The sequence below is a fragment of the Gymnoscopelus microlampas genome, assembly GCF_963454915.1.
Source record: "Gymnoscopelus microlampas genome assembly, chromosome: 6".
Lineage (NCBI taxonomy): Eukaryota > Metazoa > Chordata > Actinopteri > Myctophiformes > Myctophidae > Gymnoscopelus > Gymnoscopelus microlampas.
In genome coordinates this window covers 21,254,765-21,398,943 of record NC_139943.1, presented here as the reverse complement: position 1 = coordinate 21,398,943, position 144,179 = coordinate 21,254,765, and the positions used below count along the sequence as shown (strand labels likewise).

The window sequence follows — 144,179 nt, the reverse complement described above, 5'->3', positions numbered from 1 at the left end:
AAGCTTCATCACGTCAATCCACATCACATCATCATAATAATAATAATAATAATAATAATAATAATAATAATAATATAAACGATACATAAGACCAGTATGTGATGTGGACTTCGTTTCACGTTGGTTGCGTACAATGCTCGTCATTTGGCAGGAGAATAATGAAGAAAATGGACTGATGCTGGACTGAGACTGATGCAGAGAACATGAAGCGAAGAATGCTGCTGCCATTGCGTCATATGCACCTCGTATAATTTATGTCAATCGTACACAAATGATGTAAATTATACGAGTCTCTCTATCTCTCTGTCTCTCTATCCCTCTCATCTCTCTATCTCTCCCCCTGGTAAGTATGTTGGTGAATGTAATGCACATTACAAAGTGCTTTGGTTAAAGGTACTATAGATAAATGCACCATTTAAAATTGTAAACTTTGAATTGAACTCATAGGCATCAGCTAGCAGCCACTGTGACACTATGTAAGAGGCAGTTAAGTCACTGTAGACTGTATTACTCCCGGAAAATAAAATAAACATTAGTCATAACTGTGTGATTGCATTCTAAACATTACAGTCATAACTGATGTCATTCAAAATGTGTAAGCTCTATATTTAACAGCTACCAGGCATTGTGCCACTGCAGAGGTTCCCAAACCTTTTAGCTCAGGACCCAAACTAGTGAAGATAATAGATTTGCAAGCTCACAACGAGCATGTAAATCTATTTTCACAACCTCTTTTTTTTTTTGTTTCTAATTTATTGCTTAGATTTGTTGTTTTCACGAAATAGCACATGTTCTATTTTGCTTGCTTCTTATATGTGCTTTTAATTTTACTATTTGACCCCAGGAAAAATAGTCACTGTTTGAATCTGGATCTGAAATTATCAATAAACAAGCCATGGCAAAAACACACTGGAATGTAAACATTTCAGCGTAAATTTTCATAACGTTTTAGCTCGAGACCCAAAAGAGAAATGTGATGTCTCCCTGGGACCTAGTGAGAATAGCAGATCTACAAGCCGAGCTTGTAGATCTGCTATTTTCATTACTCTTATTTTAATATTTTAAATGGAATTTCTTTGATTTTTGTTTTTAAATGTATCGGGTTCTTTTGAAACATAAGAATGTTTTACTACTCTAAATATTTTATTTTATTCATGTAAAACAAATGTAGGATACTAAAAGGAAAGAGGAATATTTACTGACTGATCTCAAAAACAAATGAAAACTGGCAGAAATAAAGATTCACTCCATAAAAACCTTAAGGAAAACTCCTTAGACAGAGACTAAGAACATATATATTTTTTTTATTTTTTCTATGTTCATCAAGTGCTCCAAGTGCTCAAAGTGAAAAGTGCAGCAACACACATTTAGGTCGTAGGACCATCGTCAGGCTATATCATCAGATGTAATCATTTGTGGTTAAAGCTTCATCACGTCAGTCCACATCACATAATGACCGTAGTGCAGTGTAGTGTAGTGTAGTATGTGATGTGGATTTATGTGTTGTCATTTGTGGGTAAAGCTTCATTATTCATGCCGGTCAATAGGCGAGGGACTGACGATGGTCCTTTGACCCAAACGTTTGCTGCTGCACTTTTCACTTTTAGCACTTGGAGCTCTTTATGAGCATGAACAAATAAAACACTAATATATTTTTTTAGTCTCTGTCTAAGGTGTTTTTCTTAAGGTTTTTGTGGTGTGAGTCTTTTCTTCAACCGGTTTTCCTTTTGTATAAAGATGTTAACATGGCTTCACATTTATGGTCTGTAAATGATTAAATTATTACAAATTTCTAAATGTTTTTGTTTGGAAGAGTCAAGATTGTATTTCACACTTGTAAGTTCTGTGGATATTTTTGCTTTGTTTTTTTGATAAAAATATGATGTATTGTTTACCCGATGATTAAATGCATTATCAGGTTGTCATTTAAAAAAAAAAGTAAAACAAAAAATCCACAGAGCTTTAAAAATTGTTGAATAAAATAACCCTTTAAACCCTTTAAAAACAATAACCCTTTAAAAACAATCTTAATTGTGAAACTTAACTACATTTTGCTCATGTACAGAGCGTTAATCAATAGGGTTATGTTTTGATGTTGTAGATCTTTGAAATGTGTAAATCAGTGCTTCTCAACCTTATTCTGGAAGTGGACAGATGGGTGGGCCTTTTCAGAGCATGCTTTAATGACCAATCAATCCATTGGAACCAACTTATTTAATTGGTATCACTTTTTTATATTAGATCTTTGTTTTTGACAATGACTTGGGTGGAGAATCACTGGTTTAAATTTCAACTAAATGTAAGTTTTAGTTGAAAGAGGAATATTTAATGAAGAAAATAAATAAATGTTTGCTAATATTTTTCCCCTACTTTATGAAATTGCTTTTTTTTATTATTTACTTTATGAAATTTGTTTGCGCTTGTGAGCTTGTAGATCTTCACTCTTGGCGATTTTCACTCTATTTTCTTTTCTTTATGGAATTTCTTATTTAGCATTTTCTTAAAATACATTCTTTTGAATGTTTTTGATTATTTTCGTGACATTGATCTTGTAGATCGGCTATTTTCACTTTTCATGTTTTTGGGACAGCAACAATATTCCAATATGTCGTATCTGCTCCGTGCAGAACCAACGGATATCTCATGACCCAAGAAAATGTGTCCACAATTGAGTCCCGACCCATAACTTGGGAAACAGCGGACCAGGGTCCATTTGTTGCCTTAAATCTATGAGGTTCTTTTGAAATGAGAACTTTTTATTTCTGTAAATGTTTTATTTTAAAAATTGTAGGAAACTAAAAGGAAAAAGAGGAAGATTTATAGACAGAGATTAAGAAAATCAATTTTTGTTTTATTTTTTCATGATCGTAAAGTGATCCAAGTGCTCAAAGTGAAAAGTGCAGCAACACACATTTAGGTCATAGGACCATCGTCGGTGCTATATCATCAGATCTAATCATTTGCGGTTAAAGCTTCATTACGTCAGTCCACATCACATATGACCATAGTGTATGTCTGGTGTAGTGTAGTGTAGTGTAGTATGTGATGTGGATTTGTCTCGTTTCATTTTGCGTAATTTGATTTGCGTCTCGTCTTATCATTTCACGTCACTTCAGTCATGTGCAGGTAAGTCTTCATCACGTCAGTCCACATCACATATGACCATAGGCGCTGTATGTGATGTGGATTTATGTGTTGTCATTTGCGGGTAAAGCTTCATTATTCAAGGCGGTCAGTAGGCGAGGCACTGACGATGGTCCTTTGACCCAAAAGTTTGCTGCTGCACTTTTCACTTAGCTCTTGGAGCACTTTATGAGCATGAACAAATAAAATGCAAATATATTTTCTTAGTCTCTGTCTAAGGAGTTTTCCTTAAAGTTTGTGTGGAGTGAAAACATGGCTACCTATTTATGGCCTGTTAATGAATTTTCCATGGCCAGTCATTTGGGATCAATAAAAGTAGGAAAAAAGGCTGTTATTCTAGTCCGGACTTGTCCTTTAACATGGCAGCCTTGTTAAGTGGATAAACTAAATTGGTAAATGGATGAACTGTGACGGGATAGATGAGGGAGGTCAGAAAGAGTTTTTTTTTTTGCAAATATTAATTTGAATATCTGTTAGTTTATTGTATCTTATCTGTATTTTGTTATAGTTTTTAGGTCCTTTTTTATTGTTGTAATGTTAATTATTGACATGTATTTTGGGTTATTGTTTTCCTGTTTTCTTCTTGGTCGTCATGACTTAATAGGCTTGTCAAAATTACATAATAGCATTAGTCTTTGATGGATAATATCATTGGAAATTATGTAATATTTGCACAAAAAATATTTCAGTTGTAATGTATGTTTTGTTTTAACTTCCATTTACTGTATTTGAATGTGATGTTTTTTTTTATTGTATTTATTTCTTTATTTATTGCTTTCTTCTTTTTTTATAAAGGCGCTATATCACTAAACATTACCGTATCTGATCTCAATAGGCTCATTATCTGTAACTGTACAGCTGTGCTGCTTCAGGAATTCTGTGACCAACAGCGTAGCTCAACATTGTTGTAATGTGAAGAGACTCATCTTCAGACTCCACCTCATCCTGTAGCACTTAGATGCATTTTGAGCTTGTAGATCTGCTATTTTCAAATGGCCAAAGTTTAAATAGGGTTAATGTTTGTATGTTTTGTAGTAATAATCAAAATCTACAAAGTAACTAAAGGTTTCAAATTATTGTAGTGGAGTAAAAGTACAATATTTGCCTCTGAGGTGTGGTGGAGTATAAGTAAAAGTACTGAACATTGGAAATACTCCAGTAAAGTAAAAAATACCTCAGATGCTGGGTTCATTTGTTGACCCGGCATCCTATAGTTTCTATGTACAGATTAATTTATTATACCGTGTAGACTGATGCTAGGTTCTTGGTTTACCTGTGATCCTAGTTTACTGAGACACTACACTGTCTCTGTTTTCTATGTATGTGTTTACCTTGTTTATTGTGAGTCACTCTGGACAAAGAGTATAGATGAATATCTACATTGAAAATTGTGACGTGACTTTACTGTTGAAATGTAAATGAGTGAATGTTACCATGTGATTTGTAAATAAAAACAAAGGCTCTGGTGTGGTTCTCCTGGTTTACCGGGACGGGGTTCAATTCCCTGCAGTGCCCTACTCATAGTGTTGTATTTACCATTTTATATGGTCTGTTTTATTTATGTTCATAGTGTTGTATTTACCCTTTATGGTTTTATGTTTTATTATTTATGTTCATTGTGTTGTATTTACCCTTACATGGTTTGTTTAATTCTTTGTTCATAGTGTTGTATTTCCCCTTATGTGGTTTATTTTATCTTTATGTTCATAATGTTGTATTTACCCTTACATGGTTTGTTTTATTCTTTATGTTCATTGTGTAGGGTTGGGATCCTTCATTATCATTATAATTGTTGATGACCAAATGGACCATTACAGGTCTAACTCTTTAGTGTACAAATGGAACCAAATGGACCCGTTATGGTGGTCCTTGAAATGTAAAAGTTTGAGGACCACAGGTATTGTAATGGTTTATCAGACGTGAAGTCCACACACCAGCTCTAACAGTGTGATGGATACGGTTCCAAACGCAGCTACAAGCTCTTAGCCTGTCTCAAAGTGGGGTCCGTGGGGGGATTTCAGGGGGTTCCCAGCTAGAGTAGTTAAGGTAGCATCATAAACATTTTAACCACTTTATCCATTTATATGTTTAACGTGCCGCGCTGTGAGCTTGGACATCCGCTCTTGTCCCCAGACGGCCAGGACGCGCTCGCCTCTTTCGCCGTTTCCACGCTATGATCCCTGCCGAGACAAAGGGAAGATCTCCCACCACCCAGCTGGGTGGAGGGTTTTCTGCGAAAAAGTCCGGAATTCTGTGTACGATCGCTGTGCTGATGTCCAGAAGTGCTTGTCTGTCATAACTCCTTAGACACCCGACGGTGTAGGAGAAAAAGAAAAGGCTTAAAAATACTAAAAAGGAAAAACGCTGCCACGCTGAGGAGTGTGTACGGAAGCAGCCTTTCCCCTCCATTGGCGCTCCCATATAATGATGTCACATGTGTACTTTTTATAGAATGTCATATCAGAAGACAGAGCCTTCCAGTCAGAGCTCCTATGTCTTGAAGGACCCATGTCCGTGTTGATATGATTTATAATAACCACTAGATGGCATCATTACTACCATCTATGCCTTTTACCCTGCCAGCATACCATGCTATATATAGGCCACGCCTACAAACATTTGCAGAACTAGTATAACGTCGGTGTCCAGCCGGGACCAATTAACTCCATTTTCAGGTGTTTTTTTTGTTTTTCATAAATCAATGCTATTGAACCCCCTTTACATCTGTGTAAAGTTTTTTTTTATAATAACCTATGAAAAGTATTAAAAAGCGCCTCTGACGAAAACTCCCAACTCCATTGGATCCTCAAACTGTCCGTCAAAAACAAACAACTCCCCCCTCCTCTCATGCTCTCCACTGCTCCATACTATATATACAGGGTTTTTGCCAATTGTCAAATATAAATACTACAGATTAAAAAAAAACGTAATTCAGACTTTTTTTTTGACCAATTGTCAGATATAAATTTGGACAGTTTTCACTGTGTAATTTCAGCGTTAAACCAATATGCAGGATGTGACTGAATATCACTCATGTCAGACTGCATTCATGCTTTACCCTCCACCTTTAGCAGAGACTTTAAGTGAACAGTCATTTGCTCTCGGCTCTGGTCACCGTTTTGCGGGGTGTTTTCACCAACCCAGTGACTGGAAGGTTTAGGCAACACACAACACACAACCGTGTAATAATAAAATGTTGATGGATAGGTAAATGCAACTGTGGTTGTTATTGTTAGTGCAGTAGGCTACAGATTTGATAGGCTACAGATTCTATTATTCATGAATGTATTTTTTTTATTGATATGCCATTTATTTATTGTTGGTGTGCCATGATTGCTTTTGTTAAATACATTTAGTATTGAGTATTGAGGCAGAATTGTTTGTTGTACTCAACTGTAGAAGAACAACAGTGGTAACAGTTAGATCCATGGATGTTTCCAATGCATGTTAAAATAAAAGTTGTTTAAGTACAGTATTCAGCTTGATCTATACTTAGTATATGAGGATGGCGCACACCATAAATAGCTGATCTCCAAGCTCACAATGCGTTGTGATGTGTTGTGAGCTTTGAGATTCATTGTCAGCTGTTCTTATCAATGATGTACAAAACCTCCTAACTCCACTCAATGATGGACAAAACCTCCTAACTCCACTTGAGCTGGTTTTGGGTAAAGTGGTGATAATATAATGACACATGCAAGTATCTGATAATATATAAAGTCACAATACCAAGTTTGATGAGGCAGTATTGCTTTGTGTTAAAAAATATAAGGTTTTCTTCATTTTCTGAAAAATGTATATTTTGTTTTTCATTTCCTGAACAATTACCATTTTGGAGTTAGCTGGTTCCGGCCGGACAGCAGAGATATACAAGAGACATGATGAATGCTGTGTGCTGCCAACTGCCAGTCTTAAATAAATGAACTTGAATGAATCTATGTTTCATCATTGATAGATAAAAACATTACATGGTACCAGGAGTTGTCACGAGTCGTCAAGATGGAAAGTGTGAAGCCGCCAGACGCTGTGAATTGGACTGGTAATGTTGACTACGAGTGGCGCACCTTCAAACAGCGTTTCATGCTGTACCTGATGGCTGTAGGACTGGATACAAAGGCGGATACACGGAGGATTGCACTGCTTCTGACCGTCGCGGGACAAGAAGCCGTGGAAGTATACAACATATTTGTGTTCGCCGGCGCGAAAGACAAGTTTGACGAGGTTGTCAAGAAGTTTGATGAACACTGTTCACCAAAGAAGAATGAAACCTTTGAACGGTATGTTTCGCTCGAGAATGCAACAGCCAGCTGAAAGTTTTGATGTGTTAAAAACACAAAACACAAAAACTTAAAGCTAAAAGCTAGAACGTGCAACTTTGGAGTTGTGCAGGATTCTATGATCCGTGATCAGCTTGTGTTTGGTATACAAGATTCAAAACTGAGAGAGAGGTTGCTAAGAGAGACAGAGCTAACCCTTGTATCGGCTGTGAAAATAAGCCACGCCAGTGAAATAGCCATGCAGCATGCGAAAACATTCTCTGGAGACGCTAAAGATGGCGCAGCAATCGCCATGGTGTCACAGAAGACGTACAAAGTTCCGAGGCAGTTCAATCAGCGAATTAAATCTGAGACTTTTAATTGCAAAAGATGTGGTGGGCGTCATGCACCAAAACAATGCCCAGCATATGGAAAAATGTGTCACAAATGTCAAGGACAGAATCACTTTTCCAAACAGTGCTTTTCCAAGGGAAAACCAGGCAGAGGGGAACGTGTACACACAGTGGAGGAAAATGACCTGTGTGATTCCTTCTTTGTGGGCATGGTGACACATGATGTGGACAACATGTCTGAAGAGACCAAACAGACACGTGTGAATCGAGTGGAGCAGGACAAGTGGACCGAGCCATTGCACATAAATGGAGCTGTTATTGCTTTCAAACTGGATACAGGAGCAAAGGCTAACATGATAAATGAACTTCACATCAGGGACATGAAAGTGAAGCCACATATTCGTCCTAATCCAATTCCACTCAAGGCCTACAATGGACAACCCATCTCCACAAGAGGAATGTGCAGACTGAAAGTGAGAGTTAAAGGCAAAGAGCATCACCTCATGTTTATAATATACTGCTAAAAAAAATAAAGGGAACACTTTGATCCCTTAATTCTTTTGAATTTTTTCGTTAGCAGTATGTACACAGTTCATGAAAAAACTCAAAAGAATTAAGGGATCAAAGTGTTCCCTTTTATTTTTTTGAGCAGTGTAGTTCCAGATGGACATGACTCACTGTTGGGAGATGAAGCATGTGAACTATTGGGTCTAGTGAAGAGGATGTATAGCATCAAAACAAATGCACAGAAAAATGTAGAGACAATAGTGGATCAATATACAGATGTATTCCGAGGGTTTGGTGTCTTACCATACACCTACAAGATCCAACTAAAAGATGATGCACAGCCAGTCATTCATGCTCCCAGGCGGGTTCCAGCACCGCTCAGAGAAAAGCTGAAGCAAGAGCTTGACCGAATGACATCACTGGGAGTTATAAAGAGAGTGGAGGAGCCCACAGAGTGGGTGAATTCAATGGTGTGTGTCAAGAAACCAAATGGAGATCTACGTGTGTGCATGGATCCAAAAGACCTCAATGCAAACATTAAAAGAGAACATTATCAGATTCCAACAAGAGAAGAAATAACAAGTGAAATGGCCGGTGCAAAGTACTTCAGTAAATTGGATGCTTCACAGGGCTTTTGGCAGATCAAACTGCATGAGGACAGCACAAAGTACTGTACATTCAATACACCGTTTGGTCGCTACTCATTCCAGAGAATGCCTTTTGGAATATGCTCTGCACCTGAAGTGTTCCACAGAACAATGGAGCACATATTGGAAGGTGTAGAAGGAGCACAGGTGTACGTGGATGATGTAGTGGTGTGGGGATCCACACTGGAACAGCACAATGAGAGACTCATCAAAGTGTTGCAAAACATCAAAAGGCATGGACTAAAACTGAACAGAGCAAAATGTCAGTTTGGTGTGGGAGAAATCACCTTTCTGGGAGACAAGCTTTCGAGTGCAGGTATCGAGCCTGACATCCGCAAGGTGAAAGCTACACTGGAGATGCCAACTTTATCAACAAAAACAGTGCACCTCAGACAGCTGTTACAACACAAGTGTGACTTTAAGTGGACTGACAGTCATGAAGAGGAGTGGAAAACACTGAAAACCATTCTCACAACAGAACCAGTGCTGACGTTTTTCGACCCATCCAAGAGGATAAAGATTTCCACTGACTCGTCCAAAAATGGAATAGGAGCAGTGCTACTACAAGCTGATGGAGAAGATTGGAGACCTGTTGCCTACACGTCAAGAACAATGACAATAACTGAATGTCGCTATGCACAAATCGAAAAAGAGTGCTTAGGACTAGTGTATGGATTTGAAAAGTTCCACAGTTATGTTGGCCTACCAAAGTTTGTGGCAGAGACAGACCACAAGCCATTAATATCCATCATAAAGAAAAACCTCAGTGAGATGTCACCACGCATTCAAAGACTAATGATGAAGCTGCAACGTTATGATTTCGAGCTGATATACACACCAGGTAAACACATAGTTATGGCTGATGCTCTGTCCAGGGCAACGCCACTGAGTGACACACCAGTGAGCTCTACAGAGATTGATGTCCAAATACATGTGAACATGATTGCAAAAGCATTACCTGTGTCAGACAGAAAATCTAAGAAGATTGCAGCAGAAACTGAAAAGGACCCAGTACTACAGAGGGTCATGAAAAATCTGGAAGAGAACTGGCCAAAAGGTGAATGTCAACAATACTACAACATCAGAGCAGAGCTGAGTGTGATACATGGACTTTTACTCAGAAAGAACAGAATTGTCATTCCTCAGACACTGAGACAAGAAATGTTGAAGAGACTTCATGAGGGGCACCTCGGAATGGAAAAATGCAAAAGAAGAGCCAGAACAGCAGTTTATTGGCCAGGAATCAACACAGACATTGACAAGATGGTCTCGAGCTGTGAAACGTGTCTGAAACACCAGAAAAAGCAGCAAAAAGAGCCCATGATAACCACAGACCTACCTAATGTGCCTTGGCAGAAAGTGGGAACTGACTTGTTCCACTTGGATGGAAAAAATTATCTACTAGTCATAGATTATTTTTCAAATTATCCAGAGATTGCACTGCTTTCCAGCATGACAGCTACTTGTGTGATTACACATATGAAATCTATCTTCGCGAGACATGGAATTTGTCAGACTTTGCAAAGTGACAACGGGCCATGTTACAACTGTAAGGAGATCCAGAACTTTGCAGAAGAATACGATTTCCAGCATGTAACCTCAAGTCCCCTGTATGCCCAGTCCAATGGTAAAGCAGAAAAAGGTGTGCACATAGTAAAAAAAAAACTGCTCAAGAAAGCACGAGAGAGTGGTTCTGATCCATATCTAGCTCTACTGAGTTACAGAGCATCACCACTAGAACATGGAATGTCTCCTGCTGAGCTTCTGATGGGACGCAGGCTACGAACCACGCTTCCTTACACTGCAAAACAAAAGAAGTATAACATTGTGAGACAGAAACAGAAGTGTCTGCAAAACAGACAGAAAGCAAACTATGACAAAGTGTCAAAAAGTTTAGTGCCACTGTCACAAAATGACACAGTGAGACTTGAAGATTCAAACTACTGGAACAAGAAAGCCACAGTTCTTGAGGAAGTGGGTCCGAGATCCTACACCGTCAGAACAGAAGATGGTCAAGTCCTGAGAAGGAATAGGCTGAGCTTGTTAAAAACAACAGAGACACTTAAAGAACAGTCAAATGATGATGCAGCTGAGGATACAAGCTTGCCACTTCCAGCTGCACCTCCACCTTCATCACCGATACTAAGAAGGTCTACACACCAGTCTAAACCACCGGATAGACTGGTCCTCTAAAAGAACAGCACATAGCTGTATCCTTTTGCACTAAAAAAAACTAAAAACAAAACAAACAAAAAAAACACTTGTCACATTTGAGCACGCATTTAAAAAGAAAAAAGAAAATGTAAAAGAAAAAGAAAAATATGATGGATATGATGTGTTATACATGTTTATTAAAAAAAAAAGAAGAAAAAGGAAAAGATGGTATTGTAACAGTTTAAAAAAAAAAAGTAACAAGTTAAATCCACAGATTTGATATGTGATATTTTGTGTAAGTACGATATTATTTCACAGAGTCAAGCAGAGAAGTGTAGATTTATTGTTGTGGTTTTTGCATGTCAAGAAAGGAGGACGTGTTGATATGATTTATAATAACCACTAGATGGCATCATTACTACCATCTATGCCTTTTACCCTGCCAGCATACCATGCTATATATAGGCCAAGCCTACAAACATTTGCAGAACTAGTATATATACAAGAGACATGATGAATGCTGTGTGCTGCCAACTGCCAGTCTTAAATAAATGAACTTGAATGAATCTATGTTTCATCATTGATAGATAGAAACATTACAATTTAACATGGCAGCCTTGTTAAGTGGATAAACTAAATTGGTAAATGGATGAACTGTGACGGGATAGATGAGGGAGGTCAGCAAGAGTTTTTTTTTGTGCAAATATTAATTTGAATATCTGTTAGTTTATTGTATCTTATCTGTATTTTGTTTTAGTTTTCCTCCTTTTTTGTTGTTGTAATGTTAATTATTGACATGTATTTTGGGTTATTGTTTCCCTGTTTTCTTCTTGGTCGTCATGACTTCATAGGCTTGTCAAAATTACATAATAGCATTAGTCTTTGATGGATAATATCATTGGAAATTATGTAATATTTGCACAAAAAATATTTCAGTTGTAATTTGTTTTGTTTTAACTTCCATTTACTGTATTTGAATGTGATGGGGTTTTTTTTATTGTATTTATTTCTTTATTTATTGCTTTCTTCTTTTTTTTTATAAAGGCGCTATATCACTAAACATTACCGTATCTGATCTCAATAGGCTCATTATCTGTAACTGTACAGCTGTGCTGCTTCAGGAATTCTGTGACCAACAGCGTAGCTCATCATTGTTGTAATGTGAAGACACTCATCTTCAGACTCCACCTCATCTTGTAGCACTTTTGAGCTTGTAGATCTGCTATTTTCAAATGGCCAAAGTTTAAATAGGGTTAATGTTTGTATGTTTTGTAGTAATAATCAAAATCTACAAAGTAACTAAAGGTTTCAAAAAATTGTAGTGGAGTAAAAGTACAATATTTGCCTCTGAGATGTGGTGGAGTATAAGTAGAAGTACTGAACATTGGAAATACTCCAGTAAAGTAAAAAATACCTCAGATGCTGGGTTCATGTCCGTCCCGATAGAGCGAGCTCTGAAAGCACAGAGATGACCGAAAGGAGCCTTGCCTTTAGGGAAGTGTGTTGTTAGACTTATGTTCTAACATTAATCGAGTATTGATTCCAAGTTCTTGGAATCTATAAGTTAATAATAGTTGCCCCTTCCCTACCGGCGTCTATAAGGTATATGTTGCATTCTGACTTTGACTCTTGCCTTGAAGACTACTGTGTCCGCCGGGATATGACTGGAGAGACTGGGAGACTCCTGTTACTGAAAAACACAAGTTGAAAATAACTTTATACTTAACTTTTTATTCTGGGTGGAAACATTCGTCAAAAATAGCAGATCTACAAGGCTAGAAGCTTGTATATCTTCATTTGTTGTTTCTGGTTTATTATTGTTGTTGAAGTAATTGTAGTATTAGTCTGTAGTAAATTATGAAGAACAGCCACAATCCCTAACATTGATCGAGCTCTGGACTTAGTAAATGTATTTTTTCACCATTGTGTCACTACCGAAACGAAAGTTTGTCACTACCGAAACGAAAGTTAAATCCGAAAAAATCACTAAGTGTGGAGGCCAAAATCGTCCCACCAAAAACCTGTTAGGAGTACGTTTCAGGCAATTTAGAGTTGATTGGTAGTAATTTGTAGTTACCTTTTTTGGTCCCTAACATTCATCGAGCTCTGGACTTAGTAAATGTATTTTTTCACCATTGTGTCACTACCGAAACGAAAGTTTGTCACTACCGAAACGAAAGTTAAATCCGAAAAAATCACTAAGTGTGGAGGCCAAAATTGTTCCCCCAAAAACCTGTTAGGAGTATGTTTCAGGCAATTTAAAGTTGATTGGTAGTGACCTTTTTTTTTGGTCCCTAACATTCATCGAGCTCTGGACTTAATCATTTTTTTTTTCGTTTCGGTAGTGACACCATTGTGGCACTACTGAAACGAAGTTAAATCCGAAAAAATCACTAAGTGTGGAGGCCAAAATGGTTCCCCCAAAAACCTGTTATGAGTACGTTATGAGTACATGAGTACAATTACTAGAATTATCATTCATGTTAAGCAAATGATGCGTAAGACATTCGTAAAGAGTATGTAAACCATTTGCAGACGTTATCATGAGCCTGAGCCTAGTTGCTTCTTTTGGGCTTGTTTTCATAGACCTGTCCACTTGTTTCTTTTGCAAGATCTGGCAACACACTGATTACCTGCATTACACCTGCAGTAGCCTACTAGGGAGGAAGTGAACAGTGATGCAGTTGCAGACTGGACAGAAATATGTCTAATTCATGTTTTATGTGTTTTAACTGTCTTGTTGCAGGTGATCGAGGTAACATAAAATGGCTAATCTTACACACATGAAGTAGCATTATGACTAGGGGATTTTGATGGTGGCTGTTTGTATCCACAATGTTTGTTTTGATGTGTAGGCTAGTAATGTCCTCCATGCTTAGCAGTTTAGCTTAGCAGCTAAAGCTAACTTGCACTGGGAGGTGGTGACTGCAGAGGCTCCAAGCTGCTACTCTGTGATTCTGTTGTGATTCATTTCTTTGTTTAAATGTCAGTGTGTGTGCTGTGGACAAGAGTTGCTACATTTTATATCTTAATAAATTGTTGTATACTTGTATACTATATAACGTTACTTTTGCCACTTTTTGATGTCACATGTTTTACTAATCACTGTTAAACATGAAATAATAATGCATAGTCTTCACTTTACAACAAGGCCCATGATAACGTTAGCAAATGGTCAACACACTCTTTACGAATGTCTTACGAATCATATATTAAACATGAAAGATAATTCTAGTAATTGTTTGGCATCTGCATTCATGAAAGCCAGGTAGTTTGCAACAGGTAAGGAGAAAGTCACATTAACAGACAGTTGTAAATGATGAACTGTCTTCACTTTACTATAGGGCACATAATAACATGTACTAAGGATTTATAGATATTTTACTCTACTCAGAGTCATAAGTTTACAAAATGTACTAAAGTACAGTGAACGTCTGTGCGGTTTGTCTTCATCACTGAAAATAACGTACATGTAAACTGATATAAAACTGCTGTCATGTGCAGTTGGGGTGAAGAAACACAACCATTTCACTCCTAATAATAGGCTACCTATTTGATTTGACATCCTGACTTGCTGCTGTAGCTGAGGCTTGAACCTGTTACCTGCGGCTCACTAGTCAGTGACTCTATCCATTCACCTACAGCTGTTTCCTTGGAATATGTGGTTCTGAAACGTTTTGTTGTCAACCCCCCAAATTGACATGTATTTGGGCAGTGGACCCCAATGTGAAAAGATGTAGTGTCAGGGCCCCCCATGAAAAAGATTTATATTTATGCTGTAACACATTTTTTTAAAGTTATTTGTCTTGTTTGTTGTTCAAGTCAAAGCACCAGGAAGGCTGTACTTGTCAGCCATCTGTTAGCTCAATGGGTTGAGACGCAGTATTCATGATCCAGAGGCCATGAGTTCAAATCCCATTGATGTCTTTCCTATGATTCTTTCCTTTGCAGACTGGCTTCCAGAAGATCAACTGAAAACTACCAGGAAGGCTATATTTGTCATCCAACTGTTAGCTCAATGGGTTGAGACGCAGTATACATGATCCAGAGGCCATGAGTTCAAATCCCATTGATGTCTTTCCTATGATTCTTTCCTTTGCAGACTGGCTTCCAGAAGATCAACTGAAAACTACCAGGAAGGCTGTACTTGTCAGCCATCTGTTAGCTCAATGGGTTGAGACGCAGTATTCATGATCCAGAGGCCATGAGTTCAAATCCCATTGATGTCTTTCCTTTGCAGACTGGCTTCCAGAAGATCAACTGAAAACTACCAGGAAGGCTGTACTTGTCAGCCATCTGTTAGCTCAATGGGTTGAGACGCAGTATTCATGATCCAGAGGCCGTGAGTTCAAATCCCATTGATGTCTTTCCTATGATTCTTTCCTTTGCAGACTGGCTTCCAGAAGATCAAGTGAAAACTACCAGGAAGGCTGTACTTGTCAGCCATCTGTTAGCTCAATGGGTTGAGACGCAGTATTCATGATCCAGAGGCCATGAGTTCAAATCCCATTGATGTCTTTCCTATGATTCTTTCCCTTGCAGACTGGCTTCCAGAAGATCAACTGAAAACTACCAGGAAGGCTGTACTTGTCAGCCATCTGTTAGCTCAATGGGTTGAGACGCAGTATACATGATCCAGAGGCCATGAGTTCAAATCCCACTGGTGTCTTTACTGTGATGCTTTCCTTTGCAGACTCACTTCTAGAAAAACAAGTTAAAACCACCAGAAAACCTGTAACTCTCAGCCAACAGCTTAGCTCAACTGGTAGAGCGTCTGTCCAATAACATGACTTGACTTGACTTGAGTGGGTTCGATTCCCACTCGAGTCAAGTGTCCCCGGTAACTTGAGGCAACGGATAAATTGACTGATATCCTTAGTGATGCTTCCCTTTGCAGACTAACTTCTAGAAAAACAAGTTAAAACCACCAGGAAACCTGTAACTCTCAGCCAACAGCATAGCTCAACTGGTAGAGCGTCTGTCCAATAATATGACTTGACTTGACTTGAGTGGGTTCGATTCCCACTCGAGGCAAGTGTCCCCGGTAACTTGGGGCAATTTATCCGTTGATTGATCCGTAAGTCAAGTCAAGTCATGTTATTGGACAGACGCTCTACCAGTTGAGCTATGCTGTTGGCTGAGAGTTACAGGTTTCCTGGTGGTTTTAACTTGTTTTTCTAGAAGTTAGTCTGCAAAGGGAAGCATCACTAAGGATATCAGTCAATTTATCCGTTGCCCCAAGTTACCGGGGACACTTGACTCGAGTGGGAATCGAACCCACTCAAGTCAAGTCAAGTCAAGTCATGTTATTGGACAGATGCTCTACCAGTTGAGTTATGCTGTTGGCTGAGGGTTACAGGTTTTCTGGTGGTTTTAACTTGTTTTTCTAGAAGTTAGTCTGCAAAGGGAAGCATCACTAAGGATATCAGTCAATTTATCCGTTGCCCCAAGTTACCGGGGACACTTGACTCGAGTGGGAATCGAACCCACTCAAGTCAAGTCAAGTCATGTTATTGGACAGACGCTCTACCAGTTGAGCTATAATGTTGGCTGAGAGTTACAGGTTTTCTAGTGGTTTTAACTTGTTTTTCTAGAAGTTAGTCTGCAAAGGAAAGCATCACAGTAAAGACACCAATGGGATTTGAACTCATGGCCTCTGGATCATGTATACTGCGTCTCAAACCATTGAGCTAACAGATGGCTGACAAGTACAGCCTTCCTGGTAGTTTTCACTTGATCTTCTGGAAGCCAGTCTGCAAAGGAAAGAATCATAGGAAAGACATCAATGGGATTTGAACTCATGGCCTCTGGATCATGTATACTGCGTCTCAACCCATTGAGCTAACAGTTGGATGACAAATATAGCCTTCCTGGTAGTTTTCAGTTGATCTTCTGGAAGCCAGTCTGCAAAGGAAAGAATCATAGGAAAGACATCAATGGGATTTGAACTCATGGCCTGTGGATCATGAATACTGCGTCTCAACCCATTGAGCTAACAGATGGCTGACAAATACAGCCTTCCTGGTGCTTTGACTTGAACAACAAACAAGACAAATAACTTGTGTTACAGAAAAATGTGTTACAGCATAAATATAAATCTTTTTCATGGGGGGCCCTGACACTACATCTTTTCACATTGGGGTCCACTGCCCAAATACATGTCAATTTGGGGGGTTGACAACAAAACGTTTCAGAACCACAGATTCCAAGGAAACAGCTGTAGGTGAATGGATAGAGTCACTGACTAGTGAGCCGCAGGTAACAGGGTCAAGCCTCAGCTACAGCAGCAAGTCAGGATGTCAAATCAAATAGGTATTATTAGGAGTGAAATGGTTGTGTTTCTTCACCCCAACTGCACATGACATCAGTTTACATGTACGTTATTTTCAGTGATGAAGACAAACCGCACAGACGTTCACTGTACTTTAGTACATTTTGTAAACTTAGTAGAGTATAGCCTGACTTAAACAAACAAATAACAACTTAGTATAGTCAGATTATTTTTTACACAACTTACATTTTGTAATCAAACTACCGAAACGAAAGTTGGTCACCACCGAAACGAAAGTTAAATCCGAAATAATCACTAAGTGTGGAGGCCAAAATCGTCCCCCCAAAAACCTGTTAGGAGTACGTTTCAGGCAATTTAGAGTTGATTGGTAGTACTTTGTAGTGACTTTTTTGGTCCCTAACACCACAAATGGTTTACATACTCTTTACGAATGTCTTACGCATCATTTGCTTAACATGAATGATAATTCTAGTAATTGTTTGGTGTCTGCATTCATGAAAGCCAGGTAGTTTGCAACAGGTAAGGAGAAAGTCCACATTAACAGACAGTCATAAATGATGAACTGTCTTCACTTTACTGTAGGGCACATAATAACATGTACAAAGGATTTATAGATATTTTAGGAATGTTTTACAAAGCATGTTAAACATGAACAAACACATTAACAGACAGTTGTAAATGATGAACTGTCTTCACTTTACTATAGGGCACATAATAACATGTACTAAGGATTTATAGATACTTTAGGAATGTTTAACAAAGCATATGTTAAACATGAACAAGCTACCAATAGCTTGTATATATTATGTAACATCAGTTACAAATGATTTAATAATCATTTACAGAAGTATTATACATGGCTTATTCATGAATAGTTACTAATACCTTTATAGATGATTTGTAACCGTAGTTATAAAGGTTTTAGTAATCATTTACGAATGTCAATAAACAGGTTGTTAATGATTTGTTAATAGTCTACAAACTGCTTATAAACGTTTATAAATGCTTTAGAATGGGTCGTTACAAATGATTTAATAATCTTTTACAGATGTATATAAATGGCTTATTCATGAATAGTTCACTACTTACTAATACTTTACAAATGATTTGTAACTGTAGTTTTAAAGGTTTTAGTAATCATTTACGAATGTCAACAAACAGGTTGTTAATGATTTGTTAATAGTCTACAAACTACTTATAAACGTTTATAAATGCTTTATAACGGGTCATTATTGTAAAGTTAAAAAAAAAAAAAAAATTGATATTGTTCACACAATAGCAAACTCTGAATTTGAACCGATTCGGTAGAATGGCTCATATAGTGCCTCCTCCTCCTCACATCGAAAGTCTGTGGTAAAGTTAGAAAAAGATTGGAGAATATTATAGACAGATATTCAGATTTAAATCTCTATCTAATGAAAATACTCAAAATATGTGCTTTATGAAGGAAAATCCTGCGTAACAATTATTATTGTGGTGTAAATCAATATGTATTCACATGAAGCACATTGCTTACTTTCCTGCTGATGGAGCGCTGCAGAGCTGTGTGCAAATGTCAACTAAGTTACTTATGTATTATATCAGAACTTTGGACTTTAAAACGTCATTCATTTGAGTATGTCTTTCTACTATAATGCTAAACTTTATTTGGGACATTCCAACAGAAACCTGGAACTGTTACAGTGTATAATCCACTGATTAGATGGTTGATTTCAGTGAGTTGTTCTGTAAAAGAATATACCATTCATTAGGTCTTCAGATATTTGTTTCTTCATTAGAAACATTTTTGAATATTTATCTTTCAGTATTATCATTCTAAATACTTCGTTTAGGGAAAAGACATCGGATAATTAACAGGTTTAAATTGTTAATATTCACATCAATTGATTGTCAGTATCATGGTCAGTATCATGTTAGTATCATGTTAGTATCATGACAGTATCATAGTCAGTATCATGTTAGTATCATGGTCAGTATCATGTCAGTATAATGGTATCATGGTGCTGACTATGTAACTGACTATGGTGCTGACCATGTTGCTGACTATGGTTCTTACTATATAACTGACTATGGTGCTGACTATGTAGCTGACTATGGTGCTGATTTGTTAATAGTCTACAAACTACTTATAAACGTTTATAAATGCTTTATAACGGGTCATTATTGTAAAGTGCTACCGATAAAGCTTACATCACTGTGACAAAAATGTAAGTTGCACACAAAACAACAACATACATTCATGTTAAAATACAGTAACATTTCCACATTATTGGCTTTGCATTTTAATTATACATGTGAAAATGTGTAGTGGACTGCAGCCATCAGGACCAGAGGAACCTGCGGGGGAAATAGCTGTAAACAAAGCCTCTCCCACTGAAGCCAATTACAGATTAACACTATGAAATGATGAAATGGGCTCCTCCCACAAACTTTGGAATCTAAGTATAGTCAGTCAGTTTGGAATATAAAAAAGCAGTATGATATATGTTCATTGCATGACCCCAGAGATCACATGTAGTGATTTGTGTGAGTTTTGGACAAAATCTGGAGGAGAGGATCAAAGAATCTACAATCAGATTTTGATAAAGACATCAGTCGGTATCAGTATCACAGTGATTTTTCAAGGTTTCAAAGAAATAATACCATGACTATTTTATATTAATATATAACAATATCATAATATAATATATTATATCAATATATTATTATCATTCAAATCATTGTGTTTGCCTATGAATTGGACGCCCACTTGCAATACTCTCACGGCCCACAGGTTGGGAATTGCTGCTCTAGCTAGCACATACACAAACATTGCATAATCGCTGCCTTCCGGCCTGGTGGAGATTATAAACTTGGTGCTGTGGTGAAATGATGTTCTCAACAGGGGAGTTCTCAATATGTTTGAAACTATTTCGGGTGCAATAACAATGTTTTATTGCAGTACATTAATAGCACACTGAGTTCCTATAAATGCAGGACAACAAGGAACTAACCTTGATGCCCCTCCCACCTCCAGCATCCAGACTCCACATCTCTGTACTCTCAGGATAAGACTTTTTACAGAGGATCCATGCTTCAGCTGAACACTTTGCAGGTCCGCTATCTCACAGAAACAGGACTATTCTGACAAAGACAAGACTATTGAAGCACACAATTTCATAAGATTTTATTGGTGCATCAATAAATGTAGTCATGTTTGCACCAATAAAATATTGCTAAATTATGTGTGCTCCAGGACTGTTCTCTTTTTCAGCTAATATTTTGTCTACATTGCTCAGCATACCAACCGATAGGTGTAACTACACCATATTAAGTACAAGGTATGAGAGAAAGAATATTGATGTCTGCGATGGCAGTAGTCATAGTAACCCACCAGGATCAGGGTTCAACACCTACGGTACTTCTTGCTACTTCTGACATAGTGCAAGGAACACCCAGCAGTTAACTGGGGTGGTTCCCTTCATTCTGCACATTTAGATAATATGCAAGCCCATAGTAACATAACATCATATTTTGTTTTTGCAATATAAGATATAGCATCAGACACTGTGCTTTTTCTTAGGGTCCACACAAGGTTTTGGTAGTCACGTGTACATTGTTATTATCCTATGAATGCTTTTCTTGAAATTACATACTATGTGATGTTCAACAGAATATCAGTGCAATAGGTCATCAGCCAATCAATATCATAATTTAGCAACCTCAGATTAATAAAAATGATACATCCACCATTTAAAATGTATTGAACAAAAAAAAGTGTTTAGTATAAACATACCATTTGAAATATTTGCAATGAATGGGCCTCATTCATATAACACCATTCTAATTTTACAATTTTTGAACTGAACCATCAGCCCATAATTTTTTCAACTGATAAAATAAAAAACAAACCTGCCTCAGTGGCTTAAAACATTTCAATAACACCATAAGCATGAATAAAATCATTGAGGATGTCACAGTGAAATCAGAGACCCATTTATTTCCACTGTTATCGTCATGGTGTATAGATGGGAGGATATTACTTATTATAAGGTTGTAGGTAAGCTGTACTTGATATAAGCAATAATTAAGAATAACCACATCAGAACCAATAATCATCATCACCAAAACACATTAAGGCAGTTAAGAATTGTGGTCACAAGAACACTTTATCAAACTGCGGTCTTTATTTTGGGCAGAACTTAACACAGACATTATCGTGTGACTTCTCCGAAGCAGATGTCTGTTGTTTATGAGGGGGGGAAAGTCCACCATGGGCATAACTCCTACGGCCATAAAGCAATAGATAAGCTCTGATCACAAAGGTTGGCTCTTAAATCTTCCTGTGCCTCGTTCGTCAGTCTAACCACTGATTTTTCTATGTGGATGACTGCTGGATGGTCGAAAGGCCTGCCCTTCTGCCATACTGCATTGGTCTGACACGTTGGACGTAACAATGGAAAGGATATATCCAGGGTTTTATTTTGGGTATTGGCTGAGCTTTCTTCTTGTGATTTTGCTTCAAAAGTCCACTCAGGCCCAATGTAAGTAAAGACTATGGTTTGAACCTTGGCCATGAGGTTTGTAACTTGACATTATGAGTGTTGCTATGATGCATTGAAATGACATCAAGTATATGTGACATACTCCTCATCGTTAATTTAGCACAGAATGAAACATAATCATGATATTATGAGGTTGTTTGAAGTATACAGCAGCCATTTCAAGAACTGACCATGAACTCCTTGAGCGTCATGAGAACCATACGTTTTTATTCTCCTGTTAATGTCTATGCCAGGGATTCCCAACCTTTGGGCCGGGACCCACTGGTGGACTGTGAGGACATTGCAAGTAGGCACCCAAATAATTGGCAAAACACTACGATTTAATATTTACAAAATAGAAATATATATATCGCTGTGGTCGGGCACACTCCTCTTAAGTCCATATTTGAACTTGTTGTGTTTTTTTGTAAATTAATGCCCCACTTCATCATACTTCAGTGTCACACAAAATAATCAAAAGTAGCAGATCTACAAGCTCGAAACACGGCGCGAATCAACGTGATTTGAGTTTGTAGATTTGCTACTTTTGATATGTTTGAATGTGAATCCTGAAAAGTAACAGTTACAGAGAAGATATATCTCTTCTTCCCTAGATTTCCTGTCGAAAAGTTGAAATTAAGTTGAAAAGTATCATTTTAAATCAGTTGTGATTTAAAAATCACAACTATCTTACATGTGATATTCAGTATGTAGCGTTCCTGAAGTCGTGAAGATACCAGAGAACAACACCATTGGACAAGTTGTTACCAGCATTACCACTATGGAAGGGGTGACTCTGGAGCTCACTAGCAACCCATGGAATCTATTTGAGATCAGAGGCACTGATCTAGTAGCAAGAGATGTGTTGGACTATGAGGTAAGGAAGGCAATCTCTCAATTGAGGCTACCCACAATCACATCCAATGATAAATGTATGTGTAGTAGAATTTCCAGTCTCTTGACTATACCGTTATTAAAGTGATTAGACTGAAAACATTATTTTCCTGATGTTAAGTTATTAATATCAGTGCCATCATCCATGACACAGGCCCTACAGCCTCTGCTTGCCAGAACTAGAGATGATCATCCATGCATTTGTCTCCTCACGCTTGGATTATTGTAATTCACTTTTCGCCTGTCTCAATAAATCAGCCATGGACCGCCTCCAGCTAATTAAAAATGCTGCTGCCAGACTGTTGACCAGGTCCAGCAGAAGGTGCCACATCACCCCAGTCCTGGCCTCTTTACACTGGCTTCCTGTAAACTTTAGGGTCCATTTCAAGGTCCTGGTGCTCACTTACAGAGCTCTGCATGGCCAGGCCCCAGAATACCAAATTGACCTGGTCCCACGTTATGTGCCAGGGAGGGCCCTAAGGTCTGCTGAACAGGGTCTAATAACAGTTCCCAACACTAATTTAAAAACTAAAGGTGACAGAGCCTTTCAGGCTGTAGCTCCCAGGCTTTAGAACGCTCTTCGAGAACTGCAGCTTCTGTGGACATTTTTAAGAACAAACTTAAAACGCTACTATTTGAACAAGCTTTTGCAGATGTTACATGATTTTATTTCCATGTTTGTGTTATTTGTTTTACTGCTTGAGATGAATTGTACAGGCCTTTTCTGTTCTACCTGCTTTAATGCCTTGTTTTGTTTTAATCTCTATGTATGTGAAGCACTTTGTGAGTCCTCTCTGTGAGAAGTGCTATGTACTTACTTACTATGTTGCCTACTGTGTATGCCGGGGTGGGCAACCACGTGATCAGCTCGGTGGGCAATTGAGATAATAAAAAAAACTACCATTATTATCCACTATAGTTTGATGTGCAGAAAATATTTCTCCACAGATAGTCAGAATGTATTAAACTATTGACTCATTCTTAGTTAGGTAGTATTCAATTATTGACATATTGTATATTCTAATTAGCAGTCTTATAATAAGAAGTAAAATCAAGGCTGGCACTATCACTGAGCCTTGAAAAACGGTTAAGTGATCATGTGCCCGAAAAGGTTGCCCACCCCTTGTGTATGCTGTGCAGTGCTCGACAAATTCTTCTCATTTGCATAAAATATTCAAACTTTACTCTATAGCTGGCTTAAAGCAATGTAACGAACCAGGCAAATATGTATTTACATGCTTGTTTCTTTTTTTAGAACGGCACACTGGGTTTTCTACACAGGGTTGTCATTTTATGCAACAGCACGGTAAGAAGGATTTTAATCACCATCAAGCAGTGATGTGTGGATCAATTGTATAAGTACGGTAATTGGATATAATTCCACTGTGATTTGTTATGGTTGTAATAATTTTGTAACATTATTACCAATATCCTACTGTGCTATAAATGAGCAAAATCTCTGTCCGTGTGTGTGTACGTCTGTAGTTCACGTATCTCGAGAACTGTCGGATCGGTGGTTTTCCAGAACATACAGTTATAATACACCTAGAGTGGTAAACGGAAATCCCCGCCCATTCATTTCAATTAACTTGCTCACCCAGTACACCCATTTTACTGCTTCTTCGGTGTTTGGTTTGATGACACGGAGGGGCCCCATCACATGTCCAGTAGTGTCCACAGGGCCTGTCGCATGCTTGTCTACCTTGTGAGTCGAGCCCATTGGTCGAAACAGTTTTCGCTCGTCCATGTAATGGGCCCCAGCTTGGTCAAGCTGCACTACCAGAGTCAGCCACCAGGACAACAGCGCTTCAATTTTCCCTCCTGGTTCTGGAGGCTTGGTCCGAATCGCTGATCCAAAAGATATGCCCATATATGGAGATCCGGTTGTCAGAACCAAGCACTAAAATATCGACAAAACCACAATTCTCCATATGAGTACCCTGATGTCTTCAATATGTCATAGTGCTACTGACGTCATAGACTGGCCTGGACTCCATATTTGGATATGCCTCACATGAAACTCTATATATGGGCATAAAAGGGAACCAGACAGACCGATACAGAAATCTCCATAAGGGCATAAAAGGGACATAGACAGACGGGTACAATGGGTACTCTGACAACGGGCACAACAGGTAACCGGGTGGGGAATGCATTTACAACTTGGATTGTTCCCGTTGGGAACCGGCCTATTTTTCTTCAGCAGTCTCAAGCCCTTCTGGGCCAATCTGAAATGAACCCTTAAAGTTCGAACTCTAAACCTTCTTTGTTCCAGCTTTCTGTAGCCACATATGTTGAGGTGACTGATGTGAATGATAACCCTCCGGTCTTTGATCAAAGCCAGTACTATCTCGATGTCGATGAAGTGAGTTTATCAGTTTTCAAATCTTCATGTACTTTGGATCACTATCCATTCATCTCTACATCACATTGTAACAGTGTTTACTTGTCTCCATTTTTTAAAAGCTGTTACGTAAAGACACAGTTGTTGGTACCTACCCAGCCACGGATAAAGACCAGAACACTCAAATCTACTACAGTCTAATATCAGCACCCGTAAGACCTCTGTTTTTTATTTGTTATTCTACTGTATGTTCATAGTGTAACCACAGGTTGCAGCCTGCCACTGGGAAGATCTCAAAATGATTTGTACTCTGAAATTTCCACAGGAGGGGTTTGCCATGCAATCAAGCACCAGTGCCAACATTATTGTCACAAAAACCCTTGACTATGACATGATTAAAGAAGCGAAACTGACGTTGCATGCTCAGGTGAGTATTGGTCCCCAGACCACACTTTGATGGTCTCGGTATCGCCTGCAGTTTTATTGGGTCTTGACTCAATCTCAGGCCAGAGGAGTCATGGGCTACTGGAGATTTAAGATGTTTGCTAACAAGATACAGCAAATATGCTATTTTCTCAGATTTATTATTGAATTATGTAACACAATTGTAGTGTTTCAGATCAAAGCATTGCTTTCTGTTATATAGTAATATGTATCTTACTTAAATTAATGGATTTTTGCTTTTTTTTATAATACAAAGTTAATTCACCATGGACTTGATTGGTATTCAAATTTAAATAAAAGATAAACCTTTATTGATTGCCGGAGTGAAATGTAGGTGTTAGCAGCAACAACGGTAAGATAAAAACACAGTACGGTTCAATAGCCAAACTAAAGATAAATTAAAATAAAGTCAAATGTGTTAGAATACAGCACTAGTTGTGGGGGCGTGCCTTTGATTTCACAGGCAACCAAGTAGCTGATTGAGTCAGATGGTGGTTATAATAAGAACAAAATAAGAACAATAATACTCAAGTTCTTTTATAGGATACAGCTTTCTCTCCATCAGTTGAACCTTCATTCACGGCCACAGCCACCATCCATGTCACCATCCTTGATGTTGACAACCGACCTCCATGGTTCCAGCCGTGTACCCTATACACTGGTGATGGGTTCAAAATGTGCTTGGGAAACGGCTACACAGGAAGTGTCAACTTAACCCAACAGGAGGTACATTCTTGTCCCAGCAAAACACCAATCTCATGACCACTACAATATCTTTACTGTCAGGAGGAAACCTTGTATGTCCAAAACCATTACTTTTCAGGAGTGGATCCAGTTATTTAGTCACAAGCTCTTGTTAATACTTTTCATTGGTTAAATGTTTATAAAACCCACAGACACACTTGAAGGTAGGGTAAGTGATTTACTTTGGTTAAAATGAGTGTTAAACAGCTCTATATTCTGATAGTACTCATTGCTATAGAGTGTTTGTTCAGTAAAAGGAGTCTCCCATGTCTCTCCAGCTTTTTATTAAACAGAAAACGCATTTTCAGTACCCTCTCCTGATTGGCTTAAATGTTGTCACCTACCTGAAAATTTACTATATTCTGTTTACTAAAAAGCTGGAGAGACACATGTGACAGAACAAACGCTCTGTAGCAATGATTACTATCAGAATATAGTACTTAAACCTTTTTAACAAAAATAAAAAATTACCCAAAAATGTCACTTACTTTTTAACCACTTTCACTTTCAAAAGTAGCAAAAATTGCAGATCTACAAGCTCACAACACATCGCGATATGACACGCTGTGAACTTGTAGATTGACTATTCTGGCTACTTTTGAGTGACACATGTTGTACAATGAAGTAGTAGAGCATACATTTACAAACATAAAAATGTGAAATATGGAGATTTCTGTCCGACAGTGACGATCTGCTCCCTTTAGATATCTGACATCTAAAAATCTGTCAGGTATCAAATAAATGACATTTTATTATGTATTAGCCATGGCAATTACCATGCAATAGAAAGATCTATTGATTGATGTCTATTAATTTGCACTCTGAACATGGTCATGTTCCCCCCAAAGTAATAAAAGCATCTCTGAACTAACTGCTGTCTGCAAGGGCACTGCTGATGTAATATGCTAATCCGCAATTTGGGATTACATTCAAAATACATAAATACAATTGTAAAACAAGAAGTAAGCGTCTGTAGATGGCATTGACCACAGTCTCATTCTCTTTGCAGGATGGTGCCTTACCTCTGGAACCAGGACCAATTTATGCCATTGATGGTGACTTTGGGATAAATGAAGAGATAGAGTACAAAATTCTAAGTGGTATGTTGCTGCTACTTTCGGTTGTTTCTTCACACTGCAGAGTAACATCTTGTAACAACGGCTATTCTGCGTATTCTTTTCCAGGAAATCCAGGAGACCTGTTTCGAATCGATGCCAATAGTGGAAACATAACAATGACAAAACCGGCAGACGTTGCAGGCCCAATTCAACTGACTGTGTTGGTAAAGAAACGATACCATGGCCTCCATTGAACATGCATTCACCAGCCTGTCTCATCTCCACTAAGCATTATTTCAAGTCAATTTAATCCCACAAAGAATAAAAAATGTATTCTACATGCTTTGTTATGCACCGGTGTTGCGCGAATATAGCGGATCGACAAGCTCACAACAGGTAGCGGTGTGACACATTGTGATCTTGTAGATCGGCTATTTTCGCTGCAGGACACTGTCATACTGTGGAGTATAAATTAAGCATTACTGTTATTGTGTGGATTTACTCATTATAAAAGGAAAAGCGCATAATTTGAGAACTCAAATCTTATACAGTATGTATTCAAATTTCAGGCGACACAGAAGGTCAACGTCTTTCAATTTGCCACCACACTGGTCTCAATCAGAGTTCAGACTATGACTCTCAATCCACCGCGGTTTGAGAAAGCACAATACAGCGGTGTCATCCTTGGAGTGGGTACCATGGCTCTGGATCCAGACAATGACAACATGCCTCTCACGATTCAGGCTAAGGATGCTGACTATGCCGGGGTAAAAAAAAAACAGAATAGAAATACAATATCTTTAGTCTGCAAAAATAGCAGACAAAGCTAAAAATACTAGTGGACCTAGCCCTCCGGGTCAAGTAAGTAAAATATGGTTTAAGTGTTTATTTAAATAATAATGGTAGTAATTTGGGAGGTTAAAGTAATTCCCAAAGAGCGCATTTAGCGGCACAGAGGTTTCAGCATACAAAGTACGGTAATTGGGGAGAATGGGGGTGGAGGGTCAATCTACTACAGTTGAGCAGGTTTGCAACACGTGTGATGAATGAGAACTTCACTCTTGGGAGAAATCTAGTTGTGTTCATTCACAAAGCCACTTGATTAACACTGCTGTTTTCTTTTCTTTCAGGGTATGAATCCTGCCATGAAGTATGAAATTGTGGGGAGTGCCGATTTCACCTTGATAGACGGCTACTTGTTCATGAAAAAAGATCTCCCCTTTGGTGTTGTTAACCTCCAAGTGAGTTCTTTGTCCATTTCACATCATGCTAATTTAACCACTTTCAACTTGGCGTTCCTGTTTTGGACATGACAATGTAGGCGAAAATGTTCAAAAATATTAGCTTGTAGATTGTCTATTTTCGTTTAAAACGTATAATTTTGTAATTTCTTATAAAATAGGGCTTAAAGGACCACTTCGCCCATTTTCAACCTATCTTCATTATAATTGGCAGGTTTGGTCATTTAAAACAAGAATATTTTTTTATTAACGCAAGAACAATGAGTTCTATTTCAGCATGCTAACTTTCCAGGAAGAGAAAGGTTGTCGTTTGTATTAGCTTGGAATCCCTATTGATTATGTCATTGGTAGGCAGGTTTCTGAAATGTCCATAGCAGAGTATGCCATCTTATAATGAGCATTATTATTGAGGACCAATTATATGAAGATAAGGTTGAAAAGACCATATGAAGAAAATGTTGAAAATTGGTTAAGTGTTCCATTAAGTGGTTAAGTGTTTACCAGTGTTAACCCATTTGACTTCAGCACTGAACTCAATTTCACGTTAAGGTGGAGGCAGAGGACTCAACTACTGGAGAATCCACTATAGCAGGACTTACAATAGAGGTCACATCAGGTAGGATGGTAAAGCCTAATTTTATCGCAGAATAAACTGGCACTGCCTGTTTTCCATTTATTGCTAAAACATTTTATGTTTATAATCCTATGATAAGTATGTTTCTAATAGAAAACTTTAATGACAAAACCTTGGTGACAAAGAACACGCAGCTTAAAGGATAATCTATGATCACATGCAATTTACTTCTGCTTCCTTATCCATATTTGTCTGCCCCAAAGCTTTGCTTTGCTATTGCTGAGCCTGCTGATCATGTGTGTGTGAAAAATGTTGGGCTGGTGAGGACAGCAAACAAGAAAACCAGGCTAAACATAGGCTGTGTCCAAAATCACTCATTCATTCACTACTACCTGCTGCCTACTGTATATAGGGAGTTCTATGTAGGGGACTAATATAATGAACAAATCTGAAAAAAAAACAAAAAAAGAAAACGCATTTTGCATGTCAGATAAGCATAATTTTTCATTCAGCCCAATGCATGATGTTGATACATATACCGTTCACGATAGTGAACGGTATATCCGTTCACGATAGTGAACCGTATATCGGTTGTACCCTACTTTTCACTATGCATTGTGGGATGAGTCCATTAATTAATTATCATTATACATTGAAGGGTGTAATGATAATCACTATAGTGCACTACTATAATGAGTAGGGAGTGATTTCGGACACAGCCCTAGACTCAAAACCCCATGTTCTCTGCTAGGGATTGCTACCACAAGCGTCAGTCCTGGTACCACAGAAATAACGCCTGGTACCACAGAAATAACGCCTGGTACCACAGAAATAACTCCTGGTACCACTGACCTCCCAACTCCTGGTACTACAGAAACAGAAAGCCTCCCCACTGCTAATACAGCACATCCTCACACAGGTAGACACACACATCCACCAAGCTTCATACTGCTTAGGCTACTGCTTCAAGTGCTGAAACTGTTGATTATTGATTATTCTTAGAGATTATTTTATCGATTACTTTTTAGATTCATCGAATATTTGAGAAATGCGTTTTTTATCAAGGAATCGACAAAGAAATCAAATTGAAATTTATAAATCGACCAAATCAATTAGTCTGATTAACCACTTACGTCCTATTTGATCTAAATTGTTTTTTTTATCAAAACTGATTAAATCAATTACTTCAATTAATGTTGCACCGCTAATTTGTTGAACGTCTGTAATGAAACAACCAAATAATCCCAATTTGTGTAATTAACCCTGCAGGTGGTCCTGCGTTTGGACCAGAGGACATGGCTGCACTTGGCGCCAGCCTGGCGATCTTGCTGTTCATTTGCATGGTGGTCATTGGAGTCCTAGTCTGTCAGCTCCAGAAGGGGAAGACAGCCTGGAAGAAGATCACTGAGGCCAGCCTCTTCCGAAGTTCTGTGAGTTCACATTGGGGCTGCAACTAACGATTATTTTCTTAGTGATTACCCTATTGGTGACTTTTTTGAGTAAAAAAAAAAAAAAAGTATTTATATATTTATTTTTTATATCAACGATTCGATTAACCACTTAGCCCAATTGTATACTCTGTCGTACAACAGTGATGTGCAAAAATAGTGAAAATAGCCGATCTACAAGCTCACAATGTGGGTCTGGAAGAACATAACATCCACTGATGTCAGACAGAAATGTGCACATGTGGCCCAGATCATTGTTTATTGTTTATCGTTTATTGATCATGGTGATGATCCCAGAGATTTCTCTTGTTCAGGCTCTGGCAGACTGTTATTACATTTTAACCACTTGAACCCTAACGTCCTTATTCTGGGCATGTCATAATAGGCGAATTTTCTGCGAGAATAGCTGATCTACAAGCTCACAACTAATCACAACACCATTTTGGCAAAGAGATTTGGTGTAGAGGGAAAAAAGGAGTGGGCTAAGGATAGAGCCCTGGAGAACCCCGGTCAACACAGTAGAGTAGGGTTTAAGTGGTTACGTTGGGGGGGGAAAAATCCCATGAGGGAAATTTGGTTTGCAAACTGGGTTACAATTTTCTTTTATAATAAATTATTAAAAACAGTCCTGCTTAGGATAACTTCACATTTAGCAAGTTGAACGACTGCATCCATTTGACTTTACATTATTATTTATTTATTTGTTTTTCTTCTCCCTACTTTACTTCCAGCTGGGCCAGGGTTCAGGTGGCATGAAGGAGGGTGTTCAGTACACCAACGAGGGCTTCCAGAATGACGAAGATGCCGACAGCACAGGCTCCCCTGGTCAAGAAGAGGTGACCGGGAAGGCGGGCGGTACGCCAGGAACCAAGGACATTCTTCTGGAGGAGATCATTATGAAGTCCACAGCTCCCCTGCACTCTCTCCTGGATGACAACGCAAGCATGACAGACTCAGATAAGGCTGACAGTGAGAAGGAGGTCAAACCCATCCTGACCAAGGAGAGGCGCAACGAGGAGGGCTACAAATCTGTCTGGTTCAAGGAGGACATCGACCCTGATGCCAAGGACGAAGTGGTCATCATCCCAGATAACAGAGAGCAAGATGGAGAAGAGGATGATGATGATGAGGAGGAGGAGGAGTCCTTGAGCGGTAGGGAAGATGATGATGAGGACAGCTTGTCTACTATGTCCATCCCAAAGGCCTCTTTAACAGATATGGATAGTGGAATCGAGGTCAAGATACAGGGTCAAGCAGATGATTCTGGGGATGACAACAGTTTTACAGCTGATCTCTGAATAAAAGCAAAGGAAGAATAAATGAATTAACCATACTTCACTGACCGGGGTGCCCGGCCCCCGAGGGGTCTATACTTGGCCCCCTACTTTTTTCCCTCCACACCAAATCTTAGTCGAAAAAACGTGCACAACGCTTGTAGATCGGCTATTTTTACTGAATTCTGGCCTATTATGAAATGAGGATGCATGTGTATAATTTGTTGATTCAAAACACATTTAACATTGCAGTCATCACATGCATTAAAAATGGAGGATGACAAAAACACAGTAAAGCCCAGGGCTTATTTCCATTGTGGTCCTATAGTACTGTATAACACTTAATACGTGATAAACACAAAACAACAAGATAGCAAACAAAGACAATACGTTCACCATAAAATAGAAAGCAGATATGCGATATGTCATCATTCTCATGCTTTCCCTGAGTCAGTCATAACATACATTTTAATGTAATATGCTTCTTTGTAACCGTTTATTTAAGGCTACTTTAAATTATCCCACTATACAATTTGTTTGTGCTCATTAGGCTATTGAATCAGGACGGTATGAAGTCTGACCTCTTGTAAAATAGCTATGTGTGCTTCTCAGTAGTTAAAAATAATTAAGAATATTTATTGATACCATATTTTCTAAAATGTTTTAAGTGAACAGCAACTTCATATATAGTAGATGGTTCCTTTCTCCACTGTCAACCTGCTATTAAAGCTTTTTTTAATTAATTTTTAAAGTTTTGCTTTTTTTAGTTTGAAAAGTAATAAACTTGCATTTCACTGCACACACATGCAACCCATAAATCTATCTGTAACCTGCAGTAAAGAACCGCCCACTATAAAAACCACAGATGATTATCAGCATAGGAAAGTTAAGTCATCCCTCCATATAAACTGATTAATCACTAACCTAACTTGCAAATAAGAGTGATAAAAACATTTATAAATCTTAATTTCTTTACATTAAAAGCCCAACATAGGATTATTTTGAACCTATACTGTAGATTAGGGTTATATATTCTCACATATTCTTAAAGAGTCTAATTTGTAGATGGAATATATGCTATTTAGAACTTTATTACTTGTAAAAAAATTAAGCGATGAAAACTTTTATCAAAAGATATTTTGTTTTAGGTTTGGTAGTGAGGCTATCCATTCACTTACTTTCGTCAAATTGGGGCTTTTAGTGCAATATTACGTTTATTGTTCTGCCACAGTATGTTTATATGGAAAGTGGGAGAGACTACTTAAAATTATATGTTTTATTGGTTATTAGTTATGTTTTCTTTGTTAATGATTTGTAAAATATTTTAACTACTATAAAATATGTACTGTAAATATATTATGAGTGCAAGGCCTTGTTTGAATAAAGAGTGTGATATGATCTGACTGAGCAATCCCGATGCTTCACTGTGTCTCTAATGAGTTCAAAGTCTGTTGGATCATGCAGTATCCTGCTGTATAGAAATATTTAGCCGATAGTAAACAGAGCCTAGCTAAGACGAGAGTAGTATTGTTCTAAAACTAGACACATCCATGGTGGAACTTATCTGGGAATTTACCAGTTGATATAAAATAATGTAGAGCAGCGGTTCCCAAACATTTTGGCTCGAGACCCAAAAGAGAGATAAGACGTTTGCTTTTTATACTTTTTTCATGTAGGAAAAGAAAAAAAAAGGGATATTAACTTGCAACCCATAAAAATTGGTCCGCGACCCACATATGGGTCCTGACACACTATTTGGGAAACAGTGATGTAGAGGACTTTTTTAAATATCAATTTTGTAAAATATTTTATACAAAATTGACAATGTTAAATGTAGTAAACCCCCAAGGCACCTATTGTTATTTGTTGTTTGTGATAAGAACCACCTTGTTACCAGAAGCAAGAGCTCTAAAAGTATGACAGAATTGTACTTTATGTCCTAATGAATAAATCCATAGTCAGCAATGAGATGAAAATGTGATGGGTAGTCCTGTACTTAATATGTGGAAACTGTGGGCAATAGAGTGGGCAATTCAATATAAATGATGAGGTCATATCATAATCAGTCATTTCCTATAATAGGAAATTACTGATTATACTAATTAAAAATTTAGTTTATTTAGTTCAAAAACGGTTCATGACGTACGTCATACAGTAAGTCATGTCACTCTACCTAGTCCTTTCTGGCTCTCTAAACTATTTCATAAAGTACAAATGCTGTACAAAACCCCAACTATTTTCACTTGTCTAATCCATATTTTGTCTGACTGCATTGATTGCAGCTCATGGCATTTTAGCTTGCAGTTTAGTACTTCAAGGGCATATACTTCATTGACCAGTTACTGAAAGTAGCCGGCCTAAAGTATCCAGAAGTTGTTTGAATGGAGGGATAGTAAATATGAATTAAGAGGAAGTATATATTTAAAAGAAAAAAGTTCAGAACAAATTCAAAGCTTCACTGTATCACAGTTAGAGGAGTTGAATTATGGAACACCAGTGGTGAAGAACTGAAAGATTGCAGTACAATACTCAAGTTTAAGAAAATGGATGAAAACAACATATTGAAAGGATATTGCATTAAGCTCTGAAGATGAACACCAGAAGCTGTATTTTTTTGTTTTCTGTTCTGTTTTTGTTTCCGTTTGTTTCTTGTTTTCATAGTATTTTCTTGACATAGATTTTAGAAATTGTATTTCTAAATATTATTTGAATAAGAAATAAGCCATAGGACTAGATACGTTTTTTTACTTCATCCTATGCCCTTTTCGAAACCCCCCAGAGTACATGTATTTGTTTTAGTATTTTAATATTTCTTATTTTAAGTGTATTATGTTTATTTTATATATTTCTTTTTGTCTTTTAAGAGTGTTCAAAATAAACAATCAATCAAAAACCTTGCAATGCGTTGTGCAATTTTAGATTAACTATTTGTGCCGATTGTTCTCGTATTATGACATGACGTATTATTATTAGGGATGCTATGGTTCATGTGATTAATAAAACTTTCTTTTCACTGTATTACAATCATATTACATATTTAAAGCATGTGCAGTTCACAGGTCAATTACCAATGTGACACACTTGTTGCTGGAATGAGCCACCCACGCTGGGAAAAGATATATGGACATGTTTTGTCATGGCAACAGTAGAGAGGCATAACAAATGCTGATAATCCAGGTTGTTTCACATACACTATATATCAGTGCTGATCCTCCCACCATACACAGTAAAAACCTTCTGAGAGAACAAATAGATTGGTTTTAGAGCCCAGTATCGCTTTATATAAACCTGATAAAACAAGTATTTCTTTATGTATTATGTTTCAAAACATCCGGCTATAACGGACAAAACGTAGACCCAGATGAAAAGAAACAATCCTTTTTTACATAAATCCCTCAAAATTAAAAAGGACGAGAGGATTATCACCATTAACCACTTATGCCATATTTTGTACTTTGTCGTACGGCGGTTTCGGAAAGCGAATATAGCTGATCTACAAGCTCACAACACATTGAATCTGCCATTGGGTTGAAACATTTTTGAATGAAAAAGGTTTATGAAAATGTTGCATGTGTTCCACATGCCCTGGTTTAAAGTGGTTAAATATATCAGGGACAGGAATATGCATAGTGTTAACGAAGTCCAAAAAACAGTACAAAGTTGTTCTTTATAGTACAATAATACCTCTAACGAAAGGAGGAAGTGCTGCATGGATCAGTGGCTCTATAGGCAGGTGCTCTTTGGTGGCACAGGTAAGAACATTTGACAAAAAAATCCAATTAGTTCTGCTTGACAGTAGTGGTGTGTGGACTGCAGATTTGCAAGAAAAGAAAATGTACTCTGTCTTTAATGAAAAATTCAATATTTTATTTTGAGAAAGGCAACAGCATGACCAACGCGTGTCGGACCTAATAGGTCTTCATCAGACCCTGATTATGTGACATGCATTGTCCTATTAACAATTAATTTATAAAAATAAAGATTCCAAAACCTCAGCCACATGTATGACATCAATAATGTCATTTTATTTTTAAAATATCAGATTTCCGGCACACTACTTTATGACCAATCAGGTAACTGCATTTAATTATTTCCAGTGTAATTTGCAACTTGGCTATTAAACCATAAACATGCAATAACCTCATTTGGAAGAACCACTTAAGTCAACACAAAAATATTTCTTTCAAGATACAGTACAAAACATTAACACTGTCTAAAATCTAGATTACCTGAGAGCTATCAAGCCTTATTGGTATAGCTTAATTTTAAATAATCCAGTTATAAATGAAGGGAAGGATTCAACTTAATGGATTTTTAAACTGTGCAAAACAAACACACTATGAAGGTGTTTGTGAAGGTTGATATTACCAAGTTTAGTTGTTTTGCTATTAGTCCTTGGGCCAGACCAGATATCGGTACCACTAAGTCGGCAAAACCTTACCTATACTAAAAAAAACATTTGGGCCAATATAAGTAAATAAAAATATGATAGCCTTTCCATAGGAGCAGCTTTTTATATTTTTTGACATTGTGTTATTTTTCTCTATAGGCGGATTTTCATTCATAGCCAACAACATATTAAAAGTTATACAACACACTTTTTGGACATCACACTGGTCCTTTTTTTATAAATTAAACAAACCTGTGTCCAATTAAAGTAGTTGATGAAGTGGGTGTGGCCTATTATTTGGTGGTGGAGTAGGAGCCACCTGGGTTGGCGACCCCCTATCGGTGACTAGAGCGGTGACCTGCGGCGCCTGGGGGTCTGTCGCTGAGGTCTTACTTACCAACTGTTTTCGTGAACCCGCGGCCGTCGCCTAACAAAACCAAAGAGTACACTCTCAGCGGTGGATCACTCGGCTCATGCGTCGATGAAGAACGCAGCTAGCTGCGAGAAGTAATGTGAATTGCAGGACACATTGATCATCGACACTTCGAACGCACCTTGCGGCCTCGGGTCAATCCCGGGGCTACGCCTGTCTGAGGGTCGCCACACAATCAATCGGACGCCCCCCGTCTCCTCGGAGGCGGCGGGTCCGTCCGCGGCTGGAGCGTCGCAGGCCCCCCGGGGCCTTCGTCCTCTCAAGTGCAGACGAGATGCCCGGTCCGGCCTCTTTTGGGGGGCTCGGAGCCTGGGACGCCGTCACCCCTGCCGTCGCTTCGCCCCCCGGGCGGGGAGCCGGCCGGTCAGTCCTCCGTTCGCGGGGGGCCCCGGTCGGCCACCCTAGCCCGGGGGCCCGCGGAGGTCGGAGCCGGCTCTGCGCCGTGCGTGCCGTGCGGCTGCCTGTGGACCTCGTGTCTCTAGCAGCCTGCTGGCGCCCGGCGGATTCCGGCCGACCTACCGCGGAGCGTGCGGTTCCTGGGGAGGCTGGCGGTCTTCTCACCACGTCTCGGCGAGCCTCCTCCCTCACGGGGGGAGCCGCCACCAGCAACCCGTTGCTTTACGACATCAGATCAGACGAGACGACCCGCTGAATTTAAGCATATTACTAAGCGGAGGAAAAGAAACTAACAAGGATTCCCCCAGTAGCGGCGAGCGAAGAGGGAAGAGCCCAGCGCAGAATCCCCGCCCACGGTGGGCGCGGGAAATGTGGCGTACAGGAGACGGCTGTCGATCGGGGGCCTGAGTACTTCTGATAGAGGCTCAGCCCGTGGACGGTGTGAGGCCGGTAGCGGCCCCCGTCGCCCCGGGGCAACGTCTCCTCGGAGTCGGGTTGTTTGCGAATGCAGCCCAAAGCTGGTGGTAAACTCCATCTAAGGCTAAATACCGACATGAGACCGATAGCGGACAAGTACCGTGAGGGCAAGTTGAAAAGAACTTTGAAGAGAGAGTTCAACAGGGCGTGAAACCGTTAAGAGGTAAACTGGTGGGGTCCGCGCAGTCTGCCCGGAGGACTCAACCCGGCGGCGGGCCGGCCGCCCGGGGCCGGGGATCTCCCTTCGGGGGACCCCGCCGTGCCCTCGCCGGGCGCACTTTCTCCGCGGCGGTGCGTCGCGACCGGCTCTGGGTCAGGTTCGCAGCCTGGAGAGGCTCCGTCTCCAGTCCGGGTCGACCCGCCGCGAGGCTGCGAGGACAGGCCAACCATACTCCGCCTTCCCTGTGTGAGCGGGTACCCACTCACACAGGGGAAGGTCCAGGGAGCCCAAGGCCTCACGGCACACTGCCTTTCTGCTAAGTATATTTTCCTGGATATTTGGGATGTTCTCAAGCATGCCTAAAGGTACCAGAATCAATTGAAAACCCTTTTGTATCAATGTTTAGGGAGGTTTAGTGGTACTCTTTCTTATATGCCTATTGACCGGTCTATTTCTCATAAAAAGTGCTTGTTTAAGATAAGGCTAAAAATGACCACCTCAGAATGAAATACTATGGGTAAATTATACATTTCCTGAATCCTTAGGGTCATGTCAGTATTCCAGTTGTTGTGTTTTGTGTCTCTCATGTTTCTTGATACCACAGAACTAAAAGAAAAGATATGGTTTAGGCGGAAATTGTGAGAAAAAAAGGTTATTAAAGGTTTGAAGAGCTCCAGTGACCACTGTACTTATCATACATAGTCACCAAAGGGCTTGAATGAAATCTCAAAGTGTCCCCTTAAAAATGATACCAAACATAAAATATAAAACATTGTAATATGTCCTGAACGTGAGCCAATACCAAGATATGCACATGTGTCTAAAATGCCATTTTTCAATGGGGGGTGGTAACTTTAGCAGCTGATGACCCCAATTTAGCTGGGCCTCAGGAAGGTCTATCATACAAAAATAATATCTAGGGATGTATAGGAATAAAAAAAATCCCAACTAGAATTTGCCATCCCAGGTGGTACCGATATGTGAGATTTTGGGGTTTGGCCCAAGGACTATATGGAATGGCCTGATAGTGACTACATGCTGCTCCCTACTGGACAGAGTGCAAACTACTCTTGCTGTTTCATTTCATTCTTGACAGTATTTCAGCATCATATGGTGTATTGTGCAGCCTTACACAACAATGTCTCAAAGTAAAATACACAAACCAACTTAGAAAAATACATCATGGTATCTGAACTCCACTTTTTAAACGTTAAGCTGTTTCAGCAGGTGTTATGCACACTGCATTGTCAATAACTGCAAATAAGCGTAATGGTGAACATTCTTTACCCCCTATAATAAACAACCTAAGTTGTTCTGTGAAAAATAAAGCATACTAGTTGAATTCACACAATTCATTTGCTTTGTTTTGGCATTCGTTGTATGTTCGCATAAAAGGAATTTGACTGTTCCACGGATCTTTCCTCTTCAAAGAATCAATACAGTCATGTAAGCCCTAATAACCGGTGATAGAGACATCTTATTTTACACAAATAAAGGACAACTGGCTACTGTTTTACAGGCCGTCGGTGAAGACTATGTGTGGTTTGACCAAGGAGAGGATGGGGTCCCTAGGGGCCCCAGCAAGACAGTAAGCTTCATCCACCATAAGACCCCCGGCTCGCAAGGTCCTCAGTGCCCTTGCACACGTGTCCCTGGAGCCCCACACTGTTACCAAACTGGTGCTGACAGGGCTGTCTTCCAAACCAAACTTCTTCCTCATCTCGCCAATTAGAGTGGCAAACCTCATAGTGGAGTCCTGGTGAGGAAGAGAAGGTAAAGGATTTGTTAACTGGAGGTAGAGGTATGAGGAATTTCAGGAAAGTCATGACAGATTGATATGAAACTACATTTTCATTTATCAAGTCATTAATTCTCTTATGACATGCATAATGATCACATTCAACCAGCCAAATCTTGGTCAATCTGAACTCTGCCTGTTAAGTGTGTCAATGCAAAAAGCCAATAGGTATTAGGCCATGAATTTTGATCCATAAGTCACTTTGTCCTGAGAACAAAGATTTAATAGTAAATAATTCTGATATTATTGGAGATTACTCTTTGTTATAAATATTTCTGCTGGGACCTCTTCACCCAGGACAGTTACTCCGGTAAAAGAGCAGACGTGGACTCCAGAATTACTTTGTTTGTCTTTATGTAAAGATTTGCAGCAGTACATGGGAATGGCAGATTGAGTGATGGATGATGATATGAATAGCAAAGGACTGTATTGAGTGGTAGTTCTGTAAACAGAATGAAATAACAAATGTACAATTATTTCAACTGGAAATAATTATCACAATAAATGAATTAGCTACATCACTAATAATGTACAGCATGTATATGAATTAACATTTAGTTAAGATGTACAAACAATTCACAGGGTAATGAAATGACTTTACAATAATAGAATAGCCACTGACCACAACTAGCTGGCCAGGCTAGCTTAAATTAGCATGTGAGCTAACCAACTCAGCAGCACAGAAATGCACACACATATGGCCTCAGAAACGTCATGTACCCTACACAACATTCTCTACACATACATAGCAGCATTAAACATTAATACAAGTTGTGCAATACAGTAGTAACTTACTCTTCATGAACGCACTCATACAAATAAAGGGACGTGAGACGCTGCGGACCGTCTCAACGTGAGTTCAATGTAAACACTGAGGACCCCAACACTCGCAGGGCTACCTAAAAGCCTGACTGAAGTGGAAAACTTAGCTGCCCAAAATGGTGCCTGAACAAAACAAACGTAACATGAAACTCAAGACAAAAGAGAAGGGAATTTATAACAGCCGCCCCCTGAATAGCATGGCTATGAAGTAAAGACAAATAAATTCCTCAAGGTGGTACCTCAGTCCTTGTGTCAGAATTGTCCTTAAAAACGTCTGGCAATAGAACCAGGTATGCTACTGGTCGCAGGTAAGTGCTGGTGAGTAGGTCTAGAGTGTAGGTTACTTGTGGCAGGAAGGCGTCCCGCCGCCCAATCAGGAGCCTGTGCAGTGTCACATGATTCATCTCTGGTTTCGCATCCCTGAGCAGCTGTACCTCTTCTGGAAAGCAGTCCACTCGACTGGCCTTTGGCAGGGGAACTGCATTGTATCTGAGGTTAGACTGAAGTGAGGAGGGTTCAGCTGCCGCCCCGTGAAGGAACTGCTGGGTTACTTTGGCCAGGACTGTGCAGCCTTTGGACTGCGTGACGTCTGGTATTTGAGGTGCCAGACTTATCTGTGTGAGGCCGCTGAAGATATTTTGTTTAAGCTCATCTTCTGGCTCTGTGGAGGTGGTAAGTGATGGCCATTTGTCAGGCATATCACGAGGGAGTGGTGATCCGTGGAGCCACCGATTCGGTGCCGCTAGCTCCGGCAGGGTCTTGCCGCGGGTCTGCGCGTTGGCTTTGTCCTTTAGCAGCTGTCTCTCTGTACTGCAGAGCCTGAGCATAACTGCTTTGGGAGCTGCTCTCACTAATGCCACATCCTTAATGCGGAGCAGAGTGGTGGCATTCCGGAGTGTATCGCTGTCCTTCACCCCGTTGGTGCATGCTTCGGGGGTGCTCATAGTCTCCTGGTCTGAACAGGACTGTAATGCTAGCGGGTCACGTTCACACTGAAGCTGTGTGAGACCTTCATCATGTTGGTGGAGGTCGTCTTGTGCTGGCTTGAGTGATGTGAAGTAGCAGGAAGTAGCATGAGGTGGGAGACCATCCGGACCCTGGATTGCCCAGCCGAGCGCTGTACGAACAGCTACGGGTCCACCTCTGGAGCTGAACCTGACAGGCTCCTTGGCTGTGATCAGGTGGGAACAATCTGCCCCGATAAGCAGTAGCGGCTGCACGTTACTGAAGTTCTGCAGCTGGAGGCCTCGCAGGTGACGGTGACGCTGTTGGAGTGAAGTAACCGGGTAGGATTGCTCTGACAAGGCCAGTCGACCTGCGGTGAAGGCGCCTTTAACCGGGTACTGTTTTGAAGGCTGAATCGGGGAGGCCACATTGAAGTTGACCGACGCACCAGTGAGGCAAGCCACGTCTTGGCGGATGGTGCGCAGAGAGAGGGTCTCAGCTTTGCCTCTAAGTCCCAGGCGTTGGACTGCAGCTGGCAGTATTATTGTGCGCTCAGCCCCATCGTCTAGGATTGCGTATGTGTGCAGTGACTTTCTTCCATGGCTTATGAGGATTGGCACCACTTTGAGGTACACCTTCCCCCCTTGCTGGGAGTTGGTGAGTGAGGCACGATCCTTTGGTGTGATGAGGTAGACATGGGGACCTGGCTTGGCTATGGCATGGAGAACTCTGAGGTGAACCTCCTGGCATTCACTGCATGCTTTCTTTAGGGTGCAGGCGTCTTGCTCGTGGTTGGTGCGACCGCACTTACGACAACGATTGCCGTCTGTTATCCACTTCTCAACCTCTTCTGGTGAGTGCTGGCCGATGTTTGGACACTCTGAGAGGTAGTGCTCGGTGCTCTTACAGAACAGACACATTCTCTTGGACCACTGTTGCTTAGCCTCTGACCTGAATGTCTCTGAAGGTTGATTGCTGTCCGATTCCAGCTCATCAGCACCGTGGTAAACTGAGACAGGCCGGTTGTGAGGCCTGTGTGTGGGAACCTGCTTGTCTCTCTTGGGGGGTTGTGGCACATCAATCCGATGGCGCTGTGCCATTTTTGCAGATAAACGTTGAGCTTCAGCTTTCGCCTTGAGCCATTCTGAGAGGTCTCGGAGGTTGTACGGGTTTAGGCTGCTTGTGTTCAGGCGACCTTGAGCTTGTAGATGCTCCACGAAGCTGTCCCTCGATTGGTTGGGGAGCTTACTCAGGAGCCGATCGACATGGCCGGTCGACATCACTTCCATCCCGTTAGGCCCTTCCAGCGACGTCAACATTGCTACTAGCAGTTCGATACTAAGGGCAAAGCTCTGGAAGGCACTGGAGTCTCCTGCTTTGAGATCAGGAGAGCTCAGGATGGCTGCAATCTCGCTTTGTGCGAGTTGATGTGGCTGCCCATATTGCCGCTGTAAGGCCTGTATGGCGGCGGTGTAGGGCTGTGCATAATGCCTGCAGGACTGGGCTATTAGCCTGGCTTCATCCAGAACCAGGTGCTCCATGAGCACACGGTACTTGTAATGTTCAGAGAGTTCAGTGTGGGGGTTGAGTAGATGGTCCAGCGCCATCTTCAGGTCAGTGAATTCTCTTTCACTATCATGCACCAGGTTGGGGAGTTGCGGTATGGGAACTGGCTGCCTGTGGGGCTGGAAGTCGTATGGCGTCTGTGGTGGCATATAAAAGGGTTGAGAAACATACTGGACCGGTTGATATGGCACTGGGCCAGGTGTTGGAGCAGGATGGATTTGATAGGCTAGCTGACTGGCATATTGGACTGGCAGGACTGCTACAGGCTGGGTCGGTGCTGACCCTGGTGTTGAAGACAGTTGCTGGTAGGCTCGCTGAGTTACTAGAGCTGGCTGGGGCTGAAGGACAGGAGCAGGATAGGGCTGATGATAGTCATATTGGACTTGCTGGGCTGATACAGGTTGGAACGGTACTGAGCCATATGCTGGAGACACGTGCTGATAGGCTGGCTGAGCTGGCAGGGTAAATGCTGATTGGGACGGTACCGGGCCATATGCTGGAGACACCTGCTGATAGGTCGCCTGTGTTACTGGAGCAGGCTGGTGCTGATACACCGATTGAGACTGGTAGCTCTGTTGGCACACAGGCATTTGATACGCTGGCTGTGCAGATATGACTGGTGAAGACTGGTGCGCTGGTTGCAGGGCCGCTGCCGGTAGGTGTGGTGCAGGTGCTGCTACCCAGGTAGATGGTTGGTACTGTACAGGCATAGCTGCTGGGTGCTGGCTTACTGTCTGAAGGGCATGTGCAGCAGGTGACTGTGGCATGGCTAGGGTGAGCTGATGCTGCTGAAGCGTCGCTGCTGGGTGCTGACCTACTGGCGCGAGGGCAGGAGCAGCGGGTGACTGATGTGCGGGGTGCAGCGCCGTTGCTGTCTGGTATACTGATTGTGCGGGCAGAGTTGCCGCGTAGTGACTTGCTGGATGTGCAGGTGTTATTGGCATAGGCTGATATAGAGTCTGTGTGCCCGCCATGGCACTACCGCGCGTGATGTCTGCAGTTGGTGACACAGGCTGGTTCGGCTGGTAAGCAGGCTGGTACCCTGGAGCTGTCGACATTGACTGACCCATGTGCCCCACAGATTGCATTGTCTGGTAGTTAGACTGCGCCATGACCATACTCGTTGTGGTGGGGGGTGGCGATGTAGGTGCTGCTCTGAGTAGTGGTACAAAGGTCATTGTAGGCGGTGGGGACTGAGCCAACATGTGGCTCTGTTGACTTTGGCTTGACATTGAGGCTGTTGTTGCTTGGGGGTAACCAGGGCTGCTAGTATTAAAGCTGTGTTCGGTTAGGCTCTGACTGTAGCAGCTCTGTTCTGAGGGGGCTGGTGATTGGAGTCTCTCATGCCTGTTCTGCAGGCTAGACATGTTAATAGCACATGATGCCATGTTCCATTCACCTGTCCTATTGACTGCTCCTACTGTAGATGGACAGGTAGATGGCCCGGGCGCGGTGTGTAGCTGGTCACCTGTAGCTGCAAACTCGGTCTGCAGGCTGAGTGACCGCAGCTGCTGTACGCTGGCCTTCATGCTGTCGTCTTTAGAAGAGGCAGTATTAGGCATGAGGGACTGTGGCAAGCTAACCTTATAGGCTTGCAGGTGTGCTGGAAACTGTCGCAGTCTTCCCTGTAGTTGTGCTGCATCTCCGGCTGCTGTTAATGTTCTCTGGGAGTCCATGGTACCGTCGTGGATAAAGATAATCCGGCTCGAAGGACCAATATTGGAGATTACTCTTTGTTATAAATATTTCTGCTGGGACCTCTTCACCCAGGACAGTTACTCCGGTAAAAGAGCAGACGTGGACTCCAGAATTACTTTGTTTGTCTTTATGTAAAGATTTGCAGCAGTACATGGGAATGGCAGATTGAGTGATGGATGATGATATGAATAGCAAAGGACTGTATTGAGTGGTAGTTCTGTAAACAGAATGAAATAACAAATGTACAATTATTTCAACTGGAAATAATTATCACAATAAATGAATTAGCTACATCACTAATAATGTACAGCATGTATATGAATTAACATTTAGTTAAGATGTACAAACAATTCACAGGGTAATGAAATGACTTTACAATAATAGAATAGCCACTGACCACAACTAGCTGGCCAGGCTAGCTTAAATTAGCATGTGAGCTAACCAACTCAGCAGCACAGAAATGCACACACATATGGCCTCAGAAACGTCATGTACCCTACACAACATTCTCTACACATACATAGCAGCATTAAACATTAATACAAGTTGTGCAATACAGTAGTAACTTACTCTTCATGAACGCACTCATACAAATAAAGGGACGTGAGACGCTGCGGACCGTCTCAACGTGAGTTCAATGTAAACACTGAGGACCCCAACACTCGCAGGGCTACCTAAAAGCCTGACTGAAGTGGAAAACTTAGCTGCCCAAAATGGTGCCTGAACAAAACAAACGTAACATGAAACTCAAGACAAAAGAGAAGGGAATTTATAACAGATATAATACACAGGATAAAGTGTGTAACCCCTGAGCAACAAATACCTAGAATTTCAAGATTCAAAGATGTTTCCTTCAACATTACTGAGAACCATAAGGTTGGTAAGAAAGAACAACAGTAAACTATACCGTACCCTGGCAGCGTTGAAGTCATGGAGCTTTGCCTCGCTAAAGCCTTGTTGAGGGGGTAAGTCTTCATCTGAGAAACCAACGGCATCTCCCGAGAGCAGCACTCTGAGTTGGTCTGAGGAATGGTCCGCTGTGTGTTGGTACAGCAACGCAGAAACAATGCCTATCCAATTTGACAAACTGCAGCCGTAAGTTTAATATATACACACTCCACCGCACGAGAGCTTAACTTGCCGAAAAGCAGTGATCTTCAAGCTAACAATGCGTTGTTAGCTTGAAGATCAGTTCATTTCGGTAATCAACACCATTCTACTAGGGAGTGTAAATTAGGCTTTAAAGGGATACTTAACCCCCAAATTATCACTTTGTTCAAATAATTAATCATCATGTGTTGCCTTGAATACATCACAATGAATAAGCCAAAGGCAGGTCTTCAATTCCAGGTGTGCGACACAGTAGTGCATGAGGATTTTTACAGCAATGTATTATTTAGCATTATTTTAGAAACAAGTGTGTGTTTAGGACATGCTGATTATGTGGCAGGAGTCGCAGGACACTTGAATTCTATACAGCATGAGTCATTTTTTGTAGGATTTGATTACATATTGCTGTTGTTAAAAAATAATCTCCAAGCAAGAAAATGCCACCGATTTTTAAAATCTCCATTCTCTGTAAGGATATGTTAAATAAAAAGGTATTAATCAGGTATTCAAGGCAGCACAGTGTGAATAGCCTAATTTAAATGCGAATTATACTTTTTGGGTGAAGCATCTCTTTATAGGCAATTTTATTAAACATTTGTCAAACAGAAAAAAATATTATATAACAATATGAGAGGGAGAGATAAAGTCCCTGCTACAATCTAGAAACAAACAGTGTTGCAAGTTGAAATCATGTGATCACATTCCACTGTGAACACGACTGCAACTAATAGAGCTTTTACCCAGCACCATAGAACGGCTAATAACCAGTCCATTTGATTTTCCATTTGCAGTTTGGCACTAAACGATTTCAACCGTGTCCAGTTGTAATTACGAGGGTAATGGCGCAGGTATTCAATGATTGGTTTTAGGCCCCGTGGTGGGACAGCACTAATGATCTGAGAATCAACACATAAAAGTATGTCTCCAAATGTATGTCTGAATATTTACAGCTGGTAGAGTGGGTAGACAGTGGAGGAGAGACAATAACACATTTCCAAATCCACAACTATTCAAAGAAGACTACAGCTGTTGTCACCTACAGACACTCAATAGCATGTTATCACATGGATGGTTGATTAGTCTATTCAGGTAAATAGCGGTTTTGTATGAAATACATAATATGTGGATCGTTACTCAGAAAAGCACCTCCATTCCTTGGCATATAAAATTTTGTATCCGTAATGGCCATATTAAGCCCGATCAATTTCCAATCATTAGTATATTTTACTGCCATATGGATTATCCAGAACTCTAATCAGATATTGCAGTTTAGAGTGTTACCGAATGACCAAGTTAGATTTGATAATAAGTTTTGGGTGATCTGATCAGGACTACTTAGTTTAACGTATATGCCCGCGTCACTGTTTCGCTTGACAAAAATAACAAATTATCAACCAAAAGTGTCATGGACACTTTTCAGTTTATTGCCAGACACTTATTGCTGAGGTATGTGGGTTGAGACTAATCTCTCTCTCTCTCTCTCTCCATCTCTGGGGGACTGTCACACACACTCGTATTTTTGTCATTAAGAAAAACAAGAAACATAGTCTCGAAGTCTAGACTGACTTCTTTCATGGTTCTGTAAATCTCATCCTACATGACATTACTTTTTTTTAGCTTTATGTACAATTGCCTGTTAACTTCTGTAGAGAAGTTAGTATGCTTAGACTACTTTGAAGTCACAGTCATTTTCAAAAGGACGTCTTATTCCTGACTCCCGAATTCCCCTTGGGATCAATAAAGTTCCTATCCATCTATCTAGGTCCACTGTAGTGGAAACACAAATGATAACCTTTCACACAACTCTGTCACAGAATGGAGCGGAATGGACTAATTTGGAAATTATAGAAAAGAGCTATAAAGGCTTAAAGTTTGTACTAAATCTAATGAGGAAAAGGAAAACTGAGGTTAAACCCCACAGGTCAGAGATCAATCACAACGAATAACAGTGGTGGACAAAGTACTAACTCAACGCCAGTACCCCAGTACAAAGTATAGATACTACTGGTCAAATATTACTCAACTACAAGTGAACGTTTCCCTGTCAAATTTGTAAATGCTTTCAAAATTAGTCAAGCATTCAGAAGTACAAATTACATTTTGTTTTTAATATCAATACATTGCTGTATTAAAAGTTTGACATTTTCTCCCCAAAAATGCAAAGTAAAGTAAAATATCAATAATAGCAAGAACAGCAGATCTACAAGCTCATCACACGTTGCGATGTGACGCACTGTGAGCTTGTAGTTCTGCTATTTTCACTATAATTGAAATTGGGCTCATGTGGTTCATTCATTATGTACTTCACTTCCTAGAAATGTAGTGGAGTCAAAACTCAAAACTACAATATTTGTCTTTGAAATGTAGTATCACATTCACAAAAGTAACGTTTAGTACTCAAGTAAACATACTTCGTTACTGTCCGCCACACTGATGAATTACATTTCAGTATGGATAAATAACACCTACACACCTCTTTGTAATGCCGTCGACACATCTGCTGTGTCTGTGGACAGGAACAGGTTGACTCTATTTGATAGCAGAGTCTCTATGGTGTCCTCTTTGCTGCAGAAACAAAATCTGCCAATCTCAAGACCTGAGAAGTGAGAGATGTGTTGGACATGCAAGTGATCAGCCAAAATGGTTTAATGCTTTATACTCCAGTAGTAGAGTAAATGTACAGTACAGACCAATGAGAAATTAAAAATGGGTGCCAATAATTCTTTATACAACTGACTGGTCTGAAGATATACTCATCAAATACCATAATGCTTGGTGCTGGCAATGATCCGTGATTGATTCTCCTCCTCACTGTCATTGGAAAGCATGATGACATCAAACAGCTGTGTTTCCCGGGAATTCTTGTCCAACAGTTTCTTATTTACATTTTGTAGTGCCTTAGGAATAGTTGGAAAGAAATATAGCTCTCAGTGTAGTCATATAATTATAATAAATACATGCTTATCAAATGCGATCTCTCAGATGAAACTGACAATATACCATTCATAAGCTATCGTGTACGTTCCTCATAACAGTCACACAACAATGCATAGATTATTTTGTCTTAAGATCATGTAAGGTGGGAAAACAGGTTCTGAAACAGAGAAACAGGCTCACTTGAACGAGAGGGAAGGCAGCACCCTTTCCAAAAGGTTCAGTGCTGCTCTGAATGTTTTGGTTTGACCAGATTGCATGTGAAGTAACTGCAATAACCACAGCATTATCCACATCTCTCTGTAGAAGAGGAAGGTTGAGAAAGGTGATTGTGAACTTTTTTTTTTTTTACTTAAGTAAAAGTATCAATACTGCAATGTAGAAATACATTGCAAGTAAAAGTCTGGAATTAGAATTTTACTTCAGTAAAAGTACAAAAGTATTGGCATAAAAATATACTTAAAGTACCAAAAGGGGCTGAAGTGGGTAATGTATGTTTTGTAAAAAATAATCAAAATCTACTAGTAACTAAAGTTTTCAAATAATTGTAGTGGAGTAAAAGTAGCACAACATTTGCCTCTGAGATGTAGTGGAGTAGAAGTAAAAGTACTGAAAATGGAAACACTCCAGTAAAGTAAAAATCGCTCAAAACTGTACTTGAGTAAATGTACATAGTTACTTTACACCACTGGTCCCAGTCAGGACAGTCTTACCTGGTCTACATCGGTATTTCGCACCATTGAAACCATATTGACTGTTTCTCTCTGGTTAGTTGTAGTCTGTCAGGAAGTAGTCTCGCGTAGCCAGACCCCACAGAAAATGAAAAACAGCGACCTCTGCTTTTCTGGTCGGAATCTGTTCTTGAGAGATTAGTCAGGAAGCCGCTGGAAAGAACTGGTCAAAACAATGACATAATACGATTAGAGGCAGACCAGGACTTTATCTAAACACACGATCTGAGCTTGACTTAAAGGCATCGCTATTGTTAGAAGAACTGTCTGACTTCTAAACGATTCATTTCTAGCCTCACTGTCAAACTTACTTGTAAACGGATGTTTCTGAATTGAAGTTCCGGGTGTTACGCCGAAATTGGTGACCTATCGAATACTGAGTCACAGACCACTGCGGTAAGTATGGTGAGTGGTTGGTGCAGTGATGAGAAGAGGTATTCGCATATTTTACTTTAGTAAAAGTGTCAATACTGCAATGTAGAAACACTCTGTTACAACAAGTAAAAGTCTGGTAATCAAAATTAACTTGAGTTAAAGTTCAAAAGTATTGGCATCATCAAAAGACTTAAAGTACCAAACGTAGAAAGTATCATTATGTAGAATGTCCCATTTCACAAGTTTTCAAATGTATACAAATCTTTTGAAAATGGCAGATCTGCAAGCCTACGCCAAGTTGTCAAGATTACAAAAAGCTGAACATGCTTTTTTATTCTCCTTTTGCATTAGATAAATGATAAATAAATAATCTTTACTGTTAATCATGAATCCCATTCACATAAGCATGAGATTCACATAAAATAACAATGATGCCAGATGATTTCATATTTTCTTGTCATGAACATGTCCTGTCTACAAGCTCAAAATGTGCTGCCATGCCATGGTGGTGCAGGAGCCTCGACCAGTTCCCCTGTCTGTTCATTACATTCACAACATAAAGTCATCCATAACCTCTAGGTCACTGGTTACCAAACTTTTTAGCTCCAGAGCCCAAAAGGGAAATTTGATGTCTTCCCAAGACCCAAACTAGTGACAATAGTTGATCTACAAGCTCACAACGCGTGGCGATGTGAACTTCTTAAACATTTGTTTTATAATGGAATGTCTTTCATTTAAAACAATATGTGTACTGTGTATATATACATGTGTGTGTGTGTGTGTGTGTGTGTGTGTGTGTGTGTGTGTGTGTGTGTGTGTGTGTGTGTGTGTGTGTGTGTGTGTGTGTATATATATATATATATATATATATATATATATATATATATATATATATATATATATATATATATATATATATATATATATATATATATATATATATATATATATATATATATATATATATATATCACAACCCACAAAAATGGATCCGTGACCCACAAATAGGTCCCGACCCACTGTTTGGGAAACACTGAACCTAGGTGACCTAAGTGCACAGTGATTTCAGTTAGAGCAAACATACTTAAGAGACTCTCAAATCCTTCTTTGGGCCTGCAGACTCCACACATAATGGGGAATGTAGATACAAATGTAGAAAAATAAACTGAATAACAGATGCTGAGTCACAAAACTTTCCATGGGCAAACTTTATTAAATATCAATTGAGTTTTCAAGTTTGATTGTGTTTAGTCTATTATAATTCACAAGTGGCTCACAAGATGGCGTAGAAAAAATACAAAAAGTAAAAAAAAGAATTGAGGTAAACAGCTTTGCAGTCTCATGGTTAAAACATAGGTTAAACCTTTACATTCACGCTTTCAGCCCTTTTAAAACTTTGGTTTAGAAGCTTGGAAAACAAAATTAAATGACATCGAAGGACATTCTTAGTTGAAGGTGATAGGGTGGGGTTGGCTGTTATACAAAATTTAAATACATGTGTAACAATTTTTCTTTTAGAGATTATTAAATGGAATGGAGGGTGTGTTTTGTCACCTGGTACGCCTATTACGTAGACAGAGACGATTGGTTGAGACTTCTCAAGTTCTCTGTAGCTTGTTTTCATAATAGATTTGTGGCAGCATTTTAAAGTTGGCTGTCTGACACCTCTAACTTTTTTCCACACTACAGTGATTGATTTTATTGATGTGCTTTCTTGACGTAACAGCATCTCTTCCTTTGACAAGTACTCAATGGAATGAATAAATGTGTGGCATTAAGACTTAATGTATATTTAAGTCTCACAACCCTTTTAACAACTGTCATTGGACATAAATGACATATTCTTAACTCACGGCAACACCCTTTTACTGGGAAATCTGTAATTTTAGTTGATTAATATTTTCACAACTCTTTCAACAAGTTCACCAAAAATGACATTATTTACCAGCGTCAATACATTTTTCACTTTCAAAATACGACATTTTAGTTGTGTGAAGAAGTAGCATTAACCATTAACACAACACGAGGCAGATGTTTTCAGGGGCAAAGAAACACCATAGGATTTTTTACACTGTACCATCCTAGGCCTGGGCTAAATCCAAAGTAGGTTTCTACTCATTTTCCAGGGCTTTCTGCTGAATGTTGTGCAAAAACTTAGGGCTGTTGCTAGCCTTGTGTTCATGTTTGGCACATTTAACAGGGTTAAGGTGACCCAAGGCCAAACTACTTTGAATGTAGAATGTGTAATGTCTTGCCAAAGTCCCCAGAGAAACGTGGCATTTTAACATTGCATATTTCTTTTGTTTGAGTCTGTTGGTAAATCTAGCCTATCTACATTCCACCAAGCAGCAATTTCAATTAAATATCAGTGATATTGTGATCCCTTGCTGCCTGTCATGAAATCCACTGTGTATTCTTTTTCTAGTATAGCACCATAATTTCCATATTTATGAAAACATGTACTATATTCAATGTTCAGGGTTCAGGGTTCCCACTCCTTTTCACCACTTTTCCATGACATGTTGCCACATTTCTGTGACTGTATTTTGTATTTATGAGTCACAACTGCTATAATAATGGAAACATATTGGCTAAAACTTAAAGAATAACAAATTATATCTGATGGTGTAAGATAACTCATAAGCAATGATAAGCTAACAGCACCTGGCAGAAAAGTTGGTAACAGTAACAGCACCATCCATACATCCGCTGACTGGCTGGTTGGTTCAGATAAGTAGGCTATATGTAATGAATGATCATTAATAATTAATATAATTAATAATTAGCCATGATCCAGGATTTTATTGACTGTGGGAACCCTTAACACTTAATTCATAATTATATGAGAGTGCCACATTTCTCTTGCCATTTTATGCAACCAATGCAACTCTCGCTCTCTCTCTCTCCCATAGAGAGAATATCTCGTACGACAGTGTTCTAGAAGAGACAGGTGCTGTATATGGTGACTTTCTGGCTGATCTCCTCCAGCAGCTCCTTTACGGCCTTCTCCAGCTCCACAAGCTGGTCAGCCTTCTCCTCCATGGTCCTCTGGTTGTCCTCATAGGACTTCTCCAGATCTGAACCAAACAGAACACAGAGTGATTAGAAGGACAATGTACACAGTAATATCTTGAGTGTTTGTTCAAGTCTTTATAGGGTGCCTTATAGGGTCCAGTTTGACACTACTTAAGGAAGTGAGTCCTGAACCAGCAGTATCATAGCAACAATGCATTGTGTGGATGGCCGTAACCTAAATTAACCATACTTTCACGTACTTGTCCAGTACATTGAAATTGTATGAATTTATTATTATTGATTTTATTTTTCTGTGTGTCACTGGTACACCCCTTTCCCACCCAAAACAACAACAACAACAAACAAACAACAAAAAATAAAAAATAAAATCCTTTTGACAGATATGTACAAATATATGGTAATGTGCAGTGTATGTTTCTTTTAATTATTATTGCCTAACCGTAATGAAATGTAATGAATTAAAACCAGGCCTAAATGGCTTCATTCCTTTGTACTGTAGCCATCTAGTAGGTACCTTGCCCAGCGGCACCAATAACCTAAATCCAGGTATACGGTTAAAATGGTTGTGTTTAGGCATTGTGTTTGGTGTGGTTAAGCACATGGCAAAAAAATCCTGGGGGTTAGCCCGCAGTCAGCCAATGACATTGTGTGACCTCAAACTCCCAGGCTCCATGCTTGTAGACATTGAGGTAACAGGGCAGGATAATAACATGACCTCAGTGAGAGAGAGAGGGTGAGACGTGAGTAATGTATGTTACCTTTAAGCAGCTTTAGCTTGTCACTGGCCTGTAGCAGCAGATCCTTGGCTTCTTGCTGCAGAGCCTCAGCTCTCTTCTTGGCATCAGCCAGGCCCCCTGCCTTCTGGGAGATCAAGTCTTCTGCAGTTGTGTATTTATCTTTGAGGTCTGTATCCAGGTCCTGTATATGAATACATGAAAAAGAATGAAGAACTGATTACAAAACAAATTTGTTCAATGGCACTTTAGCTTAGATTATGATCATTATTATTATTATTCTCATACAATGCAAATTTAGAATGACAAAGCCTGACAATGACAAAGCAGGTGGAACCTTTTTGTCCGCCTGACAACACCACTGCAGTCTCAACAATATACAACAAATACTCCCACAGACCTTTTTGATTTTCGCAGCCACCTTGGTGATGTTTTTTGCGTCTTGTTGGGTTTGCTCCACACTCAGCGAGGTGTTCTGGGCGTTCTCTCTCAGCAGTGACACATCTTGCTCCAGCCTCAGTAGCCTCTGGGTGGCGTTATTCAACTTGAATTCAGAATCCGCTGTCTCAGACTCCACCTATACACAACAGAGAGGTACAGGATAGTTAAACGGTCATACTGCCGGTCTGGCACGTCTATCTCATTTTGGGGCGGCCGTAGCTGAATGGTTAGAGAGGCCCTCTGGGAAACAGAAGGTCCCCGGGTCGGGTGCCGGCTATGTGTCCCTGAGCAAGACATTTATTTAACCCCTATGTGCTGCCCCTGAGCACTCATTATAATCATCTGAGCAGCCATCAGCTGGGTGAAGCTTAAAGTGAATTTCCCCCTCAGGACTAACAAAGGTCTCCCTCCCTTTCCCTCGGCTCTAGGGTTTAAGTGCTTAATGTTCAATGATTCCACAGTCTGCTGACGCTTTTAAGAGACAACTAAAGACCCTTTTTAACAAAGCATTCGTTTAGCTTTAGTGTTTGACCTCCTAGTTCTTATGCTCACGTGATTTAAATGTTTTTCTTTTCTCTCCATAGACCTTTTTCTTAGATGTAATATTTGTTGCAAATATTTTTACCCTGTATTGTAGCACTTTGAGCTTTGTTTTAAATGTAAAGTGCAATATAAAATGTTTTATCATTATCGCTGTAGTAGTAGTAGTATGGGGAGGTTGACAATGAAGACAGTGAAATAGTGAAAAAAAAAGTATAGTATCCACTCACAGAGGAAAGAAGATTGTTGGTGTCCTTGATGTCTGCGGTGGCCTGTTGGATGGCCTCGCTGGCGGTCGCCTGGGCCTTCTGAGCCTCATCCAACGCTTGCTTCACCAGCTCTGCCATGTCCCTGACATCAGTCGCCTCTTTACTGTGGGAGAGACACAGACATAGATGGTTGTAGCCTGATTATGTCGTCTGATGGATCAATAAAAATAATAAAGGGCGACTTTGCAGATTTTTTACCCGATTGCTATTGTTCTGCTCTGAAGGTGCTGTCAAAATGCTACCAGCCTATGCAAAATTCACATGGGCTGCGCTGGCAGCTTTGTCAATGAACTGTCAATGATTCAACATAGTTTGTGTGTATTATGTGTCTGTGAGTGCATCTTTGGGTATTTACAAGCATGGCTGTGAGTGTGTATCCATTATTTAGTGTGTATCACTTTAGTGTGCATCGCATTTCACTGTCTTCATGTGTTGATCATTCACCCTAACCCCATTCTGAGTATAGCATCTGCTACAAAATATAACCTAGCCAACAAAATAATTCCAAAATTACCTGGCTTTGCGTGCCTGCACCAGCAAGCTCTCAGCCCTCTGTATGTCATCAGCACTCTGGTTGAGTATGTTCTCCACGTGGCCCAGGTCTCCTACCCTCTCCCTGATCTCGTCTGTCAGGTTCTGCAGCTGGGCTGGCGTGGTGGGCATCTGCATGGCCAGAACTTCATTGGCCACGGTCTCAATACTCTCCAAGTCAGCTGCGTCCTCTAGAGGGCGCCACAGGACAAAGTCACAGTTCATTAGACTACTCTTCTGAACCACAGAGGGTCATTGAGGTGATTTGAAGGGAGTCTCAGTTCAAATGGGGAGACGATTACTGATTTTGAGTAAAGTCTCATGTTCAGTAGATGATAAAACACAATGAGAAATGAGGTAACAGCTACATAAAGTCATCAAATGTGGATAGACTAAGACATAGCTGATGTCTAAGAACTATTACAATACAACAATCAACAGCACCCACACACTACACAGGTAGGTTTGACAGTAGAATATTCTGGGGGGGAAGCCAAACTTCTATTAATAAATGGAGATTAAGGAGACTACAGTTATTCAAAGTTATTATTTACCAATGTAAGCCAATCTACAGCAGCAACTAAGTAAGTAATTACCTCATTTAAACAGATGCAATATTTTAATTTCCCAGGTAAATCATTAGGAATGATTTTCAAGATTTCAAGAAAAACACTGCAATTACATGTGATCTGGAACATATTAAACCATATGAAACCAAGCACACCTATTCTGGGCATGTCATAATAGGGGAACCAGCTAAAAAAAAAACGATCTACAAAAAAGGATCGCTTTGTGAGCTTGTAGATTGGCTATTTTTGGTAAAGAGATTTGGTGTATAGTGAAAAAGGAGCGGACCACATATAGACCCCTGTGGGATCCCAGTCAACTAAGTATATAGGGTTTTAGTGGTAAAGAACAACAGTAGATAAAGCCAAAAATCAACCTCTTAATTATCAGGAACACAGACAAGCAACCAACGGTAAGGAGCTCACAGGCCAGAGTGAAGTGCCCTATACTGTATGTAACAAGACATTTATGTGAAGATAGAGGGTCTAAGTGGTTAAGAACTCATTGTGTGTGGAGAATAAAGTTTCTATTCTCTGTTTAAATTGTGTGAGTCTATTGCAAACGTACGTGTGAGGAAGTCTCGGATCTGTTTGATGAGGTTGCGGAGTTCCTCGTTGCTCTGATCTACCCGCTGCTTGGTCTGGTTGGTCTTCAGCAGCACCTCCTGGGCACTCAGCTTAGCCTCGTCAGCCTTCACCTTGGCCTCCGACACCTGCACACATAAAGCATCCACTGTAATTAGTGATGAATACCAATGATGCATTTTCATAGAGAGTGTGAAAGACTTCATGAACCTTAAAGGTAGGGTAAGTGATATTTTTGAGTTAAAACAAAAAGTATTTTGTTAAAAGGTTAAAGCACTATATTCTGATAGAAATCATTGCTATAGAGTGTTTGTTCAGTAACAGGAGTCTCCCTGTCTCTCCAGCTCTTTAATAAACAGAGAATACATTTTCTGGTAGGTGTCAAAATCTCAGCCAATCAGGAGAAAGTACACATTTTAAGCTTCATTTTTATAGAGTTCCAGTTCCAATTTTGCCTGCTCATTTCTTAGTGTCATCACTTCCAATTTCACTTGTTTAATCTATATCCTGATTGAGTTCTCTATCCTGATTGGATAAAATTGTAAATGAAACTGAAACTGAAACGAAAATGCATTTTCTGTTTTATAAAGAGCTGGAGAGACAAGGAGACTCCTTTTACTGAACAAACACTCTATAGCAATGAGTACTATCAGAATATAGAGCTATTTAACACTTATTTTAACCAAAGAAAATCACTTACCCTACCTTTAATGTTATTTATTTAAATCAATGTATTAATTCATGCTATATTTTTTCTTCTTGGATTGTGGAGTTGATAGTTTTTCATGGGACAGTCTATTCAAAAACACACAAAGCCTCCATTGTTTCTATGAGCAAAGAAATTAACTAGCTTGAACAGCAAAAATGAACAATAAAAAATGTAGAAATTGATGTTGATGCACAGGTTCTTTTTTTCATATATATGAATGAAACTAAAAACTTTAAATTAAAAGAACTTTCAGATAAAACAAGAAAGCAAAGGCTAAACACTGTGAAGCACAGTCTCAGGTTGTGTTCAATTTCTCACCATCTTTGAGAGCTTCTCCACTTCCTCCATGGCAGAGACGATCTCCTGGTCAAAGTCTGTGGCCTTCTGCCATGCGTTGTGGGCCAGGGTGACGAGACCATCGCATCCCTCACCACCACACTTCCTCTTTCCTTCAGAATCCACGCAGCTCAGGCCACCACACGGAGAATCGGAACAGGCCTCCAGGCCCGCTGGACTGCCACATGTCTGGAAAACAGAGAACAGACTAAGCGTTACACTACATTACTTCAAGAGGTCACAAATATAATTACACAAGCACTCAGTGGTGCGAATTGTAATAACTGTCATCAGTCTTTTTGTTTGTTTGACTGTCAGAGCGATATGATGTTTTAATCAGATGCGGCTCAAACTTGACATAAAAGTTGTTTTATATGGCATAAGTTTTTATTATGTAAGCGTTTCAGAAGTCATATTAAAAAGATAAGATAACATAACATAATTTCTTTGCCTCACACTTTTTGATACATATATTATCGCTTTCCATTTCAAATTTCAATTTAATACATAGAGGAATCCCCCTGAATTTCTCATGAATACCTTTCTGTCTCAGAAATATGTATTATGCTGTGTCACCTTTTCACTGAGTTGTGACAGGTCCAGGGTCTCCAGCTCTCCAGCTAGATCATCCAGTCTTTTAGCATGCTCCTTGTGTCTCCTGAGAAACTCTTCTTTGGTGTTGTTCATCTTGTCCTCTGTGGCTTGCCGTAGGGTGGCAGAGCTCTCCACAGGGCTTCCAGTATCAGTGGTGGAGGCGTTGGCACGGGCCTCTGCAGCCTCAGATTGACGGTAGTATTTGGTCACGCTGTCTGTTGCTCCTGAGAACAGACCAAAGCAGACATGCATACATGATTTCTAAAGCCTGATTTATACGTTTATACGAATGATGGCACGTGCTGACAAATAGCAGATCTACAGATCTTTTTGAGAAAGTGTCAGTCACAGGTGATTCTAGACACTGTTGTGAGTGACACTATGCAGAAAATCCCAAGGGGGCGTTCTTCCACACAGTAGATGTAATGTGAAGGAGCCCTCTGGTGTCAGTTATTGTAACAAAATTACCAATTGTATATCTACAGATGGTAAACTTTATATTCTGATATACTGTCATTTACAAGCACATTTAAATTAATGACCACCCGCCATATGACAAAACAAAATTGAAACAAAACTCATCATTTGTATTGAACTATCTCTACATGTCTTCCTTACCCCTGATATCAGAGTTCTTGATAAACTCGACTTGGTCCAGTAACTCTTTGACAGTACGCTCCAGTTTCTGTGCATCTTCTCTCAGAGCGTCCAGTTTGGTGTCAGTGCTGTTTTCCTCTTTGGTGATCTGGGACAACGTCTCCTCTGTCTGGTTCAACTTGTTACTCATCTCAGACATCAGGTCACTGTGAAACAATTAGATATACTTGAAATAAACAATAAAAAAAACACAAAATAACTTTGGTTCAATCTTGATTGATTTAAATGTGCTCTATAAATAAAGCTTGATTTGATTTGATCACTGATCCTCTCTTTTAGCCACTTTACCACTTAAACCCTATATAATCTCTTCTCTGAAAATTGCAAAGAATGTTCAAGATGACAAAAACCAGAGCAGCCAAAATAGCCACATGACAAATACTGTGTTGTATGATGGTGTTGTGCGACAAAAATAGCTGATCTATAAGTACGCATCATGACATGACATGACATTTTTTAAGTTTTTAAAACATTTGCCTATAATGAGATGCCAAAAAAAAAATGGCAGGTATTCAACCTGCCATCCCTAACTTTGACAACATTATTCCCCGCCAGGAGGCTGACTTACGTTGCCTGTTCCAGCAGCTCCTGGATCTCAGACAGTGGCTGAGTGGCTGGGTTCTGAGCTAGGATGGTTCTGACTTCCCCGGCACTCCGCTCCATGGTCTCGATGGTCTGCTTGTAGGGGCCAGTGATGCCGCTGGCCTTGATAGTGTTCACCTTACTGACCAGCCGGTGGGTTTGGTTGGTCAGCTGACTCACAATCACGTCCCAATCGGCAAAGCACTGGTGGCAGCGTTGGCAATTCGGGAATGTACCAGAGTAGCCACGGGCGCAGACGTCACACCGGGGCCCTGAAACACCCTCCGTGCACACACAGTGGCCATTGGCTTTGTCACACTGCTGCTCGGCGATGCCCCGATAGTCACAGTCGCACGCTGGAAGGCAAACATTGTAAAAAGAAGGGTTTTATAATTCATGTAGGAAATGACATTGTAAACACACTTAGACTTTGTAAACGGGTCACAGCGGAATGTGACCACAGACAATACTTTTTATAGAGACAGAAATGGCTTAATTGATGGCATTCTGGGAAGAAACCTCTTTTTATGATTTTATTACACTGCACTCTTGCAGACTACACAATTTGCATAGACTCAAACAATGAGTAAATCAGCTTGCAGCTCTGAAAATTACTTTGTCATCTGGAGAGTGGATTAAAAATGTCTTTTGGACATTAGCATAAGACTGCATTTTCCCTGCTATCCAATGACAGAAATGTCTGACAAATTCCAAATGTAATCCCTTCATCATACTAAAAGACACATCTCATAAATGTGCTGGGGGTACTGGAATCAGACTAAAATCATTTAAAAACAGAAATAGGATGGAGGATGGCACATTTTTAAACTGTATTGAAGTCTAAGGATGGACACCTGATTTATACTTAGCTTGATGCCAGTGTCTTGCACTGAAAATAGCCAATCTGCCAGCTCGCTGAGACACGTTGTGAGCTTGTAGATCTTCAATTTTCAGCACAAGACACAATGCAAGTATAAATCTGTCACAAGAAAATTACACCAGCGCATATTACTGGTTTACATGATTTACCCATGATTTAAGCCACAAAAATCAAAAATCAAAAGTCAAAAATCACCACAAAAAAACGAACAAAATTAAAAATACAATCATTTGTTTCCAGAAAAGTTGGTTTTGTAATCAACCATTTCTAGGTGAAAATTAAAAGTTACAGTTTGTGTCCTGAGAGAACACACACACGTCACCTCCATGACCCTGCTGGGGGTCTGCTTCAGTGAATGGGTGGGATGGAGAGAGGAGGAGGAATGGGATGAAAGAGGATGTTTGCTCAGTTCAAAGGCAGTGTGTGGAGTGTGTGTCAAACAAAAGACTCTACCATGGGCCCCTGTGGTCTTAACAAACAAAACTCTGAGGAGCATCAGTGACAAGTGTCCATGACATGTGGTCATGTTTGCACATACAAGAGGTGCAGACCTTCTCACAGACAGACAAAGGACAAAATGATATCTTAATCCATTCCTCATTTGAACAGGACACTACTACAGCTGTCTTAAATTGTAGTATTTATCTTAATATCGCTGTATGTAACTTAAGTACTCGGTTTACTAATCTGGCAAAAGGGACATGTCCCTCCTTTTCTTTAACACACACACACACACACACACACACACACACACACACACACACACACACACACACACACACAAACACACACATATATGCGCGCGCACACACGCGCACACACGCACACACACAACAAGAAAAGGCTCAACTCCTTAGAGCAGTCATCAAGTGGAAATATGCAGTGAATTTGACCTCCAGGAACCGGAGCTAAGGTCCTGTTGTCTCCCTCGGGGTGTTCGCTTCGCTCATCATCGCTATCAGTCAGGCCCCTTCCTCAGCACACAAGGGCCCCAACAACTCCACCACTTCACCTGAATGTCCCCTTTCACAGCAACCCCCGCCCCCACAACCCCCCACCCCCACCCTCCTCCAATTTGACAGATTAAAGCACAGGCTGTGTTTGCACTGTGGAAGAGCTTTTGACACACAGAATGGCCACAGAGGCCAGGTGCAAATAGGGGGAATCTATGTTTATCCCTCCCTCTGTGCTTGACAACCCAGCTAATGCCCTGAGAGCAGACTAAACACTGTGGCGAGGCAAACGTTACTGAGGTCAAGCAGTGTAATGAAGACAGGTTACAGGTTGGATGGAAGTGTAACATTATCATCTACAGACTGTATGACTGTATGAATGAATGACCTTTATTTCCATGTCTTATCTTACGACAATATTACAAGACACCAAAAACACTATTATAAAGCATTACATTCATTCATAAAAGAATTGCTGTATGTTATATAACTGTGCCTATAAATGTCTAGTGAAAAGGAAAGTGACTTTGCTTTTACATGTTTATTATTTCATGCTTACAAACATAGCATAGGAAGGAACTTTGAACTAGGATTGAAGTTTGCTGCTATGCTGTTTGGACATCTTGGGAGTGGAAATCAAATAAAAATGACACAGAGACTTTTCTCTGTTTCTGCTCGGCAAACCATCTGGTCTGCATTACAGCAGATAAGTAAGGGAAGGGAGAATTTCAGTCTCTCCGCAACATCTATCTCCCATCTGGCTTCTATTGGACTGTCTGTGAGGTGGGAGGAGGGGGGGGGAGTGCTACATCCTTGCTGGTGTGCAGCTGAAGCAGCCTTTTACAAAGCTCCAAGACACGCAACATTGCTAATGGGGTGGAACTGAGCAATGACAGTCCACACGCTACAGCCATGTTGACCACAAGACACAGTTTTGAGGTCAGTGCAGTTTTGAAGTTAAAAGATGCTTTGACTTTAAAGACAGAACACTGTCCTCAAGTGGGGAGTTACGAGCAGCCAGCATGCCTTGCCTGCCTTGCCTTGCCTTGCCATGCCATGTCAGGGAAATTCAATTGCACAAAGACACTTTTGTGGCTGGTTGAGCATAGAAACATTATAATGTGGTGTCTTACAATGTCTTGTAGAGTAATGTAAAAGCCTTGACCACACATTCCACAATGCATTTTTGTGGTTTTAAAATGGGAACGATTTAAATTGTGGTATATCATCAATTGTAGGAGAAAACTATCCACAAAGTGTCCACCAGTTTCCCAGCATTGGAAGCACTGGAAACAGCAAATGAAATGAAACCAATATCAGGTCCTCCTCCATAAAGGTTTAGTGCCATGCTTGGCTGTTCCACAGCCACATTTTCAGAGTGGGTCACCACAGGTTGAGAGGAGGGAGGAAACTCGATATTGGGGGAGCAGTCGGGAGACTTCCTGCCTCATCCTGCCATTCCAAACAAACAGTCACGACTTCTGTCAACACGGGCCCCTCTCCGTCCTCCCCCAGAAAACACAAACCATGTCGTCTTACAACACTCCCTGCTACGAACCGGCAAACAAACCAAAAGTCTGGGAAACATTCACCCTGGAATTTAAGGTAGTTACCAAACGGTTGGATAGATGTAACATGATCATTATTTTTTTTAGAATATTTATAATCATCAATATATATAAATGTATGGAGCTGACAGACTGTTTATGAACTGATATGGAATTCATGCTAAAACTATGATTTCACACAAACAAATCCACTGAAGAGCGGAGGCAACAACTGCAGGCCTCTTTGAGGTAACAAACCCATTCAATCAATCTATAGCCACTTGTACTCATGTGGTTATTTCAGTAGCTGAATGTGGCCTTTGAGATAAATCAGCGAACCGCTCCACTCAGCTAGCCTTCAGATAGCCTTGAGAAAAGAACAGAGGGTCCTTTTTTTGCAGCAGGCACTATGCTGGACACCCGTCTCTCATATACAGGAAACCCGCTATCAGAACAAAGGTGCATTGTGGGGGACAGCGTGATATTGGAAGGCTCAGACAGATCCCCTGCCTGGTCACCGTGGCAACGCAGCCAGCGGGTGAAGGAGCACATCTGGCCTCAATATCGCGACGAGCTGCAGATGACTGTTAGATGCTGGGAGTTTCGTCCCTCCACAGCTGAAGCTGCCAGGCATTTTCCCACGATAGAGGCGGACCGGAGAGGAGGGGAACCACTGCTGATAGGAAAGGTATCTAGCGTAGGCTGAAATGTTATCTGTTAACCCTATATTCTGGGGCAAACATTTGGTGAAAATAGTGGCAGGTTTACAAGCTCACATGTCAACAAGTTGTGAGCTTGTAGACTGGCTATTTTCAGCGCCGAGATGACAAAAGAGAAAAAAGAAGCAAAGTATAGAGCCCTGGGAGACCCCAGTCAACTAAGTACAGTATAATATACTGTACTTAGTTGACTGGGGTCTCCCAGGGCTATATTTTTATTACATATAGCTATATCATAGGGTTTAAGCAATTAACTTTGAGATCCCGCATGTCTGCACAGGCACACACAGAAAGAGAAATGGACAAACACACACACACACACACACACACACACACACACACACACACACACACACACACACACACACACACACACACACACACACACACACACACACACACACACACACACACACACTCACACACTCACTCACTCACTCACTCACTCAGGCACTCAACTCACCGTTGCATTTGACCTCGGGGTCTCCCCAGAACAGCTCTCTGCATTCCCTGCAGGTCCGACCTCCAAATCCTGGCATACAGGAACATTGACCACTTATCTGGAGAGCAGAAAATAAAAACAATACTTTAAAATTCACACAAAGGGAGGAACGTTAAGGACACAAAAAACACAAAACGAGAAAAGTTATTTAACATACCAGGAAGCCGCTAAAGCCAGGCAAGCACTAACTGATGTGTGGGTTAAACTTGTGGCAATTTTCTTACAGGCTGATGTGTTCTAAACTTCTAAACCTTTGATGTTAACCCATTGAGACTTGAAGCCGATTCTACATGTCTCCTAAATCTCAACAGTATTCTGAAAAACGTATGTTTCTATATCAGTGGTGTTCAATCTTTTTCATGTCAAGGACCCCCACAATTATATGTATTTGGCCGCGGACCCCCATCAAAATATTTTGTTCCAGGGACCCCCAGAAGCAAAGATTTGAGTTAAAAATGTTCGCTTTAAAAATATATATATTGAAAGATTTGCACACATTTTCAAAAATAGAAGATCTACAAGCTCGTAGCGCGGCACTCGGTGCCGCGCTATGAGCTTGTATATCTGCTATTTTTGAATAGCCCAAAGTGTAAAATAATGCTTTTTAGCTCAAATCTAAAAATGACACAGTTCCAGGTCTTAATGGGTTAAATGCCATCATATGACCACACCCCCCAGTGTCCCTTTTACTTTTCCAACAAGCCATACCTCATTACAGGAAGTTCCAAAGGAGTGGGTGGGGTCACAGTCACAGGCGTCGCAGCCCCTCTGGCTGGGTAAGTTCCAGTGGTCAGGGGCACACAGGTCACAGTACTGGCCAACCACGTTGGGAAGACACTGGCACTGCCCACTGCTGCGCTCACAGTGGCACTCGCCCACCGATGGGCAGGTGGCTGGGTTGGTGCCAAGGTGGTTGCATACACATCCTAAGTGGGCAGAATATATACATTACAATGCAGGCGGTAATGATAACTTTCTATGTTATTTTTGTTTTATTTGTGAATACTTGCGTGTTTCATTACAATGTGATTTGTGTGCATTGTAAGAAACATTTTAATTTCTCATACCGTCGTCGTTACTATTTATCATAACAAGTTGTCAGTGGTGGAAAAAGTACTCAAATGATTTACTTAAGTAAAAGTACCAATACTGCAATATAAAAATACTCTGTTACAAGTAAAAGTCCAGAATTAAAAATGTAATTGAGTAAAAGTACTAAAGTATTGGCATCAAAATGTACTTAAAGTACCAAAAGCAAAAGTACTAAATATTTGAAAATAGCCGATCTACAAGCTCACAACACGTCGCGATGCGACACGTTGTGAGCTTGTAGATCTGCTATTTTCAAATAGCCTTGGTATAAAATAGCGTTAAAGTGGTTAATGCGTGTTTCATTATCATAATTTATACCATACAATCTGCAAAGTAACTAGTAACTAGAGTTTTCAAATAAATGTAGTGGGGTAAAAGTACAATATTTGCCTCTGAGATGTAGTGGAGTAGAAGTAAAAGTATTGGAAATTGGAAATACTCAAGTAAAGTACAAATACCTCAAAATGTTACTTAAGTACAGTACTTAAGTAAACGTAATTAGTTACTTTCCACCACTGCAAGTTGTGGAAGTGGAGGTGGCTTTGTCCCCAAAAATATGCCATGGCATCATCTGCATACAATAACCAAATAACTTACTTCTGCAGTTCTGCACAAGAGCATCTCCATAGTATCCCAACTTGCAGCTCTGACAGCCATGTCCCTCCGTGTGGTACAGGCAGTTGAGACATTCCCCTGTGTTGGCATTGCAGGAGCCTGGGTCCAACATGTCAATGTTATTGTTACACTGACACGGCTGGCACTGCCCGCCAATCTCATTGGGATTGCCATAGTAACCCGGGGAGCATTCGTCACACCTTGCGCCTGCAGAAAGCAAGGAAAGAGAATCAAAGAAAGAGAGAGTGAAGAGGATTGATACGTTTCATTTAACATATTGTATGACACACAGGTTTTAATTTTCATAAATAATGCATTTGCCAGACATGTTTTATGGTAAGGTAATTGACATTTTGCCCAGCTACTGCCTTAAAGGGTCCCTGTATTCTAAAACACACTGACATGTGACCACAGTTTTCTGTGGAATCCAGTGATTCAATCAGTTTATAGTGACAACTCATGAATCGATGATCCAAAGTGTGTGTGTTGTTTGATTGGCCTTGTTGAAACCGGCAATGCTATGAAGCACTCCCAGCAGGGTCACAGTCACAGGCCCCAAAACACATGCTGAACAGGCATACACTCACATGCACTAACATGCACTCCAACTCATAAACAGACTCTGGGAGGAGTTCTAAATGTTTAGGGTGATATGTGGAATAAAAGTCTCCGATTCACAAAGCAGCTTTGAATTTCCTGATAGTCATTCCCTGGTACCAGTCTGTATCAGTATTTAATTATTCAGCAAATACTTTTAAGAGAATCTATCTTATATTTTGCCTGACTACTGACAACACATAACCACTGACTACACATGACTCTCAACCCATTGGTAAGACAAAATTCCTCCTCAAGAGATAATTAGGAGTGAAAAAATGAGATTAAGATGTAAGAATCAGGGATACACAAGACAATGAACGAGAAGAGTTGACGTGAGAAACACCAATAAGAGAGAAAGTGCATTAATTATTCCTTCCACACATCAAACATGTCACTCGCCACACACAATATTACACCTACTCTTTCAGGGGAAATAAAGAACAAAGGAGAAAGTACATTAATTATGCAGTTCAAACACAACAAAGACACTCTCATCCAGAGCAGGATCAAGTCTCACCTCCTACCCATGCAGTAAAATTAACTACTACCTCTACATTTCCTGGCATAATAACACATCTCATCAAATGTAGCCCTATATCACATTCCACACTCAACCTCTATGTGTTTACATCACAGAGGAAAACCACAAAGCCTCCATCAGGACCAACCTCACACTGCATATCCGTTTTCCAGGGGAAACAAGTTCCAGCGTGGCAAAGTGCTGCCAGATATGTAATCATACCCATCATGTGGATATTTAGAGGGGTGTTGGGTGAATGTGGTTAGCAGCTGTTTGATGCCACGCTTTCAGCTTTACCTCTGTAACCGGCGTTGCAGATGCAGAACACCTGGTAGGAGTCCAAGCCGCGGTAGCAGCCTCCGGAAAACTGTCGCCCGCTTCCAGGGCCATCAGGACACATGCACGGGCGGCAGTGGTCACCAGAGCCCAGCACGGGGTCACCGTAATAACCGTCCAGGCACCTGTGTGAAGAGGATTGCATGAGTCATGATGCATAGAAGTAAAATGGCATGGGATTTAATGGGATGTTGAACTTTAATGGAACCTTACATTGTATAGCTACCTGGCCATAATATAAGTCTGAAATGTTGTCAATCATCGCATTTTACGTTGTATACTTATTAGCGTATAAGATAAGATTGTCCTTTTGTCAGTAGTCGAACGTCAAAAGTCAGTAACACACTACATGTTACAGTGCAGATCTCAAGCAAATGACAAAACCCCTCAACCCATCATCTGAGTGCATAATTGACCAACCTTTCACAGTTGTGTCCTGTGGTGTACTCTCTGCAGGCCAGGCACAGTCCGCTGCGCGTGTCACACTCCTCGGTGTGACCGTTACAGGTGCAGGGCCTACAATTGGGGAAGCCCCAGTATCCCGGGAGGCAGCGTTCACATTGGCGGCCGTACGCCCCCGGAACACACTCACACTGACCGGTGAACTCGTGGCAGAAGGGGTTGTGTGAGCCCTGAGGATCACACTCGCAGGCTGTATGGGCAGAGGACAGAAGAATGGAGGGAGCGAGGAAGAAGGGGGTTAGTTTAATGGGGAAATAATAGAATGCAATATACAGTAGAGTGCTACAGTTTGTAGATCTAAAAACAGAAAATAAGTTCACAATGGGTTCCCATGTCAGGTTTTCATTGGTTTTAACCATAGGGTTTTTGATTTGTATGTTTTCTATGACAACCGTGAGATGAAAAAGCCATTATGTGTGTTTTCAAACTTAGTAAAAAACGCAGATAATTGTCTATGTGGTTAAAAAATCGTAAAAAGTGTGTTAATTCTTAAAACGTATCTTGCTGAACAAAATGTGTCAATATCATAAGCCTCTGTTTGCTACAGAGCTGTCCACACTGTAGATAAAGCTTCATTCCAATTGTAGTCACCTCTGCAGCCACTGGGTCCAAACTGGTATGTAGAAGGAACACACGTGTCACAGTTCCTGCCCACCACGTTGGGACGACACTGGCACTGTCCACCGTTAGGGTCACACACTGTGCTGAGGGATCCTTGAGGGTCACACTGGCATGCTGGGAAATTGATTCAAAATGATACACAAGTTAGAGAAAGAAATGATGCAATAACATTACAGGTTAAACTACATATCACAGACTTCATGCAGATTAACCTCTGTCAATCCCTAATCTAATAACAATAAAAGCCTTGTCTCATTACAGAGCAACACAGTTACATCAGTAGCAGCTTTATAATTCGTCCCACACTGACAACAGCACAATAGACTCCTATACCTGTCAAAAGAGGTGTGGAAAGCAAGATGGACAGAGCGAGAAGAGAGAGTGGGGGATAACTGTGGAGGAGTGACAGAGTGGGGGATAACTGTGGAGGAGTGACAGAGTGCCTGCAAGGTCATTGCAGAGGAAGGTGGTTTGAGGCAAGTGTGAGCAAGTGTGTGTGTGTGTGTGTGTGTGTGTGTGTGTGTGTGTGTGTGTGTGTGTGTGTGTGTGTGTGTGTGTGTGTGTGTGTGTGTGTGTGTGTGTGTGTGTGTGTGTGTGTGTGTGTACAAGCTGTGAGCTTGTAGACAAGTTATTTTGGCTATTTTTCCAAATTATTTAAAAAATGTTATTTTTTTTAACGTTTTATCATTTTCTCCCAAACAATGGTTACCTGGTTGATGTGGTTAACTGTGTTTCGGCATGTGTCTACAAGCACGACTATCTTGTGTGTCTTCCTGCACACTACACGAGTGGTTCCTCATTATAGTGTGTGTGAGTTCTGACGTTTTATCACCATAAACAGCCCCTAAGCAACTTCCTACCCAACAGGTATACACATGTACCTCCTCATGGATATCACGGCTCTTGTCTTCCAGTGTAGTAAACAATGCTAAAGGTGAATTATGTATTGTCAGTGCATGTTAATGCAACACTATGTTAACCGCTTATATACTTTGCTGCACGATAATAGTGAAAATATCCAATATATAAGCTCACAATATGGCTCATGGAGATGGGTAACTCCAACACACTAGACATCATTGCATTTTTTTGACAGTTATGTTATCATGGCTTTATGCGGATTCATTGATTTGAAAAGTAAAGAAAAAGAAAAGAAAAGAGTAAGGACTATGAATAGTCCTTGGGAAAAAGATGGATTAATTAATTAATGAATTAAATTCAAACATTCATGTCATGTAACACATCCTCATAATAACATGATATAATTCAGGTTAAAAACAGGTGAAGATTTTAATTGCCAGATATTTTTGCTTTGCACATTATGACAAATTTGGCTTGGTGAAGTTGGTGCATTGAAGGCATTGAAGTTGCCTTTTGTTTGCAAACAGTATGAGTATTCGTAAATAGTATATACTGGATAACATAATGGTACAAGGCCACTGTGAAGTAAAGTGTGCAACAAAAATACTACTGAAGCTGAAAACCTATCCAAACCACCATTCTATTCTGTAGGTTAAATGAGGACGCACAGGATATGAGACTCATGATGCAATCAAGGGTCTGTATTATGTGGTTTTAATTATCATTTAAACACGGCTTAAGTTGGTCTAGAAAGGAGACAAAATGACTCCCTAACCAGAAGAGTCTTTGTGAGGGCTTGCTGTGATGCCAGATGAATGTGACTGATAAGGTTATTCTCAGGAGAACCTAAAAACAAGCCCAAAGCTAATTGAGATAACATGATCTGTGCGGCTGACAGTTTGAACCTCTGAGCATTCCTAGACAGTGAATACATCTAATTGGGATTCCAATAACACAGAGATTGCAGACATAGCAATTTGTTTACTTTACCTGCAGAGACATGACAACATTTGCTTTAATTTCCTTTTAACGGTCATCTGTGCCCTTGGCTTAATAAGAACATTTTAAACAGTTCTATTTAATTCTGTTCAATTCTATTCTTTTCTACTCTGTTCTGTTCTATTTAGTACCATCTCCAGTTCACAGATCTCTATACGTCCAGTTAAATTACAAGAGGAATATCTTCCCCTAATAAAACAAACTGCCTAAGGGAAACATCTTTTTCCTCAATGTGACAAAGAAAGGTGAGAGATTTATGAGCCTGGCAGATCAAGAAGAAAGTTCCTTGCCGCATCTCAGGAAGAAGAACACACAGCAGTATGTAATCACGCCGCAGGCCCTATGCATGCCCATACATGAAGCACACATACAGACAGAGACATGGCGTAAGTGACCGAGAGACCGAGAGTGATGAGTGAAATCGGTCGGAAGCCGTTTTACAAAGAGCACATGCCTAAAGGACACAGGAAGGGGGACTGGATGGTATGTAATGACATAAGAATGACTGGAGGGGATGATAACACAGATGGAGGAAACAATAGGATGGAAACAGCTGATGAGAAGACAAGACTGGAGATGGAAATGGAAAAATATAGGAGGAGGATTGACGTGTCAGGTGACAGGTCAGCGTTGGAATGTCATTTCGTCTGACTTTTGCAAAACATGTCAACAGCAGTTCAGTTATTTTCTTAATTGGCATTTTCTGATTTATTAGGAAGTAGCCTTTACAGCAGAGGGAGACAGGGGGAGTTAAATTAGTTTTGCAAACTTTGACAAGATGATAAGTAAATATCTCCAGTGATCCAATTGTGTCTAGACCTATGCTACACAGTTTATTCTCCTTCTGCCTTACATGGCCAATGTCTAATGTCTTAAAACAACCAGCCCTCTGCACAGGGCCACCACAAGACCACAAATGTCGAATATACCATGCTTTGTCATTCTGCCACCTGAAACGTATCTAGTGTGGCATTTCTAGGAGTGACGTTACGTACACCTAGGGGGTTCTATCATGCAATGTCAACCAAATCACGCTTGCATGCTCCCACGTACAGTATAACAACATAGCACATGTACCTTTGGCCCCCTGGTGCAGCAGCGCAGAAATGCTGAAGATGAAGTTGCGGCAGATGTCGGTCATGGGGGTTTTGACCACACTCTGGCTGTTCTCCAGACAGCGGTACCGCTGGAAGGTTTCCCATGCATTGCTGGAGTCTCCTCCCTCTGAGCCTGTGAATATATCCAGATTCCTACAGTGGGGCATCAGGACGATCTGCATGGCAGGGGACATAACGGTGCAGAAGATATTAGCTCACACTTTGGTGATAATTAATCAGCTCTAGAGGAATAAGCAGGACTCAAGATCAGTAGGCTATATTTTGCTAACTTAACCATTAGTATTTTCCCTCCTGAGAATATAGGAAGGCTGAGAGAAACAGAGAACTATGGTACTACATATGGTTAGCTAGGCTAACACAGGAAGTTTGTTTGTTACTTCCCTAAAACACCCTAGCCAAGTTTCCTAGACTCTTCTCCCACCTGCCTTCCAGGCTGTGGAACGACCCCACTACCGCCCAGGACAACACACTCACTGCCCATTTTATGCCACAGTCTTAAAACTCACCTCTTCACACTCTACCTCAACCCCTAGCACTCCCCATCCTTTCTTGTCACCTTTTTAGATATATTCTATATATACTACGCAGATGTATGTTGGCTACTTGTTCACATGTTATGTTACTTTGATAGATATACACTGTTTGCTTGACCACAAATGCTTAGAATAATATAAATATCGCATGTTGTTTAGACAGATGAGAGGTTTAACACTTACTTGGTATCTTAGTTACTCTGAAGCACAACTTTGTTTTTCTTTGCACTCTACTCATGTGACAATTTAACCTGTCATTTATTGACACGGGTTCTTGCACTTAAGTAAGTGCAAGAAAGTTGCTCTGGATAAGAGCATCTGCTAAATATGTTATAAAAATGTAACTGTAATGTAAATGTAAACTGTAGCCTACATAATGGTTCTCAATTAGAAGTATAGAAAACACTGGGGGAAAATCATGTTGAGCGACACTAGTCGATAGGCTTGCGTGACTAAATATAAATAAGCCTCAACAGTTAAGTCATTTTAACGGTGTGTGTACTCACAGAGTCAATCAGTGTGTACGGGGACTGCACGTCACTGGCAGCAGAGTACAGAGGAAGGCTGAGACGAAGGGTGTAGTTGAGACCCGTCTCAAAACACACCGGTCTGGGAAGAGCCACATAGCTGTGGAGACACAGACAACCATGCACTTTAATACAGACACAAGTTTGACACTGTTTATACACAGTTGTGTTTATGTAATCCAAACACAGGTGGACGCAAAGAGCCACTGTGTAGACTCATCATTACACAGGCAAACATGGACTAATATCTACTTGACAAGGCATTAGCTGGAGAGAGAGAGACAAATGAAGACAGAGAGCATGGGAAAGAAGGTTGGAAATCCTGACAGTGTAGCTCACAGTAAAATCTGGTTCATTTGATGCTTGTGCAATGGTGACATTTGTACACTCTCAGCGTTAAATTAATACTCGAGAGTGAGAATGAACCCATGCCCTCCACTGTGTGTTCTCGTACCGTGAGCCGGGATGGAGGGAGGTCATCTGGTTGTCGTCATCGGGCATGGTGTTGACACAGCGGCTGTCTGCCGTGATGGACCCTGGACGCATCACTGTCATCAGCACCTCCTCCCACTGCTCTGGCAGCTGCAGACGTGACACAAACAACAGGTTACGTGTTAATTTAACTCTAGTGTACCCTTACATTTGTAAATTAAATTAAAGCAATAAACCACAAGAGTCTGTGGATTTTACAACAGCTATGAGGCGTAGTGAGGCACGATGCGGAAAAGGGTTTTAATAACAATTTAATTTCCCTAAACACTAAGAGCCTGCACCTTAAGCATACGTTTGTGCTGGGGTGTAAATATTATAGAAGAGGCTTCATACCTGTGGCTCGTAACGTATGATGATGTCATACTCCATGGAGTGGGGAAGGTTGTCAATGGAGAACTCGAGGTAGGCTCCCTCGGGGACGTTGACCAATCCAGTACCAGTCCAGGTGGGATTACGGTCCTGTGGGTGTGGCCTTGGTACCAGCGTCACTCCCTGAAGGAGAGGAAGAGGAATCAATTAGATTAGAATTACAGACAGATAATACATGGGAAAAAGAGCATTATAATAATAATAATATTCAGGTATATGGCAGTTTTGTGTGCTTTACAGCAGAATAATGAAACTGGAATGACAAAATAAAACAACAATTACATTGAGTAAAAAAACACATCGCAGTGACCCTGACAACAAAAGACAACTCTGGACTTTAGGAACAGAGTTGAAGGACAGAACATTTCAAGAACATTTCTTTAAAATTCAGAGAGTTTTTGGGGAAAAAAATGTTTTTTTAAGTTGCCTATAATGACATATCATGTTGAAATTGGTTTTAATCTCCCTGGTAGACTAGAATCTAGTCTACCAGGGAGATTAAAAACAATTTCAATCTCTAGTCACTAGATGAGTGGGGTTCCCCCATTCATGGTCAGAAATTTCCCGATGCAATATAACCAACCGCCACATAAGAATAATGCCTGAATACTGATTGACACCGACAGGATGAAGGGTGAGGCTTTGGTCATGAGAAAAAACAAGACCAGGAGACCTGGTTCTACCAGACCCAGAATGAAGTCCTAGTATGTAACACACCTACAAACCACTTTATGAAAAAACAGGTACAAAACATGCCCATGTATGGACGAAAGGGGGACAGACTTTTATGGCTGGGGCCTAAGGACAAAGGGGGCATGCCCATGTATGGAAAAAACAGGTACAAAACATGCCCATGTATGGACGAAAGGGGGACAGACTTTTATGGCTGGGGCCTAAGGACAAAGGGGCATGCCCATGTATGGAGAAAACAGGTACAAAGCCTCATGTAAGCCAGAACCCCTGGGTAAAAGGTTGAAAATGTATTCGGGGAAGAGCACTGCATGAAAAACTTTCAACCCATTTTCAGTTAAAAAATGGTTGAAAGGAAACTCACAGGTCCAAACTGGGCGAACTCTCCCTCGTAGGTGTAATGATCCAGAGCAATAAAGTAGAAGCCTGATTGGACCTGGTCACAGCGCCGGCCAAACATGTGTTCCCTGCACACACACTGACCCGTCTCCTGGGAACAACTGAAGAGAGAGAGAGAGAGATAAGATTTCTTCCAAAGCAAATCAATGGGTCACATTGTTTTAACCAAGGGCCTTCCTTGGGCAGTCATTTTTTTTAAATGTTAAACATTTCCTGACAAGATGAAACTATACTATACAAGTGCCCCCCCCCCCTATTTTACCGGGATGAGATAAGGCAATTGCCTCAGAAGATGCCATTGAAACAGTTGAAGTATGAACTCACTCATTGTTAACTGCTCCTCCCGCGTCACAGTCACATGGTCTACAGCCATCCATGTCGTTACTCAGACCCCAGTGCTGAGGCTGTAGAACACACACACACACACACACACGCAAACATGTATCGTTAAAAAAACTAAACAAGGCCTTCAACGATGTCATTATTGCCGGCCTCCCACCACTTAAAAACCTGTGGAAGGATGTTCTTTGAGGTTGGGATCGTTGGTGGGGTGGGGTGGGGTGGAGGGGTTTCATGACCAGAGATTTACAGCTGCAGGGGCGGGATGCTAGCAAGGACAGCCAGCAAACCACTTAGTGGTAACACCAAGCCGAGGTAAAGCCACAAGCCAGGAAAGATGTATTATAATGAGTGTGTGTGTGTGTGTACACGAGGCCCACTACAAATCGTATTAGGAAATTATTTAAGGGGAGAACACATGTCGAAATAACACCGGCCATCATAGCCGCGGGAAGTAGGGGTGCTGAGGGGGCTGCAGCACCCCCTGAAAATAATGTATACAAAATAATAATAATTAAAAATATTATTAAAAACATTTTTGCATAATGTGCCTGTTGTTGTTCGTTATTTGGGGGGGATTTAGTGCAATATGTGTTCTGGAACCGAATTAACCAAATTAAAGTAACAAAAAAAAAGTAACAAACCCAGAAAAAAACGCTAATTTTCGCGCATGCAGCACTCTTAACCTAAAACGTCTTCGGCCGGCCAACATCAGTAGCATACATAGGGTGCGTTCGGAAATGCGCACCAGGAGCGCACTCGCCTATTAGTTTGTATTGGCCAGTCTGCTTAGTGCTATATTTCCGAACGCACCCATAGAGTACGGAGAGCTTCTCTAACCATGGCAAATGAACCAGCTTTACTGTGTTACAATACTCCTCCATACATAGGATAAAATAGTTATCTAATAATACAAAATAAAATAAATCCTATTTTCAACTTTTAAAAAATCCAACACTCACCAGACATTGGTCACAGTTCCTGCCGGTCACCAGACCTTTGCAGTAACAGTCACCTGCGTCTGAGTCACAGGGACTTCCACCCCCTATGGTTCCCAAAGGATTGCAGGTGCAGGCTAGATGAAACAATGTAACCATTAGTTTCCATTCAATTGCAATACATTTCAGGCATTTAGCTGACACAGTTATACAGACAAAATTACGATGAGAAAATCTGTGACTTCAATTATATCAATCAATTATACATGAAGATTCCAAGGACATAGAAATATTTGTTATATCTTATCTGTTTTGTTTTAGGCATCTGCAGTCTTGTTCCTACACAGTTCTACTCACTCTTAAAATTAAATTAACTTTTGGATTTTGCTGTGATTTGGTTGTTTATGATTCAGGAATTTGGATTACCTGACACACTTGTTCAACAACAATAAACGACACACGTTTATTCATGCACATTTACAACAACATGTGGTTAGTTAGTCAATAGTCATATATGTATATTTCCCCTTACCCTGACAGCCCAGCGGGTGGTCACTCAGGCCGTAGAAGGCTGGTTTACATTGGTCACAGCGCTCGCCCTCCACGTTGGGCTTACAGCGACACTGGCCAGCGATCAGGCCTGTGTGCACGTCAGTCATCCTGTCACAGACGCCGCCATTCTGAGAGCCCACCGGGTCACAGTTACACGCTGCAGACACACAGATTGACAAAGGTTAGAGTTTTTAACACGGATAGGTGTGAAATATTGTAGTATGCTATGCTGTACTCACTGGGATTAATAAAACCTACTTATCTACAGTATGAACCTGTCTGCCTGTCTGTGTAGTGTGTACTGTATACAGTATGTTTATGTATTCTATGGGATAGGACTTCAATCAATCAATCAGTTAGCATACAAGAGCATGGCAGGATTCAATGTGACAATGAGTGACAGAAATAGAATGATGAGACAAGAAAAACATACCCACAATAAACAATAACTAACAAAGAGACCACTCTTGCTATAGTTGAAAACAAAGGAAAGGAAATATCCAAGGCCCCTACAGAACACAACGTTACATCTGAACTCAGAAGCAGGAAGCACTGTGCGCTCCTTTTTAAAAGACCTAAATATATATTTTCAAGGCAATCTTTAGCGTCACAGGAAAATGTCACGTGTTCATGTTCGTTCACACGCAATAGACGGGCTAACAAATGGAAGTGACAGCTAGCGAATCACAGAGCAAATGCTGTAGGAGGCCAAAGCATGACCTGATAAGGTGAATGACAATGATGCACAGAAGTATGATGGAATATTTAGACATGACAAGTATAAATGCATGGGAGTAATGGAGAGGGCATTAACACAACTCATTCAAATATTATAGCCTCCCCCCTTCGACATATCGTCGCTGTTGGGCAGAAACCTTGCATCTCCATATTTTATCTTTTTATGTTTTTTTTAAATGAATCCCCTATTTTATCCTTCGCCATATGACTGTGTCACGCAAAGCTATAAGCTAGTTTCTTTTCTGCTATTTTCTAAAACCTTTTAGAAAATGTTCATCTATAATGATATACCCAAAATAGGGATGCCAGGTCGAAAGTAGTTAAGTCTGCTTCTGGCCTTTATAAATATTTAACCAATCAAAAGTATTAAGAAGAGCTTGTAACTAAACTAGAGGGTCGGGCCTAGTAGCCTGGCCCGCACATCGGAGACAGAGACAGAAGAGCGTATAGACGTTCCTTGCAACACCTGTGCTTGTTTCTCGCACATGATTTGGCAACGTGCAAACCGAAAGCGAAACCTAACTGCAACACGCAAACCAAAAGCGAAACCTAACATGCAAGTGACAAACACGAAACAAACACGAAACCTAACAGACAAACAGAACAGAACACGCAAACACGCACACATCCAGTTTGCCAATAGTATATATAGATAGATAGATAATAACTAGATTGGATCCATTGAAACACAGGCTTTCCCCCCCATTTCCAATGTTTTGGTTTCCTCCCGACAGCGGCCATAGGAGCCTCAGCGCAACCTCTAACCGCCTCTCAAAACCCAAAACATGTGTGTGTCGGCGAGCGCCGCCGACACACACACTCCCCTCACCACACATTTGACTGGGGCGCCCCTCAAGGCCTTATTAAGCCCCTTGTGTTTCAACCGATGAAACGCCAGGGGGACATGAGATGATATACGAGCACAGCTCAGAGGCGCTGAGGTTAGGGTCGGGATTCACAGGAGAAAAAGCTGATAACGCTTCAAAGCCCAGGTGTTCTCTCTCAACTCCTGACCACAGAGGTCTCATCAAAGACTCAGACAGGAGAGGAAAAGAAAATATATGAGAGAAGTGCTGAAAATAAAAGGGTGTTAGTGTTGGAAAGATGAGAGAGTGTGGTTTGAACAGTATGAAAAAGTGAACAGGTACTGTATGTGGTGGGTGTCTGGATTTATGGATAATTCTGCTACTTTTCTCGTAGGTCGACTCTCGACTGCTCAGTTTTTACTGATCATCCACTTCTGCCTGGTTAGTATTTGATCATTCTTTTTACTACATTGTCCTATGAATAGTACATTGTTGTCTGTTGTTTGTCTTCAGGGTTTGTCAATGACCCAGTTTCCTTGATTGAATCAAGAAGACATTTTCTTTTATCTCAGCAGATCTTACAGTAAAATCCTTAATGGTAATTTATCCAAGTGTAACTCTGAGAGTGTACAAATTACAGGTCAATTTGGTTACATTTGTACACTCAGAGTTAAGTTAATGGCTGCTGCAACTAAACAGAACTTAGTTTAAGAGATGAGAATGTTACAATATAACTAGTACATCTGCAGTGGTTGGAGGTGGTCACCCTACTCTTCCATTGAGAACAATGGTGTTGGGTAGGACACCTAAAGGTTGACAAGTATGATTTGCCTGCAGATCATGCGCAATATCTCCCCCAGCCAAGCAGGGACTGCCTCTTGGCCTAGCAGTAGAATTCGGTTCAAATAGGTTCAAATCCTGGACATTGAAGTTACGGACTGCAGCTTTAACGCTGAAGATTTGACTGTGTAGGTTTGCCTTGGCATCATCAAAAAGTTTGAGGAACATATTTTAAAAAACAAAATCACATCAGGCAAGAGCTGCGCACTGGGGGGCCACTCACGTTCACAGACGTTGGGGTCCCTGATGTCCCTCTCAGGGTGCTGGTAGAAGAAAGGCTTGCACTGTTCACAGTTGTGGCCCATCGTGTTGTGCTGGCAGTCGTCACAGACTCCACCGCTAACGTTGGCCGAAGTCATGTACACCGCCATGTCAAAGTGGCAGTCGTTGGAGTGATGGTTACAGTTGCACTCTATAGGGTGACAAGAGTGAAAGAAAGTGTGAGAGAGGGTGGGTGTGGGGTGGACAGGACAACAAAAAAAAACTCATTCATTGTTTACAGCAGCCAGATGTTGTGTTGTAAACACGGCTAACAGGCAATGCAATTACTCTTGTTTGCTGAACAAATACACATACCCTGGAGAGCTGAAAGGATTATCTGAGACAATGCCACAAGAATCTCTCCTCAGTGACTGTCAAATAATTCACTTGGATTTATGGAAGACAATTAACTGTAATGTCCTGATTCTGGGCATGTCATATGCGAACATTCAACCAAAATAGCTGATCTACAAGATCACAACGCATCATGTTGTGACATGCTGTGAGCATGTAGATCGGTTATTTTCTGTATTTGACGTATATGGGTGATGGGAAGGTTTTTCTTATAATAATGGGTACTGACTTTTGCAGGCGTTCGTGTTGCGTCCCTCAGCAGGTCTCCAGGGCAGGTCATGGTAGAAGTCCTGGCACTTCTCACAGTTCAGCCCCATGGTGTTGTGGTTGCACATACAGTGACCGTGGACCTGAGAAAACACCACACAAAGGTCAAAAACGTTTGAGTTATGATCTTGACCAACTCATTTTGATCATGATTGAACGTTATCAATAAACCCCAAAAGCAGAAAGAGAACAGCTGATGGGAGCTGCATGCCAAAAACACTTCCTGAAATAAAGACATCCATATCCCTGATTTAAAAAAAAGCATAGTTGGAAAGCCCAGAGGAACAATATCAGAGATATTTTCATTCCAACCTCATCTGTGTACAACCCCTTTGAGGGGGAGCAGGAAATGTTTACATTGTCACCCTCATCACATCTGGGCTGTGTTAGTCTGTGAGGACAATGGAGACATACTGGCCCAATGACTCAGATATGCTACAAATGAAATGACCACATGTGACAGACAACTTATGTTGTAAGCTAGCTTGGACAATGAATGGGTAATAAAAGAGCAGCCTGTTTTTCAAATATATTTGGAAAACACAAAAATCATGGAAACAAAGCAACGCCTAATAGCCTGGGCTTATCTTTCTCTTTGCTTTGGGAACATTTGGCATGCTGATTCAGGGGGCTGCGGTCAGTAAAAACAGGACTGTGTGTGTGTGTGTGTGCGTATGTGTGTGTGCGTGTGCCTGTGCGTGTGCGTGTACGTGTGCGTGCGTATGTGTGTTTGCGTGCGTGCACGCGTGTGCGTGTTAAAAATGAGATAGAAATTGAGTGATATGCTGATGTACTAATGTCTTTGTTCAGCAAAGTCCAGAGTTCATTTAAAGCTGTGACTAAAATAAGGGTTTAGGACGGTTGAGGTCTGTACGGCATGATGAAAATGTGAGCCTGCCTGTACATCAGTACATTTAAACAATTCTGAAACATATTTACTGTATGCTTTGTACAGATTTGGCATGCTCATTAATTTCATACTGAGCTTTACGGTCTGGGGGAGAAGGAGACTGTATAAAACCAAACAGGGGATAACACAGACTAAACAGGAACCGCATTGTTTGCTTTTCTTCCTTTGTCAATACTCTCTCACACATAAGTATGAACAAACACAAACATACTTCCAGCTGTCTACAACCCAGGCTCACAAATAAACACAATCTTGGATGATGACTATGAGTAACACCAATCATATTTCCTGACACAAGCCAAATAAAACAGGATACACACACACACACACACACACACACACACACACACACACACACACACACACACACACACACACACACACACACACACACACACACACACACACACACACACACACACACACACAGGCCCTGACACACCAAGCTCAAAAGGGTCGAGTGATGAGCTATATATTAAACATTAATCTCTATGCCACCAATGGACATACTGTGTAGCTATTGCCCTGTGCTTTGTTGACTGTACCATGACCATGAGACAGTAGAAACAAGCTTCCACAGACTCACCATGCCCTCCACTCCTAGTGCCCCGTCGACAGGGGCACACTTGGAGGCGTGCCCGTAGCAAAAGCAGTTCCCTCGGACCACCATATCATAGATGGCATAGTAGTACTTCTCCTTGATCTCCACCCGAGAGTCCAGCAGGTTGTCCCCCAGTGTGTGGAGTCTGGTGAACTTCACCCTGAGGTTGGTGATTTTCAGCATGTCTGGAGAGAAAATATGGTATTTGTTAGCAGTTGCAATCAGTGAGCTTTCAACCATTATATCGTCCCTGTCGGACAGAAACCTTGGATCTAGATGGGTCAACTTTCTTGTGTTTTTATCATTTAATGCCGTACTTCGTTATTCAAGAGTGTCAAGCAACGGTAGTGAAAATAGCCGATCTATTCGATTTTATTTGGTTTACAGAATTTGTCAAATGCAGACTACAGGGAGCCAGATTCAGTTAAGTTGTATTTCTTTTCCTTTTTCAAAATCATTTGATGAAGCTTATTTATGAAGAGACAACACAGCAACCTGAAGTCACCAGTACATACTTTGGATTCTTGGGCTGTACGGGTCGTCAATGTGGAATGCAGGGTCCAAAACACGGAAAATGACCTGAAACAAGAATACCATGTCAGTATACTGACACCTGCACACTCATCCATATAGCCTAAAAGTTACGTAAAACTACAAATTAGTAATGACTCCTGGTAACTTTTAACAGTGAAAACAAACATACCTCTCCTTCGGTGGACGGCTCGATGTCAGAGTAATGTGAATCGCAAATGACATCGTCCACTTTTTGCATGGGACCCTGGGATATGGTACGGAAGGATGCCTCGCAGTCGTAGGCTAAGTAACGGTATACTTGCCAGTTCTTCCCAAAATCAGATGACCGCTCAATCACCATGGCAGCAGGTCGGAAGGTCTGTGGAGAAGGAAGAGAAAACATACTTGTCAGCAACTTACTGACTCTTAAGGTCAATTTTAAATGAACACACATTTTTGCACTGTATATATTGCACTGTATATTTGTTTTTTCCTATCTTTGCTTTATTGAGGAAGGCAGTGAGAAAGCTAAGAGATAAGTGGCAAGCATTTGAAATACTACACTATCTGCTGGCAATAACAGCAATGGAAAACATATTATCCTATGTTGTGCTGTGATGTTGTCATTGTATATCATTCCCCAACCAGACACATCTGTGGAGCACATTCAATGCCAAATAAAGCAGTGAATACACATGAGAAGAATTGAGTTCCACCAGCATACAAAATCTTGAGCACTACAGAGGCGTGTTTTACCTCTCCACGGACAGAACAACAGACACGTTTCTGTTCGGTTGAAACGTGTCCGTTGTTATGTCAGTGGAGAGGAAAATAAACTAAATAAACATAAAATATAATATTTATTTATAAATATAAATAAAATAATGTGAAAAGGACATTTATTGGGTGCTGGCTATTTTATCTCTTTCATGTAAATTACAAACAACAGGAAATGGTTGGCTTGACACAATGCTGAGCTTTTTGATCATGTGTGCAAGCACAGCAGCAATCTGATGTAATCCAATATAAATGTGTTTGTTTGAGTAAACACAGGTGTTCGTTGACTTCAGTGCCAACTGAAATGTGTGGCACTGCCCCTTCATTGCTTATATAATCCACTATAATCCAACACAAAATTAGGAGTTTGAGTCAATACAGGTGTTGACATCCACACTCCCACTGGCATTTGTCCAGGTACAGCGCAGATGTGGTCTTGCGTGTTCAAATATCGCTGATCATCTCGTGAAGACATAAAACATCCATTTGGCCAATACTGTAATTAAATGTCCCAGTCCCAGTGTGCCTGTGCACACAGTAAAAGCCTCACTGTTAATTTATCAATTTGTAACTCAGCGAGTGTACAAATGTAGACTCGTTGAGTTTAATTAACTTTCACAGTGTATCGCATCATCTCCCTGCCATAACTAAAAGCTGTGCTCACACAGGCAAAAATCTGGTCTGCGGGTATTTCTGACTGAATTACAGTCTTGTCTTTGCAGTTCAGTCTTCCCTGCACACGCTGTATAATGTGAACGAAGTTGCACAGCTGTTAAACTTCCACATGAACTTGATGACTTCACTTGAACCTGGCAGGATTCTGTATGTGACTTTGTACAGTAAATAAATCCTCAGGCAGCTCTGCTCTGGCTGAGTAAAGCGATACGACCCAGACGTACAGAGATCATAACCTAAGACTGGTTTGCGTTTTTTTCCCCCACATTCCACAAACTCACCCACAGCTGTATGTGTGTGTGTGTGTGTGTGTGTGTGTGTGTGTGTGTGTGTGTGTGTGTGTGTGTGTGTGTGTGTGTGTGTGTGTGTGTGTGTGTGTGTGTGTGTGTGTGTGTGTGTGTGTGTGTGTGTGTGTGTGTGTGTGTGTGTGTGTGTGTGTGTGTGTGTGTGTGTGTGTGTGTGAGAGAGAGAGAGAGAGAGAGAGAGAGAAACACATAGACAGAGAGAGAGAAAGAGAGGCACAAAGTGCGAAGCAGAGAAAGAGAAAGAAAGAGAGTGAGAAAGAATAGACCTCCCAGGGAGAACTAGCTAATCTGAAGTTGGACCCAGCATCCTCTTACGCCCTCCGGGGCCCCCCTGCTGTGGGCCATCCGGCCCCTCACACCCCCCTACTGAGGCTGCCCAGACTGCTTCTCATTCGTTGCCTACCTTAAAGGTCATGATAAGGTGGGTGAAATGAAACTCGGCCTCCAGGTCCAACTGCATGGTCACATTCTCCTTGCCTGGGAATGAAAGGGAGCAGGAAGTAGAGGATTTAGTGTGGGCTTTATAACGACTGTACATTTTTTTATATCCACATTTTGCTTTGTACATTTAACTTTCTATTGTTGCAACTTGTTGCACACCTTTTAAGTTAAGTTAAGTTTAAGTAACTCTTTTAAAGTTACTCTAAATCATATAAGTTGCCTAACATGCTGCTAACTTTAACAATATTCCAATATTCTCTGAGTTAAATGAACACTATAGATTTAACTGTGTAGGACAAAATGAGGACAGGGGGCAAACAGAAAGAAACAAGTGAAAGATGAAAGACTAGAGTAGAACATATTGGGCAAACGGAGAGAGAGAGAGAGAGAGAGAGAGAGAGAGAGAGAGAGAGAGAGAGAGAGAGAGAGAGAGAGAGAGAGAAGCAGAGATTGAATTTCAAGAGATGAAGTACTCTTAAAAAGTGGGGCATCGTCAAACTTTACAGGGAGAGGAAGAGGAGAGAGAGAAATGAAAACAGCGAGAAAAAAAGCGAGCTGGATTTTCACCAGGCCAAGAAAAACAAGTGAGATACATCAGTTATCCTCTCCTGCCGCCTCACTGTCCCTGCCTCACCGCAGTACAATGTAAACTGAAATAATTAAGTTCTAAGTAATTATTGTAAATGAAAAATAGATAGATTTCACAGCTTGACTCTTAGTGCTTCTCTGCTTTCTAGGTTTTAATGCATGTCGGCAGGGCTTTTACGCAGCTTTTAACAAATGAGCCATCAAATCTCTTCGTTCTAGTGGTGAGTCTAATGCTCATTTGAAACATATTTACACGTTGAATGAAAAGCAAATTACAACAAAACAGCTTGCTGTGTGCTGTGCATGACTAATGTTCCATGGTGGGATGATATTGGTCTACAGTATATCTGTCCTTGGATGAACTTTTAAGGCATTTGTTCAGTTTGTCGAGTTGCAATTTTGCATTCCACATGAAAACCTCAGTTTCCAGTTGCCAAAGACAGTACAGAACTGGTGCCTACTAGGTCAGACTCAGAGATGATAATGGTTCTACTACAGGGCAATAGTAAGTTCTCCATGAATGAATGAAACATTCCTCATGTCTGTCTGGCAGTTAGTCCACTGAGAATTAACATCCCTCCTGTTCTTCCGGAGAAATCTTCCCACTGCTCTTTCCCATCCCCACCCTTCCCCTAAAGCACCGCAAAGACCTCTCAAATGAATTACTGGAAGACAAGTCATCCTGGATTAATGTTTTTTGGGTTAGAAAAACAAAACAACTTCAAATTCATGTCTCTCTCAGTATGGCTCCTATATTTGATTTAGATGTCTTTATTGCATCCAGTGGATCCGGTTTGATCCAGAAACATCCCTGTAATTGTGCATGTATAAAAACATTCACAGTAAGTAAGTGAAATGTATTTCCAAACCAGCATGATACACTACGAAATCCTGAGCAATCATTTAACTCTGAGTGTAAAAAAAAATCCCATATGAGTCAGTTTACACTTAAATCCGTTAATTTCTGGAGTTTGCAGTGTAGATTAGTGTTTCCCAAACTTTTTGAGACCCAAAAGAGACATTTTATGTCTCCCGGGACCCAAAAATAGCCGATCTACAAGGTCAGTCGCTATGCGACCTGTTGTAATAAATCTTTTGAAAAAATAATAATTAAAAACAACATGTAGGGAACAAAAAAAGTGATATGTACTCACGGCCCATAAAAACGGGACCCATTTTGTGGTGTAAATAAAATGCCCTGTTACCGCCCGCCTCTCTGAGCATTAATAACACTAATAATAGTGTTTTCCAGAGATTTACAAGCCAAGCTACATCCTGACCTCATAAAGGTAATCATTCCCAAGGGTCAGCCCTGTAATTCCAGCGTTCACAGCCAGGTCATGGTGTCTAGCTGGTCAACCATTGCTGGGCTTTCCCTTTGATGTTATCTGTCCTCCTATAGGCTGATGAGGACCTTTGGTTACGGGCCAAGCAATAGGAGGAGAGAGAGGGAACACGAAAAGGAGTGACATTTGATTGACCTCATGAAATCTAGATGGCGTTTTCTTGTGTTCCCACCACAACTCACCGTTCTCTGACTGCCACCAGGTCTTAAGGCGGTTGGGACCAAACGAGGTGACAACATTCTTAATCCGGTGGCCACTGCTCTGGTTCATGCGTTCGTCTATGCTGTCCCGGGAGTCGCACATAAAGCATTTCTTTTCCTCCTGGAGAACGAGGGGGGGGGGGGGGGGGGGGGGGGAGAGGAAGAGAAAAGAGAAGAAGTATTGTCAAGAGAAATTCCTCTGATGCCGCGCTGATTTCTTCCAATGAATGGAAGACGAGGAGATAAGGATTGGACTTTGAAGAGCTCATTCATGGACATGTTGAGGAGGCACTTCTGACAGTACCAGTAACTTTTAAATGAAACACATTGTATTCTCCCTGGTCTACACAGAACATATATTTAACTCAAATAGGGTCCATTTTTACACACCCTTGAGTTAAATTAACCCTCAGGATTAGTTGGTTAGTTCTACCAGGGTAGTCTAATCTGGAGCAGACAATGGATGATTCATTTGGCCACCGTGTGTGTGTGTGTGTGTGTGTGTGTGTGTGTGTGTGTGTGTGTGTGTGTGTGTGTGTGTGTGTGTGTGTGTGTTGGGGGGGGTTAAACATTATTTATTTAAGGCTTCTTTAAAAAATACTTACATTCCTGTCAGGATAAGCAATTTTAAATGGGTTAGGGGGAAAATCCTCCATCAACGTGTTCTTCATTTCAGTGATAACGTTAGGTCAAATTACATTTTAAAATTAGAATGCTCAAGCCATGCTTCAATTCATACTGATTTAATTTGAGGCTCTGTCTACACAGATCAGACACAGAAAGGTCAGGACCAAAGCCTCTCTGCATTCCAGATCTTTACAGTGCATTATTGTGTTTTTGTATGAACGTATCTGATATATCTATTATAAGCAGATTAGGAACTGAATGTACTAAGAAAAACAACTAAGAAAATAATTTAGGGGGAACATTTTTACATCTGGATGCAATTTGTTTGAACTGTAAAAGGGAATTAATCAGAAGAGCCAACAGACTGTACGATAAAAGTCTTTTGAAGTTCAGCCCTTAAACCTCTTGAGACGTTTGACTCTGTAAGGACTAGTTAAACATTTCAGCAACCACTTCCATGTCTGTCTGGGCGAGAACAATAAACCCTGATATGTGGAAGATGTTGACAGACACAAATTCATTTCAAGAAAAGACTTCCAAAAAGTCTTTTGTTGGTCACCATCAACCTCAACCGTTCTTAATAGGGGTGCATTTTGCAGCAGAGGAAACAGTCTAGACAAGTCACAGAGGGTCCTGAAACTCAAGAACCATCCCTTCCTCCACTCTTGCTGCACACTCCTACACTGACAAAGCAGGGGTTCAAGGAAAGTTGGAATTATGTTTATTCATAAATTCCACCCCCAGTAAACATGAGCTGGACTATAAACCGTTCATTGAATGTAATAAAGTGAATGCCAAAATGCCCACAACAACATTACAACAAGAGGCAATTTAATTAGGGAACTATGATAATTTTTAAGTATTAGACATGGTTATCCTGGAACTTTTCTACAGAATTTTGACAGCACATGAGCTGCTGAAATAGATTAATATGGCGTAGGCCTAATTTTTCTATTCTGGACTGATTTGAGCCACTACACATGTTAAAATCTGATCTGAGGACACTTGTGCAATATAAACCTTAGATAGTACATTTCATTAGATTCAATGTAATGAAATGTACTCGCTAAGGTTTTTATTGTTTTAATTACACAGTTATTATTAAATTACGACCAGTCAAGTCAGACAAAAGCCTCCTTTGTTGGAAAAACATAGCCTACAAAACAGTTCTTCTGCTAGAAATAGAGAAGAAAGCAATGATTTGCTTGGACACTGCCAGCGGCACATTACCTGTAAGTGGCTGACAATACAGAAGGGCTCTGGCTGGTGGACTCCACATGTTGAGGTGCTGTGGAGCTGGTGGGCTCTGCCGATCAGGAGGTCTCCGGTGGCCGGGTAGCAGCTGCCCTTTGTGCACTGACCCGGGTCTTCCTGCGCCAAAACCAAAGACCACCCCACCGCTGCAAGAGAGGAGGCATTTCATTCATACAACATTTCATACTTTTCCTCCACCAAGTTATAACAGAAGTAGCAGTGGTGGAATAAGTACTCACATTTGTTGCTTAAGTAAAAGTATCAATCCTGCAATATAGAAATAATCTGTTGCAAGTAAAAGTCAGGATATAAACATTTACTTGAGTAAAAGTATTGGCATTAAAATGTACTTGAAGTACCAAAAGTAAAAGTACTCATTATGCAGAATGTCCTATTTCTCAAGTGTTCAAAATGTATACAAATCCTTTGAAAATAGTAGATCTACAAGCTCACAACCGTCGCAAAGTGAGCTTGTAGATCTGCCATTTTCAAATAGCCAAAGTATATGGGGATAAAGTGGTTAGTGCATTATGCATATTTTGTAGGCCTAATAATAATAATACAAATCTACAAGGTAACTAGTAACTAAAGTTTTCAAATAATTGTAGTGGAGTAAAAGTACAATATTTGCCTCGAAGTAAAAGTACTGAAAACTGGAAATACTCCAAAGTAAAAAACACCTCAAAATTGTACTTCAGTAGGCAACAGTAGCCTACTTGAGTAAATGTACTTAGTTGAAAAGTGGAGGCATTTCATTCATACAACGTTTCCCCCTCCAAGTTACAAGTAGCTTAGTTAAGCATATTCTACATGAATTCAACTGTATTTAGCTTTAGAAGTTTTTCATTGAGCATATGGTCAAACGTTTTTGTTCTGTCCCCAACTTAAGGTTCAATCAAAGTAAAGACAATACCAGAACATCTGTCCTCTCATGTGGGCCAAACACCATTCATTCACACAACCATGTTGTTTGATTTAAATCAACTAGACCATACCCGGTCGGCGCAGCGCATCCGTGGGGGGATATGCGCACATGATCTGGCAACCCGGGAGGCAGTTTGTCCCATAGCTGGGCAGCCGCAGCTATGGGACGACATTCTTTGACACAAAAACGCTAATAAGAAGCTGGGATTTGATTAAATTGAAAAACGGGCTTCACAGTTGCGTTCAGATTGTAATGGTCAATGGCTGTGTGCAAAATCAGAGCAATTGGTCCAGCCAGTGAGGAGAACCGGGTATCTTCACTCACTCACGTACCACTACAGAGGTTACTAGAATTATAGTAGGATGTCACATGAATGCATTCTCCAAGACTGTTAACAAGAACAATATGTTGTATTGCGACATATTATAATGTAGGATCAGATCCAAGAAAGCCCCAAGCATTTTTTTATAATTAAGTAAAATAGAAAAACCACAGTGATATCACTGTTTCCCAACCAGTGGGTCGGGGCCCATCTTTGGGTCGCGGACCAATTCCTACATAGTATTTCAAACGAAAAAAAGTTTAAACCAAAATAATCACAACTTTTCATCAACTAAAACAATTCCAACATTTCAAGTATTCCAAATGTTATGAAATGAAAAAATCTAACCCTTTCCGTAAATATTTTTTTTTAAGTTTAAGATGTGAAAATAGCAGATCTACATGCTCACAACAGCATGATGTGATGCATTGTGAGCTTTAGATCTGCTATTTTCACTAGTTTGAGTCCCGGGAAAACATCTAATTTCTATTTTAGGTCTTGAATCTTGAGCAAAAAAAAGTTTGGGAACCATGTACAGTTAAAATGCAAACAATACAAATACAATTAAACAATTTCAATATCCATATTAATCTATCTAACAGTCACATGGGAATGTAAAACTCTGTTAAAAAGTATAACCAAACAGAAACTTACATAGCAGGGCGGCTATTAGAAGTGTTGACATGTTTGTTGTAATGTATGTATCCTCCTTCTCCTCCGTGCGTTACCGTTACCGTTAGGTCTACTGGGCACTGGCAGCTCCCTCTGTCTGTCTGTCCGTCTGTCTGTCCCACGACACTCACTCAGTCACCATACAGACACACTGATGCCGATGAGCGCAGCTCTCTTCTGTCTTCTCCAGTTGTTAAGCATGCACACCAGTGTTGCCATGTCCACTTGTTATAAGCGATTTTGGGCTTCCTTTTCTGTAAAAGTTATATTTGTAAAATTTTGGTAGCCTACTTTGTGTTTTTTGGGGCTTGTTTCTTAAAGTGTACTTGCTTATTTTAGGCTTGCTTCCCAAGAGAAAAAAGTATTATATAAACCAGTGGTTCTCTAATATTTTCATGATAATGTTTTGTGCCACTGTGTTGTTAGAATGTAAAAAAAAAAAAAAAAAAAAAAAAAAAATCGGAATAGGCCACATTTTTTATGCCAAGGCTTTTTGAAAATAGCAGATCTACAAAGCTTGTAGATCTAGTCGCTTTTTGGGGCTTATTTTCATATACCTGGTTGCTTGTTTCTCTCCCAAAACCTGGCAACGCTGATGCGCACATTCTTGCGCGCCCCCCTCCCCCCAACGCAAGATCAACTTAAATTTCTCTTGGGAAAGTTTCCCCCCCGACATGGCAACATCAGTCAAGAGTCAATGAAATCAATCTAATCTACTACACCAAAATGATTGCAATTGATTCATTTAGCCACTCACTCACTATTGATATGATAAAGATGTATCTACACACACAGACTGTAGTTCAATCACAATGAGATTTAAAAAGAATAGAGGTCAGTGTGTGACTGTGGTTGTACCAACCCCCCACACCTCTCCCTACATGAAACAAAAGACATTCCACCCTGAACCAGGGGGGGGGGGGGGGGGGGGTAGGGGGGGAGACCCCCCCTCCTTGTCCCAAGGCTCAGGTAAACTCAGAAAAAAAAAAAAACAGGGGAGGGAATGCCTGCAAAGCCCTACTAATTTGCAATACTCTGGTCAAATTTGGTAAAGGCAGGCTGCATGTTCCACAGTGAATTTTCCCTTCACCTTAAAGAGGGAACCATGGCATGCCCTGTTATTGAAGTCAATCAATTCCAAATTGCAGTGCTGTTTTCCTGTGCATGTGTTTGTAATGACAGATCAGCTTCAAAGACTGAACTTACACCTACATCATAGAACTGTGATGTGTGTGTTGTGTGTGTGTGTGTGTGTGTGTGTGTGTGTGTGTGTGTGTGTGTGTGTGTGTGTGTGTGTGTGTGTGTGTGTGTGTGTGTGTGTGTGTGTGTGTGTTGCAATAAGGGCGGAGGTCCTAACTTAATTATCTCAGTAAAACCACAGAGGGGGACTCTGAAGACTTGAACTAAAAAGATCTAAAATGATTCAGATCTGTGCACAGCCATGTGTGTACAGTTTAAACTACATCACATACAGCTGACAACTGTATAACCGTTGTAATTTATACTAATACATTTACTACTCTAACTTTAAAACAACAATGCTGAATTGTTGTTTACACACAACAAACCCCACAAGCATTTTCATGCAAGCTCTGACATGAACCCTTTCAAATAAAGCTGCAGTACGTAATCTGACTCCTCCTAATCCAATGACCCACAATCAAGCCTAATAATCAGTGACATGCAGATTACCTTTCCCCCCACGTAGGTGAGGCTAAAGTCACGTCTGGAGGGCAGGGTGGGAATTTCACCCCCTCCCTATGAAGAAGTCACATTCTTGGGTATTCAGTTGACAAAATGTTGTGAGGTTATAGAGATGGAAATCACCATGCTGGTCAACCGTTGTCCACCATAATTTGACCTTTACCAGTGGTTGTCTAGTCTCATGCAGCCAGATGATAATGCAAGGTTTTCAAACTTTTTTGAAAACCAATGGGCAAGTTAAAATCTCAAGGCACACCTGTATTCATTCATTTTGACTGATGATGTGGATCTACAAGTTCACCATGTGCTGTGATGCGCTGTGAGCTTGTTTAGCTTCTATTTTTGCTATTTGTTTTTTTAGAATGATGTGAAAATAAATATATATATATAAATCCCAAAATAGAGATGTCAGGTTCAAAGTTGCTGAAGGTATTTTTAGGGTACAAAATTTGCCTCTGTATTGGGAAATGAGTCCACATAAAGTACTGATGTAGTAAATGAATAATAACATTTTGTATAGTTGTATATTGCCATAATAATTTGGTTTCACAAAATGCCCAAGGCACACCTGGACATCTAACCACTGCACTAGAACCATCTAACATCTGATGTTCTTGTGAGTCCAATGGATGCATCTTCACATACATGTTTAGCATGGAGATCCACATTGAGTATTTGAATGGATGTGTGAATGTTGGCTCCGTTTAGCTCAGTGGGCCATTAAGGCACTGACGCATACAAGGATAATTTACATTCAGGCTAGGAATAAATGAGTCTCCACTCTCTGTGGCCAATACATGGTCCGCTAAAATGGTTCAACTTGACCAGCAAAAGGACATCCCTGGATGTCATTAAGAGCTCATCTTCATTTGAGGGCCGGATGTACACTCATACTGAAATTGTTCCATATCAAACAAAAGAGGCTCAGCTTGTAGCTGTGGTATGTTTTGTTCCCAGTGGAGCAACCATGCATCTCACCATTAGCAGCTAAATGGAAAGTCCATTAAGCAGTGTCTGTGTGTTTCCACAGCTATTGAGGCAGTGAACTGGAAAACAATAGCACATGCAGTGGAATTAGACAGGGTACTTTCCTCAGGCTAAAAGTTTTTTTAGCAAAGGTGGGATTTATGATGTAAGACACATTATGAGGGGAAATGTTTCAAAAGTTATTTGTAAAAACACACATTTGACAGAATTTATGATGATAGATGGAAGCCTTTAGGTAATTTCTGAGTTACATCAAAGTACAATGAGAGTACAATGTTATTTACAGTACACTTCACACCCAGGAGTGATATGAACGGCCAGGAGAACATTCCAAGCCCATCAGGGGACCCATTCCAAGATCTTATTACATCCACTTCTATGATAACTTTAACCTTTTGCTTAAAGGGGCAAAAACAAGTTCATCACACAGCCTAATGTCAAAATAATACAATTTAATATTAAATATTGCATACTTTAGAAATGTTGAAGTATGATGGCTGAAGCCTGAAAGAAAGCCACTTGAATGTTATAAAGTAACAATCTGTAGCCTGTTAAAACATTTATAAAGTTGGGCATGAAAGTAGACTGCAGTGGCTGCAACACTGAGGAAAGTGTATGGTTAACACATGCCCCCTTGTGGTAACACTGAAAGATTACAGTCTGGATTATAGGACAATCAAAGGGATATTGGTTTAGAACAAAGAGCTAGGAAAGATAAATACATATCATTAATTATAACCCTGTCCAATATCAAATAAGAATAGAATGTGCCCCTGGAAGCAAAAACTACCCAGCATGCCAAACGGGGGTAAATAAATTAAAAAAAACTTCTCAATGTTATATGCCTCTTTTACATAAAAAAATCTTCTCTGGGATGGTTTTGCAATATTGAATACTCCAAAAGCTTATATTTGGTATAGTATGGAATAACTTAGCATGACTGGCAATTATTTCATTAATTACTAATTTTCCTGAATTCCCTACATTTGTTCCAGACACATTATCGGAAAATGCTGACTAGAATATCACAATCAATATTGTGAATATAAAACATATTTTCTCATATTTGTCAGCCACGTCATAATTTCCTCTGACAAACATACCATTAGAAACTGCAGCAAGTTCAAGAGCTCAATGTGTGTAGAGTGAGTTTCTAACTCTACACACATAGAGCGTAGCCTTCTGCACGCTTGGCAATCTCCTTCCGCAGGGATTCCACCTCCAGCAACATCATCTCAATTTGATTTACAAAGTCTTCTTTCTTCTTGAGTAAGTCTTGGATCTGTTTTTCCAAATCTGGTAAACAAGACAAAGGGGGAAAGTACTCCATAAAATTGCCATTCTACCTTTGAAGAATTTTGAAAGATTTAGAAAATGTTTGCCTATTGACATGCTCAAATAGGGACACCAGGTCTTGTCTGTGGTTAAAGGGATATTTCACTTTCAAAAAAGCTTTTGGTCATTTTATCGTCTACTCAGGCTTTTGTGAGCCCCCAAACAGTTTTTAAGTTGCTTCATTCAGTATTTAGACATTTGATATTCATTTTATCAGACACGCCCCCTTCCTATACAAACCCATTATAACTTCAAACTCCATTTTTAACATGTTAGATTCATCAAAAACACCCGTCCTTGGTTCTGGTGACTCACCCTGCCCTCCTAATACACAAGGAGGCTGTGTTTTTTCGATATTTTTTTTCATTTATTTTTAATATTTATTTTGGAAAATGAAAAAATGTAATACAATCAAAAAATTTAATTAAATATATGAAAAAAGTAAGTGGGGAGCTCACAAAAGCCTGAGTAGATGATAAAATGACCCAAAGTTTTTTTTAAAGTGAAATATCCCTTTAAGTCTGTCTGTGGGCTTTATAAACACACAAAAAGTATTAATAAGAGCTTGTGACTAATTATCGGATCCATTGGAGCAGACGCTCTCCATTTCCTGAAAAGTAACTGTTTTGGACATACAAGGTTTCCACCTGACAGCTACAATATTACTACCACTAAAAGTAATAATAATAACAATAGCTCAAAGCTTTTGAGATGTCTACCTTCAATCTTTTTAAGTTTATCCTCCACTTGTTTCTTTAATTTCTCTGCCTCCATCGTTATATTCTTCAAGCGTTCAGTGGCCTCATCCTGAAGGGTCTGATTGCCATTTTTCTCCTTCAAAATATCGAGCAGGCTCGTCACATTTTCAAGTTCCTGTTGGAATGAGATATCAAACATAAGCTGAATACTCAACGGTATCGACAAGAAATGATTTTCAAGCTTACAGTAGCTTGTCATTGTCATTCAGTAGGTGCCGCCACCATACTATAGAGCAGTGGTTCTCAACCAGTGGTCCGGGGACCACCAGTGGTCCTTGAGGGGGTTCCAGGTGGTCCCCAGCTAGATGATGGAGTTGGTAACCAAATGGAACCTTATAGATCTTTAACTCTTGAGAGTGTAAAATGAAACCAAATGGACCCGTAAGGGTCCATTAATGCAGATGTTTAAATTATTGTTAAACATCTGCATTACTTAATTAAACAACTGTGATTCTGATCAACGTTTGCCTGTTATCTCTCCTATGGTAATACCAGCATGGAATTGTGGACAAAATCCCATCCAACGATAACAAAATATTCAAAGTTTTGGGTCTGAGAGTAAAAATCTCAAATGGTGGTCCGTGGCTCAAATGCCGAATAAATTATGGACCTTCATATGAAAAGGGTTGAAAACCACTGCTATAGTTTGGCTATACTTGTCGGTCGTGAGTTGTGAGCTGAAAATAATCATTAATTATCATGATTATCATTATACAGAGACAAAAACGGTGTATTTGAAAGGGAGAATGAGAGTGTGTGCGTTGCTTACGGTCTGGACGTCTGTAGCGTTAGCTAACGCTGCATCAGCAACCTCTTTGGCCTCCTTGGCCTGCTCTCGATTCATCTCCGTCTTGTTCTTCAGAGCTTCAATCTCATCCAGCAAAGTCTTAGGTCGGCTGCTGTTCAGCTTGTTGTCAATGTCATCAAGCGTCTCCTTAATCTATGGGACAGAATGGATGGAATTAACCCAAAACATAAAAATACAACAAAAACATCTTTAAGATATTTAAACCCAGGGGTAGAAAAATGGTTTCGGAGCTATCACAAAGCAGTTAAAAGTAATAATGATTCATGGGGCCCTCAGTCTACATGTAGGCTCACAGTACTAATATAATACTGTATGTATTCATGGGGCCCAGGATTCCTGGTAATGGCCCTAGGTGGATGGATGTCTGGATGCATGGATGCAGGGTTTGATTTGTAAAAAGAAAAACACTTACTAAGCCCTGCTTTGTCGAATGACAAATAACATAGGCCTAATAAATAGCATTGTTGACACATTTGCCCAAAATAGGGACACTAGGGTTGATGTGGTTACATTTTCCAAAAGGAAATGCATGTATTCAGTCTGACCAAAAGCAGGGGTAAAACATCCCCACTGGCCATAAAAATGAATGACAAGAGGGGGGAATATCAAAAACAGAGGAATTGAACCGTGGCTAGATGGATGGACGAACGGACGGACAACAGACAGACAGACAGACAGACAGACAGACAGACAGACAGACAGACAGACAGACAGACAGACAGACAGACAGAAGTAAGGAAGGATGGATTGATATGTCATATGAGTGTAAAGATATCAGTGTCAAAATAAGGTGGGATGACACTGAAATAATTAAGTTTGAAAAATTAGACAACCAGATGAAAATAGAGACAAAGTGCTGAAATGATGCAATTACTTCATTGATTTGATCCTTCGCCATGTCAATGTTGTTACTGGCATCCTCCAGATCGTTGTTGGCTTCGTCCTGGATTCGCTCCGCATCGTAGATAGTGTTCCTGATCTCGGTCACATCAATGTCTTTGGTCCTGTTCCTAAAAAGCAAGTCAGCAACACATGACTTCAGTATTAAATTCACATTTGTTTCACGGACACAAGCTCAACCACGCCATATCATTCCAACACCTCCTAAATTCCTACTTCCTACCACTTTGGTAGAGGTTTGAGTTGTGTATTTACCTTGCCATGATGTAACTCCAAAGGTAGACAAGAAATCAAAAATATTTGCGCCATTGATTAGAAATTGATAATTCAAAATATGCTCCTCATTGACTTACATTGTATGGTAAAACAGCTCTCAAAATCACTCTTTTAGCACATAAACAAAGCTGATTCAGACAATGTAGAACATCACCAAACCCAATACTGTTTATTATTTTTTATAAAAATGTCAACTTCCTGCTGATTTTACTATTTGAAGATCTGGATCCGGATCTGCGGGGAAAAAAAACAGTACTGGGTTTTGTGATCTTCTATATTGTCTGAATCAACTTTGTTGCGTTCGTTTTATGTGCTAAAAGAGTGACTTTGAGAGCTGTTTTACCATGCAATGTAAGTCAATGAGGAGCATATTTTGAATTATCAATTTACAATCAATGGAGCAATTATTTTCTATTTCTTGTACACCTTTGGAGTTACATCATGGCAAGGTAACTACACAACCCAAACCTCTACCAAAGTGGTCTTGCCCTTTAAGAACACACTTGCCCTTTAAGAACACATAACACAAGATTCATCACAGAGATTCATAATCTCATTCATATTCTCATATTCATATTATTTGCATTCTGTGTGCATGTGCTCATGACACAAACAGCAGTTTAAATTAATGCACTTCCAATGTGTAAGGACCTTAAACATAAATGTTTTTGCGGGGTGACACCTTAGGAAACATTGTCAACAGAATCATTATTACTTGAGATCCAGAGCTTTCTTCTTCAGGTCTTTGGCAACCTCGGCCTGTTCTTCCAGGCTCTTCAGGTCCACTTTGAAGTCGGTGGCGTTAGCCATCAGGTCTCTGATGGTGTTGATCATTGAACGGATCTTGTCTGGGGAGCTCGGCAGCTGGATGGCCAGCACGGCTTTGGCCATCATCTCAATGTCCTCCGGTGGCACCATCTCATCTGGTTTTTAAATAAGATGCTAGTAATAAGTGACTGGGTCAATTGACTGTTAAAAAGTTTTGTTTGTATTCTAAGTTCTAACACTCATTAAGGGAAATAATTGTTAGTTGAAAAATGTTAAATAATGGATAAACAGTGCAGCAAAATGGTCAATTTCTTCAAAACAATTTCCTTTTTCTTCAAGACACTGATTATGTCAGCAATGCATACGAGATTACGAGTGCGATGCAATGATGAGATGAGACACATTCATTAGTCAATTAAACCCTATATACTTAGTTGACTGGGGTCCCCCTGGGGTCTATACTCGGTTCTCTCCTTTTTTCCCTCTACACAATATCTCTCACAATGCAATGCGGCACGTTGTGAGCTTGTAGATCTGCAATTTTCGTAGAATGTTAGCCCATGACATGCCCAGAAAAGGGGCACTAGGGTTCATGTGGTTAAGGAGAGAGATTGCTCAGTTATGTCTGAGGCATTACTTTCACTAAAGTACAGGGTAAACCCTTGCGCCCTTCTTTGACCTTTGTACAGGGTTGACTGCATAAAGGTAAACTTTCAAAAACATAAAGGTAAACTGGCAGAAAAAGACTTGCTCACTGTATAAACTATTAAGGAAGATTCCTTAGACAGAGACTAAGAAAATAGTATTTATTTTATTTTAACATGCTCATAAAGTGCACTGTGCTCAAAGTGAGGGGTGCAAAAAAAGGCAAACGTTTCGGTCCTGGGACCTTCATCAATGCTATATGACATATTTTTCTGCCAGTATTACTTTTACTAGACATCTTCCAAACAATCAGAATTGAGTTTTCTTCCAGGCCATGATACTGCTTAAGTATTCATTAAGTGTCCCAAGTCCCTGTAAAATAATGAGTACACAAGTGCATGACCAAATACCAACATCATGATTGAAATGCGTATGATACAAACCCATCAGGTAGTCCTTGACACGTTTGATTAGCTCCTTGGTTTCATTCTTCTCTCTCTCAAACTTGTCCTTCTTGTCATTAATCCTGTCTTGAAGTTTGTCCGCAAGGTCCTTTGTGTCCAGAGCCATTTGTTTGGCATCGCTAATCTGAAAGACAAGAAAGTAGAGAGCTGGCAAGAAAAATCTACTTGCGTTGGCTCACTAGATCTTTGTGTGTGTGTGTGTGTGTGTGTGTGTGTGTGTGTGTGTGTGTGTGTGTGTGTGTGTGTGTGTGTGTGTGTGTGTGTGTGTGTGTGTGTGTGTGTGTGTGCGTGCGTGCGTGCGTGCGTGCGTGCGTGCGTGCGTGGATTCTACTTCTGCAATCGATTTTGCAAACACCTGCCTTATTCTTGGAGTCCTTAAGTTTGTTTAGGAGATCACTAATACCATCCTCCACTTTCTTTGCAGTCTCTGTAGCATTAAGGCTTGTAGGGAGGATTCCTTCACAGGTCGGACCGCCGCATATTCTATTATTTCCCCAGAAGGTCCGACACAGGGCACCCCCACATTTTGACTTGGAACATTCCTCATGGCTTGGTGCTCCGCAGATCTAGATGTGAAGAATTGAAAAGTGTTCTCAACAGTGCAGTAAAATAAATCCATGCCTCTCCTCCTCATCTCATGACCATGGTTGTACGACGCATAAGATGCGAACGTGAGTGCTTGTGTTGCAGGATGCTGCGATAATAGTGTAAATGTGCACAGTGAGTCTTCCCTAGAGCAGTATTTTTCAAAGTGGGTGCCGCCAACTGGTATGAATGAATAAATACATTTTAGCTTGTAGACAATTTATTTTAACTATTTACTTTTTAAAAGTCATTTCGCAATTGGGAGGCCGCAACCATAGGCTATGGCTATTTGGGGGTACTTGGCATGTAATTCCATTACAGTCAATTAAGTAATCCTACTATAAATGCCTGTCTGTCCGCAAATCCCCATATATGGAGTACCATGATGTCATCAATACGTCATAGTACCGCGTCATAGACTCCATATTTGGGCATGTCTGACACAGAACTCCATATATGGGCATAAAAGGGACACAGATAGACAGATACAGAAATCTTCATATATGGCATAAAAGGGACACAGACAGACAAATGGGTACAACGGGTACAACGGGCACACAACAGGTTTGCATAACCGGGTGGGGCATACATTTCCAAGCATCGTTCCTGACTTGCATCGTTCCCGAGTAGGCCCGGTGCCCAACAGGCAAAAACAATCACTGTTCAGAGCAGGATGGTTCTACAACACACTCACCTTTTCATTGAGATGTTTCACACTCAGGCCTTGGAGCTTCTCTTCCAGTTGACTGGAGTTCCCTCTTTTCCCGCAGGTGGCAAGCTTCTTCTTCACCTCCTGACGTAAGTCCATGGAATCCTCCAGGGCCTTGTTAGCATTCTTCACTTTCTTCTCATCTGCCATGAACTCTTTATGGAGCTTCTTTATCTCATCCATTAGCTCTAAAGGAAGCATGGACCATATGTGCTGTTTTTAGATCAAAGTATTTGGGAAGAACTTCAAAGAACACAACAGCAGTAATTCTAATTTTAGGCAGTGGTGGTACTTGTGGGATAATTTCAGTTCTAGTGCATGTTGTTGTCTCCAAACATATTTCCCTAAAAAAAGGCAATTTAAGTGGTGGTATTCCACAGTTCAGGAAATGTAAGAGTTACTACACATACAATAAGTAATGTTAGATTTCAAATGGCCAGACAACAAGGCAGCAAGTTTGATATACCTTCAATTTCGCCTTCATCAATGTCTGGTTCATCAATGGGCATGTCCCTCAATTTATCCAACAGCTTCTTGAACTCATTGCGAATGTTGTCGATGTCGTTGTCCAGGAGAGGCGAGGGGTCAATCATGATTAGATTGGGGTCAATGCTGTCTTTAAGCCTCCTGTGTGGGTAGAACCACTGAATGAAAATGACCTCTACTGTCATGGGTACATCACTTCTCACCATTTGATTTGGTTTATGATAACAATAATAACTAGAAAAAGTGCTCCTCGGAGCACAAGTCTCCGCCAGCAGACTTGTGTTGGGAATGTTGGGAATGTTCTAATTCTTATGTTCTAACTGTCCTATCCGTCCTGTCTGTATAAGTGTCCGATCCGTCCTGTCTGTATAAGTGTCCTATCCGTCCTGTCTGTATAAGTGTCCTATCCGTCCTGTCTGTATAAGTGTCCTATCCGTTCTGTCTATGTAAGTGTCCTATCCGTCCTGTCTGTGTAAGTGTCCTATCTGTCCTGTCTGTGTAAGTGTCCTATCCAATTGTTACAGTATATCCGCCATTTCTCAGCCATTTCGTGATTGTTCCTGTCTTACCTCACTTTGAAAGAGGCACAGACTCTTTCAAAGTGACACATGTATTTATAGGCCGTTATACGTCACTAGCCAATCAGATCACACTATTTCACCGTATTGTCAAGTGTCACGTGAGGCTCGACCAATGTTTGCTTGGCTGACGGAAAGTGAAAACAAACTCTCCTGGCGGAGACAACTAGACTAGAAAATGTGCTCCTCGGAGCACAGGTCTCCGCCAGTACTGTTCCTGATTAATCCTGTCTTAAGTGTTACTTGATTAATCCTGTCTTAAGTGTTACTCCGCCATTTCTCAGCCATTTCGTGATTACTCCTGTCTTACCTCACTTTGAAAGAGATTAAGACTCTTTCAAAGTGACACATCTATTTATATGCCGCTGATACGTCATGCGTCTCACTAGCCAATCAGAGCACACTCTTTCAACGTATTGTCACGTGTCACGTGAGGCTTGACCAATGTTAGCTTGGCCGAGGGGGGGGGGGGGGGGGGGGAAAGTGAAAACATAGTCTCCTGGCGGAGACAATAATAATCCTATTATAAATGCGCAAATTTCTTATTTATTTCACAATATCTGGCAACACTGGAAGTCAGAAGCGTCCATCTCATCCTTCATGTCCAAGGATTCGTTAGTGATGTCACATCACTGACAAATCCTTGGTATCTTTATGCCGTTCTACTTGCGTGTAGCATAGTAGCGACATAACTGTCGAATCCTTGGTATTGTGATCCTAGCCTTTCAACGGTGTTTGTTTACCGTCGCTCCACGCTGTATTTGGATTCTTTCACGCTTGCGCTTATGAAACACTAAACAGGATTATTATTTCATGTCAACATTCAAGTACAACTATCAGAAGATGTAACTCAAGTAAAGTAATGCGTCACTCTACAAATTTAACTAAAGTTTTCCACCTGTTCAAGGTTGGACCAAATCTTGGGGACACCCCTTGGGGCTGTCTTTGGAGCTGGTCTGACTGAGACGCGTCGAGACAACATGTAGTGCGGAAAAGAATGAGACCATACCGTCGTGACGTAAATAACGTCACAAGAAATTAGAAGATTACTAGATATCTAAAAACACAGATTATACAAAAAAAAAAAAAAAACAGGATCTTGTTTCTTGAGTCCTAAACTTCATTAAAATAAGATCTGGTTGCAAAATCGGCGAAATGTCCCTTTAAGACACCGGCAGTTGCATGAAACATACCCAATCTTCAGACACAACTTCTCCACATTGTCCATCTTTGGAAGGGACTTCCCAGTCAGGTTCACCATCCAATCCAGCTTATTGTGCGCCTCCTCCATCCGCCGCCACCGGTTCCTGTAGGCAGGTTCCACGTCGTCACCGTACCGAGGGATCAAAGTTTGCATCTTTTGAGCGGCACGCTGGACGTCAGTGACATTTCCCGCCCAGAGGGTGGAGCAGGGGTGGCAGGGGGCGCAGGCTGGAAACTCTGAGTCGTACCCTGGGGCACACTCATCACAGAAGATGCCCATCACACCGATGCGACAAAGACACTCGCCGGTTTCGGGATCGCAAGAAGGACGCTCGGTTCCTTCCAAGCTGCAGTCACAAGCTGGGAGTATGATGGAGACATAATAGTTACTAGGATGGCACTCAGAGAGATACACGCGCATGTCAGTGGACGAAGCCTGGCATATTGCAAAACTGCTCTGGGTGTGTGCGCATGCGTCCACATGTGTGTGTGTGAGAATTTATTTGTCTAAGAATGCCTCTTCACTGATTTCATTAGACATTGGTGGACATTAACCCATTGAGACCTGAAGCCGATTCTACATGTCTCCTAAATCTCAACAGTTTTCTGAAAAACGTATGTTTCTATATCAGTGGTGCTCAATCTTTTTCATGTCAAGGACCCCTAAAATTATATGTATTTGGCCGCGGACCCCCATCAAAATATGTTGTTCCAGGGACCCCCCAGTAGCAAAGATTTGAGTTAAAAATGTTCGCTTTAAAAATATATATTTTCAAAGATTTGCACACATTTTCATGATTTTTCAAAAATAGCAGATCTACAAGCTTGTAGCGCGGCACTCGGTGCCGCGCTATGAGCTTGTATATCTGCTATTTTTGAATAGCCCAAAGTGTAAAATAATGCTTTTTAGCTCAAATCTAAAAATGACACAATTCCAGATCTTAATGGGTTAATACAAATTAAATAATTGCAGAATAATTTGAAAAATATTTTAAAAATCAGGTCCTTTGCCGATGGCCAACCTGTGTGTGTTCAAGCTACTGTATGGCTGTTACACACACACACACACAGACAGCGCTACGTGCTCTGGTGTGCATGCTAGAGAACACAAGTGTGGCTTATGTAAGAATTAACAGTCATAACTTACATATACACTGCAGGTCAGGATTCCCAAAGTGATTTTCACCACATTCGTCACACTGTTTTCCTCCAAACTCTGGACGGCACTGACATTGTCCACTCACCTAAAGACATCAGTTTGACAATTTCTACTTGACAATTTCCAGTAAGACACTTATCCTTCAGTTCAATACAGGCTACAGTTTGGCTGGACTTGGTTTCTTTATACGCATGTTTTTTGAGCCTTAGCTGAAGCCCTTCGACAAACAGTAAAATAACCGATCTATAAGCCCAGAACATGTCGTATTGTGATTCGTTGTGAGCTTGTAGATCTGCTTTGTTTTTGCAGCAATGGTTTGAAAATGTTCGCTATTATATGTATTTTTGTACATATGACATCCCCAAAATAGGGATGTCAGGATTAATGTGGTAAACCTTGTCACATATGTTGTTGAGAGAGTTGGTAGGATCACAGTTGCAGGGCTGACACCCAGATGCCCCTGCGATGTTCCAGTATCCATCGTCACACTCATCACAGAGCACGCCCACGGCACCTGTCCTGCAGGGGCACTGTCCAGTCTGTGGGTCACAGAAACATGGGCTCCTCAAGGGGCACTGAGTGACCTCCGTACCGCGACGGTCACAGGAACACTCTGGTAAACGCACGCACGCACGCACGCACGCACGCACGCACGCACGCACGCACGCACGCACGCACGCACGCACGCACGCACGCACGCACACACACACACACACACACACACACACACACACACACACACACACACACACACACACACACACACACACACACACACACACTTTTACCTGTTGTACTATTTTCCCAATGGATACTTTTCATCCCCAGCAAGCACTACAAAGTACCATGAAAGCATATATGTTTTACTATTGGGTGCACCCTCTAGGTTAGAACTTAGGACTTAAAGGGCCATACTTGTGTCAGTACTATTCAGAGTTCAGACCCCTCATTTTTCACGTTTTATTAAGTTTCAGACTCATTTTAGAATGGATTAAATTCATGATAAGATGAATCTGTAACACAAAATGTGGAAAATGTGCACTGTATATGTCATTTTATTCACCGATTCCACCATATCATACAAAAACATAGACCATTTTCTCCTTCATTGCATTATTCTTGCAACCTTCCGTTCCAGAGATAATGGCCAAAACATCTTGAAAACGGCAATTTTCGCCGGTTTTCGGTCGATTTTTTGGGGGGTAATAGAGGAGGGGGGGGGGGAATCTCACCTGCCCTAAATATAACTCCTGGGAACGCCACTGCCATGCACTACCCATTGAGCTATAACAGCTGTCAGCTCCATGGTTAATTTTCTTTTCCACGGTAAAACAGAAACAAATTACTCTAATAACCTCTCTGAAAGCCTCAATAGTTCATTGGTTAATATTACCATTCTTGTCATCATCGTCCATACCTTTGCAGTCTTGAGCCAGAGCGTCACCATAATAGCCAGGCATGCAGTCCTGGCAGCGAGGTCCAGTGGTGTTGTGAAGGCAGCGCAGACACTCGCCGGTGTCGCCGTCACATGCACCTTGCTCCCCGGGATCTATGTTATTGTTGCAGGGACACTCCTCACAGCGGGCTCCCGGTACCGTCAGGTCGCCATAGAAACCAGTCACGCATTTGTCACAGCGGGTGTCTGAGAGGTGTACCAGAGGCGGAGAGAAGAAATCAGTGCTTCTGAAACATTATCATGTCAAGGAAAAGATAAGAGAGAGAGGTAAGAGATTTGTCAACATTCTTCGATTCACCGTGACACGTTGTGAGCTTATAGATCGGCTGTTTTCACATAGACAAATAATAAAATAGGGCTTAAGTGTTTAAACCAGGGGTCTTCAACTGGGAGTCCGGGACCCCTATGGGGTCCTCAGAGCTACTATAGGGGGTCCGCCAAATCTTTGTGGGATAGGATTTTGTTTTTTTTACATTAACCACTTGAACCCTTGAATTCCTTTTCTGAGGGGAACTTTTGCAAAAATAGCAGATCTAAAGCTGCTATTTTTGGCAAAGAGGTATAGGTGTAGAGGGAAAAAAGAGGTGGTAAAAATTGTATACAATGTAGAGGGGGGTCCCTGTTTCATCTCTCTCTCAACTAGGGGGTCCTTGGCCTGAAAACGTTGAAGACCCCTGGTTTAAACAGTTTTGAGAACTGTTTTGAGAACCCCACTTTTAGAACCACTGGTTTAAATGATGGTTCACAGGCCATCCTGTTAACAAGTGGTTCTCAAACATTTTCATGTCAAGGATCCCCAAATTGATATGTATTTGGCCGCGGACCCCCTTTTGAAAAGACTTTGTGCCAGGGCCCCCATAAGATTGGCGTTGTTCTTTCAATCAGATCCTGTCTACAAGCCCAGTTGTGAGCTCACTTGTGAGATTGTAGATCTGCTACTTTCAAATAGCTGAAGTATAAAATAGGGTTAAACTGATTTGAATTCCATATTAATAAATTGTGCTAGGGACCTTCTGGAACCCCCTCAAGGACCCCATGGCAGTCCCCGGACACCACTTTGAGAACCATTGCCGTACAATAAAAGGCCACAGGTTCAGTAGAGAGGATAGATGATTACCAGTGTGTCCGGGTAGGCAGTTGCAGGTCAGACTGGGTGATTCTAGGTTCTTGGTGCAAGAGCTGGCAAAGAATAGCCCACTGTTTTTTGTGTCTGGACACAGGCAAGGCTCACAAGGCTCCCTGGACTCTGGGTCACCATAGTAATTCTCCTCACACCTGGAAGCAAGGGTTTTGTAATAAGCTTCATTCATACTGACACATAATGATACAAGGATAACAGGACTTGACATGTACAGTGTGACATTGTGCATCATTACCCACACTGTTATGTTTCACACTTTTCATAATAGTGCAGTGGTTTCCAAGCTTTTCTGGATCAGGGCCCACTGGAAAATCTCTATGCGGTCCACCCATCTCTGACCACTTACCATGGCAGCCAAATTAGTGCATTCTCAGAGCATGTTTATTTGAACAATCAATGAAATTGAATCAGATTTTGATAAACATATTTTTCGGTATCACACAGATGAGACATCTTTCAAGGTTTTAAAAAATATATATCATGACATTTCTTTCATTAAAATCGTATGTTTTGCCAACGATTTGGGGCAATTGTCATTTCGCCCCCGGCCAACAGGTTGGGTGTGAAGAGAGTCAAAGATAGATGTATGCTCTATGCAGTGTCTTTTAGGTGTTATAAAGCATCATTTCATACTCTTTCTTAGCACATGACCGTGTTTATGTAACCAAATGTTAACAAAAACACAGGCAGTATCCTTAAATTGTACCTCTGACAGTTGGCCCCAGTGGAGTGCCCCCTACAGTTCAGACAGGCTCCGGTCTCCTGGTCGCACAGTTCGGACAGGCCGTTGCATTCACAGGGCCGACACAGAGGGAAGCCCCAGTACCCCGGCTGGCAGCTCTGACAGCGGCGGCCAGCAACCTCCCTCCGACATGGACACTGACCTCTGACCTGGTCACAAAGCTCCGACACAGAACCACGCGGGTCACAATCACATGCTGGACGGAGGAGAGCAAAAGAGCACACAGAAATAGATGTAACATTGACTTCAATGGAAGTTTTCTCGAACCCCTGGATACGTAACAAATTCTGTGACCTTTGTCTTACACTAATCCACATCATACCCACAATATTGAACATGTACAACGCTTTGAGTGCTAACAGCGGGGTGCAAACTATGGGTCGGGAGTTGGGACCCAAACTAGGTCACGGGACATATCTATTGGATCGCAGAATTGTGTAGAGCCACATTAAAATGGCTTTGTAATTAGTAATGAATAACGTAAAATATATATATAAATATTAATATATAAATATTCACTTTTAAACATAAGTATGCCACGTATGCTTTTAAACAGAATTTGTTAATAATCCTATGCTGTTTACTGGTATGATACCTGCATTTGTGTATGCACTTTTAAGAGCAGGTTCGTTTGTGCCTTGAAAAACGTAACGAAAATATTAGCTTGTCTGAAGAAGACCTCACATTATCCCTCTCTTTAGCTTATAATTATTAAAAACATGCTGTCGTCAGCAGTCAAACAACAATAATAGCCCTTTCATTATCATTAATGAATACTACAGATTTGGCTGGGTCACAACAAGCACGGATCAATATTTACACCCCTGCTCTGAGACCATTTGATATCTTAGCTTTCATATACGTACGGGTAAATAGCAGATATAACTGTACTAATAGGCATGGAGCATATTAGAGGTCATGGTAACATACGTTTGCAGCCATCGGGTCCAAAGCCATAGGTCAGTGGGGCACAGGTGTCGCAGCATCTGCCAATCACATTGGGCTTACACTCACACAAACCCCCAAATTTACTACAGGACAGCCCAATGGAGCCCTGGACGTTACACCTGCAAGCTGAGAATACAGAAACTCACTTAAGCACAATACTAAAACAACGACAAAACACATAGTCAGTATTAGTCACTGATGCTTGGATCCACACGAGCACATATAAGTGCATGCGGTAACAGTAACAGGGAATTGTACAATTAGTGACTAAAGGATGATTGGTTACTTCTTGTTTATTGAAAAAAAAATGTTTTTTAAAGAAAATCCCACTATTTTTGTAACCCATTTTGCCTAAGCTGTAATCCTGGGCGCTACTCTCCCTCTGCCAGCATGGGGAGAGCCCCGAACTGAGCTCATGCTTCCTTCAAAGCATGAGGAGTGAGCAGGCCGCTTCTTATCACCTGACAGGGGGAAGTTTTTCCAAAGAAACGCTACTCACGCACGGCTCCGTTGTAGATACGGGCTGACATGCTGCCAACGAGGCTCTCACACACTTCAGGCAGAGTTTCCTGCTCAGCCAGGTCAGCTGACAGTCCCAGACAACGGAACCGCCGGAATGAGTCCAGGTCATTCTGAGAACAGAAGTCCTCCACTGCCTCTAGACTTGGGATTAGGCCCATCTGGAAAGCAAGGATAGGAGTAAGGATGAAAGGATGGCTTGCGAACTTTGGGAGTGAAACTGCCCTTGATTGGGTTTCCTCAACATTTAATTTAATATTCTGTAATTTTGTTACTTTTTATCATAATGTTAAATTCAGAAGAGGATTAACACCTGGCTACATTCCATCTAAATTAAAAGTAAAAATGTCTAAATAATTACTTACAGAGTCAATCAGGATGTGAGAGCTGGACTTGGGATCAGGGTTTGGCTCTTTGTTGAAGGTGATGTCCACAAAGTACCGCCCCCCTGCATTCAGACAGATCGCTGTATCCAGTACTGCACCCCTAGGAGTATATTTATTCAATTTGTAGATTGAGAGGGCAAATCAATTGTAATTACGGAACAACAAAAACATATAAATTCCACATACTTGGCAGCTTGAAACTGTGTTAATCAATATCAGTTCATGGATTCAAAAATCCGCCTCGTAAACATAATTCATCACCATTCAAGCAAGTTTATAACAGTGATATATATTGTCATCGATTACAAACAATAATGTTCAGTGTCAGATAAAGAATAAAGCCAGTAATATCATTATCAAATCATACATTATCAGTGACAACAATACAACACAACAATACCCATAATGAACACCAAGACACCATGTCTTCGTTCTGAGATTACATTATACAAAGCTAGGTGAGAAACCATGTCAAGTGACACATGATTAGACTGTCAACAGGACGTTTACATTAAAGCAGGACAGAGTCAGGTTTCTAACCTGGCATTCCCTGGTAGGGAGAGAGTTACAGTTCCTGTTGGGTCAACGGTACAGCGGTTGTCGCCCGGCGACAAAGGGAAGATGGTGATGGTGGCTATCCAGTCATCTGGGGACTGAGAAGGAACACTGTGAGCTACTGCAGTCAGGTGATATGACCAGTGGTGGAAAAAGTACTCAAATTTTTTTACTTAAGTAAAAGTATTAATACTGCAATGTAGAAATACTCTGTTACAAGTAAAAGTCCAGAATTCAAGTTGAGTAAAAGTACAAAAGTATTGGTAGAAGTAGAAAGGACTCATTATGGAGAATGTCCCATTTCACAAGTTTAAAATGTATAAAAACATATTTTGAAAAAGCTACTACAACTATCTATCTATCTATCTAACTAGCTATCTCACAATGCTCACAATGCGTCGCAACGCATTGTGAGCTTGTATGTAAAATTAAAAGTACAGAAAATTGGAAATACTCCAGTAAAGTAAAAATACCCCAAAACTGTACTTAAGTACAGTACTTGAGTAAATGTACTTAGTTACTTTACACCACTGGATATGACTTTGCTGTTGTGTTGTAACCGACTGCAGCATGTCATTTCATGATGAGTCCTGCTTTTTCTGTTTAGTTTTCCAATGTTTTTACCCAGTTTTTTGTTGTTGTGCCAATTAATCCTCCGCACACATTTCTGTGTTACCACGGCTGTTGTTCCCTATTGTCTCACCTGCCAGTGAGGAGACCCCACCAAGAGGACATACTTTCATATTTTAGTCACCTGAAATGTTTTAGTTTTTGTCTAGTTTTAGTCGACTAAAAATTATAAGATTATAGTCGACTAAATCTACAGTTGATTTAGTCGACTAGTCGACCAAACATAAAACGACTTGTCTTTTAGTTCTACTGGATCTCTTTTCCACTAGTCCCTCACTAACATTAGTCCAGTTTTTATTTGTTGACAAAATTGTCAATATATTTAGTCTTAATTTTAGTCATCGTAGCTTAGTTTTTATTTAATTTTGTCAGTCCAAAAAGGTAGTCGACGAACATTTTTCATCATAGTTTTAGACGACGAAATCAACACTGTGTTCAACACCCCCCGCTGACAGGTGCCGTCCCAGCCTGTGGCAGTCACAGCAACGAAGGTCTACTTGTTAAATAACAGTCCAAAAAATATTGTATGACTATGCACATACTCTGTGTCAAGTAAGTGAGGTTGTTTATCCTTGTGGTTGGTGGTCCTTACCTCAGGCTCATAGCGAATAACTAGCTGATAATCAATGGATTTGGGTATGTTGTCAACAGTGAACCGTAGTCCCGCCCTATCCAGCGCCCTGACGAATCCCGGTCCCGTCCAGGTAGTTGGCCTGTCGGCTGTCCTCTGCCGGGGGACAATCTGCAGTGCTGATCCAGGGTCCAGAGGAATGGTCATCTGCTACATGTAGTAGGTAAGAAAGGACTTTATTATAAAAGCACGGCGTCATCGATCTGAAAACTAAGTTAGGTGAATCTGTGTCTTTGAACTGTGCAACTTAACCACATGAACCCTAGCAACCCTATTCCGGGGAGAACATTCGGCAAAATTAGCAGATCTACAGGCCTGCGGATGTACTATTTTTAAGACATTTGGTGTAGAGGGGAAATAGCAGGGGGCCAAGTATAGACCCCTGGGAGACTCCAGTCAACAAAGTATACAGGGATTAAGTGGTTAATCAGAAGATTATTGATTCACTCATCACATCCTACCTGTTCCTGTCTCCTCCTCCTTGCATGTCTTCTGGTCCTCTTCAACAACACCATACGGCCATTGCTGTACTTGACGTCATAGCCCTGCTCCCTGAAGTGCTGCTCACAGTCAGGCAGAAGTGTAGGCTTTATCTAGGAGAGATTCACATTCAGACAAACATTCATTCAGTTACTGCAGCAGAGTTTAGCAAGAGCTGAATAGATACAAACGTAGCCTATGTGTGAAAGAACATAGACAGAACATAGCAAAAATACTTCATCCAGGACGTTATCATTTCAGTTTACTTTTATCTTTGTCAAACCATGAGGTGTCACTGTCAAATTCTGAACAAGTCTAAAAATGTATGGACTATAAGCAATTTTGTCAATGCTTGTATACAACTTAGACTGTGCAATGAGTACAAAATGTAGCTTTACAGTATGACTAGCCCCAGCAACAATTTAACTACTACTGTAAGTACAATGCTCAACTACCATGCACACTACCACTACCATTCTCTATTACCATGTACCAGTGCCAGTACCATGCACCGGTACCATGCTCTATTTCCAAGTTCCAGTACCATGTTATAGTACCATGCACCAGTACCATGCTCTATTTCCAAGTTCCAGTACCATGTTATAGTACCATGCACCAGTACCATGCTCTATTTCCAAGTTCCAGTACCATGCACCGGTACCATGCTCTATTTCCAAGTTCCAGTACCATGTTATAGTACCATGCACCAGTACCATGCTCTATTTTCAAGTTCCAGTACCATGTTATTGTACTGTACCATGCACCAGTGCCATGCTCTAGTCTAGTACCATGTATCATTACCATGTTATTGTTATAGTATGTGAACAAGGATAATATAGTAGTGGCTCCTCAAACTGTGTATTCTTAATCACTATAAACTGTCTCCTCAGGCCACTGGCTTCCAAGGTATAGTAGGGGTCAAAGGTGATGCATGACACATACATGGGATTCAGCGCTTCCTCTCTTGTCCAGTTCTTGGATGTAATATGGGTCCACTAATTCTTGATTCCCTTGATTCACTGGATGTTCTGGATGCCCTGGATTCTCTGGGTGCCTTGGATCGGGAGCCGGCAACCTTTTGGACATGAAGTGCCATGATTTTATTTTCTTGATAGTCAGTGTGCCATATCAACATTAAGTTGAATTATGACACCACATCAAAATGAAATTATTCCAACACATTTTGATTGTCCATATACATAACATCCATTTTCTTTCACATCAAGACATTGTACTGATCATTAAACTATGATAGGTGGGCAATAACCCCACCTATCTCCCAGGCTCCTACCCCATCTTATTCATCAGTCAAGAGTTCAGAGTTTTGCATACCTGGACACATCATTGACAGCGCCTTGTCTACCTCCCTCATGTTTAGTCTCAAAGTGACGCTTAACACTGGACGTTCGGCAAACAACATTTTCCGGTATTTATCCATGAGGGCTGTAATGCCCGTACATCTGTTTTAGCTTTCTTTGCCTTTTTTGCCAGAAACGTGTGATTATGCAATCATTGCGAGCTGGTGTGTGACATAGGCTACATGCTCCAAGGTGCACACAAAACTGAATTGTATAGGCTGCGTGAATAGGATGAAGGATTGTGTGCAGGAGGTAATTTGCATACAGATGCGTGGGGACTTAAATTAATTCAAATTTTTAAAATAAAAGTCCTCTCTCTCACACTTACGCTAGTGTGCCAGTGATTACCCTCCCCCGTGCCAATGGTGGCACCCGTGCCTAAGGTTGCCTACCACTGCTCTGGATGCTCTCGATGATTTTCTGGACGCTCTGGATTCTCTGGGTACTCTGGGCGCTCTGGATCCTCTGGACGCTCTGGATCCTCTGGGTACTCTGGGCGCTCTGGATCCTCTGGGTACTCTGGGCGCTCTGGATCCTCTGGGTACTCTGGGCGCTCTGGGTCCTCTGGACGCTCTGGACGCTGTGGATTCTCTGGATACTCTGGACGCTCTGGGTCCTCTGGACGCTCTGGATCCTCTGGACGCTGTGGATACTCTGGATACTCTGTATCCTCTGGACGCTGTGGATTCTCTGGATACTCTGGGCGCTCTGGATCCTCTGGAGCCTCTGGACGCTCTGGATCCTCTGGACGCTGTGGATTCTCTGGATCCTCTGGACGCTGTGGATTTTCTGGATACTCTGGGCGCTCTGGATCCTCTGGAGCCTCTGGACGCTCTGGATCCTCTGGACGCGGTGGATTCTCTGGATACTCTGGGCGCTCTGGATACTCTGGACGCTCTGGATCCTCTGGACGCTCTGGATCCTCTGGACGCTCTGGATCCTCTGGACGCTGTGGATTCTCTGGATCCTCTGGACGCTGTGGATCCTCTGGATCCTCTGGACGCTCTGGATCCTCTGGATTCTCTGGGTGCTCTGGATGGTCTGGATTCACTGGATTCTCGATTCTTGGTTGTTGATTTTGTGGAGAAGCAAACTCTGCCTCATACAGGAAGTAGTCCAGGGCAGGCAGGAAATGACCTTGCACTGGTTCAGAACACCTCCTTCCCATCATGTTGGGCAAGCACTGACATTGTCCGTTATCTGGAGAACACCTGCGGAAATATATCAAAGAGTAATGGCCACGTCAATTAACAGTGTTTTTATATGTATGTCTACAGTACATGTTGACACAAGTCTATGCATTTTCAGTCTGGGTGGCCCTAATGGGAATCAAACTGCCATCCCTAATAGTGTTACCTACCTACTGATAGGACCAACAGGATGCAAACACACATTACAAACTGTTTCTTTCATGCCCTGTACCGATATAAATCATACCATTAGGTAGTATGCATTACTAGTATATAGTGAGAAAAAAGAGGTGCCACCTTGTGCTTACAGTAAGTAGTATGTTCAAATATTCACAATAGCACATAGACAAACAAAATGTTTGAAGTTCAACTTGCAGGCATTTCTGTTCAATAACTAATGTGGATAAGCGAAGAGTGAATTTCAAGGAGAGAGGAAAAAGAGCAGTTTTATTGACCATTTCAGGGTTTTATATGCACGTGCTATTAAATAATTGTATCTCTATTCAGATGACGTAGGACAAGGCAGGGGGCGCTTTAAGTTCTCCACAAGGCAGGTGCTTAGGTGAAGTGAAGTCTCCATACCACCACCTCCAGTTCACAACTCTACAACGTGTTGCGCGGTAACAAACAATTATCATCTGTGTACAACGGATAGTGAAAATAGCTGATCTACAAGCTCATGCAAGGACGCAGAGAGCGTTTTAGAACCAAAGGGGACGCAAAAAAGTAACGTACGGAACACGCGGAACAGATGCACGCGTGCCTGAGCTCATGTGTCGCGACACATGAGCTCAGGGACGCAGAGAGAGTGGGGGGAATGATGTTACATCATTGTGAACTTGTGGAATTGTGAATTTGTATTTCAGCTATTTTCACTTGAATGGCATTAAGATAATGTACATACATGGTGCCATGTGCGCCTCCCACATCACAGTCACAAGGGGTGCATCTGTGCTCGGTGTTCCCCAAACCCCAGAACCCAGGCTAGAGGAGAACAAAGTGACAAACAGAAAACCAGTCATGAAAATGGTTCAAGGAAAGCCACAATAGTCTTATTATGAGTACTATTAATACAATTCTTTCTTATCTTTAAGGTAGGGTAAGTAATATCTTTTGGCTAAAACAAAGAGTTTTTTGTTAAAAGGTTAAAGCACTATATTCTGATAGTAATCATTGCTATAGAGTGTTTCTTCAGTAACAGGAGTCTCCCCGTCTCTTTGGCTCTTTAATAAAACAGAAAATCAATTTTCAGGTGGGTGGCAAAATGTCAGCCAATCAGGAGAGAGCACCCATTTATCAACTTCATTTTTTAAAGTGTTCCAGTTCAAAATATTTCTGCTAATTTCTTTATGTCATCACTACCAATTTCACTTGTTCAATCTGCATCCTGTCTGAGTTCTCCATCCTGATTGGATCAAATTGGCATCCTGACCTGAAAATGCATTCTATTTACTAAAGAGCTGGAGAGCCATGGAGACTCCTGTTACTGAACAAACACTCAGTAGCAATGAGTACTATCAGAATATAGAGCTATATAAGACTTATTTTAACCAAAGAAAATCACTTTAAAGTACAATGATAGTAAATGGATACTACGTTGCATAATATGTGCAGTAATACTTGGAAAATGACAGGATGCAGATAAGAAATATAATAATAATGATAATAATAACACACTTTATTTTAACAGCACTTTTAAAACAGAGTCACAAAGTGCTTCACACAGCATCAAAGATAAAAACAAATGTGCGAGAAAAAGTAGTCGCTGAGGAGTTTTTACTCAGGAGGAGTAAAAACAAAAGTATAAGAATAACCTACTCAAGTCAAAGTACTTTTTCTTCACTTAAATATTACTCAAGTAGAAACAAGGTTACTTGTGTTGGAACTAAGCTACTCAAGTAAAAGTACAAAAGTAGCTCTTGAATACTACTGCTGAGTAAAGCATGATTTATACTTTTATGATGTCATATGATGGAGCATAAATTAGGCATGAATGTTTCAGTATGAATACACCCTTCAACCATTTTTTATTTTTTTTTACACATTTGCAAAACATTTCTTTTTTTTTTAATTGCTAAAATGGCAGATCTACAGCACAAGCGCACAACATGTAGAATAGATCAGCTATTTTCGCATGTATGGGTTAAGTACATTCCATCCCTGGAGAGACCTACCAAACATCTGTCACAGAAGTCTCCAGTCGCCAGACGGTCACACACACACTCCCCTGTGTCTTGATCACATGCATGAGTACTCTGGACGCTCCCCAGGAGGTTACATCTGCACTCTAAAACCAGAACACAAGCACATGTGATAGAATGCAAGACACAAATTGAACAAAATTCAATAATTGCAATGATGTCCAAACTACAGTAAAATGGTGACACATCTGTCCAATCGTCCAATTGTTAACTAGTCGGTGTCGTACCCAACACCAGAGTCTGACATTTCTCAATGGAAGAGTAGAGAGACCACTTCCAAACACCACAGATGTGCTAGTTACAGTATGTTGTATTAACATACTCCTAAGATACAGATTGGCTAAAGCAATATTGTATTCGTTACAATAAGTACCGGATTGTAGCTTTAATCACCCATATAGCCAGGACAGGATGAATTGGCTAACACAGAACTATTTCAAAGAGCATTAACAAATATTGCTTTTGGTACACAGGTGGAGTTTGTCACAAAACCATAGAAGTGCCAGAAAACTTGAGACTTCAATTACATGGAAAGGTGTCTTAATTCTCATCCTTACTTTGGCAGCCTGCAGGGTCCTCTTGCCGGAGGCCAAAAAATCCATATTTACAGCGGTCACAGCGCTCTCCGTCTCCCTCCACGTTCTCCTTGCAGACACAGTGACCCGTCACAGGGTCACACAAACCGCTGTCTTTAGAACCCATAGGATCGCAGTCACAGGCTGGTGTAGAGGGGAAATTAATGTCAAATTTTACACCTTGGGCAGTTAAGGGGCATGAAACCCTAGGCTGATTTTCTTTTCCTGTTCAGGTTCAAACCCACAGCAGATTAAAAACATGAGACTAGTAGTAAGCAATGCAGTTGTGGCTAATAAAATGAATAATGGGTGGGAGTGTTACATTTAGATGTGCCCAGATCCATGGGTGTGCCAATGTTCAAGCATAGACAACTCTCTCTCTCGGCTCCTCGTAAATCATTGTACTGTTGGACGGAGGAGGCGGAAAAAAGAGGATCGGAAATTTGGCTAATAGTCAACACGGATGTCATTGCACATTGACACACCTAAATCTAACATACTAATTTGATAAATCATGCAAAAGTGTTGCATACCCTACAGTCACGTTTAACCTGAACTGGAAAACCAACTTCAAAGTCAGCCTAGGGTTTCCCTCTTTAAATGAGGTTTATGAGACAGTATGCATTTTTAACACCAAACTTTCACTTCAAAAATCTGATTAATGTGCAAAAAAATGAAAGAAAGATAGAAAGATAGAAAGAAAGATAGAAAGAAAGATAGAAAGATAGAAAGATAGAAAGATAGAAAGATAGAAAGATAGAAAGAAAGAAAGAAATCAAGGTCTTGTAAACTTACGGATGCACCCGCTGGGGTCCTCCACAGAGCTCTCTGGGTCCTGGTAGAGATAAGGGCGGCACTGCTCGCACTGTGGCCCCATGCGGTCATGCTGACAGTTGTCACACACTCCACCACTCACCTTGCCCGTGGCCTCATAGCGGGCTATGTCGAAGTGACATGTTTCGGAATGGCCGTGACAGTTACATCCTTGAAAGAGTAACAAAGACAAACAATGTTATGTTGTGCAACAGAATAATTTCACAGGGTAGAGAGATGATGGGGCAGGGAGGGAGGGTTATAGTCTTACTCCTGCAGATGTTGGGACCATGTTCGCCGCCTGACCTCCAGGGGGCATCGTTGTGAAAGTCCTCACATGCCTCACAGTTGTCTCCCATTGTGTTGTGGTGGCACAAACAGCGACCATGGACCTATAGAAAAACAATATATATATATAGTCTATCCATATTCACAGATGGCTTAAAACATTATCACAATTCCCCCAAGAGAGACATAAACATTTCTGCAGCTTTTACTTTAGTATCTCACCTCTAAATTCAAATCAAAATGTTATCAGAAACAACTGTATTTCTGTCATACTATAAAGGTGAAATTGATATTTCTGTCTGTGTTGTGACACTAAGATCAGCCAATGAAACTAACAAAATGTCTGTCACCACTTGGTTTCTTGGGGGGAAAAAACAGGCTCCATGGGTGCATAGTACTGTACATTTACAGGTCACAAACAAGAGCATGGTCACACATGTGGCAATGCAGCATCTCCTGCAAAGGCAAAATTCACACCTGCTTGAATGTGGGCAATGCACAATGTGAAGCAAATCAATTTGCTGGTTTATAGTACAGCCTATGACAGCCAAGTGGGGATAACCACATATACTTTGCATTGGTTGACGCTCGGTCAAAGTTCACCAAAGTTGAGCTCCATGCGATGGAGAAGAAGCCATGCCCTTAAGCTTGATATATCGCTCCATATGTACGACACTACTGTACAACGAAGTAGGGCCTACTTCGTCGTACAGTACAAGAGTGTCCCGCAAAAATAAAACTAAAAAGTAATAAGAGATTGTGACTAAATAATAACTACACTAGATCCATTGGAACACAGATACATTTTCTATTTCCTGAAAAGTAACGGTTTTGGACATGTAAAATGTTCCTGGCTGACAGCGACGAAATACTCCATCGCGCAAGGATGACACTTGCCAAAAATAACACATCTACAAGCTAACAATGACATATTCACTTGTAGAGCTGTTCTTTTTGGCAATCACTAGTAGAAGGGGTCTCACCATCCCAGCCTCATTAAAGACATCCCCCCTGCTACCGCCCACAGGCATGCACTGACTGGCATGTCCGTTGCAGAAGCAGCTGCCGCGGACCACCATTTCATAGAGGGCATAGTAGTACTTCTCCTCTGGGTTCCTGCGCTTGCGGCCCAGGATGTCACCCAGGGTGAACAGTCGAGTGAAGTTGATCCGTATGTTGGTCATGGTGATCAGTTCTGTTGATGACAGGAAAGGTAATCACGTTTCATGATACTTATGACTGGAAAAGAAAAAAAGGAGGGCCCAAAAAAACTGCCCTGCCAAGGTAAAGAGCAGTAACTACGTTTTGGGACACGCCGACTTATTTTTGTATCCCAAAGGTCAAATTAGCCTTTGTGATTTTGGGGGATAAACAATTACCTCAAGAACAGATGCAAAATTAGTGTAATATCACTTATATGCCGATATCTCATTTGGCTGACCAGTTGAATCACTTTTAATCCCATTTTTCAGTGTTTTTTGTTTTCGTAGTTACTGCTCTTTACCTTGGCAGGGCAGTATAGATCTAATATAGCAATGATTACTATGTGAATATAGGACAGTTTAACACTCATTTGAACAAAAACAAATCACTTACACCCCCTTTAATGGATAACTCAATAACACTCTAGTAGTAACAAAAAGAGAAGAGAATATTCATGGTAATACAGCCTATTGAAAAAGGAAAAATACTGAATCAAACCTTGAATATGGGGTGCATATGGGTTGTCTATGTCAAAGGTAGGATCCAAGGCCTTCAGCACAACCTGTTATGGAAATAAAAGAAAATAATCAACGATGCTTGTTGTCATATTAAGGTCAGAGTGTGTGTGTGTGTGTGTGTGTGTGTGTGTGTGTGTGTGTGTGTGTGTGTGTGTGTGTGTGTGTGTGTGTGTGTGTGTGTGTGTGTTTGTGTGTGTGTGATTAATGTGATTAATGCGATTAATCACCTCTCCATCAGTTGAAGGATCAGACCCGGAGTATCTGCCGTCACAGACAACGTCGTCCACGCTGTCAGCAGGCTTGTCAGACACCCAGGGGTAATGAAGAGCACAGTCCTCTGCAAAATAACGAAATACTTTCCATGTCCGCCCATGGTCTTTGGACCTCTCCACTAGCATAGCAGCCGGACGGAAACTCTACAGGGAGAAGGATGGGGAATAACGTCACATGTACAAAGCAATCAAAATCGATCAGCTTTTCAGCACAAGTTTCATTTGCTTTATAATTATAAATATAATTAGTTAAATACATTTGTATACTTGGTGCAGTATGGATTTGTAAAAGATTTCGACCTTGCCAATTTGATTTTGTTATACATAATGTACAGTACACCAAATTCCGTCTGCTGTTGTTTTCTTCCTTTATTTACACTGTAAAATCACTATGCTTATGTGTTCAATTTCACCTAAACCATGATTTCAGTAGTTTGCCCATAGGCTGAAAGGGCAAGCTCTGATTGTCAGACAACTATCTATCGAGCCACAAATTTGCTATTGTCCCCATACAACTTCATCTGATGGCAAGTTTCACAATTGTGAATACAACGAGTGATGGCAGGTAAGGTTTCACGCTGACGGGATGGACAGAGGATGTTGCAGGAATAAACCTTTGACAATAGCAGGGTGGTTTCAGCATCTTTACCTTAAAAGTGAGCACAAGGTGACTGAACTGGAACAGGGTCTCCAGGTCCAATTGTATGCTGACTCGGTGAACTCCTGTAAAGGATAAGGACATTACTTTTCAAGATGAAACTCATATACTGTAGTGTAAAGTGTAAATATACTTCAATATCTATATTTCTTGACCTTTAGACATAGCTATTAGGTTTAGATATATCAAACCCATCATTACCTGTGAGTGACCAGTAATCTACTGTTGTTTGCCTTTGCAAAGAGACACCTACAGTTCACATAGTGGCAATGCTGCAGCTGTTCTATGCATAAAGCCCCACACGTACATACTATACGGTTAGTTGGCTATATGCATAAAGCCATACACCTACTGTATAAAGCAGTAGGCTATATGGTTCTACAGTTCTATGCATGAAGCCCAATACATACTGCATAATACAGTACATAAGCTATACTGGTTCTACAGTTTTATGCATGAAGCCATATATAGACTGCATATTTACATTGGCCAACATCTCTAGGGTTATACAGTAGGCTCTGTAATAGCCAACATCTATGGTTATACAGTAGGCTCTGCAAATTATAGTCAACATCTATGGTTGTACAGTATGTACTCTGTATATCATAATAGCCTACATTACATCTATGGTAGGCTACATATACAAATACATCTACGTATGGTAGGCTACAGCAGTGGTTCTCAACCTTTTCAGGCCGTGACCCCCTCAAAATAGTCATATTTGAACTGGGGACCCCCACCCTGACAAGCACTTGGAATTGTATGAGTTGAGGCATTACATTAGTAGTTTAGTCGGTTCCACAGATAAATATTGTGGAAATAGCCGATCTACAAGCTCACAATGCCTCGAACTTATAGATCGGCTATTTTCAAAATGTTTGCCTCTTTCTTATATTATTTAACAATTTAGTCAATGTTTGACCAGTTTTTAAAGTATAGTTTGTTGATTATTTTGATGCAGTAATGGTCTTTTTCTTTTCTTTTTTGAGGTATTAAAAAGGTCTTCACTGTCAACTGGGGACCCCCCAAAATCATGGGGGGACCCACAGGTTGAGGACCACTGGGCTACAGTATGTAAGCTGAGCATCACCATTCTCTGACTGCCACCATTTCATCCTGCGCTCTGGGTCAAAGGTCGTGATGACGTTCTCGATGCGGTGGCTGTCGGGGTTGGTGTCGCTGTTGTACGGCAGCCTGGAGTCACACGTGAAGCACTTCTGTTCATCCTGAGGAGCATAAAACAAACACACACTTGTTGACACTTCGCACAATGGTTTACCATACAAATTAGCCTCACACTCACCAGGATTGCAGATCTGCTTTGGCCTAATTGGCTTACAATTAGAAGCAACCACACACTTTCTGTATGAAAGAACAATGATTGGGTATAATAACAAACCCAGACTTGTTGAGTAGTCACTAGTCAAATAGAATAAATCATGGTTCAGTGCATGTGAAAGCTCCTCCATGTGCTGCTGCTATCCAAGCATGTGAAGACATGCTTTAGCAGAGTAGTAGGCTACAGTGCAGCAAATCCCTCATGCAATATGAACTGTACAGCCGCCCCCCCCTTCTTTCTTTTTCTTTGGTTTTGTTGATAGGCCCACTTGCCAAGCAAACCCCCAAAACATATTGGGCAAGTGTAGAATGTGCAGCGGTGGAAAGTAAGTAAGTAACTAAGTACATTTAGTCAAGTTTAGGTTTGAGGTACTTTTACTTTACTGGAGTATTTCCAATTTTCAATACTTACACTTCTAGCCTACTCCACTACATCTCAGAGGCAAACATTGCAGTTTTACTCCACTACAATTATTTGAAAACGTTAGTTACTAGTTACTGTACATTTGAATTATACATTAACCACTTCAGCCCTATTTAAACTTTGGCTATTTGAAAATAGCAGATAAGATTTTAACACATTTTATACATAATGATGATGCCTTGTGAAACGGGAGATTCTGCATAATGAGTACTTTTACTTTTGGTACTTGAATTATAAAATTATTAAAAGTATATTTTTATGCCAATACTTTTGTACTTGACTCAAGTAAATGTTGATTACCAGACTTGTACTTGTTGTCACAGAGTGTTTCTACATTGCAGTATTGATACTTTTACTTAGGTAAAGACTTTTGTAAGTAGCCTACTTTATACTTTTTCTACCACTGAGAATGTGACAGTAGCCTACGCCTAAAACTGTGGCAAACAAAAACCCAAACACGCGGCTGGCTAAACCTGGATGAAGGGGAGGCACAGCAGCCACTTCCTTCACAGGTGTTACCAATGATACTAATGAAGGCTCTGTTCCATTTAGTAGCACAGTGGTTCTCAGATATTTCAATTTCCACGACCCCCATAACTCTGAGACAAATGGAACCCATTTGTACATTACACACCCGTAAAGGGCCATTTGAGTGTTTCCAGTGAGCCAACATTCACAATATCAGCACCCTGACTCTGTCTGACCAGAATGGAACAGAGCCTTCATCACTAGTGTCATCATTGGTAACTAACACATGTGAATGTCTTACAATATGACTGCTGTGCATAGAGCCTCAGCCTACTGCCAACATCCAACAACAATAGCCGATAATTTGATACTAACCTAATTAATTCGATGAACAACCTCGTAGATCCGCAATTTTCGTTGCGCAACAATGTCGCACGATCACGGGAGACATACTGACTGACTGACAGAAAGAGAAAGGGCTGGCGAGAGATAGATAGGGTGAGTGCATAACTCTATGGGTGAGTGGGGCGGAAAGGGGCAACTAAAGTACATTTACTCAAGTACTAGACTTAAGTACAATTTTGGGGTATTTTTTACTTTACTAGAGTATTTCCTGTTTTCAGTACTTTTACTTCTACTCCTCTACATCTCAGAGCAACATATTGTACTTTTACTCCACTACAATTATATTAAGTTACTGTAGTTACTAGTTACTTTGTAGATTTGTATTATAATTACAAAACATTTTTATACAGATTTTAAAACTTGTGAAATGGGACATTCTGCATAATGAGTAGCCTACTTTCTACTTTTGATACTTTAAGTACATTTTGAATACTTTTGAACTTTTACTCAAGTCAATTTTGAATTCCGGTCTTTTACTCGAAATAACAGGGTATTTCTACATTGCAGTGACAGTATTGATACTTTTACTTGAGTCAAACATGTGAGTACTTTTTCCACCACTGGAAGAAGAAGGGAATGCAGAAAGAATCGCCTAAACGAGAGCTGCAGAGCATAAATGAGTCGCCCTGAGCGCTGAGAGAGGAAAGCCAACGTAATGAGCTATAAATGAGGCGGATCAAGACTTGTCTTAGCATCTACAGGGCGAGACAGGCAACACGTCAATCAAAGCCTCGAGGACCTGTTGTAAGAAAGGCTTTATTTAATCACCTTCCTCCGGGTGCACCCCCGCATCCCAGGTTTAGAGCAGGGGTCTTCAACGTTTTCAGGCCAAGGACCCCCTAGCTGAGAGAGAGATGAAGCAGGGACCCCCTCTATATTGTATAAGATTGTGTTTCAGATTAAACTTTTTGTTTACTTGGTCTGCTCTTTTTTCCCTCTACACCCAAAAATAGCCGATCTACAAGCTACGAGGCGTTGTGAGCTTGTAGATCTGCTATTTTTGGCTAAAGTTTTCCTCAGAAAAGGGATGCTAGGGTACAAGTGGTTAAGGTAAAACAAATGTATCATATCACACAAAGAGTTGGCAGACCCCCTGTAGTAACTCTGAGGACCCCCTAGGGACCCCCTCCCTAGGGACCCCCTAGGGGTCCCGGACCCCCTGTTGAAGACCCCTGATCTACAGGGTGAGACAGGCAACACGTCAATCAAAGCCTCGAGGACCTGTTGTAAGAAAGGCTTTATTTAATCACCTTCCTCCCAGCTTAGAGCAAACTATGGCACTTTGTTGTATATTTACTATTTATTTATACAAGGAATCCCTGTGAAAATGACTGTACAGTGTACACCTTTGCTAGCATGTCATCTTTACACCGGAGGCACCTGTCTCTTCTTTTTCAAAACTTGCTCGGCAGATTAGCATAGTTTTGAAGTACAGTAATTCAAAAAGGAACCCTTTGAAATATTACACAACTACCAAACAATAACATTTGTTCAGTGGTGTAAAGTAATTAAGTACACCTACTCAAGTACTACTGTACTCAAGTACAATTTTGAGGTATTTACTTTCTTCAGTAATTACAATTTTCCACTACATCTCAGAGGAAAATATTGTACTTACTCCACTACAATTATATGAAAACTTTAGTTACTAGTGACAGTGTAGATTTGCATTATTATTGCAAGTATCTGCATCAAAATATATTTTGATGCAGATACTTTTGTACTTCTAGTAAATTTTGATTACGGGAGTTCTACTTGTAACAGAGTATATTATCTACATTGCAGTATTGATATTTTTACTTAACTAAAAACATGTGAGTACTTCTTCTAGTCTGCATTTGTACAAATCCTTATAAATAAGTGTGGGCCAGAACTTCACAGCCCATTTCTTCTCAATGTGTCTATAATCAGATTCCGGACCCAAAGCAATTATGCTCTGATCCTCCAGAATCCTCTGTTTATAAATACGTAACCCCTGACCTCCAGGTATCCAATGATGCAGTAGGACTGGGATCCATCCAGGCCACAGGTGGATGTGGCCGAGAGCTGAGCAGCGCGGCCCACCATCAAGTCACCCAGCTGGGGGTTGCAGGAACTCCCCTCACACTCGTCCTGCGTTAGGGCCCCAGGCGCCATCATAACTACACAGAGGATGAAGAGGGGAAAAGGTTGTGTAATGACAGTATGTCATCACTGCATGGATGAGAAGCAATTAATAATGTAGCAACGTGAAGCAGGTATGTATGCTGTGTGCGCGCTGCACACCATGTCTGTCAGTACTGGACTGTTATGTGTAGAAAGATTGTAGGAGATTCTTTGCTTCCATATCGTCAAGAGAATCCCCTGTATACTTTCTATACTTGGTGAATACAGGAAGCACATACAGTATATGATGTGTCAGGATAGAAGTCACAGTCAAGTGTACTAATTGTCCTTGTTTTCAAAGCACTGTAGCTAAGTAGAAATGATGAGCTTTTGGGTAAAATACTGTTCTTCATAAACTGACAAACTGCTATACTTGTCAGTCCTGCATATGCACCCACCCACCATAATAAAATGTACATGAAAGACTACAGCATATACTCCATGAGCTTTGAATGCCTCTGATTACATTCAGACACTGTAATCATAACATGGCCAGGTTCTTAAAAAAAGAGAACAAAATCTAGCATTTCAAGCTTAATTGCACATCTTAGGATTTTAAGTTGTGCTGCATCCTTTGAGTTTTGAATACTTATTAAGCCTAAAGTGAATTAAATAACTGCTGTTGTGAAACTGAACCACTTGAGATCTTCTTGTGACGATAATCAGTTGCCTACAGAGTTGCTGTGTAGAGTTCATGCTTATACTGTATATAGATATATTTAGATACATATACAGTAGGTACTGTGTATATCTTTAAATGTAGGCCTACTAGCTATTCATTCTGAGCTTCATTTTATCTTGTAGTACAGCTTCTGTCAAACTTGACACATGAAAACAGAACAATGGCTACTGTAAAAGGTCCAGGATATTGGTGAAAAAGCAAACAGAACAGGGCTCTGGAAACTAAAGCAGCAAGTGCCAGCAAGTGGAAATATTCTCCCGCGATGCTCAGCAAGTGTTCACACGTCTAAAAAGGAGAGGATTCGTCAGCTAGGATGGCAAAGAGTCAGCCTCCTGCCAAAAGAACCTCGACAATTTAATCCTTCCCGTGTCAGAACAAATAGTATGTGAAGATATCTGCCTTGCGGAGTCCGAGGTATTTGCCTGTCACCAAACCATGCTATGCCAAGCAGGAGATGAATGACTTGAACTCACTCAAAAGTAGGAGGAGAGAGACCATCTTTAGGGTCATCTGCTGGCAAAACTCTGGGGGGGAGTAGACAGAGAGAGAGATTAAATACTGCACAGCTCATTGAGCGGCTGTTTGTCGCACTTTTTTACGCACACACACGCGTGCGTAAAAAAACACACTCACACAGATATATAACTTTATTTCTATCACTTTTCAAAGGCAGAGTTACAAAAAAAACGTACACAAGAAATACTCAGACAACAGCATAGGAGACAACATGGTAAATACATTTAAATTAAGAGGATTACACTTTACAATAAACTTTGTAAAAATGTGTTTTAACAAGGAATTTAAAACAAGGCACTGACTCAATAAGGCTGGGCATTTCAACATGTAGGAGCTTTAACTGCAAAAGCCTGGTTTCTTTTAGTTTTTAAGCTGTATTTTGGAATGCCCAGCAGTGCTTTGCTCAAGGATCCCAGGAGATGCATTTGGTCATAGGGGGAGAGTACTGTGGGTTGAAGCTAGACCTGGCCTTGAATGTGATGAATCAAATTTAAAAAATGTCTCTAAAAGACATTGACAGCCAGTGTAGGGATACTAGGACAGGGAAAATGTTGTCAAATGTTTTGGAGCCAGTTAGAAGCCAAGCTAGACTTTTGGGTAAGACTAAGGTGTACAGAGAATCAAGAATCAAAAAGCTTTATTTGTCACTACTCATACAAGTATAAGAAGAGAAGAAATAAAAACATGACCTTTCTTCAGATCAAAGATGGATATAAAACATTAGATTTTGGCAATGTCTCTCAAAATAATAAAAATATGATAGGGTTAGGGATAGGGTTAAAATATGATTACATCTCTATTATGTCACCTGAAGGTAGCAAATAGGGAGGATAGGACCCAAAATCGAGCCTTTGAGGACACCACCACAGTGTAATGGGCCTGGGGATGATATTTACTCACCTATGCTATAGATCTCTCTCACACACACACACACACACACACACACACACACACACACACACACACACACACACACACACACACGTAATGTTCTTTGACTTGAACTTGAACCCCAGCATGCCTACTCTGGGGGGAACATTTGGACACGTTTTGAGCTTGTAGATCGGCTATTTTTGAGAAGAGATTTGGTGTAGATGGAAAAAATGAAATGTCTGTTTCTCTAAGAATAGAGGGTTTAAGTGGTTAATATTTTATTTCATCCATCTCTTTTCTACAATGTCGGAGTACAAGGATTTCGCTGCCTGCAATGTTGCTCCCTGCTGTGACAATAAATCACCTTGAACCCTGAAGGACGTAGCCGAGGATAACCAGTTCCAAGGTAAAGCAGTGATTCTAACTGATTGTTATTAGTGACAGCAAAGATGTTCCCTCGATAACCCTTGATGACATATTTATTACCGGTCAGTTATACATCCTGATGGTAAGGGTGCATTTTTGTAATAAGTTATGGTGCAGCTGTTGAGACACCTAGCTCTGTGACTGCAAATATTTGTGTTCTCCGACACACTGTAAAATGTGATAATTTGAGCGTAAAAATGTACACGTAAGGATCCCAGGATTTTGCAATGTAAGAGCATATTGTGCCCACCTTTGTTCCCTCGTGAGTCCATCTCCTCTACTGTCTCAATAAACAAAGAAGCATTGCTCTGTCTACTACACAGTAAAATCCTCAGTGTCAATTTAAGTCTGGGAGCGTGTAAGGGTCCATTGGAGTTACCAACCTGTAAGGGTCCATTTGGTTTCTAACTATCCATCATTTAGCTTTGACCTTTATTGGTCCATTTGGTTCCATGTGTACACTCAGAGTTACGCATGTATAATTAAATTTACATTGAGGATTTGACTGCATAGACAAAATAATGTAATCTAAGTTACTCTAAGTTTAATTCAGATTCATGGTTTACATGCATGCTCGTGCTGGATGCTAAGGTTACAAAAACAATAGGTGAAGGGGGCGTGAGCCAGCCATTTACAGCACATACCAAGAATTTTAAATGGATTCTCTACTGGCAGCTATTCAAAACCGCAGATCTGCAGACACGCTTTGTGGTGGCCATATTTCTCTGACAGCAAACCCCACAAGTGCCTAACAAAACTAATGTGTTAGTTGACTCAATGCTACTGCTCCTTGAGAATGGACTGGATGTTTAGATGCTGTTATGTAAATAATATAGGCTACAATGTCTAAATTTAAAGTCTAAACTCTTCCTCAGTCCAGTCTGAGGAAGAGCGTTAAGCTCGAAACGTCACAGCATCCTTCGATGCAATAAAGCATCTGTCGCATTGGAGCCCTCAGTGTGCAAACGTTTATTTATTTTCTCTTTATACTGTTCGTCGCTCAGCACCTGCCCAAGTTCGGGTTGGGGATGTGCATGTTGTTCCCCTTTTTTTTTACAATATAACTAAAGCATGCCCCTACAGTAAAAACTGTGCATCAGAAAAACGTAGTCCTACTCGTGCTTTTAAATATAAAAAAATAAAGCTTTCAACCAGGGACGCAGCCATGGGTGGGCCTGGGTGGGCCGTGGCCCACCCACATAGAGAGCACATTTTTTTGCAATCGATTTTGCAAAAAGAAAAGGTAAAATCAGGCAAAAATATGAATTAAATAACATAACCCTAACCCAACCCTAACCCTAACCCCAACCCTAACCCTAAAACCGAAATAAAGTAACAAAAAAACGCCCCAAAACGCCCAATATCCGCGCAATAACTGGGGGCTGCGCGCGTGCAGCCCCCGTGTGTGTGTGTGTGTGTGTGTGTGTGTGTGTGTGTGTGTGTGTGTGTGTGTGTGTGTGTGTGTGTGTGTGTGTGTGCGCGCCATGAGTCATATGCACTGTAATTTGATGATGGGCCACCATTCACCTATTGTGTGTTCCATACTCTGCTCTATTGTGTGATATGCATGGTGCTTTTGGTGAGATAGTATGCCCCAGGCAGTGCGCAGGAATGTACTATTATGAGCTGTACAACTCTGCATGCAAGTGGTATCCCTGGAGGGATTGATGAACTTCAGAAGGGAATGCTTGGGCCCCACCAGTAATTGTATGGGGATTTACAGTGTGAAGCCTCAACTCGAAAGCTATGGCCTTTGAAAACTTGGCGGAAACCTGCAAAATGGACTGTTGCGACGTTGCATTCACAACTAATTTCTGTACAAATTATTCGCAATTCATAATTTATCAGAACGACTTACAAGTGCAAGATCAGAGTAATTGGCATGAACAATAATCAACAAACAACAGGGTAAATGGTCATGTAAGTAGAGTGCAATGAAAAACATCTAGGACACAGGTCAACATCAAACCTACAGTATCTGTCTAAACAACATGCTTTCCAAATAACATTAATTTAACATATAAATAATGCATTCATGCTTGGTGTGTAGTGTGTGTACTAGTATTAACATGTATAATATGTATCTGTTATGGTTGGTTATATATTGATTTTGGTGCCACTGCAATAATGCACTCCAATTTGCCTTTTTAAATTAACATGTTTAGATAAGAAAAAGGAAGATTTTGTGTCGCGTTTCATCCTAGCTTACCCACTATAATCCAACTAAACAAAGTCTTGACTAGATGAGACTTGACTGGGTGCCTCAAGTGAGGACACAGTATCATTTAGAATGAAGCCAACGTACAAACAACATTATACACACTGTAAATTTACAGTGAAATATGAACCGTATTAGTGTCATACTGTAAACTGCAATGAAGAGAGAATGCCATTACTTACAGGAATTTACAGTAAACTTTACTGTAAACAGCTGAGTATCTTGGGAAGGTGAAATATAAGTGTGGGAAAAGTATCCTGTATGTAATCTGTGTGGTGCTTATTTTACACTGCATAATATAGAATCTATAAGCATCACTTTGTATTTCAAAATGTACAGTATCTTATTGTGGTGGTTTTATTACAAATTGCCTCATTGAGGACATTCATTATGTTTCTGTCACTGCAGGGTGTATGGGAGCTGCATCTGGGTTTCACATACCTCTTTGGTGTGAAAGCGTTCCAGCAGTAGTTATTTTCTTCTGGTTCCAGCAACTGACGTTTAATTGATGATCCCACAACAGCCGTGGTGAGTTACACTACAGAGGCAGAAGTACAAGACCGCTTATCTCGCTTTGCTTCTTGCTGATAAACCTTTCAGCATCTTCATATGACAGAACATAACTGTAAGATGTCCCTGGCTTTAAATGGATGTGTATAGCTAACACTTTACCATTCCGAGCCATTTACCTACTGTAACGTATAGCCAGGGGTGCAGGTACTTACTGTAACTCAAACACAGTGTATAGCTTTCAGGTACAGTACTTGCACTCTGAGGGTTCAATTTTAGAGAACATAGTACTTTTGCCCCACTAGATTTCAAATGTTACTTTCCAGTACACCATTAGTGCCAGTTGTTTTGATTTGAAAGGGGGGCAGTTTTCAGATGAAGCAGAATCAATATAACTCCAACAATAACTATTTTAACATACATAATATTTGGAAGTAGAAGAATGATCTGATACTCTAAAATACCAAAACTAATATGGTACTTCATTCATAGTGAATGAAAATGTTACTTCTTCTTTTACTAAATTGCAAAACTGAAATTCAAACCAGGCTGTTTAAACTTAAATTGAAGGATGTACAGTAATAATTATTCAGCCAGAGCAAACAGATATTCCACATCTGATAAGTACAGTAGCCCACATCATTACAGTTACTAGCAGCTTCATGAAATAAGTGTATCTCATTCAGGATTGAGTTAACCTATTACCACCACCAGATGATCAGTTGTACCAGACGCACAAGCATGCAGTTCTCAATCTGCTAAAAACAAATAAGTCTGTCTTGGGTGCACAGTAAAATCATCAGTGTTATTTAACAAAAATGAACCAAATGGTACAAAATTGACCCATGGGTTTGTTTGGTTTCAATTGTACACTCCCTGAATTAAATGAACACTGGATTTTACAATGTATGTTTAGTGAATTATCTAAGGCTGCAACTATCAATTAACTTTAGCGATTATTGTGTTGATTACTTTAACAATTTGTTTTTTGGACACATTTTTTTATTTTTTTTAATCAGCAAATCAACGCGTAAAAATATGAATATTTTTTTTAGAATCAACTAAACGGATTAGTCTGATTAACTACTTAAGCCTTATTTTCTATTTTGTAGTACAACGGTGAAAATAGCGATCTACAAGCTCACAATGCATCACATCGCTTGTGAGCTTGTAGATCTGCTATTTTTACTATTTTTTAAATGTTATTTCATTCAAATTGATTCTTTTTCAATTTCGATTAAATCAATTAGTTGAAGAATGAGTGCACACCCAACAGAAGCCATTGCCTACCTGTCTCTGCTGCAGCCTCACTGCACGCCCAACTACATAATGACTGGAAAAGCCACAGCATGTTGGAGAGCACACCTGAGCTGCAAACGTAGCCTCCAGCTGTGTGTGTGTGTGTGTGTGTGTGTGTGTGTGTGTGTGTGTGTGTGTGTGTGTGTGTGTGTGTGTGTGTGTGTGTGTGTGTGTGTGTGTGTGTGTGTGTGTGTGTGTGTGTGTGTGTGTGTGAATGAATTCATACTATACAAGAGCAAGAACAAAAAAAGAGAGTGAGAAGGAGAGAGAAGGAGGGATTATGTTTCTTTCTATAGTGTGATGGCGTAAAGGGGTGTTTTATCTTCACAAAGACATGGACTACATAGAAGTGTAACTGAGTTGTGTGCTCTTAGAGTCTTCACTGACAATCATATAACAATAATAATGAAAAAAATACCAACAACAATACAAGTAGTTTTTAATAGTACTTTTAAAATGTTAATAGTACTTTTAATAGTGCTTTCTTTGGAACTGCTTTCCATTCTTATCTTACTGGAACATATAGGCTGCTACTACTATACACCAATGTGACTGGATTTCTTTTTAACCAAATAGCAATGGTAAATAAATACTATACACACCACTCAGTTGATGCCCATCCAATTTAGAACAAGACCTATGAATTGGTGTGATTAACAGAGACAATTAGTAAGTACAGAATGGAAGAGCCAGACATGAGCGTGCCAGTGAATTCCAAGAAAGCACCTTAACCTGATGCGTAGGACTCCATCTAGTGTTGGATCAGTTCACCATTGATTGAAAAGGAAACCAAAGACTGAATTCGACGTGCCTGACCCTGTGACTGCGACACACCTTTAAAAGAAAAAACACACAGACGCAAACACATGTTCAAAATATTAGGCTACATATTATTCCTTGTATTTATCAGACTATTCTGCAAAAGAGAATCATTATTATTTATTATAATGGGATATGACTTAATCCAAATGATCCCATAAGCCTATTTCACGTATCATCCAACACCTAGGATATACGCTACTGTATTATGTGACTTTAGATTTGATAACTGATACTCTGCGATTATACTTAAGAATGTTGTTACTGAGAATATCAGGAATTAATCAAAGTCACTTGGTTATTGATCCTGGACTGAAATGAAAAAGGTTAGTCTATCAGTAAATTATGTCAGTAAAATCAATGATGATTCAACCCTTTAGTAAATCTTAATATTTTCATGTTATATTATGCTGATATATATTTGTATTAGTGGTCTACTCTATGCGATAACTGGCTGAGCCAACAAGCACCCAAGTTGTAAGCTTCTTTAATAGTAGCCTAGGGCTATGTGTATTTTACACCTACATTTTTAAGACGTGGCTGGCTACACAAACCCTAAAATTATAGATTATTATTACTAGCATAATTACAACTATCATAATTATGTGATCTGTTACAGTTATCATCCAGCAGTATAATATTCTCCATAGCATATTTTATTGCAAAGCTTTTGTCCACAAACCCCAGAAACCACTTCAAGCTAAAGGCCATGGTCCAAGCCATCCCCTATTGCTCTCGCTTCCATGTGGCAACCCATCACTCCACCTGGCCTCAACAGTCTTCCCTCATGGCTTTCCAATGGTGGTGTGATCTTCCCTGCCATATTTCTTGCTCCATTGACCTCCCCAACATGTGCCCCTATTACGCACCTTCCATGTTACTAAAACAAAAATCCTGTTTAACAAATCCTCTATCTTACACTGCAAACAAATTATGACACAATATCTTCTCACACAACCCCCTGTATTTTGAGAGCTGCTGGGCAGTTATCTGGAAGTAAAGCTTAATTTATAGCCTACTCCATCGCAAATTAGACTTTATTGATGATAATAGAGAGACAGACAGTCAAGGTGGTGCTCAGCACTAAGGGATGGAGACCAAAAAAGGCCTGTCGGGAGCAACGTCTCCAACAGTGATAACAGCTGAAGCTAGGCTGGAGGAATTTCACTGATTGAGCTGGCACAGGGGAGGAGAGGCTGCCCTGGCAGTTCATGTGTGACACTGTCAACATGCTATCGGTGCCTCAGTTCTCAGGGCAACCGGGGAGACCTGGTGGTGTTCCCAGCATGGCATTGACTGAAGCAGGTGAAGCGTGAGGCTGGGCCGTCTGCTCAGGGGAGGCCTAGCACTGCATGGGGCCCCTCTTCCTCGGGACAGATGCAACAAGGGGCACCTGGGAACACAATTATAAAAAGGTTCTTAATAACACATTTTTTAATGCATTGTTTTCTACCTTTGTAGCCTACCTTCACGTCAAAGGTGTTGCCTTTAATTTCCTGGCTTCCTGCTCTGTTCGGCCTTGTCCAAATTAGGAAAGAAGAAATACGTAAAAATAGTCACAATGTTTGATAAATAATACCCAATTTGACCACTAGGTGGAAGCAGAGACCACCGTGCTCTGCAGCAGAGCATATTAACTGAGTAATCTAATTGTCTCAGACAATGTTATCTTCCATTTATTTACACTATCAGTGTTCAACTAAGAGATAGCCAGTCAATTTATTCAAGGGTTTACATTTGTCCAAAAACAAGGAGAAAAAATGGCGAAATATTGAATGTGAAACTTCAGAAATTTCTGGGAGAAAAAAAAAGTTCTTACTATAAATGTGTGAAATCACTGTCTGTCCGTCCGTCTGTGTATGCAGGTCTATAGTTCACATATCTCGAGAACGATCCAACCAACTTTCAAACCGGGCGTGCGTGTTGCCTACGACCCAAGGGAGTGTGGTGCCTGGCGTCGAGTCGGTCAGTTGGCGGTTTTCCAGAACCACCGATCCTACCGACACGCCCATATCTAAGCATATATGGAGATCCGGATGTCCAGAATCGCCGATCTGACCAATATGCCCATATACAGTATGGTCAATTGGTCATGCAGAATATGAGACCTAAATACTTTAAATATGGCATGCGCCTCTTGGGAAGTTGTCGCATTAGCAGATCTTCAAAATATATTGATAAAACCGCAAATCCCCATATATGGAGTACCCTGTCTTCAATATGTCAGAGTACTGACGGCATAGACTGGCCTGGACTCCATATTTAGGCATGTCTGACACGGAACTCCATATGTGGGCATTACAGGGACACAGAGAGCTGGATACGGAAATCTCCATATATGGGCATAAAGGAACACAGACAGACAGATGGGTACTCTGACAATGTGTAAGGGGTATTGCAAAAACGGGTCGGGCATGCATTTTCAACTTGCATCGTTCCCTACTTGTATCGTTCACGAGTACCAGGTTTAGTGCTTAAAAGTCACCTTACAGCTCAACTCCACATACCATATCCAATGCGTGAGAGGTATCAACCGTGCTTTTGTAGAGATTAAGTTATATTATAGGTTTGGCACTGTCCACTATGCATGAATGATTAGGCCTACTGCCACAAAATTTGAATTAATTATATTACTTTTATTTATTTTTTTAGAGATTCCAAGTCATTTGAAGCTGTATGGCTTTTAGTGTTATTGATGCATTTAAGGCAAATGTATATATTTTTTTAACTCCAAATTGGATTCAAATAGCTTTTAAGGGGGGAAAAAATTAATTAATTTGAAGATTGGTTGAGTATGTTGGCATCAGTGGCCAACAGCGCTGCAGTGAGAAACTGAAGATGACAGAATGCATCAGAGCAAAACACATGGAAGGCTGTATCCCACTGTGTGATATTCAACAGCAAGGGTCACTGGAGGTATGACTGCAAGCAAACGGCACCATCTGCCACACACCTAGCTAAATCTCCTAGGCCTAGCAGGGTGAAGTGAGTTTGTTTAATCCTCCTTTCTAAGTCTGTATCTCCATTCCAAAATATTATTCCAGAATTTTCACCTGATCTGAAAAAGACATGGAATATTAGAATTGTGATTGTGTAGGATGGTTGGTTATAATAATATGTTTTATTTATAATGCACTTTACATTCTTTCAAATCTCAAAGTGCTTGTTACTGAAGTGACAGTAATGATTTAGGCTATGTGTCAGCATACAAGGTACTTTACACTAGCAATCCTTTGGTACTATTACTGCCAGTAAGATCAACATCATTTGATTTTGATTTTGATTATATTTTATTTACTGTCTTGCATTTTGTTAAAACAGAATGGCAAAGAGATGTGTCTGCATGCAGATGATAACACATGCAAGCATACAAAAACAATTATTTCCCAAGTGGTTGTCGGCAGAGAAGAAAGAATCCCTCAACTCATGACTGAGGTCAATATTGTGTACTTGTATACAATTTGGACTTGAATTGATAAGCCAATTAAAGATAACTAAGGCAATACCTGTGTATTAATTGCACTAGAGCGTGTGCCGGTACAGAATGGGCCGGTTCTGGAGAACCACTCCTCCGTTTGACTAAACACTAGACACTGCACTTCCTTGGGTCCTTCCTTAGCAATACTGTACATCCACCAAGTGTGAAGTTGATTGGATGAATGGTTCTGATACAGGAAGGACAGACATACAACATACAGAGATCCCTGGAATGTATGGATACTTAATGCTTGTGACACTAGGTGGTGCTCAAAGCAAAGTGAAGGCATACAAAGATCTCTCAAAGATTTCTCAAGCAGTCCGTAGGTAGCTTCATTCTCTTTAGCTCATATATTACCAATTATTTGACAGTACAGAGTAATAATAATAATAATAATGATAATAATAATATAATGATGATGATGATGATGATAATAATAATAATAATAATATTGTGCACACAGGCTTAATAATCTTTTCTATTACATTGCACCTAAATTCCATGCACGTTCATCCATCATCTATTACCTTGTGTATAACATTACAAGTACACGTCACCCATTTTCAAGCATAGCTCGATGTATTTGTCTTAGGGACTTGTCATTATTAATGTCCACTATAGTACTTGCTTGTCTTCTCTGTATTGCGGTAAAGTAAATGAAACAGAACAGTGGTTGTGGTTTGAATGGATTACATTGGCCTATACTGTATTACTCCGCCAGCACTATCTGGGTGCCACTTCATCAGCGGCAAAGTTTCCCTTTCATTTGTGGGAGGACGGCAATACAGGCAATGTAACAGTGTGTGTAAGGGTCTTTTATAACCTTAAAGCACATCCGAGGCTTAGCAAATTTCTAAACTTCATTCAGTTGGACCTTTGATGTAAGCAGCTGAGTACACAGTGCTTCAGGTTTTAAGCAGAACAGAAGGTCATAATGGTCACAAGAAAAAAAAATATTTAAAAAATGAAAGGTTTTCTCAGCCCCAGTGGCTACAATACATGTCACCAGGGAAGTGGTTTATTTTGGGGGACAGTGTATTACCTTCTTCCACTGAGAGCATCCTGGTGGTCCGGCTGTGAGAAGCCAGCACTGTGAGCCCAGCTGTTGTATGGGTGGTCCTGGAGTGAGACAAGCAAAAGAGGGCAAAGGAACTGCCTGGCAGGAGGCTTGAGTGGCATCAGCAGCAGACATCTGCCAGTCCTATGGGTTGGCCGGTGGCTGGGCTCCGTGCTGGTTGAGTCACATGCTCGACATTGTCTGACAGTGTTTAGCTTGGTGTAAACACACAGCTGGAAGCAAAAGGCTTAGGGACCAAGCTCTACAGAGGTGTGGTTAGTGCAGATTTGAGCAATGTAGCGCAAGTGTGAAGAACCTTTCTACACAGTAAAATCCTCATTGTTAATTTTAAACTCTTAAAATTTACAATTTGTATAGTCTCAATAGTTACAAATTCATAATTTAATCCTGATGAGTTTTCTGTGTAAGAGAAGTAATGTTCATGAGAGATCCTAGAGTGTACAATGAGGCTAACGTGTAGGCTATTGTGGAAATAATTTGAATTGTGTTTATTGTATATTTTGGATTCATTTCTTTATCCACTTATTTCATCTTAAGATGTTCCTCAGTTTTATGGGAAATACATAAGGCGAATAATCAACTCAAATTTCCAAAGATGCAATTATGGTTGTTTGTATCTATGAATGATAGAACCAACGTTTATCCAAAGGTGTATTCATAGCGCTAAATATTCAGATGGTAGCAATGACTGTTAACCATGCGTGCTGGCTGGAACTATATTTTCAAACATAAAGCCTGAAATACCAGTACTTTCGACTCAACATAGCCTGAGTGTGTGTCTTTGCCCTACCACTTTCAAAGTATACTCCTAGAATATGATCATTCATATACATGTATACAGTATATTTATGATAATAACTAATAATCAATCATTCACTATAGATACGGTTGGAAATAACTAATATATCACTAAAATATTCTCTGTTGTAAATGAGGTTACAAATCTGCTTTGGCAACTGCCTCCCACATTGTTTGCACGCTACACTGCAAAATCCTGAATGTTAATGTAACTCACTCAAAATCTCACAGAGATTCCAGAGATCACAGAGTCCAGGAAGGTTATCTATGATTAAATACAGTAATGGGGCTGTGCTCCTCCGTAAGGGTCCATTTCTACACTTTATAACCACCCTCTTCTGGCCTTGTCATAACAGGAAAACGTGACAAAATATTTGGTGAAAATAGCAGATCTACAAGCTTACAAATGCATCACAACACAACTTGAAGAGATTTGGTGTAGAGGGAAAAAATGAGGAGGGCCAAGTATAGATCCCTGTGTGACACCGGTCAACAAAGTCTATATGGTTTAAGTGGTTAAATTAACACTCAAGATTCTACAGTGTATCCTCATTCAAGCTGATGACACACAACCCAGACCGTGCTCTATGTCGTATTGATTGTGTTCACTGCTTTTATTACAGAAACAGGATACAGTTCTCTTATATAATACTTTTGGGGACCGCCTGTATTCTTTCTTACTGACTGCTGGGATCGGCCTTCGGAGTGGTTAGTGATTTATTTAAGCTGATCAATAAGCTGTTTCATTATTTCCTCATAATTGTCAGTGGCACTCTGTTGTTTCAGATCATGAATTATTGACGGTTGTTTGCCAGACACAGGCACGCGTTTACTTTGCGCGCACCGCGGTGCACACACGTAAACACATTCACACTTTCTTTTTCTCATTGTCGATCAATATTTCCCTCTGAATACAAGGTGGCAGGCTATGTGAAGTTAAATGTCAGAATATGTTTGGCTGCCTAACAGTCGAAAAGGCTGCAGGTGCGGGACGTACCGGTGGATGACCGGATAGTGCATCAACTACATAAAGTAATATCAACATCCCTGGTTTGAGTCCGGTTAGAGACCGACGTTGCATGTCCTTCCTACGGTGTCTGCCCTCAGTTTCCTATTTCTGTACTATCCTGTCTAAATAAAGCAAAAACTTCCTAAATATATCTTTGTACCTAGAATGGTCACACTACAGCAATACGCCCATGAGCAAGGCACTTAAATGTCATATACCTGTATGTGCCTTTGGTAAGGAAGGGTATTCTGAATTAGCAAAAATACACTGTCTGTGATGCAAAGTAGTGGCAGCTGTTTTATTATATGCTTCATCTGTCCTTAATAAATAAGCTATAAATACTGTAGATTAGCCACGACATGGTTGAAATGTCCATCCACAGTAATGGGAATGAAGTGCGCTTCATGGGAGTATGGCACATAGAGTTGCGTGCAAGTGTTCATTCAACTCAGTGAAAATGAGCCCTTCTAGTCTTAACACATCATGATACTCAGAACAAATAATCCGAAGTATTGGAAATGTGTTGAATATCATCGAGTGGAAACCTCTTATGTCCAAAACCTTTACTTTTTTAGAAAATAGATAAAAGAACCTTTGTTCCCATGGATCCAATGTAGTTATTGTTTGGTCACAAGCTCTTACTAATACTTTGCATTGGTTCAATATTTATAAAACTCACACACTCCTTTCGCTGTCACTCTCAAAAATAGCAGATCTACAAGCTCACAACGCGCCGCAATGGGACGTGTTTTGAGCTTGTTGATTGGCTATTTTTGTTACTTTTGTGTGACACTGTAGTATGACGAAGTAGGGCACTAATCTATGAGAAAGAAAACAGCATAAAGAGTGGAAATTTGGAGATAGGAGGTTTCGGCCCGACAGCGACGATATGAAACATTTTAAAAGCATGAAACCTCACACAGTAGGGGACATGACCTCTTTTGTATTCTCTCCCAGACTGAAAGGCGTGGTTACAGGGCAGAAGTACATGGACGCGTGCACAAAACGGCACACAGTAAAATCCTCCGAGTTGATTTAACTCTGAGAATGTACACAATTGTAACCAAACGGGTCCATTTGGTTACATTCGTGCAGTACATCCTCTGAGTTACAAATGGATACATGAACACAGAGGAGTTTACTGTGTGTCATCGCATAAAGCATTCTCGGGGGCATTACAATCCCATAGCACATGAAACATGTTCTCGTTTCACTATAGCACGGTGCAGATTACACTTTCATTCCAAGTTATTGTGGAGTGTGCACACAGCTTAGAGACTGATATGATTTTCCTTCCCATGTTTGTTGCTCTTGGGACCCGCAAAATACAGGATCAGAGCAAATCCCCCGGCTTCAAAAGAAAACCAACTAGATCTGAAATTTACACAATTAATTCCTAAAAGATGCCCCAAGAAAATGTAAGCCTCTTAGCTGTTGATATTTGTCCAGGAAGGTTATCTGTGATTAAATATAGGGGCTGTGCTGTAAAGGAACTGAAAGTCTTCCTGTTTGTCAGAACAGGGACATTTTAAGCTGTGAACTTAAATCCCTTATATTACAGAAGGCTATAATCATTTCTTTGACAACACAGACAGTGAGTGACTCGAGTGAAGATAAAAGGCAACATTTTGTATTATTTTTATGCTTGATTAAATGGTCATGGTTTAGGATGACTCTGTAGACCTGCAAGGCTTACTGCACTCTTTGGTTTGTGCTCCTGCAAGGCCTGTGGAAATTATACATTTAGCTTAGGCCTAAATCTTAGGCCACCTGTGGGAATTATATTTGTATTGTAAGTTATTCTGATGAGGGGGGCGGGGGGGGGGGGTGTCATGACTCAGGGCAGCCCATTCACTTCATATAATAGACATAATTCACTGAAAAATAACTAAAGTAAAAACTGAGAGTGGTTACTTACATATTCATAAAACTAGCCTTTAATGAGTAATTTGCGTTTTGTGCAGAAATGCACTACAAAGATTACATCTTTATGAACATAGAAAAAATGCAGTCTAAAATTGTATATTCATGTTACTAAATAATAGTCTGTGGCCAATGTGGGCTTTTCCTTTCTTTAATAGTCTAATTTGTTAGAATTCCAGGCCATGGCAGAAAGGCATCCCACAAATAGGCTACTGCGCGGTCCAAATAAATAAAAGTCTGCTACCCTTCAAATGTCCCTCAAATCTTTCACGTTCATCATACCTTTCTTGAGTTCGTGGTGTGTTAAATCTTTACAAATATCTAATTGTGTCTGGCTTCTTAGTTTACTGTCCCTGGTCATTGCCTCTGCTCTCTGCAACATAGTTTGATGTAATCCATTTAAATGTGCTGCAGAGCCCATGTTTGATCCGGGGCCATTATGCAAGTGTCCGAAAGTGCCATAGTTTGAATAGCCGGGAATAAATGGAGAAGTATAATAGAGGTGTCTTGATAGAGCCGCGCTGTGAGGGAATTGGTTCCGCGATGAAGACGTTATGTGTGCTGGGCCTGTTCCCATGGTATGTGAAGTTTCACTAGATCCTTTGCATTTGTCCGAAGAAGTTGCAATCTCAGCGAGTGACCACAATTTTGGTTTTGGAGCTGGGTTCTGTGGATGTATGACAGAGGTGGTGTTGGAAACATCAGAATCATTGATGCGCTTCGATGCTGGACTTGGTGCACGGTCTGACTCTTGAACTCTGTGGATCCCAAGTTGTACGTTTTGGGGAGACGCACCAGTGACGGGCCCTGACGTTTGCGACATTCTCTTGTCCCCCCGGTCCTTAAAATCCGGATCAGTTAAGCCCCGTTCCATGTCACTGCTGCTGCAGTTGTCCTCATTGTATTTCTCGCAGTGGTTTGTTGGATGTTGTCCAGCTACAGAATAGAGTAGGCCAAGAAGATTAGCATATTTTAAGGTCAAAAGATGCACAGAAATAAATATGCACGTTCAAGCACGCACATAGCCTGTGCTCGGACATGCTCATAAGATGCTGCTAATAAGCCTATAGGGCTATGTGACGACTAAAACTATATAAAATAAGCTCCTATAAAATAGTATGACAAACACTAATAATAACAATGTATGCTTACTCAAATTTAAAAAGCAAAGCACATTAGCAAAAATACAAAATATGAATAAATAAATAATTTACGCACCAGACTCATTCTTAGATGCCAGCTCGTTGGATGACTTGATCGGCTCATCTTCCTCATCATTCCTCTCAAGGTCAATATTGTCATCTTCCTCCTCATCCTCACTTCTGTTCCTGGGTGTCCACGTCATTTTATTCTCCTTCTTTAGACGCCTGCGGGCGTTGGCGAACCATGTCGACACCTGGGTCAGAGTCATTTTGGTGATGATGGCCAGCATGATCTTCTCTCCTTTGGTGGGATAGGGGTTTTTACGGTGCTCATTGAGCCAGGCTTTGAGGGTGGCCGTGGCGTCCCTGGTTGCATTTTTACGATATGCAGGGTCTCCATACGGATAAGGTCCCAGGGCCCCTCCGAATGGATGATAGTCTATGGCCCCGGTTATCCCCGTGGAGGGGTCATATGCAGAGCCCTGGAAAAGTGAACAAGTGGATTTTATGTATTTTGGTATCATGTGTCCGTCTTCAGAGTCCACTAGGCTACATATGAGAGTGGAGTGTGAAATCATGAATTACATCATTTTGTAAAAGCAATGAAACTTCATTTTATTTGATATATCTTAGCAAAATAGCTACAAACATAAGGCCTAGCTCAGTGCCAAATTGTGTCTTCACTTGATATGTTTTATACACTTTTAATAAATGAATGCATACAGTAGACGTTTAACTTAAGTCAGATTTAAGGACTATTGGAATAGTTTTACATATATACCAGTTAAGGTCTTTAGTTGCTGAAAGACAAATTATTGAATATGCCTATTTTCTGCAATTTGTCTTCCTTGGATAACGTTACACTTTGATTGATTGATTGATTGATTGATTGAATACTTTATTTAGCAGTTTGCAAAAAAAGCACAGAAAAGTACAGTTTTATACAAAGGGACGCTAAATAGGATTAAACCCAAGAAAGCACTATATGGCTTGTTTCCATTGGGGTCCTGTGTATTCATCAATTCATGAAACATTTAGTGACAGACAAAAAATGTACTTTATACAAACATTTGTAAGAAAGGAAGCATAAAATTAATTGAAAGTTGGGTACCAGATTTTTGTAAAACGGCCTGGGTAAAGTTAGAAATGGTTTATCGTGTCACCAAATTAAATTCTATTTGCACAGCGCAACAATAACAGAGAGCACCTAAGGCTAAACCACCTTCCTATTCCGCTTCATCTGCACGCACTTGGATAGAAAACATAACACAACTCCTCAGCCACCTTTTTTCCCCTTAACTTTGCTACTTTGCTACTTACTTACCACGAACGAGCTCAGAGTGGCCGCCGCGCGGGGCTCTCCGCCGTACGGGAGGTGAGAGTTGAAGCCGGGGGAAGAAGAAGTGCTGAACGGCGCTGGTCCCGCATAGGGAGCGAAGGCTGACCTGGAGCCGGACGAGCGACCCAGTTCCTCTGTCCTCGGTCCTAGAATCACACCGGAGCCGAACGACGGACAGGAGTGAAGAGCCAGCGAGACGGACGGCTGGAACAGAAAGCCCTGAGGATACGACATGACTGACGACTTTAAATTAAAAAAAGTGGGGTAAAAAGTGAGCCACTGGACTGTGCGCTTTGAGACGCGCACAGACAAATGAGGAAAGAATATAAAAATTCACATCACATCTGGAAATGCAATTTTCGCGTTTTTAGGAGATACGTTTCATCCAGTGACATTGCAAGTCGTTCAGTGTGTTGTGTCTTTACTGCACTGAGTTGTAAGATAGTTGTGTGGTGCTGAACAGAGTGCCTGTCAGCTGTGCTGTGCCGCGCCGGATCCTGCACGTTGAGAAGTGTGCGCCCAACGCGCCCCTTGCTGAAAGGGGGAGGAAATCTGTGGGAATGGCAACTCATTGTATGATTGTCAGCTCCACCCCATAAACACAAGTGCATACCAGATATGGGTGTGTGTGCGTGTGTGTGTGTGTGTGTGTGTGTGTGTGTGTGTGTGTGTGTGTGTGTGTGTGTGTGTGTGTGTGTGTGTGTGTGTGTGTGTGTGTGTGTGTGTGTGTGTGTGTGTGTGTGTGTGTGTGTGTGTGTGTGTGTAAGAGAGAGAGACGCGCACACACACACACACACACACACACACACACACACACACACACACACACACACACACACACACACACACACACACACACACACACACACACTTCTGACGCAGGTGTTTATAGTGTTAAAATAGTTAGGCACAATAGGCAGTGAGATGTAGTGGAGTGTTTTCAGAAAGTTTTTATATATAGGGACAGTGGTGTAAAGTAACTGGTGTTAAGTACATTTACCCAAGTAGGCCTCTAACTTAAGTTCAATTTTGAGTAGGCCTACTGGAGTATTTCCAATTTCAGTACTTTTACTTCTACTTCACTACATCTCAGAGGCAAATATTGCACTTTTACCCCACTACAATTATTTGAAAACTTAAGTTACTAGTTACTTTGTAGATTTAGATTATTACAAAACATACATTAACCACTTCAGCCCTATATACATTTCGGCCATTTGAAAATAGCAGATCTACAAGCCCACAATGCGTTGCATCATGACGCATTGTGAGCTTGTAGATCGGCTATTTTCAAAAGATTTGTATGATACATTGTGAAACAGGACATTCTGCATAATGAGTACTTTCTACTTTTGGTACATTAAGTACATTTTGATACCAATACCTTTGTACATTTACTCAAGTACATTTTGAATTCCGGACTTTTACTTGCAACAGAGTATTTCTGCAGTATTGATACTTTTACTTAAGTAAAACATGTGAGTATTTTTTCCACCACTGTAAATGGTAATAACTGTTTGCTTGGATGCTAGAGGATTCTATATTTTCCATGTAAGGACATGTCCCATATTGACAATACATGGCCTATACTGTACCTAGGCCTACTGTCTGCATTTTGCAGTCAGTGTCACTTCTATGTTCATGATGTCACACTACCTCCCTGTGAATGCCCTAATATTGTGTTATTCCCTAATCCTTTCATGGTGAAAACCTTTGCTCTGTGTCAGATTGCACGTGATTGCTAGTCTATAGCTTTTGTTTTTAATGAATTGTGTGATTGTGCAAAAGGGACTGCACCAATTAACCTGCTTTATACCAGGCATGCTAGTTTACTACTTCATAGGAGTGTCCATGTCTCTAATCTCAGTGAATACCCACAGCTAATCTTGTTTGCAGTTGCTATACTTAGGCCAGTGGGTTACCTTTCAGTGTGAGCCTTGTTCACAACAAGGCGTTGCAGAC

At 40.7% G+C, this 144,179-nt stretch overlaps 4 protein-coding genes across 5 annotated transcripts; all 4 read right to left on the bottom strand.

Annotated features, from left to right (window-relative positions):
• Nucleotides 1–37,910: 37,910 nt before the first annotated feature.
• LOC311047328 (cytosolic 5'-nucleotidase 1A) lies at nt 37,911–49,490 on the bottom strand. Its single transcript, XM_084060013.1, has 6 exons — nt 49,340–49,490; nt 48,810–48,926; nt 48,457–48,589; nt 48,166–48,288; nt 45,495–45,652; nt 37,911–39,509 (listed from the first exon to the last, which is right to left on the bottom strand). The coding sequence occupies exons 1-6, from the start codon at nt 49,373–49,375 to the stop codon at nt 39,267–39,269; spliced, it is 810 nt and encodes a 269-aa protein (XP_083916139.1). The 5' UTR covers nt 49,376–49,490; the 3' UTR covers nt 37,911–39,266.
• Nucleotides 49,491–50,922: 1,432 nt separating this feature from the next.
• On the bottom strand, nt 50,923–89,529 carry lamb1a (laminin, beta 1a). The gene is made up of 33 exons (XM_084059723.1): nt 89,381–89,529; nt 87,456–87,625; nt 85,581–85,719; nt 83,427–83,500; nt 81,457–81,645; nt 81,269–81,332; nt 80,739–80,938; nt 79,205–79,325; nt 78,584–78,772; nt 75,957–76,133; nt 75,449–75,561; nt 74,472–74,551; nt 74,113–74,248; nt 73,023–73,181; nt 72,652–72,779; nt 72,177–72,297; nt 71,097–71,292; nt 68,130–68,273; nt 67,497–67,728; nt 67,038–67,201; nt 65,603–65,827; nt 64,622–64,839; nt 63,875–63,971; nt 59,299–59,668; nt 58,692–58,876; nt 58,056–58,297; nt 57,462–57,668; nt 56,418–56,562; nt 55,267–55,474; nt 54,714–54,855; nt 53,903–54,079; nt 53,527–53,686; nt 50,923–52,809 (listed from the first exon to the last, which is right to left on the bottom strand). The coding sequence occupies exons 1-33, from the start codon at nt 89,409–89,411 to the stop codon at nt 52,670–52,672; spliced, it is 5,343 nt and encodes a 1,780-aa protein (XP_083915849.1). The 5' UTR covers nt 89,412–89,529; the 3' UTR covers nt 50,923–52,669.
• Nucleotides 89,530–92,526: 2,997 nt separating this feature from the next.
• Nucleotides 92,527–130,732, bottom strand: lamb4 (laminin, beta 4). Of its 2 annotated transcripts, none has more exons than XM_084059851.1 (37): nt 130,623–130,732; nt 129,264–129,360; nt 125,263–125,313; nt 123,943–124,103; nt 120,418–120,553; nt 119,319–119,392; nt 118,625–118,813; nt 118,378–118,441; nt 117,660–117,871; nt 116,660–116,780; nt 116,371–116,559; nt 115,558–115,719; nt 114,974–115,086; nt 113,704–113,783; nt 112,002–112,820; nt 111,194–111,326; nt 110,233–110,364; nt 109,733–109,921; nt 108,496–108,608; nt 107,935–108,055; nt 107,550–107,730; nt 107,033–107,176; nt 106,067–106,298; nt 105,337–105,494; nt 104,181–104,405; nt 103,159–103,376; nt 102,752–102,848; nt 101,595–101,964; nt 99,804–99,964; nt 99,323–99,525; nt 98,403–98,609; nt 98,023–98,167; nt 96,882–97,089; nt 95,865–96,000; nt 94,952–95,122; nt 94,144–94,297; nt 92,527–93,385 (listed from the first exon to the last, which is right to left on the bottom strand). In XM_084059851.1, the coding sequence occupies exons 3-37, from the start codon at nt 125,297–125,299 to the stop codon at nt 93,249–93,251; spliced, it is 6,192 nt and encodes a 2,063-aa protein (XP_083915977.1). In that variant the 5' UTR covers nt 125,300–125,313; nt 129,264–129,360; nt 130,623–130,732; the 3' UTR covers nt 92,527–93,248. The 2 variants fall into 2 exon arrangements, with proteins under 2 accessions (XP_083915977.1, XP_083915978.1); XM_084059852.1 differs by having other exon boundaries at nt 109,733–109,918.
• A 2,049-nt stretch (nt 130,733–132,781) lies between these two features.
• irx5b (iroquois homeobox 5b) lies at nt 132,782–142,451 on the bottom strand (the record flags this gene model as incomplete). Its single annotated transcript, XM_084059480.1, is given in 6 exon segments — nt 132,782–132,843; nt 135,971–136,047; nt 140,378–140,672; nt 140,955–141,360; nt 142,187–142,192; nt 142,194–142,451. Coding segments are annotated over 6 exon segments (1,104 nt in total).
• Between the last annotated feature and the right edge of the window lie 1,728 nt (nt 142,452–144,179).

Bases quoted from the DNA above. Each gene is read 5' to 3' on its own strand.
- lamb1a (XM_084059723.1), bottom strand. From the start codon at position 89,411: ATGTCAACACTTCTAATAGCCGCCCTGCTAT. The intron at 75,562-75,956 runs GTAAGGGGAAAT...TGTTTCATCTAG, and splicing joins CCACCCGCTGGGCTGTCAGG to CCTGCACCTGCAATCCTTTG. The intron at 68,274-71,096 runs GTACATGTGCTA...TCAATTTCCCAG, and splicing joins GCTGCACCAGGGGGCCAAAG to CATGCCAGTGTGACCCTCAA.
- LOC311047328 (XM_084060013.1), bottom strand. From the start codon at position 49,375: ATGGTTTCAATGGTGCGAAATACCGATGTAGACCAG. The intron at 48,927-49,339 runs GTAAGACTGTCC...CCTCTTCTACAG, and splicing joins GAAATACCGATGTAGACCAG to AGAGATGTGGATAATGCTGT. The intron at 39,510-45,494 runs GTACGGTATAGT...CTTCCTCACCAG, and splicing joins ATGACTTCAACGCTGCCAGG to GACTCCACTATGAGGTTTGC.
- lamb4 (XM_084059851.1), bottom strand. From the start codon at position 125,299: ATGACCCTAAAGATGGTCTCTCTCCTCCTACTTTTGA. The intron at 115,087-115,557 runs GTAAGGATGAGA...TTCTGGTTTTAG, and splicing joins GGACCCTGCAGGCTGCCAAA to AGTGCAGATGTAACCTCCTG. The intron at 107,177-107,549 runs GTGAGTAGCGTT...CTGTATTCTCAG, and splicing joins TATCTACAACGGAGCCGTGC to CTTGCAGGTGTAACGTCCAG.